Source organism: Daucus carota, chromosome 5, assembly GCF_001625215.2.
Source record: "Daucus carota subsp. sativus chromosome 5, DH1 v3.0, whole genome shotgun sequence".
Lineage (NCBI taxonomy): Eukaryota > Viridiplantae > Streptophyta > Magnoliopsida > Apiales > Apiaceae > Daucus > Daucus carota.
In genome coordinates this window covers 37,567,619-37,691,233 of record NC_030385.2, presented here as the reverse complement: position 1 = coordinate 37,691,233, position 123,615 = coordinate 37,567,619, and the positions used below count along the sequence as shown (strand labels likewise).

The 123,615-nt window shown below is 34.5% G+C and overlaps 16 protein-coding genes and 1 long non-coding RNA gene across 19 annotated transcripts; 4 read left to right on the top strand and 13 right to left on the bottom strand.

Annotated features, from left to right (window-relative positions):
• Nucleotides 1-5,003: 5,003 nt before the first annotated feature.
• LOC108223070 (vacuolar cation/proton exchanger 3) lies at nucleotides 5,004-8,022 on the bottom strand. Its single transcript, XM_017397132.2, has 11 exons — nucleotides 7,490-8,022; nucleotides 7,259-7,326; nucleotides 7,142-7,170; nucleotides 6,840-7,036; nucleotides 6,537-6,749; nucleotides 6,315-6,440; nucleotides 6,018-6,188; nucleotides 5,798-5,914; nucleotides 5,603-5,693; nucleotides 5,375-5,447; nucleotides 5,004-5,292 (listed from the first exon to the last, which is right to left on the bottom strand). Exons 1-10 carry the CDS (start codon nucleotides 7,757-7,759, stop codon nucleotides 5,398-5,400), a joined length of 1,332 nt encoding a protein of 443 aa, XP_017252621.1. The 5' UTR covers nucleotides 7,760-8,022; the 3' UTR covers nucleotides 5,004-5,292; nucleotides 5,375-5,397.
• A 4,968-nt stretch (nucleotides 8,023-12,990) lies between these two features.
• On the bottom strand, nucleotides 12,991-15,428 carry LOC108221108 (cytochrome P450 734A1). The gene is made up of 4 exons (XM_017395009.2): nucleotides 14,711-15,428; nucleotides 14,319-14,563; nucleotides 13,810-14,173; nucleotides 12,991-13,494 (listed from the first exon to the last, which is right to left on the bottom strand). The coding sequence occupies exons 1-4, from the start codon at nucleotides 15,188-15,190 to the stop codon at nucleotides 13,075-13,077; spliced, it is 1,509 nt and encodes a 502-aa protein (XP_017250498.1). The 5' UTR covers nucleotides 15,191-15,428; the 3' UTR covers nucleotides 12,991-13,074.
• Nucleotides 15,429-17,120: 1,692 nt separating this feature from the next.
• Nucleotides 17,121-24,748, bottom strand: LOC108223666 (LIMR family protein At5g01460). Its single transcript, XM_017398033.2, has 14 exons — nucleotides 24,130-24,748; nucleotides 23,645-23,730; nucleotides 21,287-21,405; nucleotides 21,070-21,180; nucleotides 20,424-20,522; nucleotides 20,216-20,338; nucleotides 20,030-20,092; nucleotides 19,869-19,933; nucleotides 18,699-18,808; nucleotides 18,488-18,602; nucleotides 18,299-18,364; nucleotides 17,797-17,907; nucleotides 17,645-17,711; nucleotides 17,121-17,532 (listed from the first exon to the last, which is right to left on the bottom strand). The coding sequence occupies exons 1-14, from the start codon at nucleotides 24,477-24,479 to the stop codon at nucleotides 17,485-17,487; spliced, it is 1,533 nt and encodes a 510-aa protein (XP_017253522.1). The 5' UTR covers nucleotides 24,480-24,748; the 3' UTR covers nucleotides 17,121-17,484.
• A 2,460-nt stretch (nucleotides 24,749-27,208) lies between these two features.
• Nucleotides 27,209-29,738, top strand: LOC108221715 (myb family transcription factor PHL7). The gene is made up of 6 exons (XM_064094328.1): nucleotides 27,209-27,529; nucleotides 27,653-27,729; nucleotides 28,430-28,469; nucleotides 28,601-28,655; nucleotides 28,764-28,837; nucleotides 28,914-29,738. Exons 1-6 carry the CDS (start codon nucleotides 27,424-27,426, stop codon nucleotides 29,222-29,224), a joined length of 663 nt encoding a protein of 220 aa, XP_063950398.1. The 5' UTR covers nucleotides 27,209-27,423; the 3' UTR covers nucleotides 29,225-29,738.
• A 506-nt stretch (nucleotides 29,739-30,244) lies between these two features.
• LOC108221934 (jasmonate-induced oxygenase 2) lies at nucleotides 30,245-33,067 on the bottom strand. Its single transcript, XM_017395794.2, has 3 exons — nucleotides 32,455-33,067; nucleotides 31,782-32,112; nucleotides 30,245-30,780 (listed from the first exon to the last, which is right to left on the bottom strand). Exons 1-3 carry the CDS (start codon nucleotides 32,958-32,960, stop codon nucleotides 30,535-30,537), a joined length of 1,083 nt encoding a protein of 360 aa, XP_017251283.1. The 5' UTR covers nucleotides 32,961-33,067; the 3' UTR covers nucleotides 30,245-30,534.
• Nucleotides 33,068-39,299: 6,232 nt separating this feature from the next.
• On the bottom strand, nucleotides 39,300-50,399 carry LOC108223190 (calcium-dependent protein kinase 13). Its single transcript, XM_017397311.2, has 7 exons — nucleotides 49,264-50,399; nucleotides 46,656-46,799; nucleotides 46,254-46,406; nucleotides 41,119-41,234; nucleotides 40,875-41,042; nucleotides 39,885-40,115; nucleotides 39,300-39,810 (listed from the first exon to the last, which is right to left on the bottom strand). The coding sequence occupies exons 1-7, from the start codon at nucleotides 49,886-49,888 to the stop codon at nucleotides 39,661-39,663; spliced, it is 1,587 nt and encodes a 528-aa protein (XP_017252800.1). The 5' UTR covers nucleotides 49,889-50,399; the 3' UTR covers nucleotides 39,300-39,660.
• Nucleotides 50,400-58,183: 7,784 nt separating this feature from the next.
• LOC108219755 (trihelix transcription factor GT-3b) lies at nucleotides 58,184-59,563 on the top strand. Its single transcript, XM_017393262.2, has 2 exons — nucleotides 58,184-58,702; nucleotides 58,779-59,563. The coding sequence occupies exons 1-2, from the start codon at nucleotides 58,358-58,360 to the stop codon at nucleotides 59,313-59,315; spliced, it is 882 nt and encodes a 293-aa protein (XP_017248751.2). The 5' UTR covers nucleotides 58,184-58,357; the 3' UTR covers nucleotides 59,316-59,563.
• A 2,328-nt stretch (nucleotides 59,564-61,891) lies between these two features.
• Nucleotides 61,892-64,711, bottom strand: LOC108219754 (omega-3 fatty acid desaturase, chloroplastic). Its single transcript, XM_017393261.2, has 8 exons — nucleotides 63,983-64,711; nucleotides 63,757-63,846; nucleotides 63,574-63,640; nucleotides 63,375-63,467; nucleotides 63,105-63,290; nucleotides 62,919-62,999; nucleotides 62,518-62,655; nucleotides 61,892-62,398 (listed from the first exon to the last, which is right to left on the bottom strand). The coding sequence occupies exons 1-8, from the start codon at nucleotides 64,486-64,488 to the stop codon at nucleotides 62,213-62,215; spliced, it is 1,347 nt and encodes a 448-aa protein (XP_017248750.1). The 5' UTR covers nucleotides 64,489-64,711; the 3' UTR covers nucleotides 61,892-62,212.
• A 4,115-nt stretch (nucleotides 64,712-68,826) lies between these two features.
• LOC108220160 (selT-like protein) lies at nucleotides 68,827-72,573 on the top strand. Its single transcript, XM_017393845.2, has 4 exons — nucleotides 68,827-69,180; nucleotides 69,276-69,352; nucleotides 71,165-71,483; nucleotides 72,160-72,573. Exons 1-4 carry the CDS (start codon nucleotides 69,004-69,006, stop codon nucleotides 72,277-72,279), a joined length of 693 nt encoding a protein of 230 aa, XP_017249334.1. The 5' UTR covers nucleotides 68,827-69,003; the 3' UTR covers nucleotides 72,280-72,573.
• A 374-nt stretch (nucleotides 72,574-72,947) lies between these two features.
• On the bottom strand, nucleotides 72,948-76,177 carry LOC108221714 (lysine-specific demethylase JMJ13). Its single transcript, XM_017395574.2, has 10 exons — nucleotides 75,825-76,177; nucleotides 75,508-75,664; nucleotides 75,112-75,331; nucleotides 74,894-74,947; nucleotides 74,732-74,811; nucleotides 74,357-74,634; nucleotides 73,848-74,237; nucleotides 73,532-73,737; nucleotides 73,312-73,434; nucleotides 72,948-73,163 (listed from the first exon to the last, which is right to left on the bottom strand). Exons 1-10 carry the CDS (start codon nucleotides 76,090-76,092, stop codon nucleotides 72,948-72,950), a joined length of 1,992 nt encoding a protein of 663 aa, XP_017251063.2. The 5' UTR covers nucleotides 76,093-76,177.
• Nucleotides 76,178-78,880: 2,703 nt separating this feature from the next.
• On the bottom strand, nucleotides 78,881-85,081 carry LOC108219804 (uncharacterized). Its single transcript, XR_001806615.2, has 3 exons — nucleotides 84,908-85,081; nucleotides 84,660-84,713; nucleotides 78,881-79,373 (listed from the first exon to the last, which is right to left on the bottom strand). It is a non-coding gene; the product is annotated as an uncharacterized LOC108219804 (long non-coding RNA).
• Nucleotides 85,082-87,243: 2,162 nt separating this feature from the next.
• On the bottom strand, nucleotides 87,244-89,565 carry LOC108221713 (uncharacterized). Its single transcript, XM_017395573.1, has one exon. The coding sequence runs from the start codon at nucleotides 89,563-89,565 to the stop codon at nucleotides 87,244-87,246; it is 2,322 nt and encodes a 773-aa protein (XP_017251062.1).
• A 1,847-nt stretch (nucleotides 89,566-91,412) lies between these two features.
• On the bottom strand, nucleotides 91,413-92,532 carry LOC108222133 (protein RESPONSE TO ABA AND SALT 1). Its single transcript, XM_017396039.2, has one exon. It carries the CDS (start codon nucleotides 92,407-92,409, stop codon nucleotides 91,687-91,689), a length of 723 nt encoding a protein of 240 aa, XP_017251528.1. The 5' UTR covers nucleotides 92,410-92,532; the 3' UTR covers nucleotides 91,413-91,686.
• A 2,420-nt stretch (nucleotides 92,533-94,952) lies between these two features.
• On the bottom strand, nucleotides 94,953-98,995 carry LOC108220909 (PHD finger-like domain-containing protein 5A). Of its 3 annotated transcripts, none has more exons than XM_017394798.2 (2): nucleotides 98,867-98,995; nucleotides 94,953-95,659 (listed from the first exon to the last, which is right to left on the bottom strand). In XM_017394798.2, the coding sequence occupies exon 2, from the start codon at nucleotides 95,628-95,630 to the stop codon at nucleotides 95,298-95,300; it is 333 nt and encodes a 110-aa protein (XP_017250287.1). In that variant the 5' UTR covers nucleotides 95,631-95,659; nucleotides 98,867-98,995; the 3' UTR covers nucleotides 94,953-95,297. The 3 variants fall into 3 exon arrangements, with proteins under 3 accessions (XP_017250287.1, XP_063949719.1, XP_063949718.1); XM_064093649.1 differs by lacking the exon at nucleotides 98,867-98,995 and adding an exon at nucleotides 97,458-98,761; XM_064093648.1 differs by lacking the exon at nucleotides 98,867-98,995 and adding an exon at nucleotides 97,424-97,448.
• Nucleotides 98,996-99,483: 488 nt separating this feature from the next.
• LOC108222740 (bifunctional monothiol glutaredoxin-S16, chloroplastic) lies at nucleotides 99,484-107,479 on the bottom strand. The gene is made up of 2 exons (XM_017396637.2): nucleotides 107,034-107,479; nucleotides 99,484-100,113 (listed from the first exon to the last, which is right to left on the bottom strand). Exons 1-2 carry the CDS (start codon nucleotides 107,421-107,423, stop codon nucleotides 99,613-99,615), a joined length of 891 nt encoding a protein of 296 aa, XP_017252126.2. The 5' UTR covers nucleotides 107,424-107,479; the 3' UTR covers nucleotides 99,484-99,612.
• A 19-nt stretch (nucleotides 107,480-107,498) lies between these two features.
• On the top strand, nucleotides 107,499-110,040 carry LOC108222741 (uncharacterized). The gene is made up of 5 exons (XM_017396638.2): nucleotides 107,499-107,641; nucleotides 107,712-107,800; nucleotides 109,185-109,246; nucleotides 109,425-109,483; nucleotides 109,574-110,040. The coding sequence occupies exons 2-5, from the start codon at nucleotides 107,724-107,726 to the stop codon at nucleotides 109,586-109,588; spliced, it is 213 nt and encodes a 70-aa protein (XP_017252127.1). The 5' UTR covers nucleotides 107,499-107,641; nucleotides 107,712-107,723; the 3' UTR covers nucleotides 109,589-110,040.
• A 1,727-nt stretch (nucleotides 110,041-111,767) lies between these two features.
• Nucleotides 111,768-120,989, bottom strand: LOC108223014 (AMP deaminase). The gene is made up of 20 exons (XM_017397045.2): nucleotides 120,450-120,989; nucleotides 119,702-119,877; nucleotides 119,359-119,560; nucleotides 118,659-118,837; nucleotides 118,499-118,550; nucleotides 118,256-118,383; nucleotides 117,966-118,145; nucleotides 117,719-117,786; nucleotides 117,455-117,597; nucleotides 117,172-117,233; nucleotides 116,706-116,819; nucleotides 114,870-115,010; nucleotides 114,217-114,369; nucleotides 113,521-113,574; nucleotides 113,328-113,438; nucleotides 113,077-113,250; nucleotides 112,904-112,984; nucleotides 112,577-112,675; nucleotides 112,233-112,351; nucleotides 111,768-112,142 (listed from the first exon to the last, which is right to left on the bottom strand). Exons 1-19 carry the CDS (start codon nucleotides 120,799-120,801, stop codon nucleotides 112,283-112,285), a joined length of 2,538 nt encoding a protein of 845 aa, XP_017252534.1. The 5' UTR covers nucleotides 120,802-120,989; the 3' UTR covers nucleotides 111,768-112,142; nucleotides 112,233-112,282.
• Nucleotides 120,990-123,615: the final 2,626 nt, after the last annotated feature.

The window sequence follows — 123,615 nt, the reverse complement described above, 5'->3', positions numbered from 1 at the left end:
ATACAAAACAAATAAAATCTAACTAAACGATATATAAAAATGACGAAATATGATACGAAACAACTCATAACATAATAGATTCAAGCACACACTTATACCTAATGTGAGGAAAATGAAATATGAACCACACAACAATGATATATATTGTAGATAAAAAATAATCACATAATCATAATCATGTAATTTTATGTTTTGGAAAGATAACACCTGTTAGTACGTTGCAAGGATATTGTTTCATCATATGGACCCATGTGAATGATCACCTCGCATCTCCGATCGATTTGATATAACGTCAACATGATGATAACCGAGACCTAACTGATTCGAATTTCACTCGCCTGACGTGAAGTAAGGTTTTGCAGGATTTGTGTAATTAGAGTGTTATACATATGATAAATTTCAATTAAATTCTTCTTATATATTTCTTCTTTTTTAGACATTAGAGACTTGTAGATAACCAACAAGCATAGGATCAATTTGATTACAACAGGACTCCCGATAGCTAGAGAGTCTTGAAACTGGACAATACTTGAGCAAACGAAACTACCATAAACCAAGCCTAGCTTCATAAACCCAAACCCTGGACTTGCAAGTTTAATCGGTGATAATATACTCTGGAGCTGCCCCCCTCCTACTGAGCCAGAACTGCTGCTATTGTCAGAAACATTATCGTCCTCCTGGAGAAGCCACTCCTGCTGCTGTTGTTGTGCATTGTACTCGTCCTCATCAACCAGTATAAAGCCCTGCCCTGCAAAGCGAAGCCCGCGACATTTTACGGTCAAATTGACATTGATTGAAATTTACATATACAAAATAATAAAAAAAATTATTAAAAATATATTGCTAGAATCTATATTTATTTTACTTCAAAATGTATTTTTTCGATTTTCAAGATCATTTAAGAATGATTACTAATTACAGTTAAAGTTTGATCAATTTTACCATAAAAAATCAAACAAGCCAGATAAATTGAGACGGAGGGAGTATTTTAATATATATATATATATATATATATATATATATATATAGAGTCTTACTCCACTACAAACCATCTTATTCTACAAACTAAAAACTCAGCTGCAATATCACTAAATTCTGAATACAATATCACTAAAATTTTAAACAACCCCACCTCCACCTCCATCTTCTCTAACTCCACCTCCATCTTCCCCAGCTCCACCTCCACTTCCGGCAACTCCATGTCCGCCGCTCTCTCCACAATTGTCGCCGCCTGCGGCCCCATTCACGTCATCCAAACCTCAGTCCGCCTCCACCACCAACTTCCACCCAACTTTCACCTCTTCCACCACCTTCATCTCGACCTCTGCCGCCACCACCACCACCACCTTCACCTCCGCGCGCTATCTCATTCCTTACTTCTGCCATACCTCCACCTCGACCTCCACTTCCACCTCCGGCATCTCAACCCCACTCCCGCATCCTCCATGCCCCCGCCCACTCCATGTTCACCGCTTCCATCTCCACCACCGCCATCATCACTAGAATCAACAAACAAGAACAGATCTAGAGGTTTGCATCAAGTTCTGGAGATTTTAACGAATATCACTAATTTCTATAGCGAATATCACTAATTTCTAAAGCGAATATCACTAAAATATACAGCTAATATCACTAACTCGTACACCAGAATAGCTACGATTTCTGTAAGTATATCAATAGCAGGTGGCAGGCGTGACAGTCTGGCAGAAGTGGTGATGATGATGGTGAATCGGAAACAGTGACATGGGTGGAAGTGTCGGCAGAGATGTGGTAGCAGGGGTGGAGGAAGAGGAGAGAGACGAAGTGGGTTTGATGGAAGAGATAAGGTGGAGTTGTTGGGTTGTATAAAAGGAAAGGTTTTTAGTTTTTATTTTAAGATTGGTTTGTATTTGATCATGAGCCTATATATATATATATATATATGACATATATATAAACTATAAATATTATATCAAAAAATTATTATAATATAATTAATTTGCACAATTTAGTACGTAGTACCATTCCTTTATTATATCTTTATCAAATTGTTGCTTAGAATTTGAATGTGGTGCGTCATTAATTTGTAAATTACTTTAAGGGCTAGAGCATCCAAGAGACTCATAAATGAGCTCTTAGAAGGAAATTTTTCTCCAAGAAACTCTTAGTAGCTTTTGAGCCTCTTGTTTCTCTCTCTCCTCTCTCCTCAAAGTTAAGAGACACTACAAAGCTTTTAACTTATTTTTTATACTCCATCCATTCCAAAATAATAGTCGCTTTGACTTTGTGCGCGTATTTTGAGATGTAAAAAAACCATACTTCTACACATTATATTTGAAATTTTCTTTTTCTGAATAAAAGTTTAATATCTCCATTTTTATTCAGAAAAAAAAAATTCAAAAATAACATGTGCAAGTATGTTTTTTTTGCACTTCAAAATACGTGAAAAAAGTCAAAGCGATTATTATTTTGGAATGGAGAGAGTAATAAAATATTCATTCCCTCCAATTACATTTGAGTTTGTGTCATATCCAAGTCCAAACAAGAATAAAATATTAACTTAAGAGCAAGTATAAAGAATATTAATTGTTGGAGTTGAGACTCTTAAATTCGTATTAACTTACTAGGGGTCTAATATTTTATATTATATTTAAGAGTGGGTTAGGAGACTATTGCTCTTAATAAAAGAACAAGTTTTGAGTACGATCACATAACGCAAGTGGTGGAAACGCAAGTGGTGGGTTTATCCTCAGTGGTCCTGAGAATAGTACTAATTTGCAAGGCATATAAGTTTGTATTGTAAAAAAAAAAATTATTAAAACATTTAAAGCAAATCATAAGGCTCAACATCGGGTATCTCATCGCTCTATGGTTAAATATCTTTTAATCTTTTACAATTAAAAAACATCCCTGTTCAGCAAAAATTTTAAAAAAAATCCCCATCATATATTGACACTCTCGTGTTTTTTACAAAACCCATCAATATTGACTTAATTATTAGTAACCGCAACGATGCGGCCCAACAACCTTTAGGCTTGTGTAACCAAACCCCAGGCTTAGGTCTACCAAAATATGTACCTGATTGGGCCTGAATTGCAACTCTGCTCTGTAGTGTAGATCAGAGGTGTATACGGTAAAACCAACCAAATCAACCCGAACCGATCACTTTTTGACTGAAACAATTCGAATTTTTTTAACTCGACATGTATTTAGTTTGAATTTTTTTAACAATTCGAATTTTTTTAATTCGAATTTTTTAAACCCGAATTGGGTTGGTTACGAGTTTGAGTTTTTTTGGGTCGAACCAAACCAACCCGAATAAAAAATAAAATATTTTAAATATTATATATATATATATATATGTATAGCCCAGCACGCTAAATATATTTTAAATATATTCTCTTGTCTAAATTAGTGATTAGTATGATTATTGTTCACCAGATGTATATTTTTTGCAATTCCCAAAGGGTAAAAGTTTCTTAACTTGTATACCAGAGGGAATTTATTATGAAATATTTAAGTTACTAGCATACATGTTTGTGTTTCACTTTTACTGATTAGTCTGATTTGATTATACTGGTATGCATAGGAGAGTTGAGCATCTGTTTAATTTTTTTTTATTATATATTTAATAAACCGATCCAAACCGATCCAAACCGAAACACTACAAATTGGTTTGGTTTTAGGGTTTACACGGCTCAGGTTGATTTGAAATTTTGAAAATCTGATTTAACTGAGTTTGGTTATTAAATTCCGGTAAACTGACCAACCCGAACCGTGTACACCCCAAATGTAGGCATTGATTTATTTATAATTTACAACAGGGTCATATTCCACTTGCAACCATTAGCCTAAGAATCTTTAGTATTTATTCCTATAGCATTATTCCTAGTATTAGTTCAAGATTTTGTGGTGGGAAATGCACACACAGAAGATGTTATATTTATATATTGAAATTATTTTTGAACAAATACAACGAATACAAAAAACATGTAAAATTATTTTTAAACACAAATAATGATGTAAAAAACATATATTGAAATTTAAATTCAGAAAATTTATTTAAAATTTAAAGTTGTGCAGGCAACTTTAGTAGTTTAAAGTTCTATTTTAAGAGCGCGACATCAGAATAATAATAAGGAATTTTGTTGAACCGCTTCTATAATATAATGTCTTCAGTTTCTATAATATAATGTCTTCAATCGCAAGGATTATATAATAATATCATTTTTATGAAGGAATCTGGGACGATAGTTGAATATCTCTTGAGCTATCCAACCTCTTGAATGCTTATATGTCATTTAAACGCTAACTTAAACACATATGGCATGGGCTGTTATACCGTGAATGCTCGTGGTATCTTTCTAGTAGGATTCATCAATATTCATGAAAATGGTAGGATATAAAAATCTTTTGTGCTCTTTTTTTTTTAAGAAAATGAAAAGAAAGGAGGGATTAATAGATCGGAGTTAATTGCAAAATTGAGAAAATGAGAATAAATTTAAGATTTATTTAGAGCCTATGAAATGAAAAGAACGGAGGGATTAATCGATCGGAGTTAATTGCAAAATTGAGAAAATGAGAATAAATTTAAGATTTATTTAGAGTCTATGAAATGAAAAGAACGGAGGGATTAATAGATCGGAGTTAATTGCAAAATTGAGAAAATGAGAATAAATTTAAGATTTATTTAGAGTTATGGTATCGTTTCTTGCTGTGTCTCATGCGCGTGCCTAATATAGAGCCGGTCATACTTGTAACGGCGAGTTACGAGCGTGGACCGTGGTTAATAAAAAGCAAGGTCCGTAGCTAGTCCGATGAAAACGTGCTAGTGCTCCCCCCTCTACGAGAAATAAGTCTGATATATTTATTTATCATTATATTATTGATTACTGATTATTGTTAAGAATTTACCTCTTTTGTTAAATAAAAAATTACCTTTTTCGATCAATTTAAAGAAAGCCTTATTTACTTAAAATCCTTTCAGAAAATGGCCGATCACCAAACACAATATCGAAGAGAAATTAAAAAAAACAAAACCATTGCCAAGCATGACTTCTCCTGTTTTACACCTAGATGGATTAATACAACTTGGTAATTCATATGTAACGCTTGAAATCCAATAGATCCGAGGAAGGATGACCCATGAAGCTCATGAAATTTTGAATGTGCCTCCTTTATATCCCAAATAACTAACACAAGGACTCAAATATCACACTTTCTTCATTTGAGGCCAAGAGAATTTGAAGAAACAATCAAACTGATGCCTTTTCATCGATCAATAATTTGGAATGGCATCGAACAATCTCAAATCTGCATCAGAACATAATTAGATTTGTGCATCAGGTAATTAAGCATACTTTCAAAACACATTTTTACTACAAGATATATTTACCTTGCATTTCGGATCCTGAAGGTTTATTTGAAGGATGAATTAAGTCCGAGGTTTAAGCCATTCCCCTGATTAGCTGAAAAGGATTTGCAACAGATATGCAAATAATAAAGAACTTGAAAGCATAATGATAAAGTTCAACTTAAATTACAAGATATTTGTACTATGAAAGTTCCACAACTATTTGTTCCTATGAAACCTTAAGTCCTTAACTGATATAGATATGCTTACTTGTTGAACCGTTTGATACGAAAAAGCATGCAGAAATGACGACATAGCACAATAGAAGCACAACTCCTTTCATGTAGTGAGAAGTGCCATCCTGAGATCCAACACAATCACAAATGAGATAATTAAATTTTGCGGAGATACAATGTTATTAGTCTAATTCGAATCTAATAGATTTACGAGGAGTGCAGTGTATACCTGTAGAGTGAATGCGGTGACTAAAACTGAGAGAGCAAGGGAACCGGTCTCGAGAAGATTGAAATCAAGATTCATGTTTATATCCAGCACCCAAGCGAAAACTACACTCACTGGAACCTGCAGATCATTAAACAAGCAATAACATTCAGTTTCATTTAAATATGATACATTAACATTCATGTACAAATAGAGTCACTTGAGTAGGATTAGCATGACTTACCACAAACAAGGCAATCTGAGTAGCAGAACCAAGAGCAACACCCAAAGTAATATCCAACTTGTTCTTAAAAGCAAAAATGACAGCTCCAGCATGTTCAGCTGCATTTCCGACTATTGGTAATAGAATGATGCTGATGAAGCTTACTGAAATCCCCCAAGATGCTGATGCTTCCTGTTGACATAATGAACACAAGTTCTCATAATCCAAATCAACAAAAGTTTTCATATCTGAATCTCGGATTGCAGATTAATGAAGGGAAATTTAAAAGCATATGGTAGTATTAGAAGTTTGAGCTACCTCAATAGTGCCAACAACGTACTCAGATAACACGGCTATCACAACAGTCATCCCAGCCAGCCAAATAAATGCACTCCAGAATCCAAGAACAGGTGCTTCTTCGGAAACCAAATCATCATCTTCTTCCTGTCAAAAAAATTAAATTAAGTACTGATGCAATCAAATTCCAAGATACCAGCTAGACTCAAACGACACATGCACAACAAGGGAAGAGAAGAGTACCTCTTGGGCTTCAAAAAATTCGCGGTGAGTCCACAACTGGAAAACCAGGTAAGCAACGTATGCCACCAACATAATTATGCAGCTAACTCTCGACAGCTGAAGCGTGTCATTTGGACTATAAGCCGTGTCATCACCCGCATAACGGAACATTAGTGGCAGAATGTGGCATAACAATGACAGTAACAGAAGTACAGTGTTGATATCCGCTTGTTTCTGCCGAATTCACATATATCATCAGTTCGATTTATATACAATAAAATTTCTAAAATTTTCAAGAAAAAAAAATGAAGCCTAATTATATACCCTGTCGTATTTTTGCTCACTGTGCAGATTGGCCAGGCCACCGCAGAAAAGAGAGGTACCGAGAACCAAAAGCAGGTTCGAAAGAATGGATCCTAAAAGCGAAAACTTGACAACATCTACTTTGCGTTGCCACAGAGCAAACAGTGCTATTATAAGCTCTGTCGCGTTTCCACATGTTGCATTCAAAAGCCCTCCCACTGCAATATGCGTTCAGTAATTAGTATAAATGGAGATCATAGTAGATGTTTAATTGATCCCGTGTAATTAACCATTAGTATAATCATTAAAACAAAGATGAGTACCTGTAGGCCCAGTATAGAACGTAATTTGTCTGCATGGGGAAAAAAATTAACTCGATCAATTAATTTTAAGAATATTTTTGTGTACTGTCAAAATTTTGTATTTGTATAGTTTCTTACTCAGTCAGGAAACTGATTCGCTCGGCAAGCGGAGTGAGGCCAATTAAGCTGAAAGCAAAAACCCACGGCTGTCGAAAACAAAGCCATTTCGAATTATTTTAATTACATGGACGGAATATTAAACGAATTTTTAACTCTCCCGACCTTTAAGTATCATGAGAGTAGAAAAACGACTATTTTCGACCGTCTAAAAGCGGGTATTAAAAATTTGAAGAAAATGAATAAACTTACTTTTCCAAAATTACAATAATGAGCTATAATGGCAAGAGGAATAGCTGGGAAGAGGATGGAAAGCTTAGTTCCCAGAATAACCTCCTGAAGATTAGCTAAAAAGAGCCTGAGACAACTAATGGGGACTTTGGACACGAGGGTCATATCGGACTTTTTGCGAAGGGAAGAAGAAGACATGTTGTGAAGAGTTTTGCCATGCCTCTCCTTTGTCAAACCCTTGACAGTTCCGTTCTCCATGAGCCATGGCTCCCTGGTGGTAATTGTTGCCATTTTGATGGTGTAATCACCACAAATAAATAATTATATGTAAATATTTTGTATATATTGTGGGAATGTGCATGTGTTTTGGACACATGGGAGGGAAGATAATTGCGGCGTGGGTGTTTATAATCGTTTCAGCTATATTTATAGAGAGCATCTGCAAGCAAGTCCGGAAAATTCTAGGAAGGTTCAGTTATGTGATGTCTGTTTGTCACTGTACCATGCTGATTGATGAGAAGAAAGGATGTTATATATATCCTCCGTCTGAGAATAATTATTTAGCTTATTTCAAATTTTATTATAATATATGGGTTAATTATATGATTGGACACTCACCTCACACCAATGTATCATCCGGGCACTTTCGAATTTTCTGTATCATTTAAAACACTATTTTCAGAAATTGTATCAGTTTTTAAAGTAAAAAGTTAAATTCAAAAACAAATTGACAGTTTGAGAAGTGTTACTCATGGAGATCTAACACAGTAGGATAGAGATTACGTAGGTACGATTAATTGAATTTCTACGTCCAAAAAATGGCTATATATATATGGATTATTAGGGTTCTTTATAACCCATCTCTTCCGCCATCAATTTTACCCATTTGTTGAACGCGGAAATTCAATTAAGTGTACCTACATAATTTCTATGACCTACTGTGTTAAAGCCATATGAGCAACACTTCTTAAACTGTCGACTTGTTTTCGAATTTACCACTTTATTTTTAAAAATGATATAATTTCTAAAAGCGGTGTTTCAAATGCGACTGAAAATTCGAGAGTGCCCGTATGATATATTGGTGTGGAGTGAGTGTCCAATTAGATAATTAACCCTATAATAAATTGGTCAGAGATTAATAATAAATTGTAGAATACTTGTATAATTAAAGAATTAATAAATTTCTTTTATTAGGAAAGAAATGTATTAATTTTAAAATCTAATTTTCAGGTTTTTTAAATTATAAAGAAGTAAGATATATACATGTTACAGGCAAATTTTTTTTTTTTTTTTTTTGCCAGAAGTTACAGGCAAATTTGATTAATTTAATAATCAATCATATAAACCAAACAAGCCAGAAACCAGAGACGGGGAAGGTGCTACATTGCTACCGCTTAACGAAATGATATGATTCCTTGATTTGCAAAGATTAATTTGAGTCTGGTTTCTCCTTTTGCTTGTTACCACACAACGAAAATGACTTAATGGACAACAGGATTGTGTGTACGGTATGTGTACTGTGCTTTAAGAATAGTTCCTCCAACTCTTGGCAGCTATATATGCCGGGGATCACATAAATTTTTTACAAGAATGATATCGAATTTCAATCATATTACTCCACGAAAGAAGTTTATTGTATACAGCATGCTGGTAGCACTGATCTAATTATAAAGATGGGGCATTTATAAATTACAATTAACAACGAAATTCAAGATTATGATAAGTTAATTAATTAATTAATTAGCATTCTAGTAAAATTTCGACATACGATTTTACTACTATCTATCACATTAAAGCGAACAGTCAACCGGTGGTAAATATGATATCTGGAACCCATAGAAACCGGTGTGATTGATTACATTATATAGGTATAAACAAAAATGAAATTCTACATGTCCGTCTCATAAACATACGTAGTTATGGGTTATTTTCCAGTGTACATGGTATTGATTATATGAAAACAACATAATAGAAAGCAAAACTTTAATGGAAGGGCCACGAGATTATAAGCAAGTTTAATATATATTTCACACGTAAACATTCGCTTACAGAGTTTCTTACCTGAAGGATATTGAAACTATCCTTGTGATTATCTACCACTAGCCGTTTGCTCTCAATCTTCCTATTCCTGGAACGGATATAATTTAGGAAAATTTACTCATATGTTTTATATCTTTTTTGGTCTTATTTTATTTAGAAATATTTTTAAAAATAAGAGTAATGTTACATAATTCAAAAATATCTTTTGAAAATTGACTCATGACATTATACATGAGCGAATTTCAATTTGTGGTATATGTCCATAATATTATTTTGAAAAAGAAAAGTGCTTGGTGCACATAATTGTGTACAAAATTTTGTACATAATGACACGTGATGCGTTTTAATTGGAATGGGTCTGCTGTATTTACATCAACAACCCCAGTTTAAGCATTTCATATTAATTGCCATGTCATTATGTACATAATTTTGTGTATCTAGCCCTACTCTTTGAAAAATTATCAATTACACGAATACCAGTATGGTTATATTTTTCTTTTGAACAATGCTATAACATTTTTCTTATAATAAATTAATCATATTTCTCTTTATTTTTTCCCTCCTCTAAAACAACTTGAAAATAATTTAAATAAGAAAAGGACATTTCCGGAAATCGGAAAAGATCTTGTAAGAATTATGTAGTTTGATGAAGCCAAAAAAACGAAAGTGGGGGGAAGTTTCCAAGATGCAGTCGAGTCTGGTATTAACAGATAAGTTTTGGTTTCGTATGGTGTCATTCGAATTATGTAATTCTAAATCCAAGGGACTCTTCAAATGCATGTGCATATGTGGCCTCTATACATTTAATCCAAGTGCTCCTCGCTTCTTCTGTTAACACTGATACTGCTACTTGTTCCTCGCGTACACCATTGATTGGATCACTACACTCTATGCACATTTAATTTTTTGTGTGATGATATAGGATGCAGTAGGGTTTAACAGGGATATTTTTAGTTTAGTTCTGGTTACATGTATGTTTAGATATTTACAATAATTTAGTGACGAGTAAGATTTTGTCATCTTTAGTTCATTTAGGATATTTTTTCATATAATTTTTTCTTTAAAATCAAATAAAAGGATGATCACTACAACAAATTTGAGCATGTCTACTTATTATAAGTCAGAAATTGACTTATAAAACCTTTAAACAAAGATATGAATGAGTTTTTTCTGGCTCTTATAAGCTCAGAAGTTGGACTTTTAAACTCAGCCAAGCACAATCACTTTTAAGCTCAACCAAACACAATCATATATTTTTTAGCTTATAAGTTAATTAGTTGGTCGTCGTCGTTATGTATTTACTAGAATTTGATCGTCCCATGAAAAATCATTAATTTCCGATATAAAACCAAACAAGCACTTGCCGATTTCTAAACAATTGCATGAAACAAGCCTACCTGAGGTTTTTAACTTCAACACAACACCACAAGGTGGTTACTGATGCGAAAGGTTTTCTAACATATCCATCAGATTTATTATCATGATAGAATTCATATTTCTGAAGCAACACAGCTTCTATTCAATTGATTGTAACATGCAACAAAACTCAATAATCAGTAGTTCCATGTAATTAATCTGCACTAACATTACCATTCGAAACCGAATATTCACTACAAGAAAAGCTAGAGCACTGGACCATGTTTCTATCCATTCCTATGACTACTACACTCCAGAATCGAAGGGGTTAATTACAATGAAGCTAGAGCATTCCTTGCACTCTCTCCGTCTCACTCGAAATCCAAGAAATCCCCATGCCAGTATTGTAAATTTGTAACCCGTGTATAGATATATCCCCATCTACGCCTATGTACTAGCAAGCAATAGACGAATTAGCGCCATACATGTTTGCCCCACAGCATGTTTGAAGCCAAACTAATTAAACCTAGCTACGTACGCATGCAATTTCTAGGAAGTTTCCTTCATCACAGTCTACTGATAATTTAAAATAATTATAGTATATGTGGTCCTCCTTCCACATAATGCAGCCGAAATCTTGATTAACTCTGAATATGCTATATATTTGAGGCTGTGAATTCCAGTTGAAACATGACAAAAACTTAGGCTAGTACATCTCAATCATTTTTAGGTGAAGATTTCATTCTCTTTAAACTTGGGGATCTTCAGCTTGCAATAATTCATATGACTAAACGCCTGTCCATCTTCTCAATGTATCTGTGCTTGCTTATTGAGCTGCGTATTCAACAAAATGCTTATTGCTCTGCGTATTCAAAAAATTGCTTATTCTCCTCGTGAAAAATGCTATTCTGGAATGATGAAATCGCAGGCATTCTAATTGCTATAGATCTTACTGTGATCTGCTGCTTAACTATTACTTGCTGCACATGATGAATTTGTTACCTAGAATATATATAGATTCACACTTTTTCTCTTCCCTTGAGTTTGTTGCTCCTCCGTCCCATGTCCCATCGAGTAGTATACGCATGGGGTGTGACACGAGGTTAAAAAAAAATGTAATTTAATGAAAAAAGAGTAACAAAAATAGGTAAAATCGTGGGAACAATTCATATTTAATGTATTAAGTGGGTGTAATATGGTTAAATCGGTGGGATCAAATAATATATAATGTATAAAATGGGTGTAGTAGAAATTTTTACAGATCATCCTAAAAAGTAAACGGTATAGAATTGAGTTGACTCGAGGGAGTAATTACTCAGCCCATGTTTGGTTTTATTACTAAATATTTGCCTTTTGTCTTTATAAACAGCAGTTTTTGAAGAAGAATTTCTCATATAATGTGTCGAAGTTTGCTTGGCTCCATTCACTCCAATAATAATGAGAGCCCTTGTACATACATCAATCACGCCGTCATAATATTATTTCACTTGTCTGCCCATCATTTGGTAAAAAAAATTGAGAAATTTTTGGGACGTAAAATTATCCTTTAAAAGTATATGTCTAGTTTCTATAAACATTTTTGAAAAAATAAATAATCAAAAAATAGAAAACATGCAAAGAAATGTTCAACAACGTCATAGACTAGCTGCCTAACTTTCCTACATTTTCAAATAAATTTAACACTTTCCATCATTCAAAATTTCGTATTTATTCAAAACCTTCATGTGTTCGGACCTCGGGAGTAAGTATTAAGGATTTAGCTAACAGAAAACTCCCCATATCTGTTGACTAAGGTAATGATTTGTCAATAAAAACCTTGCACCATTAGCTTTCAATTATTCTAGTAACAGCAAGAACATTAAAATTTTCTTATTAAATTAAGTTAATTCATTTCGATCTGGACCTGCGAGGAAACAAGTACCGCAAATCTGCAGTACAAAATGGTTTACTTTATGTTTGTATACAGTTTATGTTTTCTCCACAATGCAAGATGATTGCAGCATCAAGTCCTTAACAGGTGATTTCTGAGAATAATGACTTAGCCGATATCAAAATAGTCAAATATACCCTTTCTTTTATGACTAATTTCAAATATACCCTTTTTATTCTATATAATTTTAGAAAAGTTATGAGAAACTAAAAGGTTTAAGATGACATAGATTGCTTATGTATACATTTATGATTTATGTTCGGGACATAATCATTAGTTACTAATCACCGATCCTCCTAACAAGGATATGAGCACCATACTGAGGCTGCAATGTGAACGACATTGCTGGAGCATGAACATATGATGGTGAAACCACAAAGGAAAACTTCTTAATGATCATAGCTAGGATGATTTTAGCCTCAACCAATGCCAAATTTCGACCTATACAATTTTTGGATCCCAGGCCAAATGGTAAGTATGAGCCCAAATGCTTTGGAGGTTCGGCAAACCTAGAAGGATTGAACTCGTTGGCATCTGGTCCCCATATCTCTGTTTCATGATGGACATCTGCTAGAGCCAAGTAGAATTCTGTTCCAGCTGGGACGTTTAAGCTGCCAATCTTAACATTCTTTAAGCTCCGTCTCAATAAACGACTCACTGGATTGTAGAGTCTAAGTGTTTCTTTCAGTATCATACTAACCTGTCAAGTGTCAACATCAGAAACAACATATAAATATAGAGTTTATTTTACTTGGAAGAACTCTATGGATGGAAGTTGCTAGCAACACAGTTTACTATAAACGATGTTACTAGCACACACAAAGATGCATCCAGCTACAACGGATTCCAGATTTCCAGACTTCCAGTACTGAACTAAACTAAGGACATTTTGAACTTGTTTCACTATTGTACTTAAAATTAAACTGGAAAACTGAATTGCAGCTTGTCATGTCAATTACTAATGATTTATTGAGACTCAAAAGCCACAGAGACTACTAGTAATGAATCAACTTACTATCTTGAACTCGTGCATTTTATCTGCAGCTGGAAGTTCATTGCCTCTGCACACTTGAAAAACTTCCCTGCGGGCTTTGCTTTGCCATTCCTGATGTTGTGCTAAAAGGAGCACTGCCCAAGTAACAGCATTCGCTGTTGATTCTTTTCCAGCAAAATAGAATGTCTTGCACTCATCAATGACCTCCTCAATCTCCAACCCAGGTCCAAGTTCTTTCGTGTGACTACTACCAGACATTAATAGGCTTATTAGATTATTTGAATTGTCAGTTGTTTTGCTATTTCTCTCAATAATCACCCTGATTGCATCTCGAGTTTCCTTCTCTAATTTCCACCTCAATTTGTTCATTTTAGTAGGCAAGAACCTGAATGCAATTTGATTTGGTAATGTCCAGGCATTAGAATATATTGAATTCAACAGTCATGAGTAATTACAACATTCAAGATAAGTAGAAATTCCAACATATAGACTATAAGAAAATAAACAACTTTTCCTGAATACTAAATCACCTGAATCCAGGAATATAGACAGTGTGCAAAGCCCGCATTGTAAGGGTCACTTGCTGTTCTTGCAACTCAAATATGTGCTTCCCCTCTTCAAAACTACTCCCAAAAACTGTTTTTGATAAAATCTCAGCTGACAAGTCAAGAAATTCTTTGTAAACTTCAATCTCCACTTCATCCTTCTCTTCTCCTTTATCTTCCCAAATCTCCAGCATTTTTGAAACACTAGCCACCATCTCTGGCACCCAAGCCTGTTTAACACCAAAATGCTATATAAAAAAGTAGGTACACATAAACTTTTATGATGTACCCCCTATGACTATGAGATATAAAGTACAAATACAACAAATGAAAACCATATATCTGTCTGTATCTAGGGTAACCAGTTTAACTCAAACCTTCACTTGTTCTATATTGAATGCAGGGGTTGCTATCCTTCGATGAGCAGTCCATTTGTGACTCGTCAAGCCAGGAAGTCCCTGGCCAAAGAGCAGCCTAGCCAAGGGATTGAAGTCAAGCCTATCAATCATATCGATAGAATTGGACAAGACGTCTTTAATCATATCTGGATCTGCCAAAGCCAGTCTTGGCTTTAGCCCGAACCAGCACAAGAAAGTCCTGCCATACTTGGCAGACCACTGGTAATAATCCGGGCACACACGGTGCACAATATCATGAGTGAAAGGAATGGATTTTGATTGAGCTTCCTTAGTCATTTGCATGATCTCTGCTGTGTTCCCATAAAATGGACAGTAGCTGGGGCCGTTTACACCTTGTTTTCTGAAGAAGTGTTGAATTCTCCATGGAACCCATATAATCGAGTAGAGAGATTTCAAGCTCACAAAAATCAGCGAGATGGCAAGAACCAAGAAAATCATGGCAGCTATAAATAAAAGAAATCTGAGATTGGTGCAGAAGCTGTTAATAATAACTAGTTAAACTCAGCCAGATGGAAGAGCTGGTGCATGTACAAATGGACCAACTTGGTAGTGCCTTACAAGATGAACATGATTTTACAAGTTAACTGCTATCATCGCCAACTAAACTGTTTCCATATAAGCTCTCTCTCCTATGCGAGTATGTTGTGGATGCCACATTTGGCCTATATTTCATTATACCTAAATACAGGAAGTTTTAGTAATCTTCACCTACTTGTAGAACTGTAAATGAGTTAATACGCTCGATAACCACTCGATGTTCGGTTCGGAAAAAGCTCGGATCGATCTCGGTTCGATTCATAAACGAGTCGATCTTGAGCACAATTTTAATGTTCGTTTTATAAACGAGCTGAACTTGAGCACAATAGAGTTCGACTCGATAGTTCACGAACAAGTTCGAATTATGAGTTCGTGAACATGATTCGTGAACTTGGCTCGTGAACATGGCTCGTGGATGTGGAAGTTTTATTAATGGATGATTTATTATGAATTTATGATTCCTTAGAGCATAAATTAAATTATTGTTAGAATTTTAATTTATTTTTTTTAATTAAATTAAATAACAAACAAGCTCGTAAATAAATTTATGAGAATAAGCTAGCTCGTTAGCAAAATTTATTAAACAAGCTTGCGAACAAAATTAATGAGCGGCTGGTGAGCAAAAATTTGTGAGACATGTTCGTGAGCGTAAGTTAAAGAGCGGTTCGTGAGCAAAAACTCGTGAGACATGTTCACGAACCGTTCGTGAACAGAGTTATTCCTTAATGAGTCGATACTCAAACAGTATTTTTGGCTCGATCCAAGCTCGAGCTCGAGCTCGAGCTCGAGTTCGCTAATTTTTTAACAAACGATACACGAGCACTCTGGAGTTCGGCTCGGTTCGGATCATTTACACCCCTACCTAGTTCGGCTCGGTTCGGCTCATTTACACCCCTACCTACCCCTACCTACTTGAGCTCTTGTTTCTGTTGTTGTTATTGCTCATGTTTTATTCATCCGCGTTCAAACTTGTACAGTGCTGTTGAACTCAGACTCTCTTTCGCTTTTCTCGCCGAACTTTGGAGGTGTTTTGGCAATCACTTATTTTAAAAAATAAGTCCTTATTTTTTAAAAAAATGTATCTTTTTATACATTTTGTATGACTTTTGAAATGCTTGTCAAGTTCCGTCTCCCAAGACAAAGAACCCGAGACAAGAGTATAAATTAAGAGAATTTGAACTAATTTTAATACGTATTAAATAATATATCCTATATACTTTCATGATTTACAAAAACATAAATACTTTATGAATTTCCTAGTTCCTACAATAAAATGTTGATGCTTATAGTTCTGAACTTTTCTACTTAATAACCTTTTCATGCAACGGAAATTGTTATCTAAATTGTCTCCTAACTAATCGATGATATCCAAAAATGTAAAGAAACTGTTATCTAATTTATGCAAGACAAGAATGACAAATAAAAGGTTAACCAAAAAAGAAAGAAGTATATGGCACAAAAATTAGCACCATTTTTTTACGAATCCTAGGGATAAGAATGACAAACATCAACATCACTATATCCTTCATAAACTAAAAAAACTGTGTACATAACTAAATATGTATTTGTTATCCAAAATACAAAAAAAAAAAAAAAAAAAAAAAATTACTTCTAAGCAAAAAAAAAAAAGAAAAAAAGGAAAGCAAACTTCTTTCAAACAACAGTAAAAAGGAATGCTCTTTTTCCTGTCCTTGGAGGAGTTCTAGTCTTATTTGCCACACTACATAAAAGGTTTTAGAACATCATCTTGGAAATAAGTTCCAAGCCCTTAACCACTGGTACTACCTGTGTCATCTCTGTCTAAAATATGAAATTGCTAGTATACATCATGTAAAGAAAAAAATTGTAAATCTAGACAGATCTTTAATTACTTTTCTCTCTTCAACTATAATTTACATCAAACTGTATATTACATCGGGAGTAGTTTCCACTGCATGAACTGAGCAGACAGAATAGATCACAAAAGCACTTATACATACAATGATACAAAAGGTGATTGGAACAGGACAGTAGCAACGGCTCGAGCAGCTCATTATAGGGTTATTCCCCAATAAGAAATATCGCAAGTACAGTCTCTTTGCAATAACAGTATAACACACCAATACCAACCTAGTACATCTGATGTCAGATAAACCGAAAACTTAGAACCGGAAATTCTATGAAATATTATAGTCGGGGCACTTGAAAGACCTTTTTCAACTGGAAAGTTGGAACCTGCCACTTGGTTTTTTCCTTCTCCATCCCTAGAAATATTACCAAATATTAATATTGCAAGTTTCCAACTTTATGCACAATCCTCCCATAAGTAAAATTTTCTATAAATACTAATTTTAACAGAAATTGAGGATTACTTACAAAGGCTGCATAATACACAAACGTTAAACCGGCCAGAACAATAAATGCAATTTGGAACACGTTATACCTGCATGCAAACTCAATATTTAGTAAAAATATGAGTAGAGTGCTTACAAGTGTCTAGGAAAAGCATGCCAATAAATTTGACTAACTTGTATAAATATTTGATTCCACGGAGAGATTGCAATGTGTGACCAAATATTTCTTGAGCAGCAGTAGCTTGGGCATAGTAGGCAAATGCAGTAGAACAGAACTGAATAACACTGAAAGGAGAACAAGAACGATAATTTTAAGAAATACTACATTCAGTTAATTCTAATTCAAAATTCAAATTAAAAAAATATGCAATGACAAATAAAAGCATGCCAATGACTTGAAGGGGGGCAAGGTGATATTTCATTAGTAAATATAGACCTTTATTTCATTAGCATGTAAGGGTGCCTAAACCTTGCAGTAGAGCACTGGCCTAAATTGCTATACTAAAACATTTTCCTAAACTTTACAAGTTTTTGAACTGTAAGTAGCATTCAAAATTATAATGAACTTGAAAGATTCCGTGCAGATGATAATACCAAGTACTGCTAGAACTAATTCTGATTACAGAACTCAATAACCTGAGAATTATAAGTACTATATATACTAATATATGCCAACCTTATAGAACAAAGAAGAATAAGCCCCACATTGAACAGAAAGGAATTCATGAGAGTTGCTCCCCACCTGACAAAATGTAGAAGAAGAAAAATAACCATTATATCAACTGTAGATAATATAAATCATTATATTATAGATAGACTAACATATAAAGACTGCAAAGTACAAGGGCAGCAAAGAATTTATTACTTCATAGGATGAATAGTGATAAAAACCAATCTCAGACCAAGCATCATTGCCCCAGCAATCACTGCAAAGAGGAGATACATGCAAAAGAAAGCAAATGCAGCAGTACCCAGCAGACCTAAGCAGCAGAAAGATCTCATGTTAAAGATCTTGAAATTCAGATTCAACCGAGAGGGTACATAGTAAAAAAGTTGGACAATATTTTCTATAGTACCCCAGATATCATCTAACTTGATGAAAACTTCATTCAAGAATGAAGAAAGTGGAGGATCAATCAATAGATATATCACGATATGTGCAATCCATGCAATTGACACTATTAACCTGTCAAAAATGAAGCAGAACGAGCAGAATTCGGTATTCAGTAAACGGTCTGGCAAAGGCATGCAAAATGAAATACTATACACAATCACAAAAATAGAGCAATATGGTAAAGCAGATACAATTAGTTGGAAGAGTGAGATTATCTAAGATCAACCATAAAACACACTGCAGTAGAAATACCTTTAGTAAGATGCAGCATATATATAACATTCTAACAAAAAACTTTTAGGAATATTACCATACATTTTGCAACTAATGTATCATCTTTTTCACAGATAGAGAGCCGCAGAGCCACTATGTTTACGCATACTTGAAAAATAAAAAAGACAAGGACCGCAAAACCTTTTGATTGCTTATTAATAGATCATTTTATTTTACTGTGGAAATGGTCAACTACAGTAACTTGCATACAATTGCACATAGTGCCTCTACTGGCCTCAGTCCCTCAACCTTTAATTAATAGTACTCAAGGGGCCTTGATTTGTTAAATTTTCAGATATTAACTATTCCCTTGATCTTTGTATGACAAAAATACCAGTTACCAGTAGATAAGACAAGTGAAAGAGAACTTTACTATACACGCCCGTAGCCAACTCTAGCTAAATGTGCACGTCACACCAAATTATGTGTGGGTACTGGGTAGTATAGCATCATCCAGTACACAAGTATAATTTTCCACAAAATATTATTGTGCAGTTGCTTCTGTAGTTATCAATCTATATACAAAACAATAAGCAGCCATTTTTTATATTTTGTGGAGTATGAATAGTTCAAGTTTTTCAGCTTCAAACAGTGGGTTTATTACAAATATAAGAATTATAATTAAAATTCGAATATAAGAGCGGTATTTAAAAATATTAAAATGTACTCAGAAATGAGATATTAAACTCAGGTTCAATACTAAAATTTTCAATTCTTTTAAAAGTAATAATAGTCTAAGACAACTCTTTTGTGGATGATTCTGTATCTTTGCAGAGAAAAGCTAGTTCCCATGATCTGTCTATCAATGATACTAGTCAGTAGCATTAGAGACATCATGAAATAACTAGGGACCACTTACCCCAAAATCCCCAAAACAAGTTTGGCCAAATAACCAAGAACGGTCAAAGCCCACGTCGTCTCAGCCTGAAATACATAATGCACCCAATTAATATCACTACATATGCTGTGTCAAAACAGACACGACAAGCCATCATCAGTTCATCATATTGGACTTATCACCTTTTCACCTTGGGGATACATTTCTTCTAATGCTTTGACATCTTCTTCCAAAAGAAGCAACTCCTGCATAGAATTTGAAGATTGCTACTGAACATACAAAGTCTATGGAAACCTCCAAAGAGTCGCACAAAGATATTCTTTCTAAAATAAGTATTTAGCAATTCAGTTACATATGGATTGATATACCTTTTCGAGTGCCTTGGTGTTCTTACGCCACTTTCTTCCTTTGGATCCACTTCTTTCTTCCTGATGCAAGGCATCAGCAGCTTTCTTCAATTCCTTTGCCTTTTTACCTAGTTCTGTTGCTTCCTTTACAAGATAAAGAGTCAAGCACCCAACAAAAAGATTGTTCCACAACTATCATTGCTAAAAAGTATAAGTGTTGAATATATACCTTGATATACTGTGAACGAGTTATAACAGCCTTCGGACGTCTAATGAAGGAAAATATAAGTCCCAGTGGTAAACAAGCAATTCCAACACCGCCAAATATCTGAACAGAGAACATAGATGCAAGATCTATTAAAGCGGGAGAAGACGACAGAGAATGCTGCTTGCACTGACAGACTGACACATAAAGCATTGCAAGTTTTATGATAACAACCAAAAGGCAGAATGACTTTATATTCCAATCGATTATACTATTTATTCCTCCAAGAAACTTGCAAAACTATTAGAAACGCAAGAGAAGTCGTCTCTTACAAATCCAATAAAAAAATCAATATAACCGATAAAATATGCTTGTTTATGCTTTATCCATGAAAAGGAGCGACCAGATTCATCATGGTTAGGAAATTTATACTTTCTCTGTAAAAAAATAGTAGTACTGACGAGAAATAGTGAGTACATCTCCATTAATTGAACTTTGACTACATATAACTTCATCACAGCACCTTGTACAAAATGAAATCCCCAACCTTATGTTACAGCAGGTAGTAGTCCATAAGCAATTAAACAGAAAATGAATCACATCCATACATATTGCAGCAATCACATGCAGGAGTTTATCAGTAATTCAAAGAAACCAAGATTGAACATACTGAGAAAAGTACAGAGCCAACAATTGTGGCCAAAGCTACGACATATTCCGGAAAAGTGGCACGCTGTGTCCAAGTTGTCTCTGACGAAGAATTTGAAGTAAATGCAGAACACTATAAAATAGGAGAAAAGAAATGAGAGATATAAGAACAAAAATAATTTGAACTAGCTCAAAACATAACAAAAAGAACAGAGAACTAATTTTAACTCTTCCTCAACCTGACGTGCACCATTTCCAATACACTGTTGGCCACTTGTGAAACTTGACCAATTATTTGTAAAGGTAGTTGTATCAGAAGTGAGGTGTTTAACAGTAAAGTCCACTTTTCCAACAAGACCTGGTAAAATCAAATGGGGATTAGAAAAAAATCCAACAATTAGCAACACAACCACGCAAAAATGAGAGAATTTTTCATATTATTACTCAATCAAAGCATTTACTATCTAAACCAAATGCAAACATCACTCATGGAACACAATTCAATATAGTACAGAGAATGCAAGTTCAGTTTTTCTTATCTGTGAAGAATGACTAAACCGCTAATAAACACATCTCTCTAGTCTCTATGTAAATATATTATACTCAGTACACAGCAATCTTACCGATGTTGGTTATATAAAATGTCACTGAACAAGGCAAAAACTTGCAAGTGAGCAACTTAGCTAATAAAGCTTGTAGTTGCATAAGTAAATGAGTAACTTTGCAAATATATATATGGATGTATGTTTGCGAAACGCTAAAATCCCCTTCATCACCTCAGTGAAGCTGGTGCAAACTTGCAAGCAGGCAACTGAACTCAAAGAAATGAAGTATGTTCTTACACTAATTCAGCAGAATGAATCTCTGGCTAACAAAATTCTTGATCTTCCTAAAGATGTTTGCTCAATCTAGAGCTCCCAAGCTGACAGTAATACTTCACGCTAATCCTAAAACTTCACTTCTCTCTCCAAAACAACCCATCAACTAACACATATATACATTCGCTCATCCTCCATCATCATTTATCACAGAGAACTTTCATTTCATCAATATATGATGACTAAAAGACCATTTGAACAATATACAATTATTTTTAGATAACTTTCAAATGGCTCAATTAAAATTGTGTGTGTGTATTGTTTTATTATATGTGATAAATGGTTTTGTTTGAGAGATGGATTATCAGGATTTTTGGGTTCTAAAGATTAAGTAAGGGTGCTAGGATTGTTCGAGAGGATGGGGATGGGAATGATTCAGAATTCCATATGGCATTTAAGAAATGGCTAAATGGGATGCTCATGACAATGGGGATGATCAGGAATTCCGTAAATCATTTGAGGTATAAGTATCCCATTCCAATCAAACAAACCTCTAAACCAAAAACTGCATGGAAAGAGATACCATGAACCAAATGGCCCCTAAAGGTATTTGAATAGAAATGCTTGTCCCCGCATACATTTGCCGAGTTTTTTGGATCAAAGATAAAATGCCATCTTTTATGGCAAAAATATATTGGATTTAAAACGCGATTTTTTTTATGAATATTAGATGAATCGCTCATTTTGAAGATGGATGTGCATCTCTTTTGTATATATTCACCAGACTTCAGGCTTAACATGTACATATACCAGAGCATCCTATAAGATGAATATTCAGAACAGTTACGCATATTTATTATCTTATCCGCACTCAATACAGTATTCGGAAAATTAATGTTTACTTTGATAAATAGAGTGCAAGTTTTCTTCGTTCTTTAATGGAAGTTAAAGCTATTTCAGTTCAGTGGCTTGCTTCCGAGTTATGGCTTACTTTAATAATGTGTTAAATCATTAAACCAATCTTACTGTAATATTTTCTCCTACATAGTATTTATTGAGCGCTCTAACCACCTTAGCAGCTTATCCAGTGAAATATTGATGTGCAAGTGGACAAGAGTCCTTACCAGGAGAAATCACATATGCCGAGTCAATATTCCCAAAACCCTTGGACATAACAAAACCATAGACAGATCTCCCACACTAAACTACAACATTGGTATAGAGTCCAAAAAGAGAACAACATATCTCCTACAGGACCTACACCTATGCAATATACAGATAAAACAGACAATATATAGCAGCACGGAAAATATTCTAATACAAAATCTCTATATTTTTACTTTATAATATATGAATTATCATGCTTAGTTAAAGACATTTAAATAAAGACACGGCCTCTTTAAATGTCTTCTTTTTTGCTAATTCTCAATAAATGTCGTCAAACTATACATAATCACGTTGAAGAAACGCATCCCGATCATGTGGGAAAAAGGACACAGCATTCGTGCATGGGCCGCAAGCACATAAAAGCCAACTCAGCAGTACATCAAGATAAAAATAATCAATTTGAGCAGATGTACCTCATTCAAAATCAAGTAATCCTGTTAAAGTATCATAATATATTGCGGATTGTAGTTAAAGACTCTTCCAAAGTGACATACTTAGTACTTACAAGTTACAAAGCAATGCCAGTTTATCGCTCAGAAAAAACTATATAGATATCCAATAATCAACCTCAATGTAGCTAAACTAAACTTGCAAACAATCTAAAATACTAACCGTACAAAATCCCGAGCACAAGCGCAACAACAATAGCAGTAGTAACCACCCAGCACAACGCACTTTTCATCCTCTTACCAATAGTCCTGCACACACATTCACAAATCTAAGACTAATTTCAACTTCAACTACAAATTTATAAACTAATTCACATACATACATACATATACATAAAAACACACTCATAATTACAACTACAAATTACACACATTCCAGCAAACAACCCTGACTATCGAGCACATTAGTAATCCCAATAACACAGTTAAAAAGCCCTAAATCCTAATTAAGTAAACACAGTACTTGTCCCACCCACCTTCGTCACAAAACATAGCAATCGCAATAACCGAGAATTAAACACAGTAAAACTCCCCTAACTAAGCAAGCACATTACTCATCCAACAAAACACAGTAAAAACCCCTAACTGAGCAAACACATAACTCATCCAATAAAACAAAACGCAATAAACTCGAATAAGACACATTACTTGTCCTGATCGCCTTCATAATAGAACATCGCAAACGGAATAACGAAGAACACGAGAATAGCATCAACAATGTAAATCGCAAGCCACAAATCCTTCATCGGGAGCGTGAAATTACAAGCGCCATTGTAAATAGCGTGTTTACAAGCTTGCCGATTCGCGACATCGGCCGGTAACATAAGAATCGACAAGAAGGCGACAGTGAGACCGAAAACAACTACAAATTTGGGGAAATAAGCTTGGTTCTTATCATCAGGGTGTTGGTAGTTTATTAGAAGGTAGATGTTGAAGATAAAGACTAGGATTGAGACGATTATGGCTACTAGGACTAGTGCGAGGTTGAAATCACCCATTTTCACACGCTCAGTGTGTGTTTAGATCTAAAAACGTAATTCTGTTTTCAAAAGAGACGAGAGAGAGAGAGAGAGAGAGAGGAGAAGGGGGGAGAGAGGGTGTGTGTCTGGGTGTCTCCGGCTGGGTGAGGAAATGACAGTTTTGTCCTTATGATTGGTTGAGATGTTGTGAGGTGTGGGAGGTTTAAGGGGAAGTTTGGGGGAAAAGTTGTATTGGAACAGGCTGGAGAGTTTTTGTTTGTTGTTTTTGATGCTTATAGGAGGTGTTTACAATAGTTGATAAAAAATGATTGTATATACTTGGGACAGCCGAATTTTGGTCGAACAGGATTTAATTATAGTAGGCTTTGTTATTATTTCTACATCATAAAAGAGGAAATAGAACAAGAACAGTGGGCAGAAGAAACACTAGTACAGTAAGATAAATAACAAATGAAAAATATCTAAGCGAAATTTATATATTTGGAATTGTTAAATCAGAAAATAATAAATCAAATCGTGTATATCTGATCTCACTTTTTTTAAGGAGTATACTGGTAACTAAATTTAACAATTAAAAAAATCATAACTATTTAGAAATCTGATAAATTCGATAAAGACAACGCAGTTAAGATTATCTTCTATATATTAAAGGATATCGTCTCTACGTAAACTTGACGAGAGCAAGAGAATTATATGAGCTTCTGTATGATTTTGATGATTTTTTGTATTTTTTGTTTTTCTAGCGAGTAGCATATGGTTATGTAATTAAGAACGTTAACAACCCATCATATTCAGGGGCGGATCTAGCGCACAAATGTTAGGAGGCACGAAACAAATTTTCGAAAAACACCTATATATTTTTAAATTATTTCTTTAAATGTTGATTATAGTTACCTTTGATGTTTTAATATTGTGTTGGTGATTAATAAGCGATGATAGGAGGTATCGGAGACAATGGAATGTGATGGTTTGTGATACTTTGTCCGCGCTAATATTAGAGATGGTGATAGTAGAAGATAGAAGACTTAAAAGAAAGATTGATCATAATAAATGGTGGTAACAAATTACAGAGGTGATAGTCGAAGACCAAAAAAACATGATAATATATTAAGATGCCAACAAAATTTCTAATTGAGCAAAATATAAATTATAAATGAGTGGTTTTAATTAAATCTCATATCTCATGTTAACGTGAGTTTACATTTGAGCATGATTTTACATATCCATTATCCATTGATAACGTCCGATCTCGTTCCGGTGCTTCTTCCGCTAGTCTTGAGGGGCAGCTGCTGGATGGGTAACTGCAGAAGGTTTGAGCCCCGCGGCGTCTCCGGCATGAGAATGAGTACAGGTTGTACTCATGAGCGGGTGTATATATAGAATTAGCTGCACCTCGATACACCGGTACACGGCGGAAGAAGCACCGGAATGGGATCTGATGTTATCATCCATATGTATTAGCGGGTGTATATATAGATTGAGCTTCGTCAACGATTTTCTTTCATCTGCCTCTTTACTTGGAATGATAGAGACTAGCAGCGTGATCAAAGATGCTGACAAAGAACCACACATTGCACGAGAGTTGATGTTGTTCCACGGAAATTCCTCAGCAGCACAAATAATTTAGTTTGTTTTGATATGTTAAGTATGCATCACTTAAAAGTGCCTTCATCACTAATTTGTTTGTTATTTAACCATAGTTGAAACTCTTCCAGTGGCTTGAGAACTTGTGTATGTGCAAGGACAAAATTGTTTTAAGTTACCCAAGCTTTACTAAAATTTTCTGAATCTTGATATATATTCTTCTTTTGAATAAAAAAATATGCAAGATAAATTACACCATTTCCAAACTTGCATTAAAATCCTAATATAAGGAAGTAAGTGCCCCCCTCACTAGCATACTTAATTTGTGCAGTACATAATATGATAAAATCACAAGAGTATCTGCAAACTGTCCGATTTTCTACTGTTTCCATGGAGATCGGAAAACAGAGAGGCTAGTTTGCCAATGTAGGCTACTTTACACGCAGGTAATTAAGAGATGTGGAGAAGTTCGTCATAATCTCATCGTATACGAGTGTCTGACCACTCCTCTACCTCGCATAATATGTAGCTTGCACGACAAAACTAGGCTATATATCATATTATAACGAAAAATCATAGAATTATCATAATGAAAAACCATGAACAGAAAATATAAGGGAAGATTTTAGTAATGTATGACAGAGTTATATGGAAAAATAAGTAGGGAGTAGAAAAGTTAATTCAGCCTTAAATAAATGGACTAAGCTCTGGACACTAAAAAGTGTGTGACAATAACACCTGCCAAGGCTGAGAGCACAAATTTACACAAATCCAATTTCTCATTGCTTATATAAAACTTGCAGCAACTAATTTGTTGTAGTAATATTTATTAAAAGGATATATTTAATGAATTACTTGTTCACTCATCATCTCTCGAGGCTACTTGTATATACAAATTCGTTACGCTTGCATTCGTTGTTTATATGTGATAATTACCTAATGAGTGTTCTTACAAACATTGTTCCTCGGATGCCTCAGTATGTACCTTTGTGGAGTTCCCTCTGTTTCGTTGCCGGGCACATATGATATGGGCATATATATGGTATTGAGTTTAGTTGTAAATTTAAGCAGAAATAGTCAAATGATTATTTTTTTAAACTTAACGACTCCATACTGTACGGCTGCCAATTTTATAAAAATCCAAGTTCAGGTCATATTTTTGATTTAACTTCACCAGGTGAAGCAAACTATGGTGAATTTCGTGTCTGCTAGGTTCCACATACAGTTTTTGGCATCTCCAAAATATTGTTCTGCTCTATTGCCTGAGTGACCTGCCTGTAGCTTCTATAAAATTTGGTGGATGGCAGCTTATTTATCATCTGTATAGATCTTGTACTGATTTATTTCTGGATCCCCTAAGAGGGTTCGCAGTTTCAATATGGGTTCTAATAGATCTGGGGGCGTAGGAAAAGAGCGACTGAAATGGACGCAAGAAATGCACGAGCTTTTTGAGAAAGCAGTTGATCAGCTCGGAGGTCCTGATAGTAAGTGCAGCGCTGAAACTATACTATAATTGACTGATGCAAATTGGTTTTCTGAGGTTTGGTTCCTGATATTTTCTGCATCATGAACTGGTTATCAAGTAGTAAAGCATATGTATGTTGCAGGGGCGACACCAAAGGGTGTCTTGAAGGCTATGGGAATTCCTGGCCTAACAATTTACCATGTAAAGAGTCACTTACAGGTGCGTGCTGTCCACTGTTTTCTGTTTGTTAATTTTTACCTGTTCATGTTATACTAGACATCGGAATTGTATTGTTGGGAATGTGAACGCGATCTTATCCAGAAGTGACAGCTTTTAGAACATAAGCCTTAGCCCAGGGCCGTCTCCAGAATTTCGGAGGCCCTAGTATTTTTGAACTAAAATTTAAAATTTGATGAACTAAAATCACATGAAAAATTTACATTAGTAAAAATAATTCTTAACTACGAAAGAAAGCATAAAAATAGTTCAAGTTAAAGCTAAGAAGTTATTATTCTTCTTGCTTTTGAGTGTCCATATTCCTAAACTGGTGTATAAGGAGAAGAATAGATATTATTTTAAAATTTTTATTGAATATAATTAATAACTAATAATTATAAATATTAATACTACATGTATGTATATATATTGGAGGCTCCCGTATCGATGGAGGCCCTAGGCAAATAACTGGGGGGACTCCCCCTGAAGACGCCTCTGCCTTAGCCCTTGCTTTGAGAATGACTTTGCAAATTTATTCAGTGATTCATTTTCTGTCATTTCTGATGTTGTGTTGTCTTTTTTATTGTTGCACAGATTCAATTGACAAGTTTTTAGTTGCATGAAATAGATTTACTTTGTTTCTAACAAGTCAGATTGAATTTATTGATATATTTGAGTTTTTGCTCTCCCTTTCGATCTTCAGAATTACAGGATGGCAAAATTTGTCCCAGAAACACCCAATAGTGAGTTCTGATATAATTCTTTTCTTCCCTGAGGATTAAAAGCATCAGCATTTCATCTTGCAAGTCCCTATATATGATTTTATATGTTTTTATTGCTAAGCTATGATTCTATAAATTTTGTGTAAATGCAGAAAACAAGTTTAAGAGGAGTAACTCAGACATATTACCAAATTTCAGTGCAACTGTGTGAGTCGCTCTTCTTCTTCTTCTTCTTTCTTTCCTCGTGTATTTTAAGGCTTCTACTTAAGTTTTTTCCTTGTTATATCTTTACCATGGTCCTCTTCATCTATGTAGTGGTGCTCAGCTTCATGAAGCATTACAGATGCAGATGGGAGTGCAGAGGCGACTGAGTGATCAAATTGAGGTACCTTTTGTTTACTTAAATGCTCCCGGTAAATAAACTATCTATTTTAATAGTTTCAAATGTATTTATCGTCAAGGTACAAAGGAATCTGAAGGTGAAAATGGAGGCACAGGGGAGGTTCCTTGAGAGAATTGCAGAAGAACATAAAAGCAGGCCAAATATTAATGGGAAGCCTAGAAAGTCTTCCTCTCCGGTCTCACTTCCATGCCTTTGTAAGGAGTCAGAGTCTGAATCTGATTCAGACATCCAAAAATCTGACATAAGATCTGATGAGAAGTTCCAAGGATCAAAGCGGGCTCATTTTGATCAGGAAGATGTTCTACTACGAAGACATAAAAATTTTGCTGCAGGATATTGCGCTCAACAATGCATGTTTGTGCCTAAAGGATAAAGAACACCATGCGAGTCTTCTTAAATTGGCTTCCTGCGGATTCCTGCTGAGTTGACTGTCAGTGACATCTAATTTCATTATGTCCTCCATTTTGTCGATACAAGGTTGCAGCTCTGCAGTGAGAGCAGTTTGGAGAAGGATAATTTTTTGTACCTCTTGGCTCTTGATCATATATTAAATAAGATCTACCTGACTTGATAATTATTATTTGTGCTTGCTTGTAATTAGCACATTAGTTAACTAGTTATCAATCCTCTAGAATTTCTGTCCTTCATCGGCTCCTTAGTACATATCAATTGCTACAAATACCTAATGCATCTCTGCAAACAAGGTCCCTGCCATGGAGGGGTTACTAGCCACCTGAATTGCATAAATAGGTTTGAGTGTTGATTCACTTGACAATACTTTAATGAGTAGCTTTGGTAATTGGTAGAAGAATTGTGCTGCATATGTTACTGTTCCATACTGTATTTTTCTCTCTATTCCAACATCTACCCTTGTTGTAATGTTCTCACCCTGTATTGCAAATTTTTTATCATGCTAAGACTAATTTTTTTCTTATTCCTGAGACTGTGTTGGAGAACATGTAATTCATTTCAATTAACATGAATTGAGCTGTCATTTCAATTTCTTAACTTTATACTAGTATATGCATATTCATAATTTCAAATAAAATCTAAATTCAAGGTTTTTTTTATCTAAACAGGTTATTTGATCAAATTCAGAATTTCAAATGAAATTCAAATTTCTAACCACGCCATAACAAAAATCAATTTCTGAGTGGATATATTTATATTAATATAATTTTCTAGAACATGACACTGTGTGACGGCAGTCTGTCAGTTTCTTTTTCGGACAAACTAACATCCTTAAATAGTGAAGTGCTTGACAAAATATGCAGTCATCTTTAGACTTCCTGGTTTTAACTTTTATTATTGTATATCTGCATTATTAAGAGCAAAACCGTGTAAATCTAAGATTATGTAATCTGTAAGCACTCAAACAAAAACTCACAACTCATAAGCCCAACAGGATCATGAATCTTCATAATATAAAGAAAATTACAAGATATACATTATCCTCTTCTTTCTGCTAACTCTTGAAGATTCCAGTAATCATAACATGTCTAATAGACCGGTACGGCAGGTAACTTATCATTAAGAAAAAACACCATACACAAGACATTTATGATACATACTAAGACAGATATATATAGCTGCAAGCAGTTCCGAATGAATCAGTCTCACTGCATCTGTTTATTTAACTAACTTAAGCATAGTAATTAGAGCTGAATAATGTTTGCTTAATCATCATCGCGGCGACTTGAGTGAATCGACCTGAGATTTTCCAGAAGGTCCCCTTGTCCTGATATAAGTTCTGTATTCATTAAAAGTCATGGGAAGATATAAAGGAGAGTTCTCTGTCACGAGCTCCTTAATAGGCTGAATCAATTTATCTCCCTTGGGATTGTAGAAGAAAGCAAGAGAAACTCGTTCTGCAGCTGAATTGACTATCACCCTGTGCTCCACACTCTTGTAATTTCCATTACTTACTACCTGCGTAAATATATACAAAATTAAGTAATGCATTATAAACGGTTTAGTTGTTTCTTGTTGACAAAAGATTTCGAAACAGAAGCAGATCAAGTTGTGAAATTTGTCTGTTGTTGAAAATTTTAATTAAACGAATATTAATAATTGATCTTGATTTAATTTCTCAATACATGACAAGGAAGTATATATAATAGGCTTCATGAGTCATAACAATCCCCTACAATTGGTTTCCCAGCAATTGCCTTTGTGCTTCAGAATTTGATGCCGAGACTATACGTGCATGCATGCGATGTGCAAGGGGTTTGGTTAAACTGTTTATAGTTGATTAAGAAAGTAACCCTCAAATTACTAGAAATAACTATACATAAGATTGTCTTACATAACAGTGACTAACTGAGTAATGAGAATATATCGACACACAGAACTCCACAACAGATTTTAACCGTTTTTCTTGTAGTGAAGAAAATATTTATGCAATGTTATTTCGAGTCTTTGATGGTACAAACAATTTATATCTGCTAATACATTAAAAACATGATACCTGATCAACATTTATATACATGATCATTGCTTTCCATAAAAATCGGTGAATTGCTCATACTTTTAGCCTTTTTTCTTTTTAGATTCAGAGTATAATGGACTACTTTTAACTGTTCTAGTCAGGAAATCTGATTCTTGTGAGGAAAATCTTATGATTAAAGGTATCTAAAGTCAGTGTGTGCACAAATATATACACACATGCTTATAATGTGCGTACGTGCTTGTGGAATTGTGGTCCTTCCGTTCATCTTCATGGGGTGGACCTTTATAATATACAAGTATTTAGTTGAGGATTATATATCAAGTTCCACAAGGAATTTAAGTCAAAATTATGCATCCTCCACTTTGACATAGACACGGGCGTGTTATAAACAACATCCAATTAATAATGTTAAAGCAGTTGGAATATTTAGAAAGCATGATGTTTATAAACGCACATGTGGAAATGCTGAGATATAATATACCTGAACTTGGTCACCAACATTGACAATGATGGCATTCGGGACTGGCTTCACAGTGATCCAGTTTTCACCTTTTCGAACCTGCAGACCCGATACGTTATTGTCGGCCAGGAGGAGCGTCAAGGCGCCGGGGTCCGAGTGCGGCGAGAGGCCGAGAGTGAGGTCTGGTTGGGGGCATTTGGGGTAGAAGTTCACCCTCAGAGAAGCACCAACCTCTTCTCCTCCTAAGGCTTGTTGCAGCTGGTTTTCTTGGAGCCCGAGGTTCGCGGATAGTACCTTCATCAGTTTTTCAGCAAGTTTGGCCAGTTCGGAGTTGTACTCCTCCACCAATTCACTGCAAAAATGGGCACTAATCATGAGCTGGTATTTCTTGATTTTGTGTGTTTGGATTTGGCTTGTTTAACTAATATCAGAAACAAAAAAGTGGTGCTTAGTTATGCATGCAGGCACGTGAAACACAGGTCACCTGGAAAAAAGGTTATTTATAAGCGAGGTAAAATAAAATTGCATGTTTATTTAGGTATCATGTGATATATATATACATATCTGATTGAGGAATCGAATGTTCTCCCCGGCAGAAAAGTGGGGAGCATTTGTCAAAATTTTCGGTCTCAGTTAGAACCAGACTAGACGTGTGTATGCACGTTAAATTATAGTGTAAGAATTACTATCATACCAACAAGAGGTGGGAAACTTGGGCCACTTATTGAGGTCCCTGAGATTAGTAGGAAGATAATGAAGAAAAAAATAGTCACTCCAATCCAATATGGCTCCTTTCTCCACTCCAAGCCGACTACCGTACCCTTCATACGTCGTCGGCGTATTCGCATACGCTAGTTTCTCTTCCACCGGAAGGTGAAAAAAACTCCTCCATGCTTCCCGAGTGTCCGCCATTAGCCGGTGACTAACGCCATGGTTCACCGCCTGAAAAAACCCCCACTCCTTGCATGCCTTGCCCACGGCAGCCACCGTGGCGGCCCGTAACGCAGGCTCCTCAGAAAACAAGTTCCGGAGATCAATAACAGGAATATTAGTGTGATTAGCCGCCATTGGAGCGGTGAGTGACAGTGAAGGCCTGTCTGTGGGCTTTTTCACGTAGCGGTCCGGGATAATCTGGATGCCACTGTCCGATAAGGATTGGACTCGGACAATCGGTTCAGGCCAACTCTGCAAACAGCTCATGATTATAAAAAAAAAAAAAGAAAAGTTCTCTAGAAATAAAATAAATTATAGATAGTGGAGTAGTACTAGAGGGGAGTGGAGATGTTTGTGTTTTGGTTTATGTAATGCATGGTTCCTATATATAGAAGACTGATCGAGCTAGCTAGCATAGTTACAACACACATGTCGTTGGCATATTAATCAACCATGTTTATCTTTTAACGTGGGTTTAATCAATAAATTTAGGTATTACAAGCCTTAATCTGAGATAATTTACTACATAATACAGTTTTATTTCAGCCAACTACCTATTTATGTGGTTTACAATACCAATATATTGGCGTGCATAGAGAAAAAACGGCATCAAGTGATCCGAAATTGACCTTTCACCCAAGAAAAGTACTCCATTCTCTTAACAAGATTGTCTGCAGCTTAGATTAGACTTAATTACATCCTTAATTAATCACTTAATATACTATTCTTGACTTTGTATATATTGATTTTGTCCATCATCATTCAAATATAAACTAATACAACACTCCAACAATTAAAACAAAAGTAGTGGACCTATTATATGTAGCAATAGTTGTTGCAACAATTTAATTAGATAAACATATTTATTTATAATAATAAATTATTATTATCATACAACTTGTGATCACTGTAGAATTAAAAACGGAGACAAAGAGAAAACAGAGATGAGCGACAGGGAAGAGGCTTGGGACCAATGAGCATAAAGATTATTGTATGGGGGAGCTAAATAGTTTCGGCGCCGTGATACAATTGAAATGTTAAGAATTGTATTTTTATATCTCACGTGATTATTATACTGTGAACGCACTATGTGAACTGTTTGATTCGCAGCTAGCTGACTGCTGAGTTTTGTGCACGTGTCAGTTGTTTATTGGCTGTATTGAGTACACCATGCATGCATAAATTCATAAATTGATTGATTGTAATTGTAGTCTGTAGATAATTTGAAGATGTGACTTGAGTGTAGTTTCGCTAATTGGAAGTACTTAGGTTGATAATTAGCTAAAGGAGAAACTACTTAGTTTGAAAGGATAATGACGGATACCTAAAGGATCTAAATTTGTTTGAGTTTTTTGAGAAATATAGTGCTTAATTTAGTTAAACCAATTAATGTGATTCACGTATCTGATATCGACGATGACTGATATCCAGAATATCCCAAGTTCACATACGCAGAATATCGATAAATCGGCCCTATGAATCTATGATATACTATCTCGTGTACACGGTTTTCAAGAAAATTGATGCATACCTCCTTTATCCTTGTGTAATTATAAACAAGTTAGCGAGTTATCGTTATTGTAATATTAGAAACAGTATTTCTGGTCTGTTTATAATAACAATTATTTTTTATTTTTATATTATTAATAATTAATGATGGTCGCTTTATATATATAATATTTATTAATCATAATAGAATCCTATCTAAAAAAGAAGAAGTGCATGTAAAATTTCACTATGTACCGGTATTGTAATAGTTTCATTTTTTTGCTGCTAAGCAAGAACTTAATTACTAATTATCAGAGATTATATATATTCCATTGCAGGTATAACACATGCAAGCGGCAAGTTTGGCAATTCGATTAGGCATCGATAATATGATTAAAGTAAAATGATTAATCTTAGACGAATATCAAACATTCAAAGTATCGACCCACAAAGTTTTGTTCATAATTAGGTATTAAGAAACATAATTAGGTATTAAGAAACAAATACCAAAATTTAAGGACAGACCATGATAATTATGACTCATTTGCACATGAATGTATGCCTAATATATAGAACACATACATGGTGCTCTACGCTACAAGTGTTTAAAATTGATCTCCAATATATAAGATGCGGATGCATTTTAATGAAAAGTGGTAAGAAACAAATCTTACAAAAAGATTTGTACTACTCAAATAGATCGTTTATGCGGAACCCTGTTATATAAATAGACTTTGAGAATGTTACTTAAGAAGCGAAGGCATTGCATTACTGGCTGATGGACACCTATAATGCAAGCAATAAATGTAGGCGATAAAACGAAGGAGATATTTTCCGCATTTAGTTGATAGGATGCGGTTGCCATTTCAGTAAAACAAAAACGTTTTCTTGAAAATTGATCTTAATTTGAATTTGATTAAAATTGAATAAAAATGAAATAAGATTACCTTATTATAGAATTGAGTGATATTATTTGAGAGAATCAAACAATAAATAACACATATATAGAGGAATATAGGTTTTTTGCTTAAAAATATATCGTACCTAGTAGCATGATGAATTGATTATAAACAAAAAGAGTGAATTGGCCAAATTTCCAAATTCGCATATTAATGACCATGTTTTTTATTTTTGATTTTAAAAATTGTGGCATTTCTTAAATTTTTATTAATTTTTCGTAAATATGATCAAATTTTATTTTAATCTTTTAAAACAGCGAGTACTTTTTCACGTTACAAGTTAGCCGGAGCCATTTTTCACGAGACATGAATAATATCTTATCATTAAAGTATAAATTTAAAATTTTGATAATCTTTTCAAAATTTAGTAAAAATACATTAATTATCACAATATTATTTACTCTATTAAAAACTGCTTCTGAAATTTGCTTCATGGTACTCGGTCATCCAAATAATATAGTTTCTTCAATCTTCCAACAAAATTGAAAAGTTATATATAATAGATAAATTTATTTGAAAGTGTAAAGAATAATGAAAATATTAGTTTATATAGCATGTGCATGAGGAGTGTGCATCTTATATTACTGAGAATTTGAGATGGAACGCATGCATGTCTTAATATAATGGATTCTGTAGTTGAAATTTCATCAGTACTAAAAGATATTACGATTATATACGCATGTGCGAATTAGTTAGCCAGATAAAAAAGAGTATACATTTGTAACAATCTTTAATCCTCTAGTTGAAGTTTCAAACTGGTACATGTATAAATCAAATACAAATACAAATATATGAACACGCTTATTAATAAGTAATAACAAATCAAACGTCTCCACAATTAATTAATAATAATACATACGGAGCACCACCGGAAAAAGACAACAGAGATCGAAGTTGATATAGTTAGTACCAGTCAAACAACACTACGAAACATTTTACGATGTTTACAGACAAAGAAAGTGCTCTGAAAATTGCAACTCAGCTTCCGTAGCGAGCTGGTAGTTCCAAATACACATATTGATGTAATCGAGTTGTAGTAGAAAAAGTCTAAGATTAGTCTTGTCGACAAGTACGACAAACGAGCATAACAAGATGCTTTTCATCACATTGCAAACAATGCAAAATACAATCTTCTAAAGTTGAAGCCTGTTAAAAAGGAAAAATAAAGATAATGACCCCTAAATATATAATATATTTGTCAAATTAAGACGCTTCGTGCATCCGTTTTTTGGATATTTTAGCAGCCAATTAAAACATGTTGAATGGAGGGAATATCACTTTAAATGAATTTCATATTGTAAAGGTTGCCAACAATATACAGCTAGGGTGTGGTCACGGCCCTGTGGCCTGTAGGTTGTGACTTGTGACATATAAGTATGTTCCCTTTTGTACATCAAATTAAAATTTATTATTTATTAAAATTAAATTTAATAGAGTATTTATTTTTTCTTGTAGTCAAACTGTTGATGTATGCACGGGGCTTACGCTTAGACAATAGGAACTTGTTTCTCTCTATGATCAATCACTTCATCTTCCATGCATCAAAACCAGCACATTCTAAACCCTACATTGACAAATGAACACATCCACAAGTTGAAGAATATCTTGTCGATGACAAGATGAAGTGATGAAAAGACTTCACGTCTATATATAAAACAAGAAATAAACCAAATAAATGTGAAGCAACACTTTGTCCGTTTCTCCACACTTTTACCCTTTTATTCGATGGGAGGGAGTATATATGTATTTCCATCACTAAATTTTCTAGCTTGGTGGACTAAAAATAAGCTAGTACATGCCTGCTGTAAACCATATTTTCAAGATCACAAAATTATGCAATTTGATCGTTTTCACACCCCTATATAAACATAAAAATATAAAAATATACGCCTACAATAAGTAATTCATGATTCACGCCCACTCCCTCACTTGTAAAAGATTAAGATGATGACAATGGATACCTAAAAGAATGGCCATATCTCAAGTGCTTTCTGCCCATCATAATCATGCATTTCCCAATTGAAAAATGTGCAGATTTATAGTACACAGATTTATATAATTGCGAGATTCTCTAGCTATCCATGTGTTTGTGTTTACGTACTTTTGTTAGTCTTTTTCCGTTTAGGTTGATTCTAAAGCCTTCTTTTTTAACCGGTAATAAGATACGCTACAGAACTAAGCCACTCGAATCTGCGATTTATATTGTTTATTTGCCATATGCATGTTCTCCAACTGTATTATTTAATCTCATGCTTGCCTAATTGAGACCAGAAATTTAATATTGTAAAGTGGAATATGTCTGTAATCTTCATACATGCAGTAACTACTCCAGCCAGCTACCACTAAATCAACCCCAGTCACCTACCTTTAATCAGATAATGAAAGTTCATTTGAATTCGGATTAATATTTAATATTTAATATTCTCTCGTTTCGTAATTTCGGTGTTATGTAATGCGTTCGTACATGATATAACAACTTTGTGAAGCCTTAACAAGAATAAAAATCACCCTTTCGGTGAAGCTTCGGTTTGATAACATTGCCACGACTCTACACAAATGTTGAATAAAAAAGGCACGAGAAACTTTACAATATTTCATGTTTTAACTTGATCCACTACGAAAATCCGAGATTATTTAACTAAATCGAAAACAGCACATGGTAAAATTCGAAGGCTAGTAGCTCACGGCTTCTAGAATGGCTAGATTATCCCATATGCAAAATATTTAAGTGCTTCCCGTTGTTGGATAGAGAAGAATTGAAGTAGTCTCCCTGTAGCTATCATAAAACTACTACTTGCATGTTTAATCAAGTGAAGTGATGTGTGCGAAGATTGGAATGTCGATTTGCTTTTCGGTTTTCCTGTTTTAGGCCACCATTTTTTTACAAGCAGGCAGCTTTGTCGATGGAATTTGTCAGTATTTAACGTACCAGAGTGATCATAAAGGGGGCTCCCAGTAAATGTTGACATTGTGGTTGTTTGATGCGGTGAAATAAACGTGGACATATTATTTTGATGGCTTCGTTTTTCAGTATTTTTCAGAAATAAACACTTATTTTGATAATTAAAAAATATTAAATAATTCTTAAATACTTAAGTCTAGCAAATAATATGTTAATATAAAATATTTTTATCGAAGTAAGTCATTTGCTTTTATAAAATAAGTCCAAGAGAAATACTGCCTTTATTTTGTTTCTAAAAGGTTACACTAGCTAGCTGCTACAAGTCGTCGCTATTCCGTCAGCAGTTAACAACGGTTGATAAATTCTGTTGCAGTTCTCGTAGTAGTGATTGTTGATCAGTTAAGATAATGTATACACATGAAATTCAAACAAAAATAAATATGAGAGTATTGACAATCCTAATAATATGCTGATTTACTAACAATTTAATATTTTTTATTTATATTGAATAGTCAACTACAAGACTGCTGGATCTACTCTTAAAATATAGATTTATGTAAAATGTACAAGAACAAATTAGTGGAGCTCGAGTAATTACTTGTCTGAGTTGAGCTGAGCACTGTTAGCAAACAACATGGTCCAGATAGTTAACGTTTTAGCGCATATTGTGATTTAGGTCAGACCGCACTGGTTCCTCAGCCGCATAGTATACATTAGTAGGAGAATGAGGACAAGAAACCTGTCGGCATAGTCATACGTAGGGTGGCAACGTTTGACATGACCAATAGGCAATAACCCAACTCATATTATCCACACAAGATCATAATCTCCAAATTTTACCCTCATCATTCACACAACACAGTTGCAGTAAGAAATGACCCAATGCTTCTTGTACTTGCCAAAAAGTTAATTCTTTTGGTTTCTATTTTCATTCATATCAAAATTTATCCTTTCTTCTCTGCGCTCCATCCCAAAGTCAAGTTTTTCGACCATCAAATTTTGATCATAAATTACATATCTTGTATCCAACGCATATATATTCTACTTAAAAGGTGTTATTTTCAGATACTTTTTTTAAAAAAATTGTAAGTGACTAAGATATTAATTATGGTCAGAGTAATTAAAAAAAATCAAAAATAATTAGACCAGAGTAAATACCAAAAAAATTTCGCATGCCATCACAAACTGGGCCCAAATTCCCAACCCTGACCATAGTATATGCAACAAATACCAGCTGAAACAATAGACAAGTCGAAATAAGCAAAGAATTTACACAAACGTGATCACCTCTTTTTACTGATTTTCGGTTTTCATGTCGCCATGATTACACAGATGCAACACTAATTCCACAGTGTCAAGTAGAAAGAGAGAATCCTACAGAATCATAGCTAGAAGAAGGCTGCCTTCAACATATAAAGAGTTTAATTACGCAACCATATACACTCACCTGAACTTGGTTTATCCTTGTAAGCTAACATCAAAAGGGATCGAATCTAATAAATATATGAAACCCCTGAAATAATCACAAACTTAGACAAGCAACAAATCAATGGATTCGAGTGCCTGTAGTGATAATTAAAATGCTTTCACGTGTGCGTGTAAGTAGTAGCTTATAACTTCACTCACTTCCCAAGTTAACAGAGGCATTTTTTAACAACTTGACACTTAGACTGTTGAATCTCCCTCTTGAGTACTGTCGAGAGGCCTTTCGCCAATCTGTTCCTGTTTTCATCATGGCTGCAAACTCTTCATAATTGATCTTTCCATCCTACATTACAACAGAATAAGGTAAGAATGACTTCTCTTGATATGAAGCTGACTGGAGGCAAAATTAGAATATACCTTGTCAGTATCAACTTCTTGGAAGATGTCATTAGCGATATTTGTACAATCATCATCTCCGTCTTCCATTAATGCATCACGAAGCTCATCGGGCTCAATATATCCATTACCATCTTTGTCAAAGGAGGAAAAGGCTTTGTGAAGATGCTCGTCATTTGCCATCCTTTGCAGATGGAGGGAAACGGCAATGAACTCCCCATAATCCAGAGTGCCTTTCCCATTAATATCCACCTGTTACCAACAAACCTATGCAATCATTCCACCAAGCGGGCTGGCAATCTTTACTGATTATAAGTTTTACAAGTACTGCTCGGTGCTCATGCAATATTACAGAACACCATTCTCAAGATTTAGGGTGTACTGTACTAGGAAAAAGCCCAAAGGACATTCTAGTATTTTCTACAGTTTATATTTTTTACTACTAGCAGCTTGCAGCATATGTTACTAGATCTATTTTATTATCAACCATACATGAAAATTGACTATAATAGTGGAAATGCATCTAAAATGTGGAAGTGAAGTATAGTATATAATTGTCATAAGTAATGTACATTAAAATATGATTATTTAAGAAAATAAGATACTTTTCAGAGTGTTCTCTGGAAATCATTACCTTTGGACGAATATAACCTGCGAAAGTAATATTCCCATTCATGATGGGTGGATAGTGCATATTCATATTTTAAAAAGACCAAAAAAATTTATTACACAGCTGAAAATTTAATATAAAGCTTTCCAATAGAAAGTAAAGCTCTTCAGTATAATTGATTAGCTGACAGACCACAGAAGCAGCTATATATCTTATGCTCAAACCAATAACATGATACTTCAGTATAAATATGCAAATGTCCGCCATGCTTACAAAGAGAACGACACTTATAAACCCACTGCTTTATATACCCCAAGGCAAAGAAAATAAGTGAAAACAACGCTAAAGTTCTATATATAAAAGATGTAAATGACAATTGGGTGAGTTTGAAATTGACTCACTGCTTCAATAAGTAACTGTATATCAGCCTCGGCAAGCTGGGAACCAAACTTTTGAAGACCAGCTTTTAGTTCTTCCACCGAAACAATACCATCATTATCAGTGTCAATTTTGGTGAATAATTCCTTAATATCCCCGACTTCTTCATTGGACAAAAATTCAGCAATGACCTATACATGAATGTAAGTGCTATTATTAATCTGCAATATTAGTTGAACTTTAGATAGAATGAAGTAATCGGCCTACCCTCAAGGCCTTTCGTTTGAACCTATTCATCATTGAAAACTGCTTTAATCTCGACTTGACAACATCTCCAAGAGGCACATTTGGAGCCTTTTTAGCATTTAGGATCCAGGGATGCTCTGTAATAGAGAAAACATTAATTAGCATAATGTAATAGACATCAAAAAGAGGGGTTTTAGGACAAAAGAATTAGTAGCATGTTAAGTCATAGAACCAACTTCAGTTTTACATAAGACCTTGTGATAATTAACAATGAGCCCTACATATAGGGCGATATTATCAATATGAACACCAATAGATGATAGCCCCTTCATTGATTCCCCAAAGAAGTCATATCTCACATTTAACCTCTCATTCATTAACAATATGCAAGTATAATGCAGTCTAAGGATATAGATGTTTGGGAAGTATCACGATCATCCAATAAGAAAGGTATCAATTTTTTCAAAACAGAGAATAGCAACAATAATTCAGCATATGTTACTGCAATGTTCAGGTATATCTCTTGTACCTCAGTCCTTTAAATCCACCCAAAATCCATCGCTGCAAGTTACATCGCTCAATTCTGATAAGCATCAACCCATTAATTTAGTTAGATCAGCCCTTTTATTAGGCCTCAATTATACTATACATTGCATCATTTTATCTTCTAGACGAATTGTTTAGGCCGTAGTTTATTGGCTTTGTTATCCCCTGCATACACACATTTTGTGGGAACACTTTTGGAATCAGTTTGATATTATTGTATACATCCATATTAAGTATGCATATTGAGTTCAGTTTTAGGTAAGTTGCCATTGGTTACTTTGTTCGTTTAACCACATTTTCATCACTTCTGTTCCCTTTTATTACTTACACAACATCAAATTGGCATTCAAAGCATAGGCATGTGCTAAAAATTACTATACACATACCAAAATTACTATTTACAGCAGGAACTGGTACCCATTGGAGTTACCATTCACCTTCATGTTACAACATGTCACCTGTAAAAACCAACCACTACCATGTTCAGCAGCCACCATCTTCCATATAAAATTCCCAATTTTCAGAAACCCTAACTCCTAAAAACCCATGAATCATGCAAACCCTGAATACTCGATTGGATCCGACCCGTAAGCCACAACTAATACCCAACAGAAACTACTGCAACCATAAATTTCCAAATCTCAACTTCAACCCCGTCACTATTTCAACCCATTATTTCCCGTTAGCGATCCACCATGCAACCACCTCCGGATTTCACTAATTCTAGTCATACGGCAAACCACCACAGAATTCAGGTTTGGGAAGAAAAGAGAAGAGAAATGCCAAGATTTGGTGGAAAAATGTACCCGCAACTTGCCGGAGGATGCGGCCACCGTTGTTCAGAATCCTCCACTTCTGTTGTTTGACAACTGCGGCCGTCTTTTCAAATTCATCACCCTCAGAACTCCGATAATAGTTGCTACTGTTGTCGCTAGCATAATCTTAATCTTTACTCCCATTAATGTTTTGCTTTTCTTCAACTTTCTTAATTACTCTACACATTCTAATTATTCATATATGAATGCTGATTCGGCCTTATGTTGACCCTCGTTACTTTATTTCTTAAACCCATCTTCTTTTGGTAATATGCTTGAAAGAAAATATTTAACTTTTAGAACTTAATATTGTGTTTCTAGAAATTTCTAATTCAAAGTTTATTACTAATCCTCCTAAAAATCTGTAAACTCTATTCTGCTTAATTGCATAATTATTCCGTGTTAGCTGTTACGACTTGCTATTTTAATTAAATGCCTGTAAACTACTGAATGACACCATTGGTAATCGAATCATAACTTATCTAACTATAAATAATATTCTATTCCAGTTATGCATTCAATCACACCATGCCTAATGCTCATATAACACATACTAGCACCTCACCCGACCTGGGAGTGAGCGACCATGGCCCAACTGCTATTCAAAACCTCACTGCAACCATGACAACCACTAGTTTGATTGTTTCAGTGATGTGGTTGAAGATTTAAAGGTCAAAAACAATTTTAGGAACCTAAATCTTCCACCTGCACAAATGTCATTCAGGATGACGAGGTAGCCCCACGAGATTGAAGACGTAAGAACTCCAAGGTAATCATTAAGGTCACGGGGGAGGTAGAGATCATACGGAACCTGTTAGGCTGCACTATGACTAGGGATACCCCACCCGAGTAGGATGACCAATATGCCTATGATAGATGTATGGAGGAGGCCGGAGGGGTATCATAATCATACAAGCGAGAAAAAGTGCTAAGAATAAAATAAGGTAGATGCCTAAAGTTTGACAGGAATTTCAATCCCGTTCTCAGACTGGTTATCAAGTACGGACAAGTTCAATATTTGGCATAAGATGACTACTGATCATGTAATCATGCCTCTAGAGTATAAACAACCAATCAGAGAAAATGTCGGGATCGACTTCCCATGAAACTATATAGGGTTAATTATCAAATGGATCACTTATGACAGCCCAATGTATCATCCGCATCAATGTGAAATTTTTGGTGTCACATAAACCACTCAACAGACTAACGGTTTCATGCCGTTAAATCAATTAAAAAAAAAGTTAAAGTTGAATTTTTCCGTTAAGTTCAGGTGACATGGCGCTTACGTGGATTGCAGGAATAAAATAAGTTTAAACTTAACAAATAAACTAAAAAAAATTCCTTCAAGTCATGTATAATGAATTCCTGAGGTATAACCCTGTTCCAGGTTATGTCAGATGGCCTCCAGTTATTATTCCAGAAAAGGCAATTCCTACAAGTCATGTCCGGCAAAAAGAAGCTGATATTTTTGAAGATGAAGAGGATTTAGAAGAGGATGAGGATTCTGAGCAAGGTGATCATCCATCGCAGCAACCGAGGAGTGTCAAATATATAAAATGTGACAAAAGATTTTACATTAATAAAGCTAGAAAGTAGTATTAAGCTTTTAGTTCACGTACAGGTCTAAAAACCCGAATACACTACACACACTTATGTTTACTGGGGAATGAAGTGATGTTTACTGGGGAATGAAGTGAAGTGGAATATACAGTCAGCAGAAGTAGCCGTTACTTTTCCACCTCAGCTGCTCCCGTTAGTTTTTTAATTTAATTTAACTTAATGCAACCATCAGTGTGTTGAGTGATTTAAGTGAGACCAAAAATTTCGCAGTGATGCGGATGATACATTGGGCTAGAATAAGTGATCTATTTGATAATTAACCCAAACTATATACCCTGATTCTCATCACATTTCCCTGTTCATCTATATCATGCTTCCTATGATCACGATACCCCTTCTCCCTACACCCATCATGGGCATACTGGGTTTCCTACTGGGGTGGGGCGTCTTTATATTCATCATGACGCCTAGTCGCCTAACAAGTTCTCTCCAAACTTTACCTTTCCACGATCAATATTCCTAGGACTTACTTGTATTCCTAAATATTGTACAGCAAGATTTAACAAGTAATAATCAACAAATTGGCATTCACATGGTCAGAGAAGTGGGCTCCTCGCAGCTTGTTTTCACATCTATGATCTTGAAGAACTACCTTGTCGTCCCGGATAGCAACGTCTTTGGTGTGTTAAGATGAAAGATTTGGGTTCACCTCTAGAGTTACAACCGCATCATGCCTACCATCAAAACTTAAAAATTTGGTGGTCAAGGTTGCAATGAGGTTTTGTATAGTCATAGTCAGCTGCTTGTATGTATGAGTATTAGGCATGGTTCGAATGAACGCAAAGCTGAGATAAGGCTTCAATTTATTTTTATTGACTGTATTATGTGTCCAATACTAACACTATCACTAGTCTACAAACATTAAATATAATTAATAATCCATAAAAACTAATATGAAATAATTCTGCAATCAAAGAAAATAAACCTTGAAGATAAGTATTAAACTTTGAATATAAATTGCTAGAAACATGAACATTAGGTCCTAAATTTTAAATAATAATTTTTTTAATATAATAGACCAACTAATGTGGGTTTTAGAATAGTTGTTATGATATTAGGGGTTTTAGAAGGTGCCATAGTTATACACGCATAAAACAGGCCACAAAAGGTCTAGTTGGTATGCTTATGTTATTAATTAGAAACTGAAGGTGTTTATGGAATTGCACAAAACAGAACACCAAAGGCAGGATAAATTGGGGTTATGTACCAACAGCAACTGCTAATAAGTAATATCTATTGTTATATTTTTTTTGCATTCTTTCCACCGATAATCAAGCACATGAAGTATGCCAAATTCGAAATTGTGGGGAACAGCTGATAAATAAGATGATTATATAATTTCATGATATCTTCGCCGACCAAACAAATACAATCCATCTCTAAAATTGTATTATAACCAATGGAAGAGCCACTAAGAACCCATAGGATGCCTTTGAGTACCCTGGATTTAAGACCAAAACTATAATATGCACAATTGCTAATGAATTACCGGTTGTACAATATGGTTTTTTTGAGAGTCGATTCCTACACAAGTAATTGTTTTTTTTGGAGAACAATATCTGCTTAAACTAGCCTAGTATTGATTGTAATTTTTCAAGGAAAAGCAATTCAAATCCCTTGTGATTTTTTTCTGGGATACCCTGCAATTTTACCCTGATTCCACCACTATATATAACTAAATGTTTTGGAAGTTCTATATCCTAAAGATAACTTTAATATATAAAACAAAGTAACCAATGTAAGTATGTAACCCCTAATTATCCAAGAGATAGGTATCACACCAAATACAACCCAACACAAATAGGAGTGCTTTGAATCCAAGCGCCAGATGACAAGTATGTCTACTGACAAGATAGAAATTTATAGTTACTATTTCGGTCTACCAATAGGATGTTACTTGAACATGTATATTATTCCTTCCACGACCAGCGTTTTTTTATTAATTACTAGGTTATCAGCTAAATCTTCTAGACTTCTAGTGAATCAACAAATTTTAAAAGCATATAAAAATGTGCATTTGTGGAAAAACAAAGGGAAAAACTGTTCGATCAATAAAAACCAAATGCATTCTAAGTCCTAACCCCATCACCTAAAACCATGCAAGGGTCCTCCCTGGCCGGGACCAAGAATAAAGTTTATAAGATGCAATCACAGTCTGTAAGAAAAAATTACCAAGCACTTGTTTGGCTGTTAGGCGGATCTTTGGATCTGGCTCCAACATCTGGCGGACAAGACTCTTAGCACTTTCTGATATACTTGGCCAGGGTTCACGTTTAAAATCAATTTGGCCCCGAATAATTGCCTGTGCAACCCCTTGTTCAGACTCTGCAATTATAATTCTCTATGAGTTGCATGGATTGAATTTCAAGTGTTTAAAGGGAAACATTAGCTTCCTCAGAATTATGCAACTTAAACAGTCAGAAGATAAATGCATGCATATGTCATCATTGAACCTCAAAATAACTAGTTCAACCTCTAAACAAATTCATACGAGACTGCAATATACAATTTAACAATATCGGACACCACATTTCATCTGCATGGAGTGGGGGGGGATAGGAAGGAGAAATGTACCAGCCCAGAATGGGGGCACTCCACATAATAAAATGTAAAGGATGACTCCAGCACTCCATATATCTATCTCTGGTCCATAATTTCGCCTCAGGACTTCCGGAGCCATGTAATATGGGCTTCCAACAATTTCACAGAACTTCTCACCTACAATTCAATAATCTCTGAATGTCATCATTCCAAACAAAAAATGAAAAATCTATGTTTCAGAAAATTTGAAAAATCAGAAAAGTTTCGTTTGACAAAGTTAAAATTACCACCATTCTATCCCCGTCCAAGCAACCAAAGCCAGGACCTCGGAGTGAATAGTGAAATCTAACAAGATATGCCTAGACCATTACTTCAATTTAATATCTCCGTATACATGTAGCCAATGTACAACATATGTATTACTGACTGACATACTCCATATCTACAATAAAAGCAATAAAAGGATTGCAATTTGTCTTATTAGAAAAACTTTGCAGAATAAGTTCAAATAATTCCCGATACATATTCTAAGTGTATATCCATTCTATTTATAACATTCACAGACTGCAAACTGTCACTGTATGGTTTTGCGGTTCAATGTATTAATCTACCTTGACGCTTGCCAGCTATCATAGGTCAATGTATGACTACAGACAATGGATTACACTCTGAATAGCACACCCTAGGAACAGAGTTGGACTAAATCAAAAGTATACCTACTCATCTGCTGATAATTGTTCAATATAAAACAACTCTAACAAATGACCTAATTTTGGCTGCCGAACACAATGTTCAAATGTATGACCATATAGATAAAGTCCCACTATCATTCATAACCATCATTGTAGTTATGTACTTACCGTGTATTTCAACTAATTCAAAAAGTTTAAAGGTTCAGTTGTTTTCAGTTTTAGCTTAACTGCTTAAGAGATAAAACTCCTGCCACTAGTGAGCACCTTCTAATGAAGCCCTTTAAGTTTACAAAGTATCATGTATTATTCATAAACTATAGACTACACTTTTCATTAAACATATGAAGGACAGTGGGGAAACAACTTTCAGCTAAGTTCACAGTTACAGTTGGGGCATCTTCAGGATGAAATTTATATTATCAGACACATTTACGATTCTGGACCACCAAGAAGTAACACTGTGTTTCGAGTTAAAGAAATAAAAAGATTGGTCATTTTCTTTTCTCTCCAGATCTTCCCAAAAGTGGGGAGAACATTTTTTGGACAAATATACAAGAGATTTCTTTCTTAATCCTTAGCTTTCTTTTCCTTTGCTTCTCAACATATCACTCAGGAACACATTAAAGAAATTAAATCTTTCTCTTTCTCTTCTTTTCTATCATTAAAAAACTCGGGAACACAGTGTAAGTGTCCTCATCCGTCAGCGGTCAAGGCTGACTCGAAAGTTTTGTATAGGTTATCAGATCTTTATAATGAAGCTTGACTGAGCCTTTCAAAGGCTTAAGAAGCTTTACATAGAAGGATCCACTGATAATTCTTCTTCGATATACTCCCTCCGTCCCATTTTAAATGTTTTTAACTTTTTTACACGTATTTTAAGGTGTTAAAAAAAATCACATCTTAAACATAATTATTCTTTATAAAATTTGAACTTTTTTATTCAGTGTAGATATTATTTTTTTACACCTCGATATACGTGTTAAAAAGTCAAACATCAGTTAAAATGAGACAGAGAGAGTAGTTGATAATATTGTTGAAAGGGCTGGTAATATTGTTGAGGAAGAATATGCAAAAAGGCAAGCGAGGATTTCGAGTCACCAATCAATAATGAGAAAACTGTTTTTTCTTATTATACTGATGGTTATAGTCATGCAGATGGCCTGCTCACAAATATAGCTTACTTTCGTTGTCATGCAAGCTGAGGGGAGTCCCTACTTAGAATTAGAGTAGGGTGACTGCTTGAGATCCCTGTCCAACTAAACATCTAATCTCTTTTTTTTCCGATAAATAACTAAACATTTCTACTTTGCTAATAGCTTAATGATCACACTTGACCGACATCAAGGTAATCAGCACATGCAATTGACTGCTAACAAGGCCGGAGACTTCAATAGTCGATCCTTTTTACATTAAGTTGTGGATAAATACAGAAATATTCCTAGAGCAACTGGCTTTGTTTGTGATGTCTCAAGCAAATTATTGCTAGTAATTTACAAATTATAACAATTTCGGTATAATCTATTTAATTGTTTTCCTTTGCTGTTAATGAAAGGGTATTATCTGTATACATGGAGTAAACTGCATCTTCAGCTTTAGGTGCCATTTGGGGTGGGGGGTGTGGGGGGTAGCATAGGTTTCATTACATCTACAAAACAAGTAAATATAAGTAAAAGTTGGTGGCAAAAGAAGTGGGGATAGTGCCACATCACTGCATATATTCACATCAAACTATGACAAATACATGTCAGATTTAAAAAACTGAGATTTCTAGCCAAAAGTAAATTGATCTACCTTCGATATATAGTAGATATCAGCAATTCAGCATGCAGTCCTTAGTAAGTTGTGAAATTTATAATTTTATTCTTTCTCAAAATTCAGTTATACTACTAATAAAATACGATTATGTCCCTTAATTGCTTTTAACAATAAAAAATTAATCAGATATTCACCTGGCTTGAAGAATATTGATAAGCCAAAATCAATAGCTTTCAGAGGCGAATTCTCCTTCTTATTCGCAAACAAAAAGTTCTCTGGCTTCAAATCCCTGTGAATCACTCCATGTTTATGACAAAGCTGCACAACCTCAACAATTGTCCTCACAACCGCAGCGGCAGCTCGCTCAGTATAATGCCCTCTTGCAACAATCCTGTCAAACAATTCCCCACCTTCACACAACTCCATTACTATATGTACAGCAGACTCATCCTCACAAGCCTCCCTCAATGTCACAATACTCGAATTCTGTGGCAGATGCTTCATTATCTGAACCTCTCGCCTCACATCATCCACATCCACTTCAGTCCTTAACTTCCTCTTCGAAATTGATTTACAAGCCAACATTTCCCTAGAACTCTTATCAATACACAAATAAGTCACACCAAATTCACCCCTACCCAACTCCTTATCAACCATATACTTATCTTCAATATTCTCTTTTGAAACTTCATTCAACACAGTTATCAACTTCTTCTCCACACTGGCCTTATTCTTCCGGCCACTATCTTTACCCGAATAATTTGAAGATTTCACATCTTCCCTAGCAACAGCAGCTGGAGATCTACAACAATTACCCATCAAATCAAATCCAAAAACAACCTATCAAAATCCCCCAAACACAGCCTTAACAAAATCCCCCAAACACGGCCTTAACAACCTAAAACTAACCCCACTTAATTTGTTTCACAAAATTAGAGCTTTACAATCAAGAAACAACAAAACAACAATTACCCCCCAAATTAACTCCAGATTTGACCAAATTACAACACAAACACAGCCTTAATCACTTAAACAGTAACCCCACTTAATTTCCACATCAAACAACACTGAAACTGCTAAAGAATCAAAATGGCGAGTACCATTTTAGTCTAAGTGTTAAATTTTAAAATTGGGTAGGAGAGCATATCAAGAAACAAGATGAAAAATCAAATCTTTCCTCTGGAGAAGATATAAAAAAGGGTCTTCTTTTGTTGGCTGTGAATTCAGTAGGGTAACTGAAATTAATTTAAAAAATAATAAAGAAATGGGAGGGTGAGGCTGGGGAGTTTAAGAGTATTGAATGTTGAATTTATCCTTAGCACAGTGATATAGAATTTTATGTACTGTGTGTATTTTTTATTCTCAAAGTAGACTAGTTTTTTCACTGAGCATTAGCAGCCGGGCAGTTCGGGATAGAGAATTCAGATTCTATTGTCATATTTAAACTCAAAATTCTGCTCAATATAATTATGATAAGTTGAATCTGGATTCTGACGCACAAAAAACAATTGAATTTTGATTAAAATTATTATTAGATTGTGATAAAAGAAACTCGAAATGATAGGTTTTATCGAGTTTTGTTCAGTCTGATATATAAAAGTTAAAAAGCAGACTCTGCTAGAGTCGTGAATATTGCGAATTTAGTAATACAATTTTAATATTGACTTGATAAAATATTTAATAAATCGAGTTTGATCTCAGTTCAGTTACTAACAAAATCTGATATAAATAATTATGAGTCTGATTTAAATACATTTGACTTGTTTATGTTCAGGAACGCTTAAACGAATATGATTTGGATTGCTTTCTTTAATTTATTCTGCTGAGCAGAAGGGTAGTTGATGAAATTAGCATGCATATATTTTACCCTTTTAAACAAGATCCTCGTTTTGTTCAGTGTAGCATTGATTTTATGTTTCGTTAAATTTAGATAATATTTCAAATTTTTATTTGGTTACCATTATTCCAGATTGATAATATTTCAGTTTTTAAGAAATTGTATTCTGCGGTGTTTTTTTAAGCATTAGCGGATCTTATATTCTCTTAGGGTTTATAGAGTGCTGTTAAAAATTGTTGTGCGGTCAGAAGAAGTGCTGGTAAAAAAGTGTTGTGGTAGAAATCAGATAGCTGTTTAATAATTTTTTTGATATTTGCTTATTTTAAATTATAATATAATAAAAATATTTTTTGTGGTGAGGTTTGATAGTGAAATTTGTAACATTTTCTGCAAAAGTTGAAAGCAGTTTTTTCCAAAAGTATGGGAGAATTTGCTTTTTCTAAAAGCAGTTTTTCAGCTAAAAGCTGCTGTTCAGAAAAGCTGCTTTTAAAATTACCAAACAGTTTTTCACATGATTTTCAGCAAAAAATTATTGTTGCGGTCTCCAACAGCAATCCCAGACGGTATGTGTTCCAACTGACCACCAACTCTCCCTTTATGTTTGCTTGCTACTGCAAATAATTTGATTACTTATGATTGAAGCGGAAACAATGTCTGTCTTTTCAAGAATTAAATCAACTCCAAGCCCTACACATGTTTTCTTTGTGGCACTTTAAGTTTTTGATAAATTGCTTGTAAATGTCTGATTGGATTATAATTACGGAGTAATCAGTGGTTTTAAACTCGTCACACGTAAGATTAGAGACAAGGATTCATCCCCTTTGCGTAGGTATGTCGGTCAATATATATAGGACAGTGATTATCCATTCTAAATTATATTATTTATACTTTTTTTAATTTCCAAAAATTATTAACTAAAGATTATTTCTTGGCACGCTACTTAAATTTTCATGTTTGAATTTAAATCATTATTCTAGTAAAATTTATAATAAAATTTTATGCTTGAAATATGGGAGAGTTTGTACCCTGATTCGGAGACCCTGATGATAATTCTAATTAACGTCTTAGATATGATTACATTTTGCAGTGTTTGTGTAGTCTACTGAAATGAATTGGTTTTGATTCTAAATTTTAATAGCTAGCGGGCTGATTAGGGTTTGGAGTTTGGACCTAAGCAGTAAGCAATATTGAAAGTTCCAGCTCAGCGCAGGTGGATGGGTGTAAGTTGGTCAGCTTATTTGACGGAAATATAGATTTGTTTGGCAAAAGAATTATATTTGTATAATATTTTTTAATATCAAATATTTAATAAGTGTTTTATATTAATTATTTGTAAATATTTACATACTTTTTAAGAAATAGATTAATTCTAAAAATCAAGATAAGTCAAACACATTATAATACATCTAGATTCAATACAAGATATACTCCTTCTGTACCATTTAATTCTATACGTTTCTTTTTAACTGCTCGACACGCATTTCAATACTCTTATAAAATATAGTTCCGTAACTTATTTTTGAGATTTTCTTTTTCTGTATAAAAGTATAACATCCGAACTTTAATTCAGAAAAGAAAAATTTTAAAAATAGATTGCACAACTACACTTTACAGGAGCATTAAAGTCTGTGCCGCGTCCCCGTGCCCCAATATATACTACTCAGAGGGACGGAGGGAGTTCAGGTTAATTCATCCAAGGTTAATTATATGTTGCATGGAAAAATCAAAATTCTAAACCATCTTCCAGCTGCCTCAGAGTCCAGAAGACCAAAAGAGAAGTAACAGGTGAAATTGTTTTATAGCTGCTAATAATATATATCATCCAACGTGGAATTGTGATTATTGATAAGACTAAGGTGGTGTTTGTTTAAAGCTTAAAAGCCTAACTTCTGGTTTATAAGTTATAACCACTTATTCGTACCGTTTGTGTAAAAAGTCAAGAAGTACTTATAAAAAGTTAGGAATGCTAACTTTTGTTTCAGGACTTCTACTTATTTCCTAAACACTTTAATCACTTATAAATCTTAACTTGCCTCTAACTTCTATTCCATTTTTTTATTTTAAATAAGAAGCACTTATTTTAAGTTCACCCAAACAGCCCTTTAAATAGAACTTAGCTGCCTCTTATTCTAGAAGAGAACACAAGTAACATGTGATTTTATTTTCAAGCATTCATGTTTCTTTATGTTCCTTAGTTTAACTAGTGCCCACTTGAGATAGAAAATGACATTGTATTACCTTCCAATTCCGTTTTTTATTCAGAGTCCAAGATATTCAATATCTTATTTAAACTGATAACTACTTCATTTCGATCCGTCATGTTAATTACTTTACCTACTCCTCAAGGAATTTTCAAGAAATGCCATTAATTCTTTGAAATTAGCACCGGAAAATGTATACCGACCACAAAAACGCTTGATTACATGCAGAATCAAAGAATTCCCTTTTAATTAGATTTTATCATATTATCTTAATTTATATTTTATATTATTTAGTGCATGCATGACCTGATTTTTTTTAGACCTTGACAATAACGACAATAAATAACCAAAATTCAAGAGGAAAAGAGGGTCGCGACGGTGGTTGGTATTTGATTTTCACTTCCCCGACACTGTTGTATATTATACTATCATATACGTAATTATAAATTTGAAAATGGGCCTCTTCCCCGGGCTATGCTATTGCATGGGCTGCATAGGGTCAAAGTCGGGCTTGTGTGTTAACATCTATACATATTCTAATTACCATTTCACAAAATATCAAAATATATAAAAATCTTTTTTTTTACGGATATATAAATATCCTTTGATCCGCTACATTTGTTAAAGTTGATATAATGACCGTCAACGAATTAAAACACGAATTGAAATGTTAGCCATCTTTTGCTATTTTTTAAAATTTTATCACAATATTGTAAATGGATTACACTCATATTCAAGTAATTTACTCTCTATGGAGCATGTGACAATCATTATAGTTGTACTATGTTCTAAAGTCGGTGATTAATAACCGATTAATCTATGTTCCGTAACTCGCCGAACTGATTAAATGTCCGATTAATCACCGACCAATCCGATTAATCTCCACTCAATTCAACTAATCTCCGATTAATCATTGTTTTGTGACTTTACCGATTAAGTCTGATTCCCGCCTTTTACGATACTAGTCATATCTATACTATAATATAATAAGCCAACATGGGTATAATTTGTCGTCGTACAAAATTTTGATTTGGTCGTTCACTTTATAACTAAAAGTCTGCTAAACGTAAAGTTCTCATAGTCTTATATCTCTAAACAATTTGATATACTACAAGATAAAAACTCCACAATTATTCTTTTAAATATAATTTATAATTAGTTAAAAAATAAAAATAATAAATTTACTATCATTAATATATATTGCTATTATATAATAATTAATAATTAGTTTAAAATTATATAGCCGCTCGTGAAAGCACGGGTTTAAGGCTAGTATAGTTATAAACAGAATGTCCACTTTCTTTAATTGTTATATTTAATTTCAGGAGAACTACTTTTGAGAAGCACGAGTTTTATCCATAATGGACCTTGGACCTGATCAAATGATTCAAGTACTGAAATGGAGCACGACTCCAAAGTGCACCTTGTTCCCGGTAAGTATCCAATATATGATTGGGCAAAGCCCATAACATTTTCGTATGAAAAATGATCCAAGGATAAATTTGATTCAATATATTATGAATTCGGTTAACAGAACGATAAAATTTGGTTCATTATTCCGTATAAATAACTAGTCTTAGCTGGTTATTTGATTATTAAGTAATTTTTTTATCAAGTTAATCAATATTAATGAGTATAAGTATTGTGCATAACTCCGTCCACCATCAAGCTTCTTTTTTGCCTCACTCATCTATGACAATTTTTTTTGTTGTTTAGAAAATTTTATTTAGCGTTCAGCTACATATCAATTTAACAATGAACCAAAAAGGAAACATGGTTGAGATGGTTTCATGATGTCATTCATTTGTTAACAAATGAGGCCTAAAAAATTTAAGTAGAGTCTGGTTATTCATGTCAATGACGGACAACACTGTACAATATCATGAATTGGCATGAAGATAAATAGAATTTTTAAAATTATTTATTCATTATTTATTAAAGGACTTTCATATCTGAATTAGTTAGAAGAAGAAGTTACATTTAATTCATGTTATTTAAACCTATGGTTCCTATTGATGTATATAATTAATTATATATTATCGATTTTGGTAGTTGGTTGATTATCGATTACCGACTATCGACCACCGACTTTTATAGTTGGTTGCTCGGACGTAGAAAAGATTGGTGTTGTCATATAATTTCAAATTTTTCGCAAGATTGTACTATTTTCAATAGAATGTCAATTACAAGGATAAATCCGATACAAATTTACTCAAAATACTCTAATATTTGTAATTTAAGAGCATCAGGCATAATATCTAACAAACAAAGTAATAAAATTTTAAGTGTCTATATTCGTAATTAATTGTTTATGTTTATGACTTGCTTATTACTCGTTTATTAGTTTTTTATTTTTGAGAATTTATCAAAAATATCACTTTTTCTAACTGTTTTGCGATTTTACTATTTTTTGAAAAAACATTACAAAAATACCTATTTTTTAAAAATATTTGCAAAAATACCGTATGTAATTTTAGTTAATTGGTCCCAAAGAGGTTGTAAATATGGTTGCATATGATTGCAATTATGGTTGCATGTAATTGGTATTCTTGCAAATATTTTCAAAGTTTGGTATTTTTGCGATGTAGTATTTTTGTAAAAACAATTTTGGATTTAGGTATTTATGAGAAAACCCCTTTATTTTTGTTGTTAAGCTAACTAATATAAGGACACTTAATTCTATAAAATTATGAATTTAATTTCCTTATTATTTAATAGGACTTTTAAATTTGAGTTGTGTGCATTATACATGTTAAATATATTTTATAGTGCAGAAAATATTAAAGCGTGTGTTAAATAATATTATATTGATTTAGATAATTATATTTGATCATTATGAATCATACCTTCTTTCCCATATTTTTTTAGGTTATAGTTTATATAGATATAAAAAATGTGAAATAAAGAACTAATTGTTGCACATAAAAAATTCATTACTCTCAAAATTTATTTTTATAATTTAGTAAAAATGTGATATCTACTATGCCCTAAATTTTTGTCTTGTGTTTGTTAAAATTGATAATTATTATATTATATTTAATATTCCACTAAAGCTTGTTCCTGGAAAGCATTTCCAGGATGCTAACTTCACCTAGTTTTGCAAAAACATAATATATTATAAAAATAATAACAAGAAAAGAAGTTGATATTGTCCTATGTTTATTTTTATATATCAAGATGCACTTCATGCCACCTCAACAAAGTACCATCACATCCCTGCATTTGGTGTTAAATAATGGTGTTTTACCAATGTTTTAAAGCATTGGATTAATTTAGTTTAAGAGAGTATTATATTTTCTTTGATATTTCTATATTAATTAGATTTAGAATTATTAAAATAATAAAAATATTATAAATTATTTTTAAAGTAATATTTTATATTTTTATGAAATCAATTATCTTAAATAAATTAATTAAAATTTTAAAATAAATTAGAAGTTAAAAAGCCAGACACTAATATGGTTCATTATATACTCCCTCCGATCCATTTCAAAATAATAGTACTTTATGCACGTATTTTGAGGTGCAAAGAAAACATATTTCTACATGTTATTTTTGAAATTTTCTTTTTCTGAATAAAAATAGAGATGTTAAACTTTTATTCATAAAAAGAAAATTTCAAAAATAATGTGTACAAGTATGTTTTTTTTACACCTCAAAATCCATGCACAAAATCAAAACGACTATTATATTGGAATGGAGGTAGTAAATTTTAGAAAATAGTTTCTGACATGGTCAGTGCATTTCAAACAGGATTATGTAATTGTGTGAAAATCAAAAACGGTGGGACATAACTTTTAAAAAGTCTAGCCTGCATGCATGCCATGTGGCTTACAGTTACACGTGTAGCATGACATAATAACGCGTTCCATTGACACCTTCAAAAGAATGAAAAGTAAAGCTCACAATTCACAAACAAGTCACAACAAATCATATTAGAAAAAAGCCATGCACACACATCTCGCAAAAGTTAACATGTTTCTTTTTAACCCCGGTTTTTCCAGTTTCCTCGATTATATTTTCTATGGGCATATAATTATTAAAGTGGTTCGATCAGTAAGTTCGAGTAAGATACATGATCGATGAGCAGATATAATATTGGTTAGACCGCAAACGATATGTCAAGAACTGCATAATCTAATTGTATTTTGATGTATAATAAATCAAATATATATGTGTGTGTATGTCATCTGTGATGGAGGTTCTATATTTATTTAGTTTTTGAATATAGAATTATTGATTGTGCAACTAATGACTTACATAACTACTTTGGACCATACAATAGTTCAAATTTGTAATATTTATATTCTTGTATTTTTTTTCACAGTACGCATTTTGAAACTCTTATAATTTCATAATATTTTTTATTTTTTTTATTTTTTCTGAATAAAAATTTAAACGTCAAATTTTTATTCAGAGAAAAAAAATTAAAAAAAAATATTATGAAACTATATATTATAGAAATCTGTGTCAAAAAAATATGTTCGGATAGAAGAAGTAATAAAATTGACAAAAAAAACAGTCAAACTTTTTATATATTTTTGATTTGATAGATACTATAATATCATAATTAATGAGGAAGATGTACCGTAGAGATAAGAGAGAACTGAGACTACAAACCCATCTATTAAACCAAACCATATTGCTATATATATTTCATTGATTACACTATATAATTTCAAATATATAAAGACAAAAAAAGTTATAGAATAAAAAGGCTTTTACAGCTAAGATTTGAAGACCCAGCACCTTCCACAGTGCTGCATTTGCTGTGGGAACAAATGTGAATGCAACATAAATTATCATAAAATATTTATTTTATCTATTTATGGTTGTGGAGTACAATATATACATGGAGGCAATAAAGAAGAAAGCCTCCTTCAGTTACCGCGTAGGAAGTTGAGACCCTACAGCAGAAAAGCTAATCGATAGAGATAGTTGGACAGATTTTGGTTCCATTAAATATATAATGATAACCTGAAGAATATCTAAGACAAATACAATTGACCTGCAATTAATACACCGAGTATCAGAATTTAATTTTTCATTCTCATCTCACAATTCACACCTAATTTTCACACCATCTTTCATTTAATATAAATTGGGCACTCATCTTTCTGAACCATCTTCCACCATTTCATTAATCATGTTATCTCCTACTTAACATCAGCCTTCATTCTCTACATCTATATAAATTCACACATATGCATCAAACTTCTGTATACAAAAATATTACTTTTCTTGATTGCGATGGATGCAAACTATCATTTGATTCAACACCAACAACAGCAACAGCAACAACTACAACAACAGCAACAACTACAGCAGCAGCAACAACAGCAGCAATTACTGTACTATCCTCAACAACAAATTGGCGTGAGCATTGATGCAGTTGGCGATAGGTTTCCCCAATGGAGCATCCAGGAAACCAGAGATTTCTTGATGATTCGAGCCGACCTGGATCAGAAATTCATGGAAACAAAACGCAACAAGCTTCTGTGGGAACTCCTCGCCACGAAGATGAAAGAGTTGGGTTACAATCGAAGCCCTGATCAGTGCAAATGCAAATGGAAGAATCTGGTTACTCGATACAAGGTATGCATATGTTTGATGTATAAATAATTAATAAGGGTAGCATAATTTAACCATTTTTTTTTATGGTTTGATGCAGGGCTGTGAGACAATGGGGTCAGAAGAAATGAAGCAACAATTCTCATTCTACAGTGAAGTGCAATCGATTTTCGGGGCGAGGATGGAGAGGATGATATGGATGGAAGCAGACGATGGAGCTGGTGGTTCGAAACAAAAGGTGACACTGCTTTCATCCGATGAAGAGGATGAGAATGAAGACAGTGATCTCGGGGACAAAAAGGCGGCCAAGAGCAGTAAGAAAAGAAAGGTAAAGTGTAGCACTAGTACTACTAACAACTCTAATGTTAAGGAGATTTTGGATGATTTCATGAAGCAACAGAAGGAGATGGAAATGCGGTGGTTCAAGGCAATGGAGGCAAGAGAACAAGAGAGGAAAATGAGGGAGCTCGAGTGGAGACAGAGATTGGAAGCTTTGGAGACCGAGAAGATGATGATGGAAACGAAATGGAGGGAGAGGGAAGAGGAATGGAGAATGCGAGAAGAAGCTAGAGCTCAGAAAAGAGATGCCCTGATGGATACACTTTTGCAGAAGCTTCTTAGAGAAGATCGTAACTAACATTGCTTGGTTCGAGAAGAGGAGAATGTTTCTAGAATTTCGTATCTGAAATGTCTTTTGATTAGAATGACATGTTTATTTTATGTTTCAAGTTGCAAAAGTTTATAACTGAATTGTCATCTTTTTCATTCTAGGTACTATGTATGCATATGGTCTAATGTAATCGATAAAATCTTTTACATTGTAACCGAATGATTAATTATCTAATTATGATGAATATTGTATATTATTAATTAATATTTGGAATTTGTGATAGGGTATGTGTTGTGGTTTTTTTCTATTGTATCTGAATGCTATTTGTGTTTGAGTGCATATAAATGAGAGGCATTTATTTTAAAAATATTAATCTAAAGTTACTTTTCAAAAGCACATAGTTTAATTTCACACAATTTTTATTCTTCCTTTTTCATTGCACAGATATTATACTGATATTGTTTGATGAGGGGCTTTGATAAACACATTTTCAAAAAAAATTCCTGATAAACGGACATCATCATAAGATAATTCTTATGATAACGAAATGTTTCTCCATCTCTTTATAATTGTATTTTATAATTTTATATTCTTGACACTTAAAACTTATGAAAACTCCCGCGCGGAGACTCTACCCTTAACTAACGAATATATACCCTAACAAATTAATTTAGGTTAAATATTCTCCGCCACCTTAAAAGATAGCCAGCCCGAAGTCTAGGGTTTTGTAAAATATTTTGGAACTAGTTATATCTTAAATGAGTACAATAATACTCCCTCTGTCCCTCTCATTTCTTTACAGTTACTATTTTGGGATGTTCCTCTCATTTCTTTACGTTACTATAAATAGTAAGTTTTTTCCATCATTACACCCACTATTTCATATTTAACAATAAAAACTACTATTACACCCACTACTTTCCTCCATTATCTCAAATCTATTATTAAATATTGATGGGTCCCACCACTTTATCCACTTTTCATCTAACTTTACTCATTTTTCATACATTGTCTTGGTCTCCGTGTCCCCCTCCAATGTAAACAATTGAGGGGGACGGAGGGAGTATAACTTACCGATACTGTTCAAGTAACCTAGATACAACGAACCTTGTACGAGTTCCTTCAACTAATTCAGATTTTTTAACTTTCCAATACAGGGCAACTTATTTGTATAGTTCATAGATGGTTACTTGCGTGGTTGTAATTTTTGTGATAGAGTAAAAATAATAATAATATTTTTTTACATTTTCACTCTAATTTTAAAATATATTTTTATCTTATTATTTTTATTTGGGATATTCTCTATGATATCATTGTATAATTAGCTTTTCTCAACAATATCATCATATTTTTTGCTTTTTTGCTTGTGTTTGTGTTAACCATATACATTTGTTTTTCTACTTGTAATAGAATTAAGTAAAAAGTAATAGAATTGATTATAGACCACAAAATAATTTTATATTTGAAATTCTTGAACAAAAATATATGTACAATGCCTTTGAAATATGTAAAATGACATAAAAATGAGTGAAATATATTCAAATTTCATCACCAAACTCAGACCATTAATATCCCGTTCACTTTTACTAGATTTTACATGATTTAAGAGTCCGGATATAATTCTATAACATTTTACTTAATTTTCCTCAACATAAGGGCATTAAGTCATTTTTATATGTATGTATTAGAATTTTATAAGAAAAATTACATATAAGGATCTTCAAAAATTATTGAATATTTTTGAATAAATGCTAGACTAACTTTACAAAGGATTTTGAGAAATTTTATAAATATTTGAATGCCCTTACATAATATTATAAGTCAAACCTGCCTCATTGCATGCTTTCCGGTCCATAAAATTTTAATACTATATATATTTTTTAATTTAAATTAAATATATTCGACTAAATTTTTGTTGATATTCCCTTGCAGAATTGTAAACCGGTACATACTCAAAATAAGAAGGAAGGCACGAATGTTTTTCATCCTCAATCAAGAGGAGTATAATATCAAGAGATTTTTAGGGATCTTCTCCATGTGATTCACTCCTTGTTTCAGTTGTAACAAAAATAAAAAAATTCAATATGTGACATGTTTATCTTGCAGTATAAACAGGGTTTTATAAAAGTTCCAGCAGTCTGCTTTCTTTTCCCTCCCAAAAAGGTTCTGCCAAATGTAGTATAAGTTGTGATATAGCTAAACAAACATGGATCAATCACCATTTTTAAGTGTTGCTTATATCCACGTTTGAATGTGATAGGAAGGCAAATGAACTTTGACAAATGTGCAATTTGTGTGCAACTACCCAATATAAAAAAAAAAAGCATAGAAAACAAGGATAAACAACCTGAACAAAATGTTTCAGAATTTTCAGTTGATTTGGAAAAATTCTCAAGCATCCACATTACAACTAGCGAAGTTCAATGCCTTCTAAAGTTGTCACTACAAACTATAGCCCATGAAACTAATCAAATACAAGAAAAATACTTGGTCACTATGCTTACAGGCAAATTTATTGGTGGCTGCCTATTTGCCTGTACTGTTTAACATTAACACTGATCACGTTGCTCAATCATCACATTCATTCTCTTCACAAAGAAACAGAGTAAAATAGCTTCAATAATAACAATTGTTTAGTACACAAAGAATTTGCTGCAGTACACAATATTCGCCTTGATGGCTTGATGCTATTGTCACATGGCGACGAGTATACATAGTTTATGATTATAGCACCACAAGTTTATGAATTACAATAAATAATACATTGACTTCTTTTTAATTTAAAAAGAAGCATGATGCTACAATATTATCTACTAGCTATACCACCTCTTGCATTAGCAAATGAAATCCCAATCTCTCTCAATAATAAGGTATGATCAATGTGCTTTCAAACTCCTAAATCCAAACTATCAAAGAGCTTCCCTTTATGAGTTTTTAGTAGAATTGCCAAGTCTTGGGTCCCTTTGATAGTATACTACATCTCCGGTGTCACTAACATAGTGGTCTTGTTTCAAGCTTTTAGTTAAATCTTCAATAAGGTGAACAGGTAGCGGACTTGACTTTTTTGGTTCACGGTAGTACTTGCCAAGCACAGGTTTAGCTGCCATTGTCTGTAATATTTCATTTAAAAAAAGAACAAAGCATGTTACTAAAAATCTATACTTAATGTTTTCATCATAGATATGCATTGTATTTCCTTTAAAAATATATAATTAGAAAAAATACTAACCGCCTCCACCAAGTGGTAATGGGGGATCTGAGGAAAAAGATGGTGTATTACATGGGTGCCAATATCATGGTGGATGTTGTTAATCCATCCATAGTCACGGTCAATGGTGGTAAGTCCTCCCCTCAAGTAACTCCATTCCTACATAAGAAATACAAGTTCTTTTGAGATAATTGTAAATTCACAAACATAAAACGATTCACGAAGAAGAAATTTCTAGAATCATCAACGAGTCTCGGTAACATCCTATTTATAGGATGCAACCATCTTATTCTAAAAATGGTGTTGAAATCTAACTGTTACATCAGAAACAAACACAATGATATTATTTAATTAAAAAACATGTTATAACAGATAGCTTAGACCAGGAAAAGCATAGTTTTATTATATATTGCAGTTGCTACCTTCCCACGATACCAAGGAAGTTTCTCTTCATGTCCGTGGTGATGCAAATAGGTGACAAAATCAAGCCACATCACAAAACCCTGAACAAGTCAAACAAGAACCACAGATTAAGGAAGACCTTGATTTAAATTGAAAATTAGGTACAAATTAGAATATTAGGGAAGGTAACAAACTATGAACTTTACCCAGTAGGGAACACCATAGAGTTTCAACATTTGAATAGGACCAAGTACAAATGACATTCCAACTAGCAAAGCCGCCATTGTTGTCCAACATATAGTTGATGTAATCACATCTTTCCTCTCATTAGGCACAAATAAGCTGCTGTTTGGATCAAAGTGAGAACCAGTCTTCCCTGGACTTCTACCCCACTGTAAAATAATAATACTAATTCATCAACAAATTATTAATAATTTGGACACCAAGTTTAGCTAATGATGAAAAAGCAAACTTACTAGGTAAAAAGGATATGCAAGCATGGGAAAGGGCACAGTGAATCTCAGCAATCGTGTTACAATATCTAAACTTTTATATAGCTTCTCAGGCAACTGCAAACATGTCCACAAATAAAACAAACTAAGCACTTCGAACTTGAAAATGAACTTATTGGAACGCCAATAACAGAAAATGGCTTCAAAGAGAATAAACAGCTACCGGATGCCATGATTCATCATTTTCAACATGCCCATGATTCTGATGATGAGTCCTGTGACTAATTCTCCTGCAAAATCAACAAAATTGTTACCTTCAACAAACAATACAGATTGCATAATGAAAGTAAAGCACTTAACATATTAGTCTATTAATAAAAGAAATCTAAAATTATCAAGAGCATACCATCCATGATAGGGCACAAGAATTGAAGAATGCAGAATATGTCCAACCACACTATTCAATTTCGGATTATTTGAGAAGCTCCCGTGACCACTGTAAAATCAATATCCAAAAGATAGGCATTAGAAAACCAAAACAATCAAAAGAGTCTCCATATCAAACAACCAGATAGCTATAACCATAGCAAAAGTTAATACACAAATATGTAGATAGTGGAAATAGTAATTACCAATCATGACCAAGAACAAAAAGAGCCCAAAACATAGTACCCTGAGCAACCCAATACAAAGGCCAAACAAGCCAATTATTTACATAAGCAGCAGCTACAGCTAATCCAAGAACAACGGCAACATCTCTAACAACATAACTCATAGATTTCCAGGGATCTTTAACCCAACAATGCTTTGGAATTGCTGCCCTGATATCTGACAATTTAAAAGGAGGCACTGCGCCAGGATCAAATTCCTCAACTTCATCCACACCCCCATTAAAAATCTCATCTTTTTCACCCTCTTCTTCTAAAGGAGCAACAATCTTGAATGGAGCACTCACTTTTGGGACCAAAAGCCTAGTTCTTGAAAACCCATTTGAAGAACACAAATTTAAACCAATTGGCTTAGCGTTTACATGTAAAGATCCAATCTTTGGTGGATTAGAGATGAACCCAGTTCTGGGTTGGGGGAAAAATGGAGCAAGAGGCTTAAACCCACATTCTGACAAAACCCAAGTTGCCATTCGAGACCCAAATTGAGATTTTGTTCAAGAATTGAATCAAAAAGCCTTTTAAACCTAGAAGGATAAACCAATCAAATCAGATCAAATACAAAACAAGAGAAAAGGAGGTTCTTGAGAAAAGGAAAATGACGAGAACAAAAACAAGAAAAGTTTGTTAATGTGTGTATGTAGATTGCAGTTCTGTGAAATCAGAGCAAATGCAGCTGTGTATATATAGGCAACTGATGATGTCAAGAACAAATTTGTGTATTTATAGTCAACTTCTGCGTGTTTACTCGGTAAAATATAATATAATTATAAATCTAAATTTATTTGGTAAAAATATAAATTTACACATTTATTTGCAGAATTCTAATCTGACTTCTAATTGTTGTTTTTTTTTTGTTTTCTTGGCTTTATTTTGCATATATGTGCACTTTCTTAACAAACCAATTTTTAATCTTTACTAACTATTTTGTTTAAATAAAGTGAGCTAGTTCCATCACTACTCACTTATATTTTTGATATAAAATATATTTTTATTTATAAATGAAAATATGAATCATTGAAATCATACCATATTTTAAAAATACAATTTAAAGTGACTTATTAAAAAGTTAAAATGTAACAAAGCTCAAAAATTGGCCGGTGTTTTGTAGGGTTTATAATGTAGGATGGAGACATTAGTAGAAAGCACCATTCTCGTAGTATATGTTATGTTACTAGTGAGATTGATGCCATGAAGCAATGAATAATATTCACATGGTCTATTCATTTGGACGGTACAGAAAAGAGTGTATTCTTATTACTCCCTTCGTCCCATGTATACATTTGTATCGGGCACGGAGATTAAGAAAAGTGTATAAAGTAATGTAAAGTAATAAGAAAGAGAAAGAAAAGTAGGTAAAGTAGTGGGACCCATTAATATTTAAATGATAGATTTGGAAAAATAGATGAAGTTAGTGGGTGAGTGAGATTTTTATATCATAAAAGTTTACTATTTTAGGAAAATTTTGAAATGTATAGAATTGAATGGGACATCCCGAAAAAGAAAGTGTATAGAAATCAGAGGGACGGAGGGAGTGCCATTTACCAACCATATTGTACCAATTGCTTTCAACTTCGATCAACACATAGACATGGAGAAACTTGGCCAATTAGACATACAATACTTGTTCACTTGTAAACTATTGTAGTCAACATTGACAAGTTTTTGGTCAAAGAATGAAAAGCATTTGAGAAGTAAACGCAATCTAAACACGATATATCTACAATATTTATTTGTTATTTAATACATTTCGTAAAGTTGCAGATACGACCGTCAATAGGTTTCGCAAGTAGTTTTGAAAATTTAGTTGCAAACTTGTTAGTTCTATCAAGCTCTATGCATAATAATCATCATTTTTAATGTAAAATAATTTTATATTTGTTTGTTAACGGACACTCCAATTTAAACCGATTCAAACCGAAATGCATTAAATGGGTTCGATTACAAATATACTTTCTCCGTCCCAATTTATATGAGCTTGTTTGAGTTTCACGGAGATTAAGAAAAAAGTTGTAAATGTAGTTGAAAAGTGAGTAAAGTGGTGAGACCTATCAATATTTAGTAGTAATAGATTTGAGATAGTGGAGGAAAGTAATGGGTGTAATAGTGTTTATTTAATAAAAGAAGAGTATAAGATATAGAGGTAGTGGGTGTAATAGTGAAAAGTAGTGTTCGAAAATAGTAAGTTTTATAGGTTTCATTCTTTTTGGGACGTCGCAAAAAGAAAATAAGGTCACATAAAATGGGACGGAGAGAGTATATTTTATGGGTTTGAGTTGAAAATTTACGAAATCGATTTATTTGGGTTGGGTTGTTAAAATCTCTCAACCCAACAAGTCTGAACCGTGTACGCTCCTTTCCACAATGCTACTAGCATACAGTATTTCCACAAATATTTTCAAACATTTAGCATATCAACAAAATATTTGAAAAAATATAGTTTTTGCAAAAAAAATTGAACTTTATATATATAAGAAACTCCCTTAAAATCTACTTATCTACTTATATATATAATATCCCAACACGTTCGTCTCCTCATACATATAAAAAAAATGTTATTGATGGGACTCGAACCCAAACCCTCTTCATTACAATTACACCACTCAAACTCAAACCACTAGAGCTACACAGGCAATTAATTTTTTTATTCAAAATCATTAAACTCATATATCAAAACTGTTGTATTTATATTCTTTTCAATATTTTATTTATTTGAGATAAGTTATTATTTCAGGTAAGTCTCATATGTTTTTTACATGATAGATTAATATCCATAAATTAATTACTTACGTAATAAATTTAAATTTGAAAAAAAATTTGAACAATTGGGCTCGAGCCATGTTTAAGACTTCAAAAAATGGATATAATTCATATTTGAATAAAATTGGAAGAATTCAAATCTAACTTAATACTTTAAACGAGTACCGATACAATATTAGAGAAACTTAAGTCATGAATGTGAGAAATAAGCACAAAAACTAAGATTTCGATGAGCATCTTTGAAAGGAAAAATTGATGGACTTTCAACATGGACTATGTCATTTTTTTTAAATTATAAAAGGTGACTTATAAAGAGATTACAATATTTTGAAGAACATGAAATAAGATAACTGAAAGAATATATTTATTTAGATTACTTTTTATTTTAAACTTATGAATTCTGAATTCGACGTGTAGCCAAATCTTTTCAAAAAAAAAAGTTATAGATATAAGAATAGTGACAAAGACATCAAATTTGGTGTTAGAAAATATGTCTAAATGATGTGATTTTGGTGATATATGAATTTGAAATATTATAACTTGTGATACAAAGGTGAATTCAGAGAATTTTTATATTGTTAATCAAAAGTCAACCAGATAATAATAAAACGTGTTTACGAGATCTACTAAAAAGAATTGAGTTATAAATTATACTTGCTTAAAATAAAATAACACAGAGAAATAAGTTATATATGTAATAAAGTCTTAAAACTGTAATTATAATATGCCATCCATCAATACATAACATGCGAGTTAAATAAAATGATTCAAACTATAATTAAATATATTAATCATTTACAAATTATACTAATAAAATATAATTAATTCTGAAATGGATAATCCGACGCGATAAGGTGAAAGCTAATGTCTGATTAAACGGGAATAGAACAAGAATAGTTTTCCATAATCCAGAATATAGAACACCTAATTTGATCTTTAACAATTGAACATGATATGCTACATTGTTAACCCCTAAGAAATAAGAGTATCAAAATATTTAGAAATGTGAGTTTGCACAAAGTTAAAAAAGTAACTATACGACTAATTAAACTAAATATTTCTTATTGTTACGAATTTCATGGTGCCTAACTGACATCTACTCTATGTTTGCTATTTGAGATCTGGTTTATAACAATTACATGAAAAATCATTAAAAGTCTTAATCAACAAGCTCAGAAAACTAATGATAAAAACTCAATATTTTATAACAAGACAATATTATAACACGCGGTATCAAAATAATAATTATCTAATATTTTAAATTAACAAAAAAAAATATAAGACATTGAAGTACTATATAATTGATATGAAAATTAGGGTAAACCACATCAAACGTGTCGGAATTTTTCGGGTACAATTATAAGGTTAGTAGTTCAATTGATACTTTTATAATAAAGTGAGGTAGGGTCTTTTACATACAATATATGTTTCGGTTATTATTTATACAAGATGTGTGCAACATATGATAAAAAAAGAATGTGTCGATGGTCTGTCCATCATATATCACTTATAACTATTACACAAACGTACGCTCAAAAAAAGAAAAATAAATATAAAATAACGCGGATCACACATCTTCATCTAATCATGATTTGGGATATCGTAATTCACATATCAAGAACAAGTTTTCATACTGGATGAAATAATTTAATAATTTTCAACAATAAATCACAGATTTTTTTAATGAGGTATAATATATTTAAATTCTAAAAGTTTTAGTATTAATTTCGAATATAATTTTGAACATGTAGATAATATGGTAGTGGCCTCTATATCCTAACGAATTTGAATATAGAAAAATCAGTTCAAATGTTGTTTTTGATCCATAATTTTTTTTAAATATAATACATATTATTACTATCAATGCTATTAAATTGCAAATGTTACATTTCATATTTACATATTCTGTTAAAAAATAAGACGTAATAGTTATGCTCGAAATAATATGATGACACACGAATATTATTTAAAACACAACAAAAACTAGAATCCCGTGCCTCGCACGGGCTTTTATGCTAGTTATTTAAAAAAATTGAACTATTATTATCCTCATTTACGCTATAACTTTAGCCAACAAATGCCTGTACATTTATCGAACAATCGACTTAGTTTGTTTGCGTTGGTTTGGTTAGATTTTAGTTGGGACTTTAGCTCACCATATACGTACATCTGCCGTGCATCTCCGTTTCATTCTTCCCCAACTCACTCACACACGATACCAGTCCGCTATGGATCGGATGCAGCTTCTGCTAGTAGGCTTACCCCTCTTCCTCTTCTGCTCAGACATCGTCAATCTCTTTGCTCCTCCACCCCCCAAAGCCCCCCAACACAACCACCATCACAATCACCACAAAATCCAATCTTCATCGCCTGTCATTCAAGAAACTCTCCAGTTTCCTACCCAGGTTCCCCCTTTTGATTTAATCTTGGTTTTCTAACATACCCTTTTGAGTTTTTGATGAATCTTGCTGACCCTTTTGTTGATTTGTTGTGATTGTAGAAAGTTAGTGGTGGGATTGGAGGGATTGGTATTGGCAACACTGTCACCATTGACTTTTGCTCTTCTTGCTCTTACAAGTATGTTTGCCTTTAATTTTTCTGTATGGTTAGGTCTGTGCTCCGATATGTACTATGTGGATGTGAATTGTGTTTTTAGTGAATTTTATTTATGTTTTTGTGAATGTTGTGTTATGTATTACTCCTACAAATTATCGGAAGATCAGATATTTTTGGTGATTGCTAGTGTGTATTTGCTGTATTCTGAATGTTAATAGAGATTGTAGCTCAATATGTGGGTGTGTTTGGATTTAAGCGGGAGGTGTATTTACTGGGTTGTTTGAACAATTTAGAATCAGTCCCAATACATTGGTTGACCACTCCTCTCAAGGAGGTACATGATCAAGAATATAACATTGTGTTTGGTTGGGGACAATGGAATGTGATGAATAAATAGTAAAGGGAAACAATGGAGATACGAGGTAAGATTTGAAGAATATGAGTAAGTGCAAAATTTTATGATAAGACTAGGGGAGAAAAGGGTATGATGGAGAATCGAGCGTTTCTTCTCAAATATTTGGGGTGGAACAGGCTGAACTCCATAGTGGAGACACTCCTCAACCCGACTTCTAATACCATGTCAAGTTACCCAATCATTGAATCTTATTCTTAAGGTGTTGGTAAAAAGGTTGCAATTTCTGATACTATTTTGAGTTAAATAATTTCAGAAGAATTATACATTTAGCAGAAAAGTTTGGTTGGATCACATATTATTAGCAATTTAAATTTTCGCCCCACTGTTATAAAGACACAACTGATTGATTGTTGTAATAACATATTAGAGTTAAGTTCTATGGAGTACACAAAAACATTGGAGTATTGGAGTACAAGTCTTAATTTTTTAGTTTAATCATAAATAATATATTTGATTATACAAATTTATATACAATCTATCATTTATAAGTTGTCTTGCACATAATTGTCTATCAATCTTTAATATCTTTCAACTTTAACAAGTATTAACATTATTGTTCTGCTTATTAGTTATATTGCAGAACATAGAGTCCTCTAATTTATAAAAGTCATTATTCTACCTTTTGATTACAATGTTTATGTTGTGTAGAACATAATGTGCAGGTTATTAAATGTTTACGAATATTATTGAACAAAAAAATTGAAATTTAGATGAATAGATTACATTTTATCCAACTTTGTACTCCAATACTCCAATATATTGTGTACTCTATTGAACTTTACTCTCTCTCATATTATGTACAATTGATTTTTTTTTTTTTTTATGATGTTTTCCTTGGATCTTGGCTTGATCTGTCTAAAAGTTAGGAAGTTGGTATTGAAGTTTTACTCGATCGCTTTTATACTTTCCATATACTTTTAAGTGAGTAAATAACTTAAGTGGATGGTACTTGTCTTCTTATTCTTGCGAAAATAGTATGAAGGTTCTTAAGGTGGTAAATGCTTGGGTATTGTCTTAAGTTCTAAACTTATGTAAGCTCTTTGCCGGCAACTACTAATGAATACTCTAAGAGAAGGATATACTGGGCTCGGGTGTCAAATAGGTTTGCATAAATATCTGCTGACTTGGGGAGATGGGAATTTTCTTAAAAAATTATTATTTAGCCATGGAAAGCTGAAAATAAGCTTTAGGGTTTCTTTTTCATCTCCTTAGCCCTTTGTTGCCTGCCTTACTATGTGCTGCTGACAGCCAAATTATGAGCGTGTTTTTGTTAATGCTTTCGTCAATATGGGTATGTGCCTATTTAGGAAAGGAACTGGAAGCAATTAGATGCATGAAACTATATTCGACTTCAAGTTTATAGTTTCTACATCAGAAAGTGTTGATATGTAGTTAATGCATCCTATTGCTTATGACAGGGGAAATGCAGTGACAATGAAGAATATGTTGGAATCCTCATTTCCTGGGATCGATGTTGTTCTTGCAAACTACCCTCCTCCACTTCCAAAACGCTTGTTGAGCAAAATGGTACCTGTAGTACAGTTCGGGATGATTGGTATTGTCATGGGAGGGGAGCAAATCTTCCCAAGGCTAGGATTTGTAGCACCACCTCCTTGGTTCTACTCCCTGCGTGCAAATAGATTTGGAACCATCTCAAGCACATGGCTCCTTGGAAATTTTCTTCAATCTTTTCTGCAAAATACGGGTGCTTTTGAAGTCTCTATTAATGGTGAACAGGTGCAGTATCCTTCTCTACTTATGGTTCATATTAAGGAAAAACAAATATACAAACAAAATTTAAACCTGCCTGCTTTTAGTAGTTTAATTATTCTATCTAGTGTTGGTGTTGTGTGTTCATGAATAGCTCTTCCTTATGACTATATATGAAAGCTAGGGACATTTCATAGACTTTTACTGTTTTTATTCTTCTTTTCTTCATAAAAAATATTGTAACTGTGACAGCCTGGGTCAAGTCTCGCGTCTTTTCCGAAAATCGGGTCAAGTCCCGAATTTCCAAAATACACTAGCCTAAATGCAACAACTTGGGTAATCCACAAACCTACCACAGGCCCACAAAAGATCATGATTTGTTGGTGCAATTGATAGTAGTACTTAAGCTTATAAACTGAACTAATGTCTCCACTCCTTAATGTAGGACTGGGTGTTACAAAAACTGTGCTCTTTTGAATATTGCGTGTAGTGTACCATTCTATCCCCATCTATTAATCTAGGCATAATGTAATGCTCTTCTAAGATTCTTGCATCACCTACCTTTATCAAAGAAGATTTAAGAAAAAGAAAAATATAACATGGGTTGAAAAGTTTTATATTTACTGTCTTGTCCTTTATTGACGGTAATGACTTTCCATACTAAACTGGTTTCTTTTGCCTTTTCTCGTACCATAAAATGTAGGTTTTCTCGAAGCTGAGGGAGCATAGATTTCCAGGTGAGATTGAATTGAAGGATCTAATAGGCAAGAAGATTGGTGCTTCAAGAGTTGTAGATAGCTTTGGTGGAGCTGCCTGGTCATAGTATCAATGGTGAAGGATCTCAAGGTGCAGCATAAGATCTAATATTGGAAAGACGAAGTGTACTAAACTTGATTACTATCTACTAGATATTAAGGTTCTGCCGTGCAATAAGAGACACGATTTAGTCCTAAGTCGAAGATCAAAGTATACCACTTTGATGCCACCAAGTAGGGCGTAGTTTTGTTTTTTCTCTTGATAGATTATTCCAGCTGACTGACCTGTATGAGGATTATATTTTACAATGTGTGGTTTTTCAAAATCTATATAATTGCTAAAGCTAAACTATTTTTCACAATATCGTAAAGTACATCAGTCGCTGTAATGCATTGTGATGCTGGACATCATAGTTGATCAGCATATCTCAGATACTGGTCTACTATTATAATATATATACAGTTTCCGTGCAGCAAGTACTTCAATTCCATTTAAATTTATGTATATATGTTCAGATATTTTGATGTTGAAAATGAAAAAATAGCAATCACATTCTATACAATCTGCCCTGCCTAAAAGAACCGATGGGTATGACATGTAGTCACTACTTTGTTGAATTGTGACACAATAGAGCAGCTTAGAAACCTGTGCTTCTTCAACTCTGATGACTATCTGCTATGCTTGCAATCCAAGGAGCCAAGTTCAGATTCCATTGCACCTCAGGCGGAAGGTTTTCTACAATCTCCATTTATTTGACACGTTAAGACGATTAAGTGTCATCTGCTTGGTAACGCTAGAGGATGGAGATTTCTGTGATCCACATCCAACATTAAATGGTACGTTGTCTTTGTCTTTAGGTTTCTGCAGTTGTCTAGGCCTCTTTTTCCCCTCAATTGCAACTTGTCTAGCATGTTCTTCTGCAAGCTCAACTCTGTTCGGCCTTGCATGAACCTATCAAAGAAGAGCATACAGGCAACAATGAAACCATAACATTAAAGAAATACTGGGACTTGATACTTAACATCTCAGGAAGAAGTGAAATTTAACTTCTTGATTTCAAAAGTTGCTAATTTAAACATTCTCTTGCAATGTACCGTACCTTGTATTCTGGGAATTTTGCAGCAGCAGTATTCTTGCCGAATAATTTTTTTGGCTTTCCAGACGAGTTATGTTTGACCCCAGATGTCTTAATATCACCTATATGTTCTTCAACTGGCTTGATCTGAGAAGCAAGAAAATTGAAGGCATGAATTCATACACACAGACACTCGAGAAGCTTCACAAATACATGAACAAATTACATTCTTGTCAGAGAATACCTCAGAATACGGGATATACTGGTCTTGGACACTGGGGTTCGTCTTCTGTATCAACAATTCAATGTCCTCTTTACTCTTTTGCTCGACATCCTGTAATATTTCTTCATCCTGCTCAAACTTTTTCGCTAGAGCTTCCATATCCAATATCTCTTTACTTAAATTAAGAACACGGTTGCTCTGACATTCACATTTGAATGCCTCAGCATCTGTGACACAAACTAAAATTAGCAAATTGTAAAATGTAAAGGTCCTTTACTGTGAAACCTTAACAGTTAACATACAAAGAAAAGTTGTAGGATTCATGTATATTCAATACCATGGAAAAGGCACACGGGATCAGTATGACAGCTGCACACTGTGTGTGACACATAACAATCTCGTTTGCAGATACTGCAAAATTTGGTTCCTTTTGAATTGAAAGAAAAGCTGAGGGATGGCTGCAATTTTGATAAGCACCACCGTGCACGATGATGCAACCTTATTAAACATGCAAAGGAAATCTTGATACAGCGAACAGAAACTAAATCTTCAGAGGATATGTCTTCATCACTTGAATGATTTGACAGAAGCATTGCTTCTTTGCAGAGAAGTTCTTCAAAATGAACAACAGGCATTCTTCTTAGAAGCGAATAACGTTGGCTTGCAGCAGCTCCAAATGAAAACCAGTCGCCAGTAGCAAAATTTACTGCCTCCGCACAATTGAAGCCTAAGATCATGCAGAAAATGAAAATGATTATATACAGATACTACATACTTTTAGAATATGGCTACTAATGAAAGAAGAAAAACATGAAGCAAGAGATCCTCAAATGTTAAGAACTGAACCGTGACTGAATCCTGCATGGTACGCTTTGGGGAAGGTGATAACAAACTCCCCTGGCATCTGCACAGCTTTACAAACAGGAACATTATGTTCCTGCAGGATCTTTGGAGAAAACATAGTTGTTTTTTCCACAAGCAAGTCAAACGCCCCATCCTCGCCATTAGTTGATAGTATTTCTTGTTTATATATGTACTGCTGGACAACCTTCTCAAAGTCGACAGCTGCATGACCAGGAACTCCATACCAAGTTTTTGGTGCTCCACAGTGGAGATAATTGATGCTAAAACGCAGAAATAAAACTATTCACACATATAACAATAATTGCAGGCTTCAAATTCGGTGCTATATAGTTGCAACAAAGTGGACAGAGTGGATACCTGTATAAATAATGATCTTCCACATGCCATGCAAACATACTAAAGAGCATTCCAATGTAGAGCATAGGTTCTGACACCCCCTGGAAGAATAAGTGGTGAATATAAAACAGATTGGAAGTGTTTTAGTAATGTCGAGTAGTGAAGTTCTAGTCTGTATCATACTGGTATTTCATGTTTCAGCAGACGCAATGTGGATCTTGGCAGGTGTGGAAGTGTCTGAAAATAAGAATTCAGATGATTATATTGGCAGCTGTGGAAGTCGTAACAAATTATATTGACAACAACGACAGAAGCCAAAATCCAGAAAAAAATTAGGAAAACTTAAGGAAGATATCAGGCAGATACTTCTAGTGAAAAAAAAAAACAGGATAAAGCTGAACCTTCAAGTTCCATTTACTACTTCCTAGCTGATCACTGGAATGATTTGAGAAAGCAGTCCCCTCGACGTTAATTCCATACTCAACCGTTCTCTTATTGCCAGATCCCATCTCTTGCCAAAATTCCCTTTCTACGAAATCTGGAGGAAGGCATCCTGAAATACTATATCTGCCAGCCATCGACTTGCTTGCAAAACTCTCAAAATCACGAATGGTATAGTTTCTGAAACGTATACAATTATCAAATGGTCAGGCCCATGAAATTGCTTGAAGTTCTAAGAAGATTCTAAAATATCAATGATCAATGATAATCAAGTCAAAAGATTTATCGTTTTACTTTAGTATTTAATGCCTTTACAAAACAATAAACAGTAGACTATCCAGTGCTGTAAACCTTACTTTTTTCTGGTGAAGAAGGTCACCTTGTCCTTCATATCCCATTTAGCTAACCGAAGTGGCTGGACTTTCGTTGTGAAATTAAAGCCTCGATTCTCTTTCATCAGCACCGTGCCAGCTGGAGTTGAAGAACTCAAAGGAGATGCAATCTTGCAAATTCCTGTTAAAATGCTATTAATCTTTGATGACGATGTACATATTTCTTTTGAACATAGCATAAAATAAGATTAACACATAGTTTGGCCTTATTTCTCTCCTTTATTATCACATTAAAAGACAAAAGCATAACAACTGAGATGAAGGACTTCAGTTCATAATACCGTATTTTGAAGCCTCTGGAGCAACTTTCTGCAGATACACTAAAGGGTCCTCAAATTCTTCTCTTGAAGGGTAATACACGGGACATTGAATCAATTTACTACTCCAATCTAAATCATTCATCTGCTTATTAACACTACGCTTTTTTGATGAACATTTTGAACCCGGAGTACCATATGATCCATGCGATGGACTTGCACCAATATTTGATCTCGGTTCACCTAATACATTGGCCTTTGAATCTCTTATATTTCTGCTACACTTCTGCATGGTCCAAATGTCAGGATTCTCTGTTTATATACTGTCTTTCAGGTTCTTTGCTTTTGTTATATCATTTTGATTTCTCTTTGAAGAAACCAATACATCCACCTGCAGATTTTGAAGATCCTTATATTCTTTACATATGATAAACATGCACGTGAAACAAAATATAACGAAAATGACGATTCTATTTCTGAAATTGTACTTTGACATTGCCGTACAGTTGCATATCAACAAAAATTGCAATGATGAAGAAATTAATGATCAAGTCATAGAAGAAGCGAACAAACACAAAGAAAATAAGATAGAATCATGATATTTCAATCCGAATAACGGGAATGAGACGTCACAGGAGATCAACATACAGGGCAAGTCATATGCGGTAAACGAAAACAGAGTATCTCTGTAAACAAGTGAGTATGTTAAGTGAGATCATCGACGTTACATTAAAGATCCAATGCATAACAACATGTAAATGCATATAATTTTATGCAAGATACAGAATTGTCTAAGTTGAAGATGGCAGCATTACCGAGTAGTGAAATTTGAATGCCTGAGATGAAGAGAAAATGGTTGGAAAAATAGTTAACAGACTCTCTGTTTTAGAGTCTGTTTTGTATGTATTCAACAATCTTTTTAACCGTTTACCAGGAGTAACTAACCGTCGGTTACCGTTTTTCGTTTCAAACTTTATACCCAGAGCCCCCTTCATCAAACAAACATTTATGATTGAATTTAACCATAAACGGTGTAATTTATTATTTATAGTTACAACAATCATACTATGATAATTAATTTTCTCCAAATAAAAATAAAATAATTAGATTGTTTAGTATTTTTTAATATATAATTTTATTTTTATAACAAAATATTATTTCAATAAAAAATTAATATATTTATCACCCGATTTAGTCAATTCATATTATTGTCTATTATACATTAATTTGGGGATCTATTAATATTTTGATCAAATATCATTCAGAATTCAGTATTTTTGTTTTTATATTCTTGAAATGTATAATATACATAAATAAATAATATATGATTACACACACATATATATTCCTCCTAGAAAAGATCTAACATACTAAAACAAGATATCATTCAACTAATATATTTTTATATTATTTTTTAAAAATATTCACATAGTAAAATAATTAAAATATGATTAATATAATTTAATACCAAAGTTATTGGATTTTTTTTATGTTAATAACCCGATCGAAGGATCCATTTTCATATTTTAGAATTTAGAAAAGAAAATCATGTTATTGTGTTCATAATACGGCCACATACATCAGTGTGGTGTTCATAGGATATTTTTGTTTATTCAGAAAAAATTGAACAAATTTGAAACCAAGCCTGCACGGGCACATGTGTGTATTTAATTATTTAAGTAAATAAAATAATATTCAATGAATAATATTTTTAATTATATTTATATTTTTTCTAAACCCCACAATAAAACAGATGTCACTTGAATATATATTTTAGATACTATTTCTTAAAAGGCATCTACATATTTAACGAGAAATTAATAGAAATAGAAATAACATAAAATAACATGCAAAGCTAATTTATTATAAAATTATAAACATCATCGTAAGTTGAATATTATGTTAAATTATATGTCATCCGATTATCAATTGAAATAAATCTAGTAATTGCGATTAATATGCTAAACTCAATTATTATTAGATTAAAGATATTATTGACCGAATTCACTAAAGATATCATTATTTAATATTATAATCTAAAATATATAAATATCAAAAAGATCATCAAATACATTTTTACCTTCTATGATAATATTTCTTTACCAACCCTGTTTTTTCAAACAATACACTATACAGTGACTAATCAAAAATTCCAATAATGTTATGATTTTTTGATAAACACTTATAAATAATAATCATTTTAACATCACTCCTAAACAAAATATAAATGACAAATACATATTTTAAATCATTAAATAAATGAATCATTTTAATTACATTTTCACCGTAATACTTTCCTTAAGATTTCACACTAAAGCTAATGGCCCCACAAGACTTGAACATGATTATAAATTTGTCTATTATATACCGATAATATCAGGTGTCTCCCGTGTTCGAAAGGCCAATAAATTTTTCTTTTCCAATCCTTTTTCCGTCAAATTGCTATTGTGATCATTGCTCAGTTGTTGTTTTTTTTCTGATTACGGTTCTTTTCTTTATTTCGACACAAATTATTGTCGTCTTATGTGCTCCTCTCTTTCGACCCGGGTCCCACTCCCTATATTTTAAAACTGAATATTTTATTTTTAATTACACAATTATTAAAATTTCATATATTATTTTTAAACCTTAACATATCCGTGCCTGTATTTGAGTTTGTTAGGAAAATTTTTATGCCTAGGAGGTTAATTTTCTACTCCCTCCGTCTCTTAATATTTATTTTTCCTGTTTACTTTTTATCACTTTTGCCAACGTTAATATTTTTAATTTTATATTAATATTAAATATAAAAACTTCATCGTATTAAAATACCCATTTATACAATGTTATGAACGGTTCCGACATTTCAAATGAAAAAAGTAAATAGAAACAAAGGGAGTTGTATTTATATAAACTTCATATAAAAACAGGGGTCCCCGTTGAGCATTTGCTGGTATTGGGCTTAACCACATGATACCCCTCGTGTTTCATTTGCATATTACAAATTACAATTATGAGCTTCTGTTACACTTTTACTCATCCAATACATATCCATGTATTGCCCATGTATGGTTTTTAAATAAATTTTAGAGATTAAACAATAAATAAATAAAATATAAATTAGTCACACGTATGTCTCGTGCCCCTGTTAGATGTGCCCTGTCTGGCCTATAAAAAGAGACATTTACATGCATTCTTAGCGCATCTCAGCTCATAACAGCATACTATCACCGATAGAGGTTTACAAATTCATCCCTCTCATATGCCCATATCAATTGCATTTATTCCCTTCACATAATATAATCTCCACAAAGCGCACAGACAGACGCACACTTTCGCAGATACTATATGTTTATTAATTAAGATAACAGTATGCTTGACAAATGACAATTGTTTTTTCCTCTTTCTTTTCAGGCAAAGACAAGCACTCCAGCATGGAAACGAACTCCGAGTACTTAAAGAACCTCCAAATTATTGAAGAGAACGAAAAGCTTAGGCAGCAAGCTCAGCAGCTAATGAAGGAGAATCAAGCTCTGAGAATGGAATTTATGCAGAAAATTTGTGCATGCTGCTCCACTTCCAAAAAACCTGTTGCTGATGACAAGTCCAAGGATAAGAGTTCAAACAAATGAAGCAAACATAGATAGTGTGGGCACTAGACTTTCAATTCCGCCATTCTGTTTTCGATCTTATGCTAAATTATCCTGTCATTGTTATTGGATTGCCTAATAATGTTTTAAATGTTGAAAAGATTTGAATGATATCTGTACTATTTATGGTTCCCGTTTTAATCCTCGTGCTAGGTTATCTTTCATCGTTGATATTTTGAATTCCAACCCCTCATCAATCTACCGATAGCTTCTTGTCTCTTGGTGAAATTTCAAAAGAATGCTTTGAAATGCTTATAAGCAACATAAACATCATATTTCACACAAATTTCTCCTGCACTAACAGCAAACTGGTAAATATGAAGTACTACAATCAGCAATGCATATGGCATGTAGCGCATGACGAAAGGGTAAATAGAAATACAGAAGCAGTGGAAAAACATACAACGATAAAAAAAGTTGTGAACACTCTATATTATATTGGCAAACCACATCTTCACAGCCATTAATAACTGTGCATAGCAGAAATTGCAATACAGTAAAAAGTGAGTTCTTCGTTCTTCTCCAGGGAAAAAGATCTGTATAAGTACATTTAAGGCTAGATCTCCCAAAATTACTCCCAAAAGATCTAATATGATAAAATAAAATATTATTCAACTAATATATTTTTATATTATTTTTAAAAAGCACTCACATAGTAAAATAATTAAAATATAATTAATATAATTTAATACCAAAGTTATTGGGATTTTTTTATGTTAATAACCCGATCGAAGGATCCATTTTCATATTTTAGAATTTAGAAAAAGGTAATCATGTTAGTGTGTTCATATATATATTTAAAGTTGATTAGAGTAGAATACGGCCACTTACATCAGTGTGGTGTTCATTAGCATATTCATGGATATATTTGTTTATTCAGAAAAAATTGTACAAATTAGCCTGCACGTGCACATGTGTGTATTCAATTACTTAGAATAAATAAGATAATATTTGATCAATAATATTTATAATTACATATATATTTTTCCTAGACTCCACAATAAAACAATATCACTTGAATATATATTTTGGATACTATTTCTTAAAAGGCATCTACATATTTAACGAGAAATTAATAGAAATAGAATTAGAAATAACATAATGAACAAGCAAAGCTAATTTATTATAAAATTATAAACACCATCGTAAGTCGAATATTATGTTAAATTATATGCCATCCGATTATCAATTGAAATAAATCTAGTAATTGCGATTGATATGCTAAACTTAATTATTATTAGATTACAGATATTATTGTCATAATTCATTAAAGATATTATTATTTAATATTATAATCTGAAATATATAGATATTATTATTTCTTCAAACAATACAGTGACTAATCAAAAATTTCAATAATGTTATGATTTTTTATAAACACTTATAAATGATAATCATTTTAACATCACTTCCAAACAATATAAAAATGACAAATACGTATTTTAGATCAATAAGACGATAAATGAATCATTTTAATTACTTTTTCAATGTAATACTTCCCTTAAGATTTCACACTAAAGCCAATGGCCCCACAAGACTTGAACATGATTATAAATTTGTCTATTATACCAATATCAGGTGTCTCCCGTGTTCGAAAGGCCAATAATTTTTTCTTTTCCGATCCTTTTCTGTCAAATTGCTATTGTGATCATTGCTCAGTTGTTTTTATCTGATTACGGTTCTTTTCTTTATTTCGACACAAATTATTGTCATCTTACGTGCTCCTCTCTTTCGACCCTGGTCCCACTCCCTATGTAATTTTAAAGCTGAATATTTATTTTTAATTACACAATTATTTAAATTTCGTTTATTATTTTTAAACATTAACATATCCGTCTTGCCTGTACTTGAGTTTGTTAGGAAATTTTTTTATGCCTAGGAGGTTAATCTTCTAGTTTTTATATAAACTAATATAAAAATATATTAGTTGAATAATATTGGATTGCCTAATAATGTTTTAAATGTCGAAAAGATTTGAATGATATCTGTACTATTTATGGTTCCCGTTTCAATCCTCATGCTAAGTTATCCTTCATCGTTGATATTTTGAATTCCAACCCCTCATCAATCTACCGATAGCTTCTTGTCTCTTGGTGAAATTTCAAAAGAATGCTTTGAAATGCTTATAAGCAACATAAACATCATATTTCACACAAATTTCACCTACACTAACAGCAAACTGGTAAATATGAAGTACTACAATCAGCAATGCATATGGCATGTAGCGCATGACGAAAGGGCAAATAGAAATACAGAAGCAGTGGAAAAACATACAACGATAAAAAAAGTTGTGAACACACTATATTATATTGGAAAACCACATCTTCACAGCCATTAATGACTGTGCATAGCAGAAATTGCAATACAGTAAAAATTGAGTTCTTCGTTCTTCTCTAGGGAGAAAGATCTGTATTAATACATTTAGGGCTAGATCTCCCAAAAGTTTCCCCAATTTATTACCTCTAGCATTGCCCTTTTATCATGCTTTACAAAATATATATTTTATAAGGAACTGCCTTTTCACAGATAGTAACTAACCCTTAATTTCACTGAACCATGTGGCGTAAGAAGTAATTTGCTCCATCTGTTTCACAAGCAATATCAATTCATGCATATATTTAGTGTTCTGGTATATGATTAAAGTCGTAGGACAACTATTCTAAGTAAATAGTCTTAACTCCTTTGTTAAAGGGACTTGACAATTAGCTATTAAATCTAGTAGAAAAGTTGGACTAATAATGGTAGTGATAATCTAGACTGTTCCCCCGGCTTCAACGCCAGTTCCCCCTCCTTAAGCACCAGGACCACCCAGTAAACTAGTAGGTGACGTCAACACCACCAGGATTTTTGACCGATTAATCCGATTTTTGACCGATTTTTTGAAAAAATGATTTTTAATCCATTTAATGATGAATCGAGACGGAATCCATCGAACACCAAGTAATTTGCGTTTAATCACGATTAATAGCCGATTTTTAGAACACTGATATATATCATGGTGTTCTAAAAGAAACGATTAATCCTTGTTCGGACGAATTCCGTCTGGATTAATCATTAATTAGATTAAAAATGACTTCTCAACAAATTGGATTAATTTGGGAGGTGGTAAAGATATTCGACTATTCAAGATAATATGGGAGGTGGTACTGTTTCAGATAAAACTATCAAAGTGTTCAACAATTTTTGAAAAAATTGTGTACACTCTATTCATGGTCTACACAATTTATTAAATTCAACAAAACTCGTTGACACTTTTTGTTTTTCAATAGTGAATAGAATGATGCGGATGTGATTAAGGATTTGATTATATATTGTTTTATATTTATTTATTAGAATATATGAGTTGCGTTCAAGAGAGAACCAGTCCTTAAAATAGAACCACTAAGGTTCTACTGCAGATCTCTAAATTTTAAATAGATTTTTAGGATTTGAATCTAAATACATGTTTTTGTTATCGTTGTGTGTGTTCAAAAATAATTTTAAACGATAATACATAGATGTTGACATTTTTTGCATGTGAAGTTCTGCTGCAGAACCCTAACTAATACTAGAAATAAGGTAAGGGTTCTAATCGTTCTCTCTTTAATGGTTCTCTCTTGAACATGACCCTAGAATATATTAATTATAGTATATAAATTATTTGTTAAATATGAGTAAATAATAATTAGGTGAAGGTTATTAACTAGGATTAGTTTCCTTAATTTGGGATCTTACTTGTGCATTGTTCACCAAGTATGAGCATATCAATAGAAACAATTGTAATTAGATTTGAATTACATATGGATCAAATATGCAGGTATTTACCCCTTGTTTTACCTTAATTTTAACCTTAGTCCTACACATCCCCTACCTAGTATGATGTAGGAGCATCCATTTAGTCAGATATACACATTACCTTGTAGAAAAGAAGGAAATATACATGTACACATACCTTACAGAGGTCGTTTCAATATAAGGACTCCCTACAAAAATTTGGAAGCTTCCAAAGATGCTACTCCATCTGTCCCTCTCATTTCTTTACATTACTTTTTGGCACGTTTTTCCACGCTCATTTAAAGTATAGTTCTGTAATATATTTTTTAAATTTTTTTCTCTGAATAAAAGTTTGATGTTTAAACTTTTATTCAAAAAAAGAATTTTTTTTAAAAAAGTTATGAAAATATACTGTATACGAGCCTCAAAATGCGTGCAAACAGTGTGCGTAAACAATTCAGGGGGACGGAGGGAGTAGAATTTTAAAAATCATTACCTATAATTTTTGTGAAAAAATAGAAAAATGAGCATCGAAGTTGAAAGACATTGTGAATATTGAGAGAATATATCCACGCGCCATGATTTTTATGTACCAAAATAGCATAACACATCTGCTAGGAAAGCACAACAAAATGTAGGTAACTCGGATATTACAAAGCACTAACTCTCACCTACATTACAGATAAGATCGGACATTTAGGAAATCCAAGGAGGGACTCACTCTCACTGGTATATGTGCACATGGAATTACAAAATTGGACGTAGAGGATTACTTATTACTAGTATTCACCTTGAGTAAAATATATTTTGATATATTCGTGCAAAATGGAAGATAGTATTTGACTAAGGAAGTACACTAAATGACTTCATTTAGTTCCCGAATTTAAATATCTTTGTGCAAATAGAAAATAATATGATACTTATGGCTTGGATTCCGGGAATCAGAATAATTTAATTCATTACCTCATTTCTATCCTTCAGATTGTTCAAATCCTATAGTGAATTGCACTTTGTTTTTTGTTTATGAACAGATGCCATTCCCTTTTTATCAATGTGCATTTGTGGCCAAATTGTGTGGACCGAACATAAATGTGCAACGAATGAGTTGCGCATCATGCAAAGCCTAGACCTAACTTCTTACCACGCAATGCGCGTTTAAAACACATTAATTAAAAAAAAACAATAGCAAAGGTCCCGATGGTACCATAATATAACAACACAACTTGAACTCCAATTCAAACTAAAAAAAAAACGCCTCATTTGCAGCATAGCAATTATTTCATGCACTTCTAACTAGCCTTCCATTCCCTTCAACATATTAGAACAACCAACACATTTCCGGTAAATGTAAAATCACATACATAGAATTCTTCGAGAGCTATTGTAATTAAAGTACAGGCCATGGATTTTTTCAAAAACATAACATTTTGAAAGAATCTAAGCACTTATCTCGTCAAAGCAAAGGGAGTACAGTTACCTTACGATCCAAACAAGGTGAAGGTATCTGATCTTCAAACAAACCAATTAGATCCTATATATTAACATACATTTAGCTTGAAACAGATTTAAATTCGTCGAACGATTCATATATGCGTAAATCACATGTTTTCATCAATCAAAGAGAAATCCTCGATGTATTAATGATTTTTATTCAATCAATCAATATTAAATCAAGTTAGTGTATTATTAATCTGAAAATCTGGAAAATGTGCAATTAAAACGGACCTGAACGAGATGATGGGAGGGCCTGCGGCAGCGCTCGAGTGATCAAGTGAATGACGGCAGTTCACGCGAATTACGCAACCTTTTTTCATCGAATTGGGGGACTTGCTGCTTCAACGTGACAATTTAGAGAGATAACTGGCCCCTCTGCAAGTTTCGCGAATCTCGAGTGTCTAATATAAACAACTTTGTTTTTTTCGCCAAATACGCTCGCTTCACTTTTTACACGTATTTTTAAGTCTTTTGACTGTATGCTTAAAATTATTATTTTTGAAATTTTTTTCCTAAATAATAATATCGATCATATATTTTTATTTTAAAAAAGAATTTTTGAAAATATAGTAATTTTTAACATGCGGTCAAAAGACTTAAAAATACGTGAAAAAAAGTCAAACGGTTTTTAAAAAAGAGGGAGTAAACTTTATTAATATAAAATTTACTTTTGAAGTTGATAAGTTTATTAATATATTTTCTTTTAGTTTAAACGCTACATAAAATAGCTCAAAATACTTGATTATGCCGTGTTAAGAAAAAAGATGATAAACTTTGTACGATTTTATATTTTGAAATTAAAAGATAATTGATCGGAACCATTTCTTTCGAGAGCGATATTTAAGAACTTTTTTGTGAAGACTAACTGTTCGTGCTGGATTTTGCGGGGTTAAATGCTAAAGAATTAAATTGCATATAAAGTAAAGACACAAGAAAATGGTGACGCGGAAAACCCCCGAAGAGGAAAAACCGCGGGAGGGTTTATACCCTGCCGAATATGTTTCACTATGTTTGAATATTGAGTACACTTGTGTTGTATGCTGAAGATTGTCTGCCTATACATGCTAGCTCAAGCTATTATTTATACTGAAGTATACAACTAATTATCCTACTTTTACTCCACGTGGGTTTGTGGCTTATCACGTACACCAGACTTGCATGGAAATAGGTCAATGCTTATCCACCTACTTGACCGATTCTTCAGGAATTCAATAGCTCTTCTGCCTTCATGGTTCACGTCTCGTCCTGTCAGCAACCCTTCATGTCACGTCTTGACACCTGCAAATTCCTGTTATAACAATAGCCCCAGATTTTATTGATTTATTTAATCAATTTAATCAATAAAATCTCTCTCAGTGATTCCATCTCCGATACGTTCCCAGATCATATAGTCGTTCCATGTCATACGCCATCACCCACTCTTATTCCGTCCTGCAAGCTCCTTAGACCACTTTGGCTGCTCGTCAAGCTTTTAATCAGAATTTCCATTCACTTCAAAGAGCTCGAGGAAGAACATAGTGGTTGTGCTTCTAGATTCTTGTCCTTGATGGATGCACAGTCTTCGCAAGTTGTTCAGAAAGATGATGCTCACGTTATGGGTGATCCGAAAGATGGCGATGAAGATCGTCAATCTGCCAGAGACGGGATCACCGAAGGCGTCCAGTCCTAGGCAAATAGCTTCTGATATATTTCTTCACGTGATTTTGACGTTGTTAATTGTCGTTACGTTCGTTAAAATATTAAGCTTTTGTAGAATGAATGATGTCGCACATCTTGATTGTTTGTTCATGGGAAGCCCCAGTAAGTTTGTTGTCTACAACATATAACATATGTTGGTCATCGATATGTCGAATGTTGATTTGTAGTATACAATATCTAAATTCAAAGTTAATTATAAATTGTTAAATAAGTAGTCGACAAATTTGATAATTTTCAAATGTTGATGCACGTCATATACGTTTTCGACAAACACATAGTTTTCAATCGTTGTTGTATTCGACAAATCTGTTTATTTTCAAACGTTGATGCATGCATTCGTAGGCTGGCTAAAAGGCCTTTCCCTCTTGAAACTCAGCTCGTAATCGTAATTGTGGTTGGATAATATCCTAGTGCATCATTAATTGTTTGTGGTGTCGGCAGTAGTGTCGTTAACGTAGTCGAATAATTGTAATAGGATGGGTGATCAGCCCTCCTATTTTGAGTGGCATATTATAAATCTTATTCACACAATATCATGTCATAGGGAGTAAAAATTATTATGTCTAGACATCTATGGTTTGCATGCAAATCACACATAGGCATACATGATCTATATAGAGTAAATTAAAGCAAGTCATCAAATCATGCGAATGGAAACATGCTGTTATTCGAAATCAACTAAATATAGCAATCACCATGAAACATAATCCAGGTGGCATAAGCCAAAGCACAAATAAATCTCCTAATCGACTTATTACGCTACTTCTACTAAGAAAACAAAGGAAAGATAAGTCGCATTACATGTGATACTAGTTCAAATGTAAGGCGTTTCGGATTCCTGGTGTCTGAATTCCATCCGGGGTGATTGACTAAAAGCTGTCGTGTCCAAGTATTGCATTGTCATAGCAGGGCGCTTCGCACACGTCCGCAGACTTATGAATTGTAGCCATTGTATCCCCCTGTGGCGACTTGAGTGCAAGCCCCTGTCCTGTGCCGTTCTTGTCTGACGTCTCATTGGCGTCTGTCTTCTGGGATCGAGCTTTTACTTTTGACATAACATGTTCATACTCTTCTTGTCGTAGTTGGCTTGGACTGAAGTCAGCCACAAAGTCTGTCAAATCCATATTGTCGATGCCGATTTCCATTGTTTGATTGATCTGCACCTGAGACATCTTGTTGATAAAGCTTTGATCTCCCTGAATTTCTTGAATTCCCCATGGTGTCGGGAACTTGATAACTTGGTGATAGGTGGAGGGGACTGCCTTCAGGTCATGAATCCATGGTCTCCCCAAGATGATGTTGTATGTTGAATCTCCATCCATAACCACATACTTTGTTAAGAGATTCAACCCTTGTGCATATGTTGGCAGTGTGATCTCCCCGACTATCCTCTTAGTTTCTCCACTAAATCCAACTAGCGTGGTTGTCTTCATGACCATGTCGGCTTCTGTCAAGCCCATTTGTTGCAGCGTTCCCAGCATCATAATGTTCGTTGCACTTCCATTATCAACCAGAATGCGCCTTATGAAACAATTTCCAACTGTGAGTGAGATGACGAGACTGTCATGTTGGGGTTCCGTGACGTGTTCCCTGTCAGACTCGTCGAACGTCAAAGCCGGCGTCCTAAAATCCGAAATCTCTGCCCTGAATACTCTTATGTTGGTTTCTCTTGCTACGCGTTTTGCCTGAGAGTACGTTGTGCCAGATAGTTCTGATCCCCCAGCTATGAAGTTGATCACCTTTTGGTGTGGTGGAGGAGGCAAGTGTCCTGGAGATGTCCAGTCTTCTCCGGTATGCGCTGACTTGCTTCCCGTCATGAACTCGATCAGGTATCCTTTCTTAATTAAAATTTGTAGCTCTTTCCTCAATGCCACACAATCATAGGTGCGGTGTCCGTAGTCCCCATGGAAATCACACCATAACTTTGAATCCGGGTTCGACTTTGGCTTATTTGTCTTGGGAGGCCATTTCACAATATCCCCCATCTTGGTGAATTCTCTCATCAAGGCTGACGGCGTTAGCGTAAAGCCATAGCTGTCGTATGTTGGCGGCAGGTTGGGGTCCTTCCTCCAGTCTGTTCTCTCTTGCGTTGAACTGATCCTTACGTCCTCTCTCGTTGTCCTGGCGTAAGGCCTGTTGTCCCGCATCCTGGATGTCGTGATCTTCCTGTTGGGACAGTAGTACTTATCGTCGTCCACTTGCTTATCTTCCTCCAATCTCACTTGGGCCATGGCCTTGGCCTGCACATCATCCATGGTTTGACATGGATACTTCGTCAGCTCGTCGTAAAGTGGTGAATCCCGTTCCAGACCTCTTCGGAAGGCTTCTATAGCCGTGGGGATGTCACAGTTTGTTATCGTGACCTTTTCATGGTTGAATCTCGTCAAATACTCCCGAAGCGGTTCTCTATACCTCTGCACGATCTTGTACAGGTCACTCGTGGTCTTCTCAAATACTCGACTTCTAGCAAATTGGAGATTGAAGGCGTCAACCAGATCTGCGAACGTCTTAATGCTCCCGTTGGGCAAGCCGACAAACCACTGAAGCGCTGGTCCTGTGAGTGTTGATCCAAAGCCCTTGCACATGCATGGCTCTTGGTGTTCTCTCGTGATGGGTACAGTAAACATCCTCTGTTTATATTGTGCCACATGTTCTTGTGGATCGGTCGTGCCGTCGTAGGCTTTCATGGGTGACACCGCGAAGCGTTTTGGCGTTTCCACCATGGCTATGTTGTCACAGAAGGGGGAATCTGCGTAGCTTAAGGGTGCAGCCTTCTCCAGGGGTTTAGGTACTCCCGGGATACGTTGCACTATTTCTTTCAGGTCCTGTAATTCCTTCCACATAGGTTCTGTCGCGTGGCTGCGTGATTTGGGAGATTTATGTCCTTTCTTTCTCTTCTTGTTACGTCCATGTCTTCCGTTATGTCCCCCGAGACCGTTTTCATTTTCACGTTCATCGTTGACCTCTGGATTCTCGTGATTAGGGTTTTCCATTTCAATCTCCTCGTCACACTCTTCTTCATCTCCATCGTCCATGTTCAGACGCCTAGCCCCACTTGCCAATGTTTGCCTTGTCGTAGTTCTGGTTCTGCGTAATGCCTGATTCTCAGATTGTAATGTCTCCCTCTCCGACCTCCATGCTTCTTTCTGAGCATCCATGTCTGCTTGCATCTTTCTGATTGTCTCCGCCATTTGTCGTATCGTGGGGTTGTCTCCTTGGCTCGTGGAACCGCCTTGCTGTTGATTACCCGTCGACATGTGTTTCTACGTTGAATCTTTAGCAAGTTTCCCACAGACGGCGCCAATTGTTCGTGCTGGATTTTGCGGGGTTAAATGCTAAAGAATTAAATTGCATATAAAGTAAAGACACAAGAAAATGGTGACGCGGAAAACCCCCGAAGAGGAAAAACCGCGGGAGGGTTTATACCCTGCCGAATATGTTTCACTATGTTTGAATATTGAGTACACTTGTGTTGTATGCTGAAGATTGTCTGCCTATACATGCTAGCTCAAGCTATTATTTATACTGAAGTATACAACTAATTATCCTACTTTTACTCCACGTGGGTTTGTGGCTTATCACGTACACCAGACTTGCATGGAAATAGGTCAATGCTTATCCACCTACTTGACCGATTCTTCAGGAATTCAATAGCTCTTCTGCCTTCATGGTTCACGTCTCGTCCTGTCAGCAACCCTTCATGTCACGTCTTGACACCTGCAAATTCCTGTTATAACACTAACACCCCGTAATTTGATTAAAAAATAATATTACTCGAAATGTATAATGCTTATACACTATACTACACCATTGCGATTCTATTCAATTTTGATTTCCTTCGTTAATATCTCGCACTCCCATCTTCAACATCATTCCCATCACCCACCTTTGTATAGTATAATTTTTTTTATAAATTTCATAAATTTATAGTACTTCACATATATATCAAGGAGATGTTGAGGTGTTTGATTTATGATTAATGAGTTTGGTTAACATTAATTTTATTGATGATATAAAATGAAAAACTCATCTTCTTAAGAGTATCTCTAACTCTCACAAGCCTTTAGCTAAAAGTCATGTGACTTTTCAAAATTAAATTTTATAGCCAATGTTCACAATAAATAGAACTCCAACCATAGCAACCCATTGTGTATAATTATAGCCACCCCCTATGGATGGCTATATTTGTCGATCCGCTACAGATCTGTAGTGAATTCCACGTCATCTCCCGCAATTTATTTTCCTCCTTTCCACTTATTACATATTATTTATTACCATATTAAACTGATATATTCTATTTATAACAATCTAAATATTAATAACATACTATTTTTAAATTATAACCAACTAATATAGCCAATACCATTGAAGCATAATGTCTTACAGGTTCGGCAAATTTTACATAATGTCTTACAGATTCTATTTAGCCAACAATTATAGCCAACGCCGTTGGAGATGCTCTTACTTATATTGTGTTTGGTTGGGGTGAATGATTCCGGAAGGAATGGAATGAAAAATGAACTATTTTATAAATAATTTTTAAGAAATTTCATTCATTCCTCCATTCCATTCCTTACATCATGTGCTAGAGTTCACACCTTCACTTTGAGATGGAATGCTCCATTCTCTCTCATCTTCAATTTCCTCTCAAATCTCATCATAGCAATTTTGCACTTCCTCAATTTTTTTTAAAATTTTCTTCCTATCACTATTAATTTCAAGTATTTTTACTCATTGCATTCCATTCCATTCCATTCTCTCCAACCAAACACAACATTAATTTAATCATATCCTTCCTATTCTCATTCCTCTAAACTTCATTTCCATACACTCCATTCTCATCCTCGATCTTAATTCAAACGCCTCACAAGTGATCTAGACATTAACCTTATAAATTTGCATACTTACATTACGATAGTATTTTCAGTTATGAACAGTGATGGAAAAAAATAATCAATTGGTAAACATTTAAAAAGTTTAAGTTCATGTAGGAAAAACAGAACAAAATAGACAAGTGCAAAGACAGAACAAAATAGACAAGTGCAAAGGGAAGTAAGATTAAGATAAAATTTGGGCAGAAGATTGAGGGGAAAGCACAAAAACAGTACTAGTGAAAGCGTCATGCAAGACGGTTATACAACCAAGAACTAGCAAACACATTATACTGTGATTGCCCAAAACACTTCAACAACCAACACACTCAGATCAAAACCCTCAAATCCAACAACCAACACACTCAGATTGCCCAAAACTCATGTCTGCGAAAAAACCACTTAATTTATACTACATTTTTTTTTGGATTTTTTCAGGGCTTAGTTGCTACCTATGAGCTGCATTCCCTTTGTTCGAATTCGAAGCTGAAGCTTAGTAACCGCAGCCAAAAACTTAATACACTGAACCGGATTCAGAATCTGAGTCACCTTCCCAGCAGTCGCCACTCTGAGAGAATCAGCACAAGATAAAACTATTTCCATCCCAGACCTCAATCCCCTCAGTATCGCATCCATCTCAACAATCTCCCCATCAATCCTATTCTCCATCTTCTTCACCGCTTCCATGACGGCCTGATCAGTAGCCACTTTCTCCTGAGTAGACGCCATCTCTCTCGCCACATCAGCTTCCTCTCTCGCCAGATCATCCTTCAGCATATCCAGACGCTGCCGCTGCTGCTCCGTCAATTCCTCCCCGTTGATCACCGTCTCCAGGACCTTGAAGGCTAGGCTAGGCCTGAAGCCTCCGACCCAGAAGAAGGTCTTCTCGAATGGAGTGAACCATGGTGGGGAAAAGACAAGGAAAACATTGTGAGTCGCCATTTCTGATTTTCTCTCGTAGTATTGGTGGTAGTGAGATAAGACCTTGGAGACCAAAACATTAAGATCATCTTCTTTGTGATCTTCAATATTTTGGAGGGTGGTTTGGAGTAATTCATGGAAACGGTGTTGTCGAAGTAACCAGCCTTGCAGAAATATTTCGAAGTCTCTGGAACACGAAATATTGTTACTGCTTGAGCCTGATGGCGAGTGTTTAGAAGACATTGAGAGAGAGAGGAGTGTGATGCGGCAGAATTGCGTATGAAGGTGTTCACTATATACAGAGCAAAAGAATAGAATGGAATAGTGTGGTGTGAGACTTGGTTGCGAAGATACCAGATGGAGACAGTTGATTGTTTGCAAGTGGAAGCTACAGGGTGAGAAGGCGAGATATTACTATAGAAAGTAGGGGTGATCACGGTCCGGTTTAAACCGCAAAATCCGCATAAACCAATCCGATGTTAATACGATCCAAACCGAAACCGAAATGAGGTTTACGGTTTTGGTTCGACTAATTTAAAAAACTGTGGGTTGTGGGTTGGTTTCGGTTTTATATTAAACCAACCCGTTATAAAACCGAACCGCATATTTATATATATACAATATAAATATTTAATATTATATATATATATATAATATTAATTTTATATAAATATATTAATTTTTTAATTTATACTTGTTGGTTTGTTGTTTAGTTACTTATCTTATCAATACCAACTACAACTCTACAAGTCATATCAATTCAGTGATCCACGACTTCGATTTCGATTCAAGTTTATGCATTTTATTAGACTAAAGTTTGTATTTTAATTTAACTATATAAAATTGTGCAAATGGAGAGAAAATGATACTTTATTTTCTAGTATTATTCATGAATCCTCATTATAAGTCTTAGTCATAAACCGATCAATCCGCTTAACCGAACCATCAAAAACCGCACCGCTTGGTCCGGGTTAATTGGTTTGCTGGTCACGGGTTGGTTTGAGATTTTAAAAAACCGCTAATGTACGGTTTGGTTCCGGTTCTACCTCCAATCCGAACCAAACCGAACCGTGATCACCCCTAATAGAAAGTCGTGTAGCCTGGTGACAAGTGTAAGCATGCATGCGTTCGTAACTCTTCCTATTTCTTCCTATTTCTTCTTTCGTAACTCTTCCTAATTCTTCTTCCACTTACCACTTGTCAGCGATATTAATATTGTGTTGTGTTTGATCGAGGAAAGAAAATAAAATGATTAATAAATAAAAAAGTTAGAACGAAAGTTGAAAAAAGTTGAAGAAGTATAAAATTTTTATAGTAAAATTTCTAAAGAAATTAACTATAAGAAAAAATACATTATTCTTTCTCAAATTAGGACTCTCTAATAAAATGGGTAAAAAAATGGGATGGAAAAATGAAATTTATAAAACATTGCATTTCATTCTTTTCAAATTCATTCACCAAACTAAAAACAAAACAACATATCATTATTGCGATGTCCATTATCACAACTATAATAGTATAGTAGATAGCGTCTCTCGAGATAGGAAGATGTTGAACACACCGGTCTTTTTTGAAAATCACCCTTACTTGAGATAACACAACTATAATTTTTATAGTATAGTGATCAGCCTCACGATTCGAACAATTCGAACTAAGGAACATAACATAATTTAAATTTTATTCTATCCCCTTACAACATTTACTCCGATCAAACACAACATCTTCTTGATTTTTATATCATTTTTAGAAATAATCAATTTGCACGTAGTTTTAGTTTAATGTTTGTGATTATATTATTTCTTCTAATAATGTTTTGCTTAACTTTTAATTGTGTTTAAATCTCAATAATTTCTGATTTCTATCGGCTTTTTCATATTGAGAAAAGAAGCTCCATGTATCTTCATCGTCTAGGGCTAGGGCTGAAGACGAATCCGAGTAATTCAGATTCGAATCCAAATTCGACTCATTAAAAAAATCCGAGCCGAGTCAAACACTGTCAGGCTCGGCTTGAGCTTGATTTAAAAGTTTGGGGCTTGAGTTCGAGTTCGACCGAGCCTTTAATTTCAAGTTCAAAACTCGGCTCGTAAACAGTTTGATAGGCGTGAGTTCGGCTCGAAAACTCGAACCGAGTCATCAAATATGGACCAAAACTCGAAATATGATCAGTTCGGCTCGACTTCGATTCAATCAAATATATAAATTATAAATAAAATATTAAATATTTTTGTAAGAGTATATATTTATAATAAAAAATAAAACATAGTAGAGGCTCGATAAGGCTCACGAAGCTTACAAGCCGAGTAATTTAAAGCTCGAGCTCGGCTCGGTAGAACGTTCAAATAGCTCGAGTTCGAACTCGGCTCGATTATTATCGAATCAAATTTGAATATTTTACGAGCCGAACTCAAGTAGCTCACGAACAGTTTGACTCGTTTACACCCCTAATCACCGTGCACCGTCGAGTTGCACCAAGAAGGCTCGACTTATTTTCATTTACACGTAATTAAGAATCTGATTTTAAAGAGCTGAAAATAGAAAATATTTACTACTTTCACCCTGGCATGCGGGAGATTACTGTGGACCCTGACACAACAACTTGGTTCTAAGTGGAGCCCAGTTGTTTGTCTTAGAGTGCATAAGCCATCGAAAAGAGTCCCAAAAACTGACATTATAGATGAGGTGGGGGATCATTATCCATGCTTCCTGTATTTAACATTAAACTCAGCTACTCCATACACTCGGATATAGATGAGCAGAGAGCCTGTGGCTCAATTCATGCAACTGTATGTATTACAAAACAATATGACTAGCTTCTCGAGACAAAGCTCATCATCGATTCTCACAATGCAACATGCAGGGCTGGTTAAAGTACAATAAATACATAATTAAACTGAGTGCTACAACTTTGCCAAACTCGAAGATGTTAATAGAAGGAAATGGAATAACTACGAATATGGTACAACTTTGCCAAACTCAAAGATGTTAACAGAATGATATGGAATAATTGCAAATAGAACGAGCCTCGGCAAAGTCTTATGCTTAAGTTTTCATTTCATCTTCATCATAGAAGATTTTTTTTTTTTTTTTCTTTTTCATAAAGCTAAAAAAGGGTTATTAGTTATCACCGAGAATTATCTCTTCTTGAATCCATATTTCTTCCTTTCATAGAATAAATCTGTTTTAGCACTTCCCAAATTGACAATTTTGGGACACCCGTCTCTGTCTTTTTCCTGCTGAGTGCACTCTTTGCAGTAATATGCATCAGAAATTCCTACCCCTCCACATATAACGCACCGCCCCTGGAAAGATCCGTAATTGCATTCGTCACATACTCGAACAAGTGTACAAGGCCGAACATATGAATCACATATTACACACTTGCCATCACATTTTTCGCATAACCGTCCTATAGCAATTCCTGGTTGCTTACGGCACATAATCAAATCAGGATGATGCTTGGCCATTCTTTTCTCTTAAGCTTTCTCAAGATGCTCTGTAGGCAACCATGTTTACATTTCAGGATACAGAAGAGATAAAGTAACAAAGACAAGTCATATACAACACTATTGAAGTTAAAAACAGATAAAACTTTTTCATTAACCAGTTACCAGTTTGCATGAGAACATCGTACATTCTCAAATTAGTAACTGAGATGATTAATCTGGCAAGGAAAGAGGAAATGGGAGACAATAAATCTAGCAAGGAAGAGTTTCAAGCTCTTCCCCGTTCTACAAGAATAATGCCATTGTAATTAAACTTTCCCTCCTATAGAACTCAATTAGTAATTAGAATCTCTGTACAATGACGATTATTACAAATAACATTTAAAAAACGAAGGACGATAAAAAGCATTGATCTACTGCAGTCATTTCTGCTAAAATTATTATTTCACTTATAGTCAGACAATAGGACAGCCAAACCAACAAGCATATGCATGAATATACTGTAATATACAAGGGCTTCCAAAAAGGATAAAAAAACATTTGCGTGATAACTGCATAATAAAATCATCATGCATATGTTATATATATACATGTTAATATATTACTTGGATCTTTTATCTTTTATGCATTTCTAAAATAAAGACTATCAAGCTTGTCCGTCCTTAATTTTACATATGCATATAGGATATGCTTCTTACTTAAGACTGTAAGTGTTATATATATACATGTTAATATTTTACTTAGATCTTTTATCTTTTATGCATTTCTAAAATAAAGACTATCAAGCTTGTCAGTCCTAATTTTTATATATGCATATAGGATATGCTTCTTACTTAAGACTGTAAGTGTTGCAGTATTCACAATAAACAGAATGTTAGTCCGGTCAGCATCCTACTGAAGACTTCCCCCAGTTCCAACCAAGAAATTTAACTTGACCTGCCAGGAAAGCAGGCTAGCTTAATTTTATAACAAGCCAAGTTAGAGGTCACTTTTGTTGGGGGCACATATCTAGTAACCTACTCAGAGACAAAACCACTTATTACGGGAAGGTGAGCTACATTTATATTAACTTAGTTATTCAATATTGCATATATAATTTTTTTATTATTAGACATAAGAGGCGGGCTTAAAGCCACCCTTGTGTCTCTGCCCCTGAGCCTAGTAGTGTTTAGACGCCGGTTTGAAACCTAATCTCATCCTACATCAAACAGCTACCGGGATCACACATTTAGCCCCCCCCCCCCCCCCCCCCCCCCCCCCCCCCGTGTTGGTAAATGGGTAAAAAGCAGGAATCCAGGGTCTTGCACTTTCTAGAACCACCCTTTCTTTATCCCTACACACCCTCACTCTTGCAGTTTCTTTTTTTATCCACCAAACGAACACACCACATCCATTACAAAGTAGTCTTTTTTCTCCACAACATACAAAAATCCCTACATCTGACTTTGCAGTCAACCCGAAACAATTGATTATACTCGCATCCATACTCGTACAAATGAAGCATTGGATTTCTAGATGTTACTTGTTAGTGTGGTTGACGGCAAAGCCACTCGATGGGCACATGGTGCAAGTAAAACGCAATTAGTTTTTACCTATTTTAAAACAATAATTTAGAAATACAGTTGATAATTGTAATGTACAAATCTGGTTTATAACTGATGTTCTTTACAAGTAACTTTAAGTTAAAAGATACATACATTTTTCAACTAATATGAATACAAATTATTCTAGATAAGTGAGATAATAACAATATTTTAGAATTTAAATATATGGTAAAATTTATCAAGATAACTACTGAGATAAATTGCTACTACCGAGATAGTATTTAACTCTAATAAAGAGATGTACTCTTTTTTCCTTTGAGGCTGGCATTATTGAAATTGAGATTGTTCTCTTCTAGAGAATTGCAATCCAAACAACTTCATCCTCTCCCATAAGGTGACTCAACTGCATAGAAATAATACCACTATATAGCCACTGTTGTTAATATTGCGCCAGGGTGCACAAGGCAAAACTAATGTGCCTCGACTACCCTGAGGCGCATCCCCTTCAATGAGATGCGCGACTCATAAAAGAGATGCAAAGTGCAAGCAAGATGCAAATGGAGAGAGGGACAATATATTTGTTTGAGATAAGCGAGCTAAAATTTGGACTTCTTTTACTTATAAAAGAAAAAATGACAAAAACACATAACCTAGAGATACAGCATAAGAGAAATTAGTAGAGGTTTGACTTTAATGTTCAAGTTGCAACTGGCGTTAAATTACATTTATTGTAAGCAAATCTATTAGTTGAGTTCATTCCAGCGACAATTATAGCAAAATAAAATGAAAACTTTAAGGCTTTTTAAAGATCTGGCACTCTTTCAACTTGTCTTCTTTACTCAGTTTGTGACAACTGACCGCAAGCAATTCATCATCCCTAGTGTAAATCTATGTGCAGGACACACACACATACATATGCACTCATACTTTATATTTGTTTTAATCTAGGTGCGGAGCATGGTGATAATCATACTAGAATTGGCGAGCCACTTTATGTCTGATGAGAAGAATATTAAATTTTGTTATCCTTTTTTATGCAAGTCTGGGTAAAGTTGTTGGTGCTGTGTTAATTTTGATAAGGGAGACTGCTACTGGCATAAACATGCTTGTAAAAATATGCGCTAAAACATAATATATATAGAAGGCGTACGAAGTACGTATTGTTTTCACTAACTTTGTATGGAATGAAAGAAAAAAGCACCGGAGCTGGTGTTGTTGTTTTCCGTTTATTTGTTGCAATTTATCATACTAATGATCTTTCGTTTGGTTAGGTTATATACTAATTACATCGTGTTTTCATAGGATGATGGTGTGATTTACCCAACCAGACTCATTAGTGCAACCAAACCCCTAAACGACATTTCCAGGACCCAAAATATTAATCAACAGAGTACACCGCAACCTAAACACCGAGAAGAGGACTAAAATCTGTGTCCCACACATACATTACTATCATGACAGAAACTAGCTAGTATTTAGATCGATACAGATAAAGAACATATAAAGATAAAGATATAGCTTAAAAAAACAGCATAAATTAAGCAGAATTAGCATCAATTGATATGAAATCACATTGTTACAATTAAACCCTAGTTTTTCATTGATGTGTGTAAGAAAAGAACTGATTAATTAGCAGCAAATTGTTAATTATACATATATGAGATGAATATATACAGACATATATATGAAAGGAAAAGTTAAGCAGATTTTAACCTTTGCTGCTGCTGCGCCTCCAAAGGAAATGCTGATGATTTTCACAATAAGCTTTACTAGACTACACGAGTTGCTAATACTTCTCGGCGACATGTAATTAGTTCGGCATTACTCAATTTTAACGCTTAATCGATATTTTCTGAATAAATAAATTTTAAAATATTTTTATCTATAAGAGAATATTAAAATTTATTTAATAATTCTTCAGTTAAATTAAGTGACTGATAATGCCCATTTAGTTTATCTTACTAATCAGAAATAAATTACTTTGTCCTGAAAAGAAAAAAATTCTCAAAATAAGTTCTTTGTACGAATAAAAAATAACAAACATTCGATATATATTAAATATTAAATTCTTAAAAAAATAATATTTAAACATTAAAAAAATCTACATAACCCTTATTTGAAAAAAAAATGATTCCACACAAACACTTCCAATATCTCGGAACTTCCTACCGATATATTTTTCTTTATCGGCCATTATTTAATAATGAATTTTGTTGAAAGTGTTTTTTAACAATATTAATAGTATATACAGGATATAGGAACATGGAGGGTTGTTTCTATTTATCTGAAATTGGTCGCAGAACCTTTCAAATAAAATGTACTTGAATAAATGCGTAAAGTTTTGTCTTTATTTCATTGTAACTTAAGGCAATTGTCTATCTATTTTTGATAAAACATGAGCAGCAGAAGTGATATAAAACAAAATTACAAACCATTTTACAGAACAATCATCTATTAGTCTACTTCAACAAACCAGCAAGCTCTCCTTTCTCATGCATTGAGGACAATATATCGCATCCTCCAACCAAATCACCATTCACAAAAACCTGAGGAAATGTAGGCCAGTTGCTATACTTCTTTAATGTCTCTCTTAATCCGCTATTGTACTCTTCATCGAGAACATCAACACTCTCATAATCTGCTCCTTCGCTTTCAAGAATCCCCACTACCTTCTGAGAGAATCCACATTGAGGGGCACTTCTTGATCCCTTGATAAATGCTACTACCTTGTTTTCCTTAACAAGCCGGTCAATGAGTTGCTCCAAAGGGACTGTAAGTTGAACATTGCGGCCAGGTGTTAACTTCAGATCAGGCTTCTTCTTGGGTGCCTGCCGGACCCATGTAGTATTCCCAGTTTCATTTCCTGGTGGGATTTTTCCTGTGACGGCTATGTGTTCTTCCATCCATGATTTCCATGCTTGGGTTAAAGCTGTTCTATCAGGCTCTTCTACAACCCCAACCTGCCATACAAGACATTTAGCAATAAAATTAAAGGGAAAACAAGTATTCAGCCCATTTACGTGCACAACCAATCAATAGGCTTGATTGTGCCATTAAAATTTGGTAATAAGTATTAACACCTTTGCCGACCTCAGAATTATATTAGGGCAAGTCCAATGCAAAAGTGCTATGACCCCGGTCAAAGATGCAGCAACTCTGTTGACTTATGCTAGAAAAAGGGTGAAAGGGCAGAAGAGTCTATACAGTCAAAAGGAAGGGCAGAAGAGTCATTGAAGAATAGAGATATTTAGTTGGGAATGGAGAGCGGAAGAGGGCATTGTGTATTGTGTGAGTAAAAAGGGGATCTGGGAGAGTACCACCTCTCGAATGTGGCTAGGGTTTATCCATCGTCAATTGAGTCTGTAATTGCAAGTGCGTAGTAGTGAGTGTCTTGAATATTGCTTCCTATTCAGTTCCAGTGATTATTGTCTTGTTTAATTGTGCTGCTATTTGCTGATTGTGTGTGAGTCTCTAGCAAAGTGGTATCAGAGCCAACACTTGTCCATGGGTCCTTCAGACAAAGATCGACTAGCACAGATTGAGGAACAGCTAGAGACCCAGCAGCGTTCGCTGCGTGAAGCAGTCACGATCGAAGTAAGCGCCGCCATCAAAGGGGCGGTGGCCGCCATGCAACAATCTCTCCTCACTCGGGTCACCTCGAGTTTCGACGAGATCACGAAGCTCCAGGATGAAAAATTGGCTGCAGCAATCACCCGTTTAGAGGGTCGGATCACTCGCTCACGTGATACCCAAGAGTCTCTTATCGCTGCTATGAGAGATGACCAGCTGAAATTTCAAGAGGATGTTCGTTCGTCCCTGTCCACTTTTCAATCAGGTCCTGCGAAAGGGGTTTTGGCTCATGAGAATGTGGTTCTCGGGGTGGTGGAGGGGAGTGGATCTGGTGTTGGACCCAAGGGTGGTTTCTATGGTGGCATCGGGTCTGGGTTAGGTGGTGGTCCGGGATCTGGCGGTTATAGATCCGGTGGTGGGTTTGGCTCAGGCACTGGCCCCGGTGGTGGAGCAGGTCCTAACGGGCGTAATTCATGGCGCCATAAGAAGCTCGATCTGCCTCTCTTTGATGGTTCCAATCCCGACGGTTGGATCTTAAGGGCGGAACGGTTTTTCAATTTTTACAGTCTATCGGAGGAAGAGAAGGTGGAGGCTACGGTGGTGGCATTAGAAGGACAAGCTTTGTTGTGGTTTCAATGGGAGCACCGGAGGAGACCGATTGAAAGCTGGGAGCAGGTGAAGAGTCTCCTTCGCCGGCAGTTTCGTTCCCAAGCCACGGGCACACTACAGGAGCAATGGCTAGCTCATAGGCAAGCAGGTACGGTCACTGATTACCGCCTGAAATTCATTGAATTATTAGCCCCCCTTGAAAATGTGTCGGAGGAATTATCATTGGGTCAGTTTTTGAATGGATTGAAAGATGAGATACGGGCCGAAGTCCGGCTGTTAGGCCCTCTTACGGTCGATCATGCAATGGAGTTGGCCCATATGGTGGAGGATAAGCTCAAATTGACTAAAGTTCGAGGGGAAGGACGCTCGGGCTTTACGCAGATAGGGAAACCGAACACCTCCCAAGGCTCTTCTCTGGGGTCTAGTTCTTACAGCCCTAAGTCGTTTTCAAGTTTTTCTCCCTCGGGGGCATCGACTGGAAGTAGCCCAGCAGTAGTAACCAAGGTTTCTGGGGATGTTCGGAAGCTCAGTGACAAGGAGCTACAAGATAAAAGGGCAAAAGGATTGTGTTTCCGCTGTGATAGCAAATGGAACATTGGGCATAAATGTCAGCGCAAGGAGCTGAGTGTTCTGGTCACTCAGGAGGAAGGGTGGAATACCGAGGTTGGGGGAATGGAGGAGCTGGAGGATGTCGCTGATCCACCACCAGTGGACGAAGTGCACCCAGAAATATCTCTTAATTCCGTAGTGGGTTTGACCAGCCCGAAAACGTTTAAACTGAAAGGCGAAATTAATGGAGTGCCGGTAATTGTTATGATTGATCCGGGTGCTACTCACAACTTTATAGCGACACACGCCCTGCAACAGTTAGGCATCACTTGTGTATCTTCTCAGGAGTTTGGGGTGTCATTAGGCACGGGGGAGATGGTACAGAGCAAAGGATTGTGTAAATCAGTAGTGGTGGAAGTACAGGGTTTGACTATTGTTGAGGATTTCTTGCCAATTGCTTTGGGCAATTCTGACTTGATTTTGGGTCTCCAATGGCTGGAAAAGCTGGGTACTATGACTGCGAATTGGAAATCACAGCGGCTTTCGTTCAGGCTGGGGAACGAAATGGTAACTTTGATGGGGGACGCATCTTTGGGTCGATCCGGTATTACTCTTAAGGCGATGTTGAAAACGTTGCGGAAGGAGGGACAAGGGTATGTGGTGGAGTGTAATTACTTGGGTGCTGTTACAGGGGAAGCTAATGATACACCTGTTGTTCCGGAGTTTTTAACTCCACTTGTCCAGCACTACAAGGCTGTGTTCAATCTACCAGATGGGTTACCTCCAGCGAGGTTCCAAGACCATAGTATTATACTGAAGGAAGGGACAGACCCTGTTAATGTCCGGCCATTCCGTTATCCACAAGCCCATAAAGATGAAATTGAGCGGCTTGTACAGGATATGCTTACTGCCGGCATCATACAGCCATCAAATAGCCCGTTTTCGAGCCCGGTGCTGCTAGTAAAAAAGAAAGACGGCTCATGGCGGTTTTGTGTCGATTATAGGGCACTCAACAAGGCAACCATCCCAAATAAGTTTCCTATTCCGGTCATCGATGAGCTGTTAGATGAACTTCAGGGAGCATCGATCTTCACAAAGCTTGACTTGAAATCAGGCTATCATCAGGTGCGTGTTAGGCCAGAGGACGTCCCTAAAACAGCCTTTCGAACTCACGAAGGCCACTACGAGTTTCTGGTTATGCCGTTTGGGCTCACAAACGCACCGGCGACTTTTCAAACAATTATGAATGAAGTCTTCCGGCCATATCTTCGGGGTTTCGTCTTAGTTTTCTTCGACGACATACTAATTTATAGCGCAGATGAGGGGGCGCATGTGAAGCATGTGGAAACTGTTCTGGCAACTTTAAGTCAGCACCAGTTGTATGCTAATTTTAAAAAATGTGAGTTTGGCCAAAGGGAAGTTGCTTACTTGGGCCACCGAATATCTAGCAAGGGTGTTTCGGTAGACCCTTCGAAAATCCAGGCCATCGTTAGCTGGCCTATTCCAAAGAATATCAGGGAGCTTAGGGGTTTTTTGGGACTATCCGGGTACTATAGGAAGTTCATCAAGAATTATGCTCACTTAGCTGGGCCACTCACTGATCAGCTGAAGGCAGACAAGTTTGGGTGGACAGATGATGCTTCCAGGGCCTTTGAGGCGCTTAAACAGGCACTTGCAGCAGCCCCTGTCTTGCGGATGCCTGACTTCTCTGCTCCGTTTGTCATTGAAACAGATGCTTCTGGATATGGGCTTGGGGCGGTCCTCCTCCAACACGACCATCCAATCGCCTATTTCAGCAAGGTTTTGGGCCAGAGGAATCGGTTAAAGTCAATTTACGAAAAAGAGTTAATGGCCATTGTTCTGGCTGTGCAGAAATGGCGTCACTACCTGATTGGTCATCCATTCCTCATCCGCACTGATCAGCAAAGTTTGAAACACCTACTGGAACAACGTGAGGTTGGGGCTGATTATCAGCGTTGGGTAAGTAAGTTGATGGGCTATCATTTCACCATTGTATACAAACCGGGTATTTCCAACAAAGCTGCAGATGCATTATCACGGGTTGTCTCGGAGCCTGTTGAATGTGGGGCGTTAGTTTCTATAGGAGGAGTGTCGTGGCTCGATATTGAGAAAGCTATTCAGGATGATGCATTCATCACCCAAATTAAGAATGATTTACAAGGAGGCCGTCCACTTCCTAAGGGTTACGAGTTGGTGCAAGATATAGTTTACTACAAAGGCCGAGTGGTAATCTCACCTAAATCTGCATTGGCAGTACAGCTTCTCCGAGAGCACCACGACTCCCCTGTGGGTGGTCACTCGGGTGAGATTAAAACATATAAAAGGCTAGCATCGGAATGGTTCTGGCCGGGCATGCGCAAGATGATAGCCCAGTATATCCGTGAATGTGCGGTTTGCCAGCAGCAAAAACAGTCCACTTTAATGCCAGCAGGGTTTTTGCAGCCATTACCAGTACCCTCTCGTATATGGGAAGATATTTCCCTAGATTTAGTGGAAGGGTTGCCAAGGTCGCAAGGGGTAGACACTGTTTTGGTAGTGGTGGATCGTTTATCGAAGTATGCGCATTTCATAGGGCTGACTCACCCTTTCACAGCCCCGAGTGTGGCCACTGCTTTCATCAATCAGATTGTACGCCTTCATGGCTTCCCATCCACTATTGTATCGGACAGGGACCGCATATTTCTGAGCTTGTTCTGGAAGGAGTTGTTTCGAGCTCAGGGGACTGCGTTGTTGAGGAGCACGGCTTATCATCCGCAGACGGATGGCCAAACGGAAGTTGTTAACAAGACTCTGGAGGGATATTTAAGATGTTTTATTCAGGGCAAGCCTCGCACTTGGGCCAGGTGGCTACCTTGGGCAGAATTTTGGTACAATACTAGTTTTCACTCTTCCACTAAATTCACCCCCTTTGAGATCGTTTATGGGAGGCCCCCCCCTAAATTAGTCCGGTTTTCGGAACCAGGGACTACTGTGGCTACATTGGAGGAACAGTTGGTTGAGCGTGATGCTGTGCTTGATGATTTGAAGGCTCACCTGGTACAATCCCAGCAGCGAATGCGCTCATATGAACATAGTCACCGACGCATGCTGGAGTTTCAGTTGGGTGATAAGGTTTTTGTTAAGCTCCAGCCCTACAGGCAGACCTCATTGGCTACCCGTTCGAATGCAAAGCTGGCACCTCGTTTCTATGGGCCGTTTACTGTCCTGGATAAAGTCGGTACAGTGGCTTACCGTCTGCAGTTACCCGCCTCTTCTAAAATACATAACGTGTTCCACGTTTCTCAACTCAAGAAGGCTGAAGGCTCGACTATTTGTACTAGTTCAATTCCCCCACAGATCAGTTCAGATTTAGTCATGGAAGCTGCACCAGAAAGGGTCTTAGATGTGAGGCAGGGTCAGGCAATTACAGAAGTCTTGATCAAGTGGCAGGATCTACCCATCTGGGAAGCAACTTGGGAGGACTATGAGAGTCTTGATGTGCGCTTTCCGAGTTTCCACCTTGCGGACAAGGTGGCTGTTTGGGCCCCCGGTAATGCTATGACCCCGGTCAAAGATGCAGCAACTCTGTTGACTTATGCTAGAAAAAGGGTGAAAGGGCAGAAGAGTCTATACAGTCAAAAGGAAGGGCAGAAGAGTCATTGAAGAATAGAGATATTTAGTTGGGAATGGAGAGCGGAAGAGGGCATTGTGTATTGTGTGAGTAAAAAGGGGATCTGGGAGAGTACCACCTCTCGAATGTGGCTAGGGTTTATCCATCGTCAATTGAGTCTGTAATTGCAAGTGCGTAGTAGTGAGTGTCTTGAATATTGCTTCCTATTCAGTTCCAGTGATTATTGTCTTGTTTAATTGTGCTGCTATTTGCTGATTGTGTGTGAGTCTCTAGCAAAAAGCCAAAATGGCTATAGACTTTGATATATTTTGGAATTAAAAAGTGACTTCTGGTGATAAAATGCAAGGTGTGCTCCAATGCTAATATCAAAGTGGAGATTGCTATGTTATATCCAAGTTATAATTCATATTCATTTACCTCATTTTATCTATTAGAGATGATCGGCCAGGATAGCTATAGCTATCTCTTGTTTTAAAATATAACCAATTATCCGTTAATGCTTTTTTCAATTCAAGTATAGCTCTGCATAGAAGTGGATGTTTGCAGATTTAGTTATAAATTTGAGCTACAAAACTCAACATAGCTATGTATTGGAACTCCCCTGTTGTCCTATCCAATTTAGGCATAAATGCTAAGAAATATGACAATAGCAGCAGATGCTTAGTGCGAGGATCTACGAAAAACAAATTTTATCATATGGGGAACTAAATATAATATCCAAATGTCCTATCATAAATTGTTAGCCTTTAATCAGTGTCAACATATCTCTTGTAAGATTAATATGGTGATGCAATGACAAGATCCTGTCTTCAAATAGCCTTGTCAAAGAAGCACGATTCGTTCTTAGTTATGTTGCATTCTGTAAGCAAATTAATTATAATGCAAGTCATGCTTCATTTAACTCTCCCACAAGTGACTAGTGGTGTAATGGTGTTTGTGTGCCACATATCATAAAAATAGTTTAAAAATTACTGCAGATGAGAGTAAGAAGTGTATCATAGTCCAAGACAATGCAAATCTGATGCTCATGCTAACAACAGTCGCCTCTCTTGAGATATGGTCTGTACTTGATGACAAACAATTGCCTACAGAGTGCAAGCAAAGATGTATACTCTTCGGCATTATCTAACCAGAAGATCATAAATAACACGCTATAAAGACTAATTTAGTACATCAGAACAGAACAAACTTGCAAGAAAGATTCACCGGATAAGTTAATCATTCCGAGTGGGATATACTATGTACTTTCCATTTTGTTTAGTTTTGTTTGGTCTATTAATATCAACTTTAACATCCTCGGTTAACAACTAAACTTCTAAACCTTATATCTGCAACTAAATTATACATAGTTCATAATTAATACTCCAGAGCTCGCGGTTTCTAAACTCTAAAACAATTTCTTAATTCTTCATAGCCGGCGTCTACTAAAGAAATGTAAGAACTAATTTTTCCCTTCCTATATAAATTTATAATATTATTATAAACATATACAAACTAACAACTGTGATTTATATGCAATACCTTCACTGAAGAACAAAGCTCCGGCACCGATTTGCGGTGAGTACTAACACTCGCCGCAATATTCCTCGATATTCCGATGAACTGAACTTCACTATTCTCATCATACACCGCATAAACGCCGGCATCCGCCGGAACCACGCCGAATTTTCCATCACTTTCCGCCGGAAAATTAATCAACTCCGATTCAGCAATCTTACTCAAGGCCGAAACGACGACGTTTCGGCACAAAGGTCTGCACTTAATTGCGTGCGTAAAAGAACTGGAGGAGAGCGAAGTGAATGATGACTTGGAGTGTAAATTAAGCGAAAAGGCAGGGGCATTTTGGGAAGAAGAGAAACAAGGGAGTGAAAGAAGATTATATAGCGAAGATGAATTAACAGTAGTTGCCATTGAAGTTGATGATGATTGCGAATATGTTCTAGCGGTGACTGCTGTGTGCTTTGTTGATTTTGATGACCCGTTTTTTCATTTGGGCTTAATTTAACGGGCTAGTAAAGTTGGGCCGGCTCAATTATTAGGCTCAGGCCTTTATATATGTAACCGTGAGCAGTACATAAAGGCCGAAGCTAGCTAGGGCTTGTGATTTACAAATCGTTTTCTCCTCTCAGGTATTCCAGAATCTTCTTCGTTTCTACAAATATATACATACAAGATTGTCTCTAATTTGAAATTGATCAGGTAATTTACGGAATGGCGGGAGGTAACCTTTTGCACAGAGCTATTTCGTACGTCATCAATCAGTTTGTTGTTGAAGGCCTGGCTAATAGGTAATCTTCTTTATATTTTTATGAATTTTTGTTCTTCTCGTTCCGAAAGTTTCAGAATTTACGCTTTTTTAAAGATTTGTTCCTTTAGCTCGTTCTGTAGATATTTATAAGAATTTAGGGTTAATTGATTTGTTGATCTTGATGCATATGTTTGCGGTGAGTTATTGTTTGCTGCAGTAATTAGAATTTTGTGATACGAATTTTGGAATTATTATTTTCTGTGATTATTTTGTTTTGAATATAACAGTAATGATTCTGAGGGTTGGAAATAGAGAAACAAGTCAATGTTTTGGAGGACGGGGATGTGAGCTTTTTAATAATCTTCGTTGGTTCATTTAGCAACGAGTTTCGAAAAAGATGCTTAATGTTTTACCCTGAAACATCAATCAGGGCTGGAGCAACGGGGTGTATAATTAGTAATCTGTATTTATGATATGTATGTAACCAAACTATATATACTTGTGACTCCAACTTGAGGGGTTTCTGAGGACTTCAATGATTGAATCTAAATTAAAAACCATTTTATACTTTTAGCTTTCATGGAGTCTACTTTCTATCATTAAATCTAAAGCTATTGTTTTTAGAGTATTCTAAAAATCAAAAGCTGGCTCTATTTACAAACTAACTGTTTCTCTTTAACCTAGAGGCTGTGAAGTGAAGATCAAACTGTTTTTATCTATATTATATTGTCATAAGAAGAATAAAGTAACAATGCAATATTGACATAGTATAGAAATTTACGGTGGAAGAATTATATATAATCTTGTTGCTTGAAAGAACATGAAAGAATTGATAAGACTTGGGGTACTAGCTTGATGGAGGAACAGAGCACCGATACTCGCTGAGTGTAAAGTTTCTGTCTGATGATTCTGGGTCTGGAAGATGCTGAAAGGAAGGACTGTAGTGTAAAAATTTCGTAAAGTGGGAAATAATTAGAGGGGTGAAAGTGCAAAAAATATGGTTTGAATTGGTGATGATAAATATCAGGCAAATTCTTCTCTTTTTGTTTTTTATCCATTTAGCTTGTTTCACTTATTCCCATTAGTAATACCAATAACTACCAGATCTTTCTCCACTTATCAACGACAGTTTTGCAATAGGCGTGCATTATTGTTTAGTGATGATTTTAGTTTTAAGGCGATGCAGAAACTCTCCTATTGTAAATGCTACGGGAAATACTTGATGTTTTTGTCGCTTTTTAAAAGATATATATTCTTTGTGATGTCTTGAAGTGGATTTAATTTTTTTTGGAAATACTGAATACATAAACATACATGATCCCTTATATTTTGTTGTATTGTCCTGTTTTATTACATATACTTTCTATAGCTGGTGTAGCCAAAATATCATAATACCTTTAATATCTGTGTCTGTGATTTGTCAGTCGTACATTTCAGAGATTTGCAGTTAGAACAGAGAAACAGCTTCAGGAACTATCTGAGAAAGGTTTGTCTTTTCTTGCAGTTAGTAGTTTTGCTTCTCTTTTTGGTTTTGATAATCTATGAGTCAAACCCTCAAACTTCAAGGGGATCCCGGTAGACCAAGTGGTCAATCTTAGCTCTTTGCTTTTGACTATACTTTTGGGTGTGACATGAGGTTTCTGAATAACTGTTTGTTCCTGCAGCTGTTGAGAAGAGACGAGAAGTGGTTGAGATGATGAAAGATATATCAAAAGGCTCTCAGGTGATATAGAAGCTACAGAAGCTACAATAGTTAATCTTTATACATGAACAGTCTGCTGATTTTATTTTATTTTATTTTATTTTCCTGCAGCCTCCTACTCGGTAATGCACATTTACTTTTGGATGGCTCATTCCTGGTTTATAATGACTATGATTTGTTACCTGTTGTATATCTTTTGGGAGCTGTCTGCCAAGTCATTGTAATCCAGTATCATCTTATTACTTCTTTTAGAACTGATCTATGGTGTAGCAGGCAGTGTGAAAGTGATAAAATATTGAATAAGCATAAACAGAATTGTTGGCCTCTAGGAATTTTTATTTATATTAACTTTATTGGAGTGCCTGTTCCTGGCATGTTTTTCCAGTGTGTACTAGTCTAGTAGTAACTGCATTCAAAAGCTAGTCTGTTGGACATTTGAAGATTGTGTAAGCAATGAACAGGAATGATGCATTCCTAATGGAGTATGCAAAGTTGTTTCTGCAGTTTTCGTATCATAAGCTTGTAAAAATGGACTGCATGATTATATGAGTATGCAAGGTCTTTAACTTTGTCTTTCATTTTTTATAATCATCTGTTGAAGCAGATGCAGATTTTTTATGTTACTTTTTGACACGCAATATACGTGCGAACAGTGTCCAAGTAGTTTTTTTTTGTTAATTTTTGGCACGCCGTTTTTTTAAAACAAAAATGCACTTGCTCGTATCAATATACGCCGGAGTAACTCGGTCTTAATGTCTCAAAAGAAAACGTCCCAACTACCACGCTACATGAAACAATACAATCTATTAATAACAAGAAAAAATAAAAATAAATTTAATAATTAAAATTAGTATAGGTTATCAAAATATGGTAAAAGTGAATGAAATGATAAATATAAAAATAATTTGACAAAAAAAGAAGAATATAAGAAAGAAAACATAAAAAAAATATATCTAACCAAAGGAGATCTTTGGTTAGATATATAACAAAATAAATAATTACTAAGAATAATTAATAATACAAGTATTAAAAAATAAAACTGTAATTTTCAAAAAATATCTAACATAATAAGTAACAAATTAAATTAAATGTAAAAAACAAGCCAACAAAATGACACCAAATTGTTGTTTTTTAGGCCAAAAATATACGTCATTAATTATGGCCTTCTATTTTGCATTAGTGAGCCATTCTCATTGGAAAGTAGTAGACGAAGCCGAGAGAAATCTTCCTATATAGTCCGTCGAGTAGTCCTCGTTAGGGAGTTTGTGGAATCTTCTCGAAAACATATCCGGAAAGACTCTATCTCTGTAGACTGATGAGTTGTCCTTATTTAAGAGTTGAGACGCGTCCTTGTATTTGGGGTAAATCATGGAGCCTTGGAACAATGAACTTGCTTTGAGACTCATGTGTCATGACTAGACCTCATTGTATTGGCCTCTTTCGAGAAGTCGGCAGAAGGAGAAACCGAATTCAAGTGGATTTCTTAGACAACTAGAACTACATATGCTTGATTCTTTATAAATATAGGGGGACACGAGTTAGAGCACAAAGAGGCAACTCGAAACCTTTAATCTCAACTAATCTTTGTTTCAATTACCACCGCTCTTTGATATAAGTTTCAAGGAACTACCACCATCACAAATCTTGATTCCAGCCACACAACTCAAATTTTTTGTTAACAACCGAATTCCTCCATCAACTGCAGTGATGAGGCAGAATCGAATCAAGGAACAACCACCATCCCAAATCTTAATTCCGGCCACACAACTTGAATTTTTTGTGCAAATCATTCATCGCAAAAGCAAGATAAATCTGTTGTGTTGAGTTGTACAAATTTGTTTGCTATATCAAGTACATGTTCGATTCAAAAGATATATAAACTTCAATATGAAATTAAACTTGCAAGTTTTAATTTTCTTAATCTGACCAAGTACAGAATGACTAACGACGAGAAATTGAAAGCTCATTTGGAACTTTATTTTAAAAACGTTTTCCTCCACAGTATCAAAAAAAAAAAAAAAAGTTTTCCTCCAAAAAGAAAAATTGTCTTTCGCCGTTCGACAGTAACCACATAAAACAAGGGAAACTGAGTCGAGACTGTTGAACAGATCACCAAAACAAGCTAAAACATCCGTAATTTCATACTTTCAGAAAGACTTAAAAGACCATAAAGCATGAGCACAATTGGATAACCCAAATACGGGTTTATCTTTTGTTTTCCCAGGATGGGTTCAATTCTCGCTGACCCCGAAAAGTATTATAACTAATACTCATTTGTAAGGCGTATAAGCCTAAACTATCAAAAGAGCATAAAGCATATTCTAGGCAGTAAATATTATTGCCTCGCCTTCAGGAAGTACAAAACTGTTCAAAATATTAAAATTAGTAAGTGTGCGAATTTCATTCATCCATAAACTATAGTGCACATGTATTACTGTTGTTTATTTATTCTCGTATCGTATAAGAAATGGCACGGTATTCGAATGCTACAGGCTGTTATCCCGTGTTGGGATCTTGTGGGAAAACCGTATCAATCTTGCACTTGAACTTAGACAGGCATCTGGTGGCCCATTAAGGGGGTCTTCATTTGGACTTTGGAGCAATTCTCATCTTGCATGCTCTCATGACGTCATGGTACATTAGCATAAGGGACTTCTGCGACTTTGGTCCTCTCTAATTGCTGACAAAATCAAGCACCCCATTAGCTCAGGATTTAGGTAGATATATAGTGACAGAAATATTATAGCAAAGTCATTTTATTAGGCTGTACCTTGAGAAATATATATAATTAGGTACGGAAAAATACATCCACCAAGTTGGCTAGGTTTCAATGTATTTTGGGAAACTGGCTTTGCCAAGGTAGACCTGTTGCATCTCCTCTCTCCATATCTGTAGCAAAAATGTTAATGTGGTCGTTAAATATTCATGCTGATTAAAGCATGTTGTTTCTTTTTTGGTGCCCTTGCATACTTAAGATTCTTGAACATATAGATTAGAGTTTTCCTCTGATGTAACTGAGCGGCTGAGCGTCAGTAAAAGTGAAAAATTGTAAAGAAGAGGTGTACAATTAAGCTTGTGAAGAAAAATGGAACTTTCTGAAAGTAAACACCATACCGTGTCACGGAATTCCAGCCTGATATGAGGCACATTCGTCCTGTGAATATCATTACCATCTGGTCCTCTCTTGTAGTACTCCTTTCCAATCCAGTGGGACTATAAAAGAATATAATTTGGTAGAGCTCTTCAAATTTAAAAACAAAAACTGAAGAAACAGAAAGCATCACTACTGTTTAATATCATTTCTAGAAACATAAACATGAGATCACAACCCCCTTTCTCATCCGAGAAACTATTTTCATAATCTTGCTGTAGCATGGCGACCATATCAAACAAGATTAATATACAGATATAATTTTAGAAAAGCTCCTTAACAACTAGTACCTTTAAAACATGTGAAAAACCTGATTGGTAGACTGAATTACGTGCAATCTCACATAAATCACATGAGCTTAACTTCCACACCTGCAAGGTGGAAAAAAACAACAACAAATCCCATTATCATATAAATATCATCTCATGTTTTGTAATGCAAACAAATCAGGGAGAATACTCACTGAAGCAGCTATACTGTATTCTTCAACAAGTGGTTCTTTTGTCAGATGAATTTGTAATGGATCATCGGTGGAAAGGGAAACATTAAGGCCCCTCAGGAAAAACATTGGAAAAGGGTTTCGATGATAGTCCAGGAATAAGGAGTTGTTGCTCAGAGGAGACATAGCCAAACCAATCTATTGATCATTAAATCATCACAATTTGAAATCTGATAATGCTAACAACCTAGTCAATGGAAAACATTTCTTCTTACCTGGGATAGGTAATATAAATATTGAAGAACAGGAGATTTTCTTAAATTGATTCCATGGGCAATATTATGACATGTAAGAAACGTTGCAGCAAGGTGGTCAACGTCACCAGCCTGAAGATATAAAACACCACATGAATAGTGCAAGAAGTTTTGCATTAGAAAAAGAAAGATACAAGTGTCTTTGAGTAAATACCTCCCCAGAATGAGGGCGGAATTTGATGGTTGTCATTCCCTTTGACTCCCGGAGCTGAGATGAAATAGTAAACAAATTATTACAATGAACTTACGTCTAGATACATATGCAGCCTTAAGCAAAGCTATATCAATTGTCAGACTGTCAGCCTTCTTATGCCACAGCATTTGTTGCACTGCTTAAATGCTTACCATATAGAAAATCAAGACATGATAACAACTTATGCTAATGACAGCTTAAAGCTCTATAAAAGTTCTTGGTCCAAACCAGATGATTATTTTGGGAACCAGTTTGTTGACAAAAGTATAAGAGGGTATGCCTAGTGTTTTTGTGCTGTTCTTTTCCTGCATTCGCTGATTAACTTCAAACCACATGTGACTGTAAGAAGATTTCCCCATCTCCTCTTTTACATGTAGGCCAACCCATAGCACTATTATTTACTGCTTACGCAATTTCAGAAAATTTTATACCGAGTGCATGCGGAAAATTTTATATGTAAAGGCCCTTTCCTCCGGTAGTCATTAGTGGTGCATAAAAACATTTCCTTGAGATGCATCTATAGTAATACACAGCGCACACATTATCCTTCTTTTTTCCCTTTATCTATCTATATATACACATCTTTATTATTTAAATTACAAGTAAGAGATATGAAGATAATACAGAAAAGACATTTTCATACATAACAATAATCACCTTGTTCAATGTATAGAGGTTGGCATAGCAGTAATACACATAGTATGAAAATGCAGGGTTAAATATATTTGTCCACTGATCCGGTGTCTGCATGTGTTTTGTAGGACGTCTTTCAGGCTTGCTCTCATCATCCACCAAATCCAAACCAACAACCTATGATTTCGAAGATATAATAATTAATTTAATAAAGATGTCAATCTGTACCTATATATTAAACATCACAAGGTAAACTTGAAGGATAGTAAGTATTAGCTCATGTACCTTGTGCCATGTAGAAAACTCTTTGACAAAATTAAACATTATGATAAGTTGGTGTAATATGGTATATGTCTAATATGTTTACTAAAGATTTTTCATGTCTAGTTCAAATCTTTATGCTATATGTTTACTAGACATGAAAAATAATGGTATAAATAGACTTAGTTTCTTTTCTTATGGACAACAGTTGTCAGGTTATTCACGTTGTATAGTCAATATCAGATAAGATAAACTGCAGGTGTTGGTAAAGAAAAATAAACTGATGTGACTTTAAAGGAGATAGTCTATATATCAAGTTCAAAAATCTGAACTGAATACACCCCTCTAAATTTAGCAGCCATAAATGACAGCATTGTAACAATGGAAACTGGAAAGATAGATGTAAGAGCATGTACCTGCTTTAAAAATACATGTAACTGGGGATGCGATCCGGGATCTACAGTGACCTCAAAAAGAGGAAGAAATATATTGTCAAGAATGTTTTGAAATGATGTTACAATCCCCATATCCTTGTATATATTGTACAGGCGGGGAAGCTGCAAGACAGAATATCACACGTTACAAACATATGCTATTCAGTATTCACATTTTACAAGCAAAAGTAGGCTCCATACACGAACTTCAAAGAGTATTATTCATCTTCCCTTAAATCTAGTTCCTGAGAGTCCTAGGCTCATTTCTCTCTTTAATTTTTATTGCTCGTTTGCTTGTGTATGTTGGAAGTAAAGACAACTTCGCATTATATTAGAGAAAAAGAGCCATTAAACATGGCTTTTCCTCAAATGCAGCAGGCAGCTATTTTGCTCAACTTTTCTGCAAGTACTATCTAGATACTCACATATCCATGTCTAATATAATAAGCCACTCTAGAAAGAGTGTCTCTGATCTTACATACATAAGATTTGCATAATTTGTGAGATGGTAATGGATACAATTTTAATTAGCATAATTTGTGTTTAATGCTGTCTAACAAGGGAGGTGATGCTTAAGATACTCCAATAAGTGAAGTCTGAGGGTAATGCCGTGTGACAAGGGAGCAAGATTAGTAAGATACTGCAATCTAATATAAAGGTATCCTCGAAGTCTGAAATAAAATATATCTTCTGCAAATGATGAAAAAAGGTGATAATTCAGTAGAAACAATGTAACATCATCCATTGACTTTGAGAAAGTCTTAGCAATCTCATCATTTTTACGCGAATCACAGAGATAGTGGACTAGGGGTGTCAAACGGATAATTCGGATACGGATCTGCCTGTATCCGGATCCGAATCCGAAAATCCATATCCGTATCCGTATCCGAATCCGAAATTTTTTAAAGGATGATATCCGAATCCGGATCCGACGGATACTATCCGGATTCGGATAATATCCGGATCCGAATCTGATTTTTAATCAGAATTTTTATTTTTCTATTAAAATTTCTAAAAAATCATAAAAAAATAGTAAAAACAAAAAAATAATTTTTAAAAACTGAGTAAAAAATTTAAAATCATTAAAGAAGGTTTATATTAATTCAAAATTTAATTCTTATTAATCTTTCAATATAAATTTGTTGTCTTTAAAATATTAAACTCAAATAAAATTATGATATATGTCTATAATATTTTAAAATTATACAAAATTTATATAAATATATTATTTTATGTATACATATATAAATACACACATTATATAGTTATTGAATAATATTAATAATATATAATATTTAATATCATATATATTTAATTTCGGATGCGGATATTATCGGATACGAATATGCCTATATCCGTATCCGTATCCGGAATTGTCGGATTCGGATGCGGATAATATCCGCTTTGTCTCGGATACGGATAATATCCGCTTTATCTCGGATACGAATGCGGATTTTTCGGACGGATATCGGATTTTTCGGACTTTTTTGACAGCCCTATAGTGGACCATCTACTATAAAAACTTTGAAAATACATCAGCTTATGTTGTACTGACATTAGTTTTGACTGAAGAGATGGGGATAATTTTAAAATAAATTGTGTTATTGAACTATTACTTATAAGAGATTCTCCGCACATTCTCTCATTGATATCTCTAATATATTGCTATATAGTAGAGAGAAAGTCATATACAAATACGTGCCCATTGGTCGTAATATAATAAAACATCATTTTTAGACAGTCACAGGCATAATAAAAATCTTATCGTTCAGAGCAGATGATAAAAAAAAACACAAACTTTCTGAATAAGAGTACAACCTGAATCAACCAAACAACATTGGTGCTGTATAACTCGTTATTTACTATCCAACTCGCAAGTTGATCCCACTCACTTTGCTTTCTCCCATATATCGAAATCCTGTATTCAGCCATCTGTACAACATTTTCATCAGACATGTCATAAATCAGCAGGACACTTTTATGATCATTTAATTTAAATACAGAAAAATATACTCTATTATTGATATTATCTCCTGATCAAATGGCATCACTCAACATTACATCTCTAGATGCTTCGAAATATTGCATTAATGTTGTTTGAAAATTGCAACTAAGGTATAATAACATAAAATGGCTATCCAATACTCTTCCTTTTTACTTGTTTGGATAGGGTTTCCTTTACAGCAAAATAAGAAAAACCAGCGTAAATCGGGTATATTTAACATTCATAATCTATTGTGCATATTTGACAATTCATAAGTTGACAAGTGATTCAAGCACACACTTGGTATTTGCTTGCATCAAGATCTGAGAACACTTGCTGTGTCACCTCAGCAAGGAAACGACCTGTACAGAATGATGAAAGTATAGTTAAGAAAACGATTAGAAAGAGTAAACTAAATGAGAGACGATGACTGTAGAACGACTATATATAATGATTGATATAATAGACAGCTCAAAAATGCACTAGGAACAGCGAAAAGGGTACTCTAGAGTGAAATAATTTGTTTATATATGCAAGTTTGAAGCTCCAGTAATGCAACATACTATTAGAAAGAAGCACGTACCCTGAATAAGATTGTCTTGCTTTAAAAAGATCTCCCTGAGCCTACTTTGACCACAAGGATTGTACTTCAGGTTAAATTTGTCAAAACGATGGAAAGTGCTTTTGTCAGCATGAACATCTAGAAGGTCGACATTCAAGTCATACCTAATTTAAAAAGAGGAAGACATGATGCTGGTAAGGTTAAAAGCAATAAAAATTATTAGAATATAGCTTTGAAGACCCCGATATAGTAATAATTTTTTTATGAAGGATAAAAATTCAATACCCAGTCAAATCTAAGCTCTCGAAAACCTCCTTCAAGGTGAGATATGTTCCATCTCGAAATATTACTACCTGAATACCATCGGATGAGATCTTAGATATATGCAGAAAATCATTTTTAGACTGAAACTAATGATGATATATGAGTCGATATATGAAAATTTGCTAAGGTGGCGATGATCCAATCTGTAATCTATAAGATTTGAGAACTACAAATGGGAGAAAAAAAAAAGGGAGAGGGAAACAATTACCTCACCCGGCTCCTTCCTTAATTTTGATTTAATAAACCTCAAAAGATGCTTCTGGTTCATGCATGCTGAGTGATGAACATGAGTGTCAACTTTTCTGACATTGTAAAAGTCACGATGTGGTGCACTTTTCTGAGCTAGGAATTCTTTATCAGCATTTAACATCAGATGAAGATTAAATTTCTGAAACAGAAGTTCAAAGATTGACCATGTCATACCATATTTATTATACAATCATTTATTATACAACATACAACAACCATAAATTGATGTAAAGAAGACAAAAATTACACCTGTTCCAGAAGTACTAAACGATGGTGACATAATGTTCTGATATTTCCAGCTGCTATAACTTTTAGGATATAATGCAGGTCAGTGAAGAAGGTTGTTGCATCAGCAACCGGAAAGAGCTTCTCTGTTGCTGCATAACAAAAAATTATCAACAGGTGTAAGAACTCCAGTAGAAAGAATATTATCTATTTAAAATGAGAAAAATATGGTCATTTCTCCAAGTTGACAAAATATTGACAGCTTACAATCTTTATTTGCATAAACATGAACAACTCCATCTTCCATTTGAAAATAGTGCTGCAAAGAAGAAATAAAGTCCGTTTAGCAAAATAAAACTTGTATTTAGCACAAGTATGAAGACAGAAGTGTAAAAGTCCGGAAAATAAACAAAACCTACAAACTCACATCAGTTTTCATCTCAGGAGTATAATCAAATGGATTTGGATTACGTTTTGGTGTACTAGGATCAGTTATGATTTCTTTTTCCCAAGGAGCAACTGATTCCCTAAACATATAACGTTCTCGCAGTCCAAGACAATGTTGAATAGTCCGATAGACTTCTGCCTCATCTGCTGATGGCGTCTCTGGAAAATATTACATGGAGAAGTTACAGATAATTATATACTTAGAAATGATATGCAACTAAATATTTAAACACTGTCCACCAACAGATATATTCAAAAATAACTCCAAAGCACATTAGTTGATTTTCTTTCTCATCTAACCACAAATTTTATGTCCACTAAAGCCAAATAATTCTTTCAGGCAGTATTACATCATTGAACAAATAATTTCGTTCCTGAAAATTGCATAAGCCTAATTTTCCAAAGATGAAGCATGAATGTCTAAATGATCTCTATTGTGCTGGAAAGAATAAGGGTACATGTCAAATGATTTGACATGTACCCTTATTTATGCCTTGTCAACTACTGATACACGCATTTTACCCTCAACTGCAGCATTACATGTTAAATCTTTTCCATTAACTGACAGTAATAAAACAATTGACAAATACTTCTCCACTACCAACATGTTCACAACTATTCAATGAGCAAGCAGGGGATCAAGTAACAATGTAAAAGAAAGGGAAAACAGGACCAAGTACCACTTGGAGAAATTTTAAGTCGAACAAAAGTCTCATGCTCTGGCTCTTTTCTCAGTATATCTGCTGCTACAGGGTCAGGTTGCACGCCATGAAGATCGCCAGATACACTATGAGAGCGAATCATACTTGATGCAGCTATATTTGGCTCTCCATTTGCATTACCGTTCTCAGGCAAATTCTGATATAGACTTGTGTCTAGGTTCTGCTCATGAAATAGAATTTAGTTAGTTTCTTGTATTAAACAGCCAATATTTTCATCCTAACCCTCTATCTCTTGCATAATCACAACCATAAAAATTAAATAAATCTTGAGCAAAAAATCAGCAGAGCATAAACAACTTACAGCATCTCCATTAGTATAAAGATATGTTGAATCTACTTTAGAATTGTCTGTCATATTATCTTCATCATCTGACCCTTCTATACTTTCAAAGGCACTGGCACTAGGTGACTTGGGAGAAGTTGGTCTAATTAAGTGCCCACCTCTTGTGCTTAAATTCATATGCCCAGAAGGTTTTCCTAGAAGGAGGGGCATGTCAACAAAGAACAAACACAAAAATCAAAATTTAGTCAATATTACACAAACACACAGTTAACATAAAGTGCAGGTTTGTGCAGAATCAATATATACATACACTCAGGGCCCTCATTATTCAAATAATCATCACTTTGAAAGTCACCCTAACAAATCATCTAACACCTAATTCCCACAAATCATTTCAAGAGCTCAAATACACATATTATCAGTTCAAATCAATCCCATCCACAAAACTCCAAAGTATAAACACCAATAAATAAGTTAAGTCCACAAAATAAAGAGGAACTACTCTAGCACAACAATAACAACCTCAATCACTAAAATTCACATACACCTCTATAAACTATTATAATATGAAACAGAGAATTATATCAATTGGTAAAACCTATTAACTAAAATGAGGTAAAAAAAAATGTATTTGTACAATCAAAGTTACTAAGTAATAGACAACCTAATTAAAAACTAATTCATCGAGATTACGGCCTGATCGACAGATTAACCGTGCCATTACTAATTTATCGAACTCGAATTTTACGGAATTTAGGTAAACTACCTTCACTGAGTGTATGCAACTTGGGCAAACCAGGCGGTATTCCATCAACATAAACCTCGCCATTCCCCTCACCGCCATTCGAAATCTCCCTAACATCTGGAAACGAAGCCGAGGCGCGTCGATAATGGCCATTACTCCCTCTCTTCCTAAACTGATTGCGTCTCTTACCGGCCTCATACTTCTTCAAATGCTGAACCGAGTCATCCTCGAACTCCTCCCGGTCTCTATCAATCGTTTTCGCGAACTCGAGCAACTGAGTTAGGGTTTTGCGGTGCATATAGTACGCCGATACGGCAACGAACGAGGCTCCCACTAGTGCTGCCATAGCTAGGTGCATAGTGTATGCATCCATAGCTATTGAAGCGGTGTGTGTGGATGTGAGTGTAATTAGTGTGTGTTGTGTGTGTATAAACCCTAGTGAAATGTAGTTGAAGCGAGAGAGATAGGGAGAGAGGAGAGAGTGTTTGGGGGAGAGAGATGAGCTATGTGCTTGTGGCGCTGGTATTTATAGAGGTCCTTGGTATTCGCTTATGCCATTTTTATTCCTTTTTCTCTTTTCATTTATTACTATATATAATATAATATTGAAATTATATATCATAAATAAAGAATCTGCTAGAGTGAATCAAATTCTATATTTAACCGGAACTGGGATATCTTAGCGAATTAATAAATTTATCTCCTTGATGATTCTTATATGCGTATATTTTGATGATACATAAGCCTGTATTAATATTAACTATATAGATATGTTATTATAATTAATAAAATATAATAAAATATTATAATAGTATTTAATATATTAAATTGTTTAAGACCTTAAGATATATATAATAATCGAAAAATTATAAACCGAATTGATTAATTAACTAAACTAGAAAATAAAAATCAGACTGATACAAATCAATTTCACCTCTTGGTGTTCCACATGAGAAATGCTCTCGATTTTCTTTTTTAAGGAAACCAAAAAGAAAGAATTATTACTATCAAATATCAATTTTGCATCGGCACAACCACGTGTGATCAACCCGTGTACTAAAGTCTAAACACTTGGTGGGTTTCAATTTTTGAGATTTGTTTATATTTTCATCTTTGTTTGTTTGCAAAGCCACTAGCACTATATCTTTGTGGAAGATTTATGTTAGTAATTAAAGTAATAAAAGTTTGTGTGCATAAATTTATCATTCATCTGCTCCTATATAATCTGGCGATGACATAATTATATATTAAAAAAAACGTGATCATAATAATGCTATAATATTTTCTCAATAAGGACCACAACATAGGTGTGTCCATTGTAATGGGGCCGTGATGTAAAATTGTGGTGGTCAAGTTTATTTGATGGTATATATCGAGATAGGGAAGTCTTCTCCTACGTGGAATCGATATGCTTGTAGATTGAGATTGCTGCATTATCTTAAATCTTTCAATTTAGATTTGTTTTGCAAGTCATAAATCATTGACTTGGCTTGTATTTTACATTCGTTGATAGATTAATTTTTGGTAGAAACAGTGTTCCCCGTTTTTAAGAAAACAACTAATCGTGCTTGAAAAAATTTGACTATTCAAAATTTTCCAACACATAATTCATATACGAAAAATAATTGATTTCAAAATGTTCATGAAAATGTAATAAGTCAAAATGCAACAGAATCTTAACAATGTTGTATGATGAAATATTTTAATAAAATTATGCAACCCTCATTATATAAACTTGTAATATAAAAAATTGAAGTCTTATATATTGTATGTGATAACTTTGTATATTTAGTTTTTTTTAAGTAAAATATAGTAGAACTAATTCGAGGGAAAATTTACCTTTAGCTTTTTTATATGCATGTAACATGAGGTTGGAGTTGGACATTGAAAGATTAGACATATTGACATTTCACGGGAGGTGGATTAGTGAGAGGAAAATGCCAAAAATTATAGAGGATGGGTTTAGATTATGCACTAATTAAGTAACGACTTCAGTGGGACAAGTGGCTATATTTTATAACCTCATTTTTGGTAACTTTACACTGCCGCCGATATCAATAATTTGCATTATAGATTGATTGTAGTTAAACATCTGTATATAAATCACAGATGTTGTGAACGAGTGAGAATCGGTTATATGTGGAGGCGGCTCAACGATTCATCATTAAATGGTGGTCCTCAAATCATTGGCTCATCTATATTCAAAATAAAAATGTATTCTACCCAATTCTTAACATGTTTATGTGATTATTTGTTTTATTAGTGTATATAATTTCATATGTTTTAGAGTTTTGTCGTAAGATCTCGGATTTTCCTACCTTTTTGTTTTTATGCACGATAATCAATTTCTGGAGGTGTGTTTTTGTTTTAATTTTGTCTTTTGATTTATCCAGAAGATGAGATAGTTGGTGAGTTTCGGTCAAACTTATTTTGTATATTATGTGTAAGATATGTTGTTTTTTAACATTTTATTCAGAGTCGCAAGTTCGTTTGCAATTGTGTTTTGAGCTTGTAGGAGTTAGAGTGTATATCGTTTTTGTAATGACTATGACGAGATTATGGTTATTTCCATGTCGGTGATGAGATGATTATATCATTTGGTGTGATTTTGAAAATAGAATATTATTGATAATTTTTGCATGATTATAGGTTTTTTCTTGTAAAATTAGTAAATTTCTTGCCATCTTTATTTTATCAAATTGACTTTATTAGTAATAAAAGTTGATTTAATTTTGGTCATCTTAAATGGCTAGTTGACTTTGCTTGATTGTTACTAACTTTAGAATTTTGTTTTTCGAGTTATTGCTAATTAATATATGTTCTAAATGCTTTAATCTTCATTGATTAGAGTTTTATGCAATTTGTTAACTGATGTATAATTACTTGCAAGTCTTGTTTATGGCTTTTATTTGTACCATTTATGGGTAGCCATGATTGTTGGCGTAGATTATTGGCCTGGTATACGGCAATTTGGTGTCATTTTGTTGGCTCGTTTTTTATATTTAAGTTTTAAAATTTTAGATATATTTTTGAAAATTAGAGTTTTATATTTTAGTTTTTATATTTTAATTCTTATATTACTAATTATATGCTTAGTATTTATTTAGTTTGTTATATATCTAGCCAAAGGGTCTCCCTTTGGTTAGATATATATTTTCTGTTTTAGTATTTATTTTATTTATCACCT

Excerpts from the sequence above, each read along its gene's own strand:
- LOC108223070 (XM_017397132.2), bottom strand. The coding sequence starts at position 7,759 with ATGGCAACAATTACCACCAGGGAGCCATGGCTCATGGAGAACGGAACT. Across the intron at positions 7,171-7,258 it reads CGAATCAGTTTCCTGACTGA|ACAAATTACGTTCTATACTG; the intron begins GTAAGAAACTAT and ends TTCCCCATGCAG. Across the intron at positions 5,915-6,017 it reads CTCAGATTGCCTTGTTTGTG|GTTCCAGTGAGTGTAGTTTT; the intron begins GTAAGTCATGCT and ends AATGATCTGCAG.
- LOC108221108 (XM_017395009.2), bottom strand. The coding sequence starts at position 15,190 with ATGATTTTCTTGGTTCTTGCCATCTCGCTGATTTTTGTGAGCTTGAAA. Across the intron at positions 14,174-14,318 it reads GTCTATATTCCTGGATTCAG|GTTCTTGCCTACTAAAATGA; the intron begins GTGATTTAGTAT and ends AATTGCATTCAG. Across the intron at positions 13,495-13,809 it reads AAATGCACGAGTTCAAGATA|GTTAGTATGATACTGAAAGA; the intron begins GTAAGTTGATTC and ends GACACTTGACAG.
- LOC108223666 (XM_017398033.2), bottom strand. The coding sequence starts at position 24,479 with ATGGGTGATTTCAACCTCGCACTAGTCCTAGTAGCCATAATCGTCTCA. Across the intron at positions 21,181-21,286 it reads TTGGAAATGGTGCACGTCAG|TGTTCTGCATTTACTTCAAA; the intron begins GTTGAGGAAGAG and ends CCTATTTTATAG. Across the intron at positions 20,523-21,069 it reads TTGGCTCTGTACTTTTCTCA|ATATTTGGCGGTGTTGGAAT; the intron begins GTATGTTCAATC and ends TTCTCTGTTCAG.
- LOC108221715 (XM_064094328.1), top strand. The coding sequence starts at position 27,424 with ATGGGTTCTAATAGATCTGGGGGCGTAGGAAAAGAGCGACTGAAATGG. Across the intron at positions 28,656-28,763 it reads CCAAATTTCAGTGCAACTGT|TGGTGCTCAGCTTCATGAAG; the intron begins GTGAGTCGCTCT and ends TCATCTATGTAG. Across the intron at positions 28,838-28,913 it reads GAGTGATCAAATTGAGGTAC|AAAGGAATCTGAAGGTGAAA; the intron begins CTTTTGTTTACT and ends TCGTCAAGGTAC.
- LOC108221934 (XM_017395794.2), bottom strand. The coding sequence starts at position 32,960 with ATGAGCTGTTTGCAGAGTTGGCCTGAACCGATTGTCCGAGTCCAATCC. Across the intron at positions 32,113-32,454 it reads AAGTTTCCCACCTCTTGTTG|TGAATTGGTGGAGGAGTACA; the intron begins GTATGATAGTAA and ends CCATTTTTGCAG. Across the intron at positions 30,781-31,781 it reads ATGTTGGTGACCAAGTTCAG|GTAGTAAGTAATGGAAATTA; the intron begins GTATATTATATC and ends ATATTTACGCAG.
- LOC108223190 (XM_017397311.2), bottom strand. The coding sequence starts at position 49,888 with ATGGGTAATTGTTGTAGATCTCCAGCTGCTGTTGCTAGGGAAGATGTG. Across the intron at positions 46,800-49,263 it reads ATCAATATTCTTCAAGCCAG|GTGAGAAGTTCTGTGAAATT; the intron begins GTGAATATCTGA and ends ATTGAATTGTAG. Across the intron at positions 39,811-39,884 it reads AAGAAGTTGATACTGACAAG|GATGGAAAGATCAATTATGA; the intron begins GTATATTCTAAT and ends GTTGTAATGTAG.
- LOC108219755 (XM_017393262.2), top strand. The coding sequence starts at position 58,358 with ATGGATGCAAACTATCATTTGATTCAACACCAACAACAGCAACAGCAA. Across the intron at positions 58,703-58,778 it reads ATCTGGTTACTCGATACAAG|GGCTGTGAGACAATGGGGTC; the intron begins GTATGCATATGT and ends GGTTTGATGCAG.
- LOC108219754 (XM_017393261.2), bottom strand. The coding sequence starts at position 64,488 with ATGGCAACTTGGGTTTTGTCAGAATGTGGGTTTAAGCCTCTTGCTCCA. Across the intron at positions 63,641-63,756 it reads CTTGTGCCCTATCATGGATG|GAGAATTAGTCACAGGACTC; the intron begins GTATGCTCTTGA and ends TTGATTTTGCAG. Across the intron at positions 63,468-63,573 it reads ATGATGAATCATGGCATCCG|TTGCCTGAGAAGCTATATAA; the intron begins GTAGCTGTTTAT and ends ACATGTTTGCAG.
- LOC108220160 (XM_017393845.2), top strand. The coding sequence starts at position 69,004 with ATGGATCGGATGCAGCTTCTGCTAGTAGGCTTACCCCTCTTCCTCTTC. Across the intron at positions 69,181-69,275 it reads CTCTCCAGTTTCCTACCCAG|AAAGTTAGTGGTGGGATTGG; the intron begins GTTCCCCCTTTT and ends TTGTGATTGTAG. Across the intron at positions 69,353-71,164 it reads TGCTCTTCTTGCTCTTACAA|GGGAAATGCAGTGACAATGA; the intron begins GTATGTTTGCCT and ends TGCTTATGACAG.
- LOC108221714 (XM_017395574.2), bottom strand. The coding sequence starts at position 76,092 with ATGCAGAAGTGTAGCAGAAATATAAGAGATTCAAAGGCCAATGTATTA. Across the intron at positions 73,738-73,847 it reads TCCCGTGTGCCTTTTCCATG|ATGCTGAGGCATTCAAATGT; the intron begins GTATTGAATATA and ends TTTGTGTCACAG. Across the intron at positions 73,435-73,531 it reads AGTATATCCCGTATTCTGAG|ATCAAGCCAGTTGAAGAACA; the intron begins GTATTCTCTGAC and ends CTTGCTTCTCAG.
- LOC108221713 (XM_017395573.1), bottom strand. The coding sequence starts at position 89,565 with ATGGCGGAGACAATCAGAAAGATGCAAGCAGACATGGATGCTCAGAAA.
- LOC108222133 (XM_017396039.2), bottom strand. The coding sequence starts at position 92,409 with ATGTCTTCTAAACACTCGCCATCAGGCTCAAGCAGTAACAATATTTCG.
- LOC108220909 (XM_017394798.2), bottom strand. The coding sequence starts at position 95,630 with ATGGCCAAGCATCATCCTGATTTGATTATGTGCCGTAAGCAACCAGGA.
- LOC108222740 (XM_017396637.2), bottom strand. The coding sequence starts at position 107,423 with ATGGCAACTACTGTTAATTCATCTTCGCTATATAATCTTCTTTCACTC. Across the intron at positions 100,114-107,033 it reads AGCTTTGTTCTTCAGTGAAG|GTTGGGGTTGTAGAAGAGCC; the intron begins GTATTGCATATA and ends CTTGTATGGCAG.
- LOC108222741 (XM_017396638.2), top strand. The coding sequence starts at position 107,724 with ATGGCGGGAGGTAACCTTTTGCACAGAGCTATTTCGTACGTCATCAAT. Across the intron at positions 107,801-109,184 it reads GTTGAAGGCCTGGCTAATAG|TCGTACATTTCAGAGATTTG; the intron begins GTAATCTTCTTT and ends GTGATTTGTCAG. Across the intron at positions 109,247-109,424 it reads TCAGGAACTATCTGAGAAAG|CTGTTGAGAAGAGACGAGAA; the intron begins GTTTGTCTTTTC and ends TTGTTCCTGCAG.
- LOC108223014 (XM_017397045.2), bottom strand. The coding sequence starts at position 120,801 with ATGGATGCATACACTATGCACCTAGCTATGGCAGCACTAGTGGGAGCC. Across the intron at positions 119,878-120,449 it reads GTTGCATACACTCAGTGAAG|GAAAACCTTCTGGGCATATG; the intron begins GTAGTTTACCTA and ends CCCTCCTTCTAG. Across the intron at positions 118,838-119,358 it reads ACTTAAAATTTCTCCAAGTG|AGACGCCATCAGCAGATGAG; the intron begins GTACTTGGTCCT and ends AATATTTTCCAG.